The sequence below is a fragment of the Carya illinoinensis genome, chromosome 8, assembly GCF_018687715.1.
Source record: "Carya illinoinensis cultivar Pawnee chromosome 8, C.illinoinensisPawnee_v1, whole genome shotgun sequence".
In the NCBI taxonomy this organism is placed as follows: Eukaryota; Viridiplantae; Streptophyta; class Magnoliopsida; order Fagales; family Juglandaceae; genus Carya; species Carya illinoinensis.
In genome coordinates, this window is record NC_056759.1 from 27841095 (window position 1) to 27974610 (window position 133516).

General features: G+C 35.8%; 3 protein-coding genes, 3 long non-coding RNA genes and 1 pseudogene across 9 annotated transcripts; 3 read left to right on the forward strand and 4 right to left on the reverse strand.

Annotated features, from left to right (window-relative positions):
• Window positions 1–10991: 10991 nt before the first annotated feature.
• On the forward strand, window positions 10992–11731 carry LOC122274238. The gene is made up of 2 exons (XR_006228260.1): window positions 10992–11198; window positions 11402–11731. It is a non-coding gene; the product is annotated as an uncharacterized LOC122274238 (long non-coding RNA).
• Window positions 11732–35530: 23799 nt separating this feature from the next.
• On the forward strand, window positions 35531–73907 carry LOC122318551 (protein BONZAI 3-like). Of its 4 annotated transcripts, none has more exons than XM_043136013.1 (17): window positions 35531–36249; window positions 37827–37874; window positions 39053–39201; window positions 39345–39393; window positions 40026–40082; window positions 40351–40530; window positions 40628–40762; window positions 40866–40927; window positions 41039–41132; window positions 41226–41340; window positions 41477–41553; window positions 42063–42200; window positions 42883–43047; window positions 43135–43248; window positions 43324–43420; window positions 44769–44882; window positions 72681–73907. In XM_043136013.1, the coding sequence occupies exons 1-17, from the start codon at window positions 36091–36093 to the stop codon at window positions 72713–72715; spliced, it is 1788 nt and encodes a 595-aa protein (XP_042991947.1). In that variant the 5' UTR covers window positions 35531–36090; the 3' UTR covers window positions 72716–73907. The 4 variants fall into 4 exon arrangements, with proteins under 4 accessions (XP_042991947.1, XP_042991946.1, XP_042991943.1 ...); XM_043136012.1 differs by lacking the exon at window positions 72681–73907 and adding an exon at window positions 52540–52866; XM_043136009.1 differs by lacking the exon at window positions 72681–73907 and adding an exon at window positions 51469–51892.
• LOC122318552 lies at window positions 58587–62251 on the reverse strand. Its single transcript, XR_006244866.1, has 3 exons — window positions 62107–62251; window positions 58854–60871; window positions 58587–58757 (listed from the first exon to the last, which is right to left on the reverse strand). It is a non-coding gene; the product is annotated as an uncharacterized LOC122318552 (long non-coding RNA).
• A 26901-nt stretch (window positions 73908–100808) lies between the features above and the next one.
• Window positions 100809–103228, reverse strand: LOC122319335 (probable serine/threonine-protein kinase PIX13). The gene is made up of 4 exons (XM_043137359.1): window positions 103026–103228; window positions 102295–102440; window positions 101464–101587; window positions 100809–101355 (listed from the first exon to the last, which is right to left on the reverse strand). The coding sequence occupies exons 1-4, from the start codon at window positions 103048–103050 to the stop codon at window positions 101147–101149; spliced, it is 504 nt and encodes a 167-aa protein (XP_042993293.1). The 5' UTR covers window positions 103051–103228; the 3' UTR covers window positions 100809–101146.
• Window positions 103229–106773: 3545 nt separating this feature from the next.
• On the forward strand, window positions 106774–108827 carry LOC122319336. The gene is made up of 2 exons (XR_006245060.1): window positions 106774–107280; window positions 108435–108827. It is a non-coding gene; the product is annotated as an uncharacterized LOC122319336 (long non-coding RNA).
• Window positions 108828–117637: 8810 nt separating this feature from the next.
• On the reverse strand, window positions 117638–119353 carry LOC122319333 (annotated as a pseudogene).
• LOC122319334 (putative leucine-rich repeat receptor-like serine/threonine-protein kinase At2g24130) lies at window positions 118826–120143 on the reverse strand. The gene is made up of 2 exons (XM_043137358.1): window positions 120001–120143; window positions 118826–119709 (listed from the first exon to the last, which is right to left on the reverse strand). Exons 1-2 carry the CDS (start codon window positions 120092–120094, stop codon window positions 119126–119128), a joined length of 678 nt encoding a protein of 225 aa, XP_042993292.1. The 5' UTR covers window positions 120095–120143; the 3' UTR covers window positions 118826–119125.
• Window positions 120144–133516: the final 13373 nt, after the last annotated feature.

The following is a 133516-nucleotide window of genomic DNA, read 5'->3' on the forward strand; positions in this document are numbered from 1 at the left end:
TGACTCCCTTGAGTTCTTACAACCCAAAAAGCTCAAGATCTTTCGTTGCTTCACCAATATTGGAAAAATCATTCTAAATAAATATAACATCACATACGTCTATTTCTGTCATTCCACCATTAGGATGCTCACCATACGTTACGTAGTTCTTTGAGCTCTTTGAATATTTTATGAAGATATGCTTATTTGCTATAGGCTCAAGTTTTCCATATTTATGAAAAGTGTTGTGAACATAACCTGCAAAACCCCATGGCTGCAATTCTTCCAAATTTGGTTTTGCTCCATTCCATCGTTTATATGGGGTTGAAGGAACATACTTAAAAGGTACATGGTTCAAAATGTAGGCAACAACTAAAAAAGCATCCCCCAAAATCATATTGGTAGGTTAGCTTGTGTTATCATCGGTTGAACCATTTCCAATAAGGTATGATTTCTTCTTTCTGCAATACCATTTTGTTATGATGTGTCAGACTTGTTAATTGCTTGCGTATTCCCTTTTTTCCACATAGTCCTTTAAACTCTTTATACAAGTACTCATTGTAGAATTTTTAAATTTCTTTCTTTTTGGCTCTCAACCTCAGCTACAAACCTCTTAAAGCAGTCCAATAAAAGCAATAAGAGATTAGATAGGCATAACTAAAATGTTAGTATACCTCTGTAAAAGTGAGAAAATAAGAGACATCATGGCGTGCCTTCGTATTCATAGGTTCACAAATATTAGGATGGCCTAGCTTTAAATGATAAGATGCCCTATGAACTTTTTCAAAAGGCTTCCTACAAGCTTTCCTAGCTAAATAGCTCTCACACCTAGGTAGGTGTACATTGCATTTTACTTCACATGCTTAGCTCATTGCCTCACTTTTCAAGAGCAAACCGAGAGAAAGTTGAGAGAAAATTCTGGGCAGCTTTATGCTCTAGCCTTCCAAGCTTTTGTAAGTGATTTTCTATGGCTCAATACTCTTGTATTTTGTTTAATATTGAGCATAGAATACGTACTTAGAGTAGCCTTGGATAATTTTTCTTGGAGTTTTGTTGGATGAAAGTTGGACTGAAGATGAAGTGGTTCGTTTATGGTGTTTATTGATGAACATTGAAAGTTTTGTGAAACTGATGTTGAAGTGATCATGGATCTTGAATTGTTGACGTGCCTACATGATCTTTATACATGTTAAGGTTTGAGTCAAAGCTTATTAGGTTTTTATAAAAGAGTATTGCATAATCTTCAAAGTATTAAGAACCAATTGGCTCAAAGCAGCTTTTGTTTTGGCTTAGTATATGGTTTTGGATCTAGGAACTTGGTCCTATGAATGAGAGGTACGTAGTTGATCATTATAATTTAGAAAAATGAGTCTCCATCTACAATGAACTGGTTGGGCTTATTGGATATGAGTTGTGACTAACTAACAAGAATGAGGTCAAACCCATAGAGACATAAAAATGTAGGAAACCAATCAAATATAAAATAAATAAATTATAATCTAATTCTAAAGAATAAGTTTTAAAATAAAATAAGAACTTAAGAACTTAACAATCAATGAACCAGATTGTGAAATAATCACTAATAAACTAATCACATTAAAAGAACTAAAATAAATTTTAAAGATGCAAATTAATCTAAACAACAAATAAACTATTAATGAAAAATGATCTAAGATTTTTGAATCCACTACATTAATTCATAGTGTAATTGTAACACTCAAACAACTTCTTGGCCCAGACCTATGGAGGAGCCCAACTTGCTTGTAGGAACGGCGTTGTTTTGATAAGTTGATTTCTTCTCCTCTTCCCTCTTTTTCTTCCCCTCTCCCTGATGATTTCTTTATTTTTCTTTTCCCTTAATTTTTTTTCTTCTCCCCATTTCACTCCTTGTGCAGCCCCATTCATGCCACTCCACTAAAATTCTCACTCTCCACAACTGCTCCCTCTCCCTCTCCATCCTAAACAACGGTAAGTTTTTCTTTCTCCCACTCTCTTTCATTTTCTCTTTCCCCAATCGTTGACACAAATCCCTATTCCTTCTCAATTTTCTCTAGTTTCAGACATTCTCTCTCGATTTCTTCCCTTCCCCTGCCACCACCACTAGCCTCAAGCTAGGGCAGGCTAGGAATCACTCTAATGTAAGTCGTGCACTGCCCATTTGGAGTCAAGCATCCCACGAAAGCAGGGCCACCGGAAGCTCCCTTTCTCGATTACTCCCTCCCTTTTTGACGCCCCTGACTCCCACATACCGAAATGTAGGAATCATGATGTCGGAATGATGACAATACGGGTCACACATCCCAAATGACAAATGCTAAGTGTGTGTATAAGCAAAAAGTGAACAACAAAATGTCGTAGCAAATAATTAAACGAAAGTCATCTAAGCACCATAACTTTAAATACAGATTCACTTAAATCAAAACATTTCAAATGGTATTATAGTTATCTAGTAAAAATATAATATAACCAAAATATAAGATCAAAAGGAGGAAACAAATCCCAAGACACAAAAAGCGACCCCAGGTCACTCCTCTAGAGGAGTTGAAACCTCAGGCTCGATATCCTCATCTGTATCAAAATCTACAATTCCATAAAACAGAACTGTAGGGAAAGATACCACATGAGATTATGAGTCTCAGTAAGTAACCAACTAAACAACCCAAGAAATAAAAACACATTTACACACCAACATGTATGCATGCACATACTGAAACATGAATGAACCCAAAATATCATTTTTCCCAAAAATGACTATTTTTCCAACTTATGCCAAAAATTTCCATTTGGCCCAAAATCCATTCCATTAAAATAAACTACCATTTTTTCCAGAAAACAGCCCGAATATAAAACCACCATTTTCAAGAAAATAGTCCACATATCCATTTATCAAGAACTCATCATTTTTCCAGAAAATGACCCATTATCCAATAATCTCATTGGACCATGATCTCCTATAGGGACCATCCGCATATCATGGCTCCCTTCGTTACATCATGGGTAACGACCGGGTTTGTGATTTCAAAACAAGCAATACCCAGTTTTGCACCCAGCGCGTTCGTGACAAAGTATTCTCTAATCCCCACCAGCAGAGGGGTCACGGAGTCTGCATGAGAGCGTTACAATCTCGTCTGAACCCTTTGTCGCCCATCGACAACCCAGGAGATGTCACTCAATATATTATGCTCCCGAGTGACCAGAAGAGCTCCACCAAGATAATGTCTCATCTCAACTTGGGGTCATGATACACACACACCTAAAAATCATTTCTCACATGAAAACCCAGTTTTTATTTATAACACATGAAAATGCATGAACACAATGATGAATGTCATGACACCAAACACAACATAGAAACACTCAAAAAACAATCCAATTCCATAGACAATCACATCCTCCTGTATGACCCAACCTCCATACTCTATCTGGCACAACCAACAAACTGTAGAAAATATGTTAGTATTTAAATTTCAAGAAAGTCCTATGGAATATTACTTAAGTGATGAAATAAAAATTTGGAGGATCAAAGGTGGTGCTCACAGTGGCAGCACAACAACGGAACAGTATTTTCGAATCAAGGCTGTGGGTCTCAAAACTGGAAAATTTTGAATGGGAATAAAAGAGAGCTTGGGCTGGCCATGGAAGAGCTAAGGGATGTTAGAGAAGCTAATGGTGAGGGTTGGTGGTCGTGGGCGGCGGCATGGGCGGCGGTTGGAGGCCAAAAGGGAAAAATCGGAGTGAGAGCTAGGGAGGCTTCAAGAGGGACGGATTGGGGCTTAGGATGGTTGGGTTAGGTGGCTGGGGAGTCACCAGTGGTGTGGTGAAGAGATGGCGGCGAACGGAGGTGGCACGGTGGTGCTAGAGCTTAAGGAAGTCGCGGCATTGAGGGGAGCGTGGGGGAGAATGGCGGTGCCGTTGGTGGTGAGGAAGAACGGTGAAGCACAGAGGGGCTGGGAGAAAGAGACCAAAGCATAGGGAAGATAATGGGAGGGGGTAGCGAGCAGGAAGGGAACAGGGGAGCAAAAAGAAAAGAAAGAAAAAGAAAGAAGAAAAAGAGAAAACGGAAAAAAGAAAAAGGTGAAAAAGAAAAAAGAAGGAAAAGAAATGAGGTCCAGTTTTTTCAACTAGAGATCTCAAAATTGATCGAAAGAAAAAGATTTCAAAATGACAATTTAAATAAAATAATTTAAATGTAGTAACTAAGTAAAATAAAATAAAATAAATCTAAAAATATACTAATTTAAAATAAAGAGCATTTTGAATAATAAACAATAATTAATAACAATAAAACACATTGAATTAAATTTCATAGTTAGAAATCGTAAAATAATACCATGTAAATCATCTAAAATTTAAAACAAGGAAGCTCATAATTTTAATAAATAAAATAATTATTTAATTAAAATACACATAAATACTGGGTATCACACCCTCTCGATTACCTATGTGCCAAGTCGTCAGCCCTTGTCTCTCTGGCTAGTAACGTTCACTCCATTTCTTTGTCTCTCTCTGTTTCTGTCTCTCTTTCTCTTCCTAAATCGACCTCTCTTTTGATCTCTATTTAGCCTTCATGGCCAAATAACCCAACTCCACCTTAGACCACGGCAAACACCCATGCCATCACTCACAAAAGACCTAATCTGCTGCTAACCTCCATCACACACAACATCCCCTGTTTTCACAGTAACCTAGCATCATCTCCATCACATCTGATGGTTACTCTCATTGGACAAAATCACCTAGGCTTAAATGGCACTTGAATTCTAGAAATTCATGTGTTGTGCTAATTATGGATTTTTGTGTTGAGATTGTTGCTTGTGTGGACTGTTGTAATCGATGGTTGGGAAAATTCTTGTATTTAGGTAGTTGAATTTTTGGACGATTGTAACCAATCACTAGTTGGGAAAATTCTTGTTGTTAGACGCTGGCCAAGTGTATTGGAGAGCTTAACGAGGTGCTATACAATTGATTGTGGTGTTTGCTAGAAAAGTATTCTGCCTCCATTTGTCTGATAGAGTAGATAAGTTAAGTAAACTCATGGTGGGTTGGTGTGTGGAGGTCCTTTGATTGTGATGTGGTTGATCAATGAAGGAGTGGACTTGGTAATGTGCTGTTTGATTATTCGATATGTTGTCTTATGGACTGTTTGGTTGACATGTTGTTGTGAATAGTATAACCAAATTGAGGAGGTTGGGCTAAAGTATTAGTGTAGGGATTTTGGAGGTTATGCTTGTTCCATGGTTAGAAACTGCATCATTATTATGGATTAAGTGTGCTAAATTATAGTTAATAATTATGGGTTTCTAATAGTTAGATTGGTTCTGTGCATGTGTAGATTATTAACATGTTAGTGAATATTTTCTACTTTAGATTGTGATACTACTAGAGCTTGGGTTAAAGGCTTAGATAAGTCTTTGAAGAGTTAGGTAAACGGTGCTTATATACTAAACTTTGCATAAAAGTAATGAACTAAGCTTGATTTTATGAAAACATGCATTTTGTTTTGTTATGAAAAATCTTGAAAACAACAAAGGTCATTTTATGTGCATTACTCATGATATCCATATAAGATAATTTATTTATTTATTTATTTTTTGTCATGATTGGTTGGAATGAACAGTTTTTGGCATTATGTTCTCGATTGTATAAAAAGAGTGATTATGAAAATCTAAAATTTTGTACTTGATTATATGAAGATTATCTGTTTCTGTTATAATATAATGTTGCATCTGAAAACCTCTACCATCACTTTCTATTTCTATTTCTTTCCCGACCTTACTACGTGTGTAAAACTATGACCTCTGTTATAATGTTAGTACCAACATCTCTATTTCTAGTGCACCCATTTTAGAAAGAAAGTGGTTTTACGCAAGGTCTTTCTTATGTACACAATCGGGGTTCCAAGAATAATAAGGGGGAGAATTTACATTTTTTTTTTCTGCTTGGTTGGCCATATGGGTTAAACGTGGAATACATTCTGTTATGATGTTGTTCAGTTATGTTTATGCTAAAGGATTTTGTATATTTTATTGTTGTAAATAAATGTTTTTTGAAGTTCACTTTGATAATTTGATAATCTGTATTGTCATGCATACTGTACTGGCTCATATTTACATACTAGTAAATGTTCACTGTTTACTGAATTATCGATAACTCATCCAATTACATTCAATATTTTCAGATGATTTTGATGGTACAGACAGAAATCAAGAATATGAATCATAGGCAGGATTAGTTGAGGATAGTAGATTTAGTACCTAAGGGTACTATGATTATTGGAGGATTTTATGTAGTAGATTGGATCTTATTCTGTTGATTTGGTTTATTGGGATGTTGATATTTTATTGAGACTTTGTGGAATTGTTGATTAATTATGCTGAAGTCCTTGTTGAGTAACATCTATATTTAGTTTGAACAAATGAGTTTATGTTTATAAAGCCTTTGGAGTATATATATATATATATATTGTGTTGTTAAGAGATGAACTTGACCCTCCGCGTTACGATTATATTTATGATAGTTGATTCTTTCCAAACATTTACGTGATAATCTAGAAATTAATCTTATTATCATGAAAAATATCATCGTCAAAACTTTTTTTTAAAGAAAATATCAAAAGTTAGTTCTTCTTCACTTAAAGATATATAATCAAATCATCAATTGTATCTATTAAAACAAATCACAAAAGATAGATTTTACTTTTCACAAAATTATAAATCAAGCTTTCAACTTATTGAGATTATTCTATATCATAAGAAAAATATGATTGAACTCATATTAAGAATTTTCTCACTCTTAATTAATATAAATCAAGAACAATAGATCGTTGAACACATAAATAATTGGAAAAAAATCAATATCATAAATAATATTTCACTAATCTTCAGGTTTCATCATCAACCTTACTTGAGAATTTATCTAAACATGTTCATCAAAATAAATTCCAAAATCTAAACATAAACAAACATTAAAACAATATTTAAAAGAAACTCAAAAAATAAAAAATAAAAAAATACAATTACAGTATAATACTCTTATAACATAAACATAGCTACAAGACTGGAGATCGATAGAACTCCAATTTTTTCTCCTCAAGTCTTATATGAGCCTCTTGCGCAGCCTTGTTATTTATTCCTTCTTGTTATTTAGGGTCGGTTTGAATAGTAAATTGAGTTGAAATAAAAATTTAAAATATTATTTTTTAATATTATTATTATTTTGAGATTTGAAAAAGTTGAATTGTTTATTATATTTTGTGTTGGAAGTTGAAAAAATTGTAATGATTAAATGAGTGAGTTGAATTGAGTTAAGTTAAGTTAGATTGGCTAACCAAACACAGCCTTAATGTTTCTTTTATTTCCTTGCCATGTGCAACCTTGTTTCCTTGTCAACTGCAACCCCTTTTAATTCACGTCTTCTTGTATCTTTCATTCTCTCTCTCTTTATTTTCCTTTTCTTTTCATTGTATATCTACTCCTTGATTTTACAATCAAGACTTTCAAATTTTCAATATTCTTTGTTGCTTCTATATATTCCCAAATTTTCTGGCACAATTGAACGTAATATTAATTAGTCTTACAATTCTTCCACAACTTCAACAAGATAAAATTCAGAGTTAAATGAAAAAAATAAATATTTTAAAACTAATAAAAATATGAGCACTAGCACTACGTAGTTGTAACGATGCTTTTATTTAAAGTAGCAAAGTTATTCACAATTCGTGTTACACTTTAGTACAAAAGCCAGCCCAATTTACAAAGATAATAGGGCCCATGGGCCACTTCATAGCTTATTTCATGAATTTAGTTTTTTAGTCTATTGTTTACTAATTAGTGGGACTTGAAGTGTAGCCGGTATTGGGTTTGAGCCATTTGGAATACTTTTCCTTTCATTGCTGTTTTGCATTGAGCTAGTCAGGGCCATGTAAAGGTCCTCATGTTTAAGTAACGAGCAGTGGCTCTCTGTCTTTTATGCAGAAAGTAATAGACACATTTTCCTGATATCATTTTCTTCTTCCTTCTCAAATTCTTGGAGGTTTTCTCACCTTCAAAGTTGGATATTTCATTTTATTCATTGTCTACCTAGTGGGCGTGTTACAATTCGACCATTATCAATCGCACAAAATCACAACAAAAATGCAAATATATGAAAAAATTGTGAAAAGCCAACAACATTCACACAAAATAACCAAAAAACCTCATATTTGTACTCAGATCTATAGATCATACGAAGGAATCTTAGACCCACTAGAGCACGACAATGACCATGGTATTGAGTTGGAGAGACTCACAGCCAAGACGCGGTCGTACGACTCATACCATTGTAGAATGCGGCTTGGCCATAGGTGTGGGGATTCTAGAGAAGAAGAAGACTAAGAGGAGGAGAAAAAGAAGAAGATAAGAAGACAGAGGAGGAGAATAAGAGCACTAGTAGTGGGCTAGCTAAAGTTAGATTTTAGCCAAAGAATAATTAAAGTGTCAAATAAAGTGCAGTAGTTAGCTTAATAAATTAACAATATTTTTAACTTCAAATCATATGACTAGTCAAATTTGTTGAGGTAAAGGGGCTGGCCAAATATTATTTTTAGACTAAAAAATGATCTTCCCAAACGCCAACACTAGGATTCGGTTTGCTTCTTCTCTATTTGATTCTTCTATGCTTAGATGATGCAATTTTATTTTCTTTTATCACTTCTTTGTGATTGTTGGGTAAGATATCGATATGATTTTTTTTTCTTTCCGTGGGCTACGATTTTTTTTTTCTTGATTCAGTGCGATTTTGTTTGCAATTTGTTTATTGGTATTTTCCTTGTTAGACATCATTTGATTTTGCCCATTTCTAATTTAAAAGTTTAAAATCAATATTTTAATAGAATAGAAAAAGATTTGTTAAATCTATTATTTGATGTAGTAAAAAGTGGTTAGTTAAAATTTATAAAAAAATAAATTTTTTAGTGAAATTTTAGTCAATATTTATTGAGATCACTACTAATACTCTAAGATAAGAGAAGCGTCGGCGTGAGAGGAAGTAGATGAAAAAAAGAAAAAAAGAAAAAAAGAGAGGAGAGAGAGAGAGAAGAGGTGGGCGACTGGAAGGAGAGAAAAATTAGAATTTTAGATTTATATGGTTGTTTTTTCTTTTAAATTAAAAGAAAACATATATATATATATATATATTATATACGGCTGGGAGGTAGAAATCTAAGCAGGTGGCATACCTAACCGGATAATAATACACTAACAACCAATTCACAATTTATATACAACTTTAAATATAATTTAAACACATCAAATCAAAAGAAAAGTCAAAGTAAAATTTAAAATAATATTATTTTATTATACAGTAATATACAAGTTGTTAATTAGAAGTTAGTTTATCATTTTCCTACCTAACCACCCACCCCCCGCCCGCATGTGAATTTATTTGTTAGTAACCAGCTTGCACCCTCATCCAGGAAGGACAGGTTGGGTAGCGGAGTCCTACCCTGCCGCCTAACCCTACTTGCAACATGGACTTCATTGCCTCATCTTTGGACTCCATGCCATGGGTGAAGAGCCTTGAGCATCCGAGGCAGCCTGCTACCTAGCAAAGGTTTGCTAGACTGGAATTTTCTGAAAATGGTGATCTAGATATCTTTCTAACAAACTTTGCTTGCAAGACCTTATGCATGCAGCTTTGCCATCTAAGATAGAGGTTGCAAGTTTTCAAGGAGGTCTAGATGGTAAAAAGTGAATTAGACCTTACTACTACTACTTTGGGTTCAAACTTAGTGAAGGCGGCAAATTGTGTTTTTAGTAGGCTTGTGACGAATATTTTGGCTTCAACTAATTTAGGTGATATTCGACATATCTGGATTTAGTACTTTTTTATTGCATTAATAATCATTATATATTATTAAGGTGATATCCTTTTATAGGTGTTTTAAAATACAAATCATAAATAACTAGGAGTAACAAACTAGGACACAACTCGTAAACGCAACACAAACACAAAAATATAAGTAAATTTTGATTTTATAGAAACAAATTTTGGGTCAAAACAAGTTAACTCAATAAGACACAGTTAATAAACGGGTCCACCATTATAACATGAATAAATTCTATTTTTAAATTTTACAAATGTTTAGTCTTAGATGTCTTTTTTGTTGTTGGAAATATGTAATATTAATATTAGCATTTCACTACTTAATATCTCGAAATATTAATTTTTTTTTTGTTAATATGTAATATAGTTTTATGAAAATATTAATTTGTTTATATATTATTAATTTTGATATTGCTAATAAAATATCATAAATCCAACGTGGATGTTCCCACGAACATTGTGCACTTGTTAGGTACACAACAACCCTTAAGAGGGAGTAAGGGCTAAGTAAGGAGAAAAGCGGTTGGGAGAAATATTGGAGGATTGGGCTCTAGAGGTGTTTGGTGTTACTCATATGTTACAAGAAATGTTTACTTATATATTTGGTCATATTAGAGCTTGCCAAGAAATGCAATTGGTACTACGATCATTGGAAGAATAATATTTAAACTTGTGGATGCTCCAAATTGTTGTGATTGTCAATGATTTATATAATTATTTTTATATTAAATTAGGTCAAAGTAACATGCAAAGCACGTTTGTCTTAGAACTAATAATATGTTCTTTTATAAAACTTGTAAAAATAGTTGATGGCATATATAGCTTAAAAGACATTGCTTCAACAATTATACAAGTAATATAATGAATAGAATATTATAAAAAAACTTTAACAAATAAATTAACTACTACTATGCTAATTTCAAGCTATGGAATGTGGTTTTTAAAATTTTGAAGCTAATTTCAACAAACCCAACTCTGTGACCTTTTTAAGGAAAATTCAAACTCCAAAAATTTGAAAAACAAAGAAAAAAAAATAGCTTTTTCTCTTAGAACTCAAAATGCTGATCCTAAACTTGGGGGACAGCATGATTTAACAAGCAACGTGTTGCTTAACGAAACTAGCCGGCTTAATTGATTGATTGATCGAGAGAGAGAGAGAGAGAGAGAGATACCAGATGTTGAGCAGAACCAAAATGCAGAAACAGCTAGAAAATAAATGACTTGTAGTTTGGATATCTGACTTCCGTCTTCTTCCTCTTCTTTTTCTACTTCTTTAGCTTAAGCTATTTTAGAAACAGAAAAGCCTACTTCGATGGCACTGATCCGGAATCCGATGCCATCAGGCATAGAAAAGGAAGGTAGATCATTATTATATATCTCTCTCTCTCTCTAAAAACTACATTCCAAAGCTTTCTTCGATTTTTTTCTTGTTTTTTGTACAAATGTTCTCAGTTTTAGCCATCAAGAACACGGCTTTGCCTTTACAAATTTGAAGCTCCATTTTTCAGATCTGAGATTTTTTTTATTATTTTGTTCTCCTTGTTTGGAAATCTCGGTGAAGCACGATTCTTTGATGGAGTCCGAGGAGGCGAAGACGTGGTTGCACAATATTCTCTCACCAGTGAAGAGCATCCTCATGAATATTTTCACTGCGTCCAACCAGTTCTTGATTTTAGCTCATTGTTCGGAAATCTCGGTGAAGCACGATTCTTTGATGGAGTCTGAGGAGGCAAAGACATGGTCGCACAATATTCTCTCACCAGTGATGAACGTCCTCATGATATTCACTGCATCCAACCAGTTCTTGATTTTCAACTCGAGCACTTCTCAGTCCATCTTGTTGATCTGCGTTAACTTTAACGATAAACAACAAAAATCGTTAAAACAACAATTTCCATTTGATAACCATATCATAGCTATTTTATATATATAAAGATATAAAATTATATTAATTAGATTAGAAAATAAATATACGAAGCAGCTCAATCCAATTATAGGAAATGGATTAATCGGATTGAAGTGGAATGAATGGATCGTGTTAAAGATATTCCACTTACATGATGGGGATAGGGTTTGGAAGCTAGCCAAATCTGATTGTATGCAATTTCTCTATTTAATTTGGCGAATTAAGAAAAGGATTCTTTCTTTTCTTTTTTTTTTCTTTTTTTTTTCTTTTGATCTATATCTTTTGGTGGATTTACATTGAAGTACCGGTAAACTTTTAAAACCCTGTATCCCACAGATCGAGTGGGCCGATTCGTTATTACCAAGTTAACTTCTTTATCATTAACATTTACGGCTAGCCTTTCATTGGGATATTCATACTTGGGGTCTAGCTAATTATTGTCCTTGATATAAATATTGGCTCTGCAGATATACTTAATTTGTCACTCTTGTCTTTTAATTATTTAAATCTATATTTTGTTAAGTAATTAAGGAACGCCAGAAATCAGAAATGTTTCAAATGAGAGATGATCAGAACTTATAACTTAAAATACTATTGACTGCAAAAAATATTATTCCATTCACAGATCTTTTTCATTCTCGGAAAATATCTCATGTCCATGCATGATCTGCTCAATTTTATCTCAACATCATATAATAAATGGTTCGTGTCGTCTGGCGTTAGAAACAGCTCTGTCTCCTCATGCAGATAAATCAAACCCTGTAAGTCACAGAAGAAGTTATTGGAACTAATGTTATTCAATAATAAAGAAAAGATAAATATTGGTTGTTATTATCGGTTTTATTACGTCGAATCACACTAGTTAGTTGATGTGTCGCATTTCAAGAGACTATCTATTTAATAATTGTTATATACACCTACTAAAAAATTTGTCATTTGAGTCGTTATAATTAAGGATGAAAAAAGGCACGCTGAAAACTAGTGTGGCTTAAAAAACAAAAGAGAAAAATTAGCTATGCAAGACGAAGCTCACTCATTGTATTCGATTGTAATTTTCCCAGCAGCAGGGTCGGCGATCTGGGAGAAGGCTTCTTGAGCGATGTCGAGAGTTCCTTGGCATCCAGGGGGTGGGCAAAAATCAACAAATCTTCACTGTTACTTGACTACCTGTGCAAGGTTCTGGCACTCCTTGGTTTGTAAGGCCAGTGCAAGTAACGCTATACATTCTACCGCATGCAGCACCATTGTCCCATAGGGCATCGCTAGCTGCTGCAGTCATAACGCCTTGGTCTTCGTAGCCAAAGCATGCAGATGGTATATAACCACCCCCATTTAAACACATTGTTAGTTTGATATCAAAATGAAACTCATCTTACCATTACAAAGGAAAACTCAAAGAGACTCTTGGAAGTATATATACAGGTACAAAGGAAAACTCCCCTTCAATATCTATAAATAACCATTCTAATGTACCAAATTTGCATCCTCGAAGTACAAGTAATGAAGCATAAGATATATGTATGTGTGTGTGTATGTATGTATAGATCGAATAATGTGTACATATGTGTGTGTGTGAAATTGAGATCGATCTATCCCTAGCTAGTAAATCTAGTCAAAACTTCATGCATGACTACTAGTACTACTGCAAGAAAACTAGGAAATAAAGAGGAGAGAGCTAGAGTTTTATGAATATACTCACGGACATAAATTGTATTCACAGTGGCAGTTCCTGCAGTGGCGGAAACCACTGAGATGAAACTTCCGATCGTAAGTCCCAAGACTAACAAAGCAAACTTGAGTTGGATTGCCATGATCTCCTTTTCTCTTTTAGCTTGGAATACTGGGAAAATTAAGGTCGCTAGCTCTCTAAGTTACCAATTGACGCTCTCAAGTATAAGGTGAGGAGAAGCTTGAAAGACGAATGCTTGCAGTAATCCTCATATATAGCTAGGAGAAGCTCAGCAATCAATCCCGCCAAATTTCTCCAGTAGTAACCGGCCCTAATCAGTCTTAATAATAGTTTTTTTATTTCCAGCATGACAATTACGTACGATCGATCATCATCCGAACATGATTAAAAAAAGCGTTCTTTCTAAAACAAAGCACCATAGCGGCAAAAGTTGTGAACAAATTAATTAACGGAATAAATAAAGCAAAACTTAATTGTACGTATATATTAAAAAAAAAAAAAAAACTCAGATGTGGTTACGGCCGGATGGACAAGCCTGCTCATTTGTCTTGTAAGTATGGGCGTTCCAACTTTGTGTTTATGGATGCATGCTAAGATCTGTCTGATTATATATAAATATTCGATGTGGATATAATAAGAGAGTTAGCCGCCTAGCTAAGGGTGTTGTTGTGTACAACATCAACAATGCTTGAGGATAGACTTAAAAGTTTAGAATATTATGAAAGTTAGAGAAGGAAAAAGAGATAAGAAAAAGAAAATATAAAGAACAGTACATAATTGCATAAGCAACATCATTTGGTCCTTGTTTATTTATTTTTTTGGCCATTAAAAGCGCCTACCGCAAAGGGTTCTATGGTTTAACCGACGGAGACTTTGGGAGTCGCTGGGAGTTGGAGTCTATCTCATCATGGGCTTTGTGGTAATTATAGGCTTCCTTGTTCCTAGAGGCTTTCGTACTTCATACGCATTTAAGACTAGTTTAGACACTAGTATTCTCATGCTAAAATAAATTCAACTCATTTCAACTGATTTTAAATCAATTATTGATGAGATCTATTACTTTTTTTTAAATTTTCATAAAAAACTTAAACTCATATTAACTTATTTTATACATTTCAACTTAAAAAGTTAAACACATCTTATCCTAAAAAAATTAAACTCATTTCAATAGAACTCACAAAATATTATTATTCATAATTCACTTTAATTTATATCAACATCCAAACGTAGCATAAAAGGCGCGACACAGGGGCGGTTCGCGTTAGTGCCACCATGGGCGATTGATAGTTTTCGCCAATTGGCTCGCCTATTCTTAACACAGTTCATGGCAAGTAGAAAGATGAAGAGGCTGGCGGCGTACCTCCTAACTGTGAAGCAAAGGGAAGACAAAACTTTGAAGGCATACTTATCTCAGTTCAATAGAGAGTGGATGACGACAGACAATAAAGATGAAAAAATCACCTAGGCCACCCTCCTAGGAATCTGACCCCAAAATCCATTCATGGCAGAACTAGCGAGAAAGAACCCTATGACGTTGCACAAGTTTATGGACTGTGTCAATGGTTTTATTAATGCGGAAGATACCCTACGGGCACTAATGGTGCCCAAAAAGGCCAAGTGGGTCCTCCTACAGGAAAGCTCTTGAGAAACCAAAAAAACCACAGTATGACACGAGACAAGGTGAGAATAGGATGGCCAAACCACTAGGGTCGAGACAGACCCACACCAACCTGACCATACAGGAAGAGAACAAGGCAACCTCACAAGAGGCTGGCCAGCAAGATCGAAGAGATCGCCATTTTTACACATATCACCAATCGGACTAACATTGAACCGAGGATTGTTATACCTTGAAAAAGGAGGATGGAAGAGTTGGAATGACCAACATCCAGTACCGACGAATGGCTGAGCGTGCAAATGGGTGTGCAAGGGCACGTCGGAGTGAAATCCCCAAGAAGAGAAGAGGCAAGGACACAGCTGCACGAAGTCCACGCTGCCATACCCCAGCCAACCACAACGGCCCATTGGGAGAAATGCGAACCATAGCGGAGGGTTACGTTGGGGGTGGCCCCACATTTCTGCGTGGAAGGTCCATGCCTTACAAGTTGATATGAAGAAGTATTTACAACAAAAAAGTCCAGAAACAAGCAACGAAGGTGCTCGGACACAACCACCATCACATTTGGTAAAGCATATAGTGAAGGAGTGCACCACCTACATGACAACTCTCTCGATGTGATCATGCTCATTTTTAACTTCACAACATGATGAATTCTAATAGATAATGGTAGCTCGGCTGACATTCTATTTTGGGATATGTTCTCCAAGATGGGGATTGACCCAAATCTCCTGTGCCCCACCCCCATGCCACTGAAGGGCTCTATAGGGGACCTAATCCTGTCAGTCGGAGCCATCACCTAGCTAGTATTGGCCGGGAAGGACCCCCAGTCTATTGCAGTAATGACCGATTTCTTAGTGGTAAAGTCACTCGTGTCATACAACGCGATCTTAGGGTGGCCATAACATCTACCTACCACCTGAAAATGAAATTCCTCACCGGGGTAGGGGTTAGTGAGATCAAGGGAGAACAGGTGCTAGCACGAGAATCTTACGTATAAGAGCTGAAGGCCAGGGGCAGGGAAGTACAAGCTCTCGGCAAACCAAGCAATGGCGATAGACCACCACCGCCACCCAAGATGAGGAGGTTCGGGACGAGCAAACCCTTAAATAGGTAGAACCAAATGAACATCTTGAACTCATCCCAGTCGAACCCAACAAACTTGAGCGCACCATGCGGATTGGTTCCAAGTATTGATAACATGGTCATCAAACACCGTCTCTACGTGAACCCAGATGCAAAAAATGTCAAGAAGAAGCATAGGAGTTTTAGTGTGAAAAAGGTGGTCGCCATAGCTGAGGAGGTTGATCGCCTCCTAGAGGCTAGGTTCATTCAAGAAACACAGTACTAGAATGGTTGGCGAATGTGGTGTTAGTCAAAAAATCAAATGGCAAATGGAGCATGTGTGTTGTCTTTACCGACTTAAATAAAACATGTCTAAAGGATAGCTTCCCCCTGCCTCGAATTGACCAAATCGTCCATTCGACAGCAGGACACCGCCTGCTAAGCTTTAGGATGCATACTCAAGATACATCCAAATCCAAATGAATCCTGAGGACGAGAGAAGACAGCTTTTATTACAGACCAGAGGCTCTATTACTATCTGGCTATGCCCTTCAGGCTAAAAAAACGTAGGGGTGACATATCAATGCCTGATCAATCAAATGTTTAAGGGATAAATAGGCTGTAAAATGGAAGTCTGCATCGATAACCTAATCGTCAAAAGCAGGGAACCCAAACGCCACTTGGATGAATGGCAAGAAACTTTCACAGTCCTGTGGCGGTATCGAATGAGGGTTAACCTACTGAAGTGTACGTGTCTTCGGAGTAGAAGTAGGCAAGTTCATGGGCTTCATGGTCTCCGAACGAGGGATTGAAGCCAATCCAGAGAAAATCCATGCAATTCTAAACATGCATCCCCTACACAATATCAATGGCATCCAAAAATTGGTAGGATGAATCAACGCACTCAATCGATTCATTGCTCGATCAACCGACAAATGCTTGCCATTCTTTAAAGTCCTACGAAAACCCCATGAGTGGAATCCCTACTGCAACTATGCGTTCAAGCAGCTAAAGGAGTACCTAGCCCATCCCCCACTCCATGGCTAGACAAAGCTAGGAGATGACTTGGAGGTATACTTGTCCATGTCTTCTCATGTCGTGTCGGCAGTCTTGGTTAAGGATGCAAAAGGATGCTAAAAGCCCATCTATTATACTAGCTGGCTGGTTCGAGAGGAGTAGAAGCCAGATATCCACGGATGGACATGATGTCCTTCGCATTGGTAGTCGTGATGCAGAAATTAAGGCCATACTTCCAAGCTCACCCAATAAAAGTACTGACTAACACCCCTCTCAAGAAGGCGTTGCAATGGCCCGATGCCTCCGGGTGTCTAATGAATTGGGACATCGAGCTAAGTGAGTTTGACATAGAATTCCTCCCACATATAGAAATGAAAGAATAGGCATTGACCAACTCGGTGGCAGAATTTGCTAACTTTCCAAAGGATACCCTCGTGGCATTTGAAGGCAAGCCCTAGCAGGTCTTTGTGGATGGCTCCTCCTATCGAGCTGGCTGGAGGGGTAGGAGTATACATCATCATAGAGACAGGGGAGCAGCATGACTACTCATTCAAGCTTGATTTTAAAACTACCAACAAAGAGGCAGAGTATGAAACACTTAGCCGAACTAACCGTAGCCAAGACTTTGGTGGCATCAAAGTTCAAGGTAAAGGTTGACTCGCAGGTAGTTGTCAATCAAGTATGGGTGGACTTGGCATGAAAAAGCTAAAAAAAATATATCTAAAGTTGGTTTGGGAAAGCAAGACTCCTTTGGCTACTTCCACATCCAACAGATATCGAGGGAGGAAAACAAGAAGGCAGTCAGGTTAGCCCAAGCGGCGTCAAGACAAGAGGACTCATCCATGCTGGAGCATGTAGTTGCTCGAATAGTGGACCTTCTTCCCATCGGAGCTATGGTGGCAGCAATACAACCTGGCTACCTAGAGTGGGCAGTAGATGTGATAAGATACCTCAATACTTGAGAGGTACTAGTTGACAAGCAAGAAGATTGAAAGGTCAGGAATAAGGTGGCACGATTCACTTTGGTGGATGAAATCTTATACAAAATGGGCTTCTCGGAACCCCTCCTCCGATACGTCTCATCAGTTGAAGCCTAATACATACTAACCGAGGTCCTGAAGGGATTTATGAGAACCATTCCAGTGGGAGAGCTTTGGCTGGAAAGGTGATGAGAGATGGGTACTATTGGCCCTAAGCTCTTAGAGATGTGAAGGAGTTTCTTCGAAAGTGCTTGATATGGCAAGTGCACGCACCGATACATCAATGTCTGCCAGAAGAGTTGACATCGATTGTGTCTCCGTGGCCCTTTGTGCAGTGGGGAGTGGACTTGGTCGGTCTCCTAACTATGGCTAAGGGAGTGAAATTTGTGGTCGTCGTTGTGGATTACTTCACAAAGTGGGTACAGGGTGAAGCCTTAGCAACTATAACTACGAATGCTATCATGAGATTTTTGTTGAAATCTATGATTTACCAATTCGGCATCTCAGGAAGCCTTATCTCTAACAACGGGTGGCAGTTCGATTCCTGCCACTACTGCGATTAGTGCACCGAGTTGGGAATAAAAGTCATGTACTCATCCCCAAGCCACCTGCAGTCCAATGGGCAAGTCGAGAAAGACTCTACTGGGGATCTTAAAGAAAAACTGATAGATAGAAGAAGGGCTTGGGTAGAAAAGCTACCATGGGTCTTATGGGCATACCAAACCATAGTTAAAACGCCCACTAAAGGGATGCCTTACGCCCATACATATGGAAGCCAGGTAGCGATTTCCACTGAGATTGGGATCCCAACATATAGGATTCAACACTTCGACCTAGGATCCAACGAGGAAAAGTTAAGAGAATAGTTGGACTTGCTGGATGAAAAAAGGTAGGAGGTCGAGATATGGACATCGACGAGCAAGAGGAAGACCAAACAGTACTTTAACAAGCGTGTAAAGCCCAGATCCTTTAAAGTTGATGAATTAGTGCTGAAAGAGACTGGAAGTGACCGCACAAGAAGAGGGGAAGCTAGCAACTTGGTGGGTAGGGTGCCACCAACCAACCGGGGTCATATCACCTGACAGATGGCAAAGGACACAAGTTACCACACCCATGGAGCACAGAGCATCTGAAAAACTATTTTCTGTAGGACTAAGATTGAGAAATGTACAGTAAAAAAAATTCGATATATGAATATGAATGTGTTTCTCCATACTATTTCCTTTGGCAAATCCCATGACTCACTGTGTCACAAAAGTTGGGACCAAGTCCCTCGACTTGGGTTCCCCACCCTTGCGGAAAACCATACTTGTCCTTTGACTCCCTGTGACACAAAAGTCAAGACCAAGTCCTTTGACTCACTCAAAAATGAGTAGCACTAATGCTATCCCAAGTGCAGAAGGATGTCGTGTAATAATTAGGAATAAATTTCTAGATCGTCTCCTCAGGGAAAAGTTGCTTAAAATTAAACTTGTTGAAAAAATGTGAAAAACTTCATAAAGAGAAAATAATATGATGGTATATGCAATGGAGGAAATAGGGTACTAGTCATGGACTAGATTCATGTCTGTTGAATTTTTTTGTTTGTTGGATTGGAATGTAAAGGACTTATAAATTAAACTCAGAAATTAATAAAACTAAATTAAGCATTAAACTAAATTAGAAAGTAATCGACAAAACATGAACGGAAAATTTAAAATGCCCAAAACTAAGATTCTAGAATTCATCTTTGTAATTAAATTACGAATTAAAATAACATATAACAGTTGTAATTACTATTAAATGAAAACTTAAAGAAATAAGAAAAATAAATAACACGAAATAAGTAAACAGAAACTTAAAAGTATTCTATAAACTTTAAACTGAAGTTAAATAAAATAGGGAACGAAAAATCTAACGAAAACGTCCTTTTACGATTCGATTGAAATTCGAAACGAAAAGGAACAATTTCTTACGTATAAAAACTCTAGAACAATTCCACTGCTCTTCACGTATGATATTCAGAAAAATCAAAAACAAAAACAAAAGCTTAAAATCAAATCTTTCTTGCAATAAATTAAGGTAACACAATTAATTTAGAACTTCTAAAACAATTCTTTATGAAACAAAATAGCACACTTGATTAAAAACTTCTAAAACAATTTCTTTTATTGTATGAAACAACCTAGTAATGAAACAAACTAGTAACTTAATGGAAATTAAGGTATTACACTTAATGAAATACAATTCTAGAACAAATATTAATACACTAAAAAAAAAAATACTAAAACAACAAAGCTTTGAAACTAAAAAGGAGAAACAAAATTTTTTAAAACAAAAAGGAGCTAATTCTTTCAAGTAAATAGCAGAAAATTGTGTGTTGACAAGTGTTTTTCTAAGATTGAGTTGTCCTCAATTGTACTCAATTGTACTCTAAAATGTTCTTCTCTTAAGCTTCGGTGTGCACCTCCTTTTATAGCAAAAAATCTTGGCTACTTCATCTCTCATTCAATTGGTTTTGCATTCACACCCAACAACCAAATCTTCAATCTTGCTTTCACACTCATTTTCGGCCTTGCATTCCTCTTTCTTTATTTTGTGTCTTGCATTGCATTCCTCTTTCTTTTGCCATGTCTTCCATTGTTTTCCTCTTCAATTATTTTATTCAATTGGTTTAGTAATTCAAACCAAACAACAAAGTCCAACATGCCTAACTTCTTATTCAACTCTTGCCTAACTCTTGCCTAACTCCTTGTTCGGTTTCTTCATTGCCGACTTCCTCAATTTGTTTCTTCAATTTGTTATTCAATTTCAGCACATGTTCCTTCATTCACCTACTGCTTTGACCGGTCCAAATTCCCTCACAATTCATTCCAGCACATGTTCCTTCACTCACCCACACGGCTCCTTCCTTTGATTGCAAACTCAAGCACGGCTTCTTCCTTTGATTGCAAACTCAAGCAGCCGACTTCTTCCCTTTACAATCAACCAAAACAAATCCTATCCAATTAAATTATTCCAGCTTTCAACCCCAAAAAAATCAGCACATGTTTCTTTATTTTTTTCTTCTCATTTCGGTGAACAAAGCTGAATTTTTCTTCCTTCATTTCGGTTGGTTACAGCAGCTCTTTTTATTGCACCAATTCATCACATGTTCCTCATTTCGGTGGAGACCAATTGGTGGATAGCAGCTGCCTTCTTCTTCATATAGTTTCGATGGACACAAAAACTTCTTGTTGGATTTGATTAAACTTGGTCTCTTGAAGCTCTAAGCCTATATTCATCACCATATATGCTTGGATCCATGATATCTTCATTAAATCACCTTTTTTTGTTGTAGAACAAAGGTCTGGAATAGGCATTGCATGAACAAATGGAAATGAAAAGTAGAGAATTAATAGAAGAGAAAGACATAACCAAACATGCAAGATAAACAAAATAGACATATATTTGAAGTATGTGAACTCATAACTCATGCACAAAGAGCAAAAATATGTGTCCAATGAACTGTGATCACGAAAATGAAGACATGTGAAGCCATTCCAATATTGATCTAGGTCAGTTTATTTTGTTTCTCAATTCTAGAGGAAAAGATCAGAATGCACAGTAATCAATAGTTGGTAGAATTCAAGCATAAATTCATGCTTTTAATCAATTAAAATCACAACTTTGATTTATTCATTTTAACCATTTTTCTATTTAAACCAATAATAATGTCATGATGAATTTAAAATACATTGGTTTTAAATAGCTAAAATGTGCAATATTTCAGCTCAATCATCCTTCGACTTGGATTCCCCGGCACTTGCGAAAAATCATGAGTTCCTTGACTTGCCGTGATGCAAAAGTAGGGACTGAGTCCCTCAACTTGGTTTCCCTAACCCTTGCCAAAACCATATGAGTCCTTTAAGTCACCATGATGTAGAATTTGAGACCAAGTTGCTTGACTTGGGTTCCCCAACCCTCACAGAAAACAATACGAGTCTTTTAACTTGCGGCGACGAAAAAGTCAGGACCAAGTCTCTTGACTTGGGTTCCCTGACCCTTGTGGGAAACCCCTCGAGTCCCTTGACTCATCGTGATACAAAATTCAGGACCAAGTCTCTCGACCCTCACGAAAAACCATACCAATCCCTTGACTCATTGCGATCCCAAAGTTGGGATCAAGTCCCTCGATTCGGGTTTCCCAAACCTCATCAAAAACCCCTCTAGTCCCTTGACTTGCTGTGACACAAAATTCAAGCACAAGTACTTCGATTTGGTTCCTTGACCCTCATGGGAAACCCCTTAAGTCCTTTGACTCACTGCGACACAGAAGTCGGGAAAAAATCCCTTGATTTGGTTCCCTAGCCCTTGCGAGAAGCCAAACAAGTTCCTTGACTCTCTGCAGCATAGAAGTCAGGATCAAGTCCTTCAACTTTGGCTCCTGGGCGAGACTCACCGACTGCTCATGAGGAAGTTGACAAGAAAATGCTAATCCCAGGGCACAGTCACAAAAATGAAGAGCAAGATAAATATGATAGCATTCCATAAAAATTTAAAATACGAGAGGGAGCGAAGAGGAAGCTAAATATGATAGCATTCCATAAAAAGGTCAAATATACAAAAAGAAAACGATGATATAAACATTCAGGAGCATGGGGGAGAGTCCCCAAAAATAGTAGGCATTACATCTTTCCCCAAGGATTTGGAAAAATGGAAGGCTTTCCAGTCAGGTTGGAGGGAAGATAGGTCAAGAGCCCTTAGGTCAACCCTAAGATTCTACAACAAATGGTCCTTCAGTCGCTCAAGCCCCTCTTTGAAGCCATAACCCTCGACCTTGTTGCAAACTACCTAGGCGTGCAACATTTGGGCTTATATATCTTCTGAAGATGCACAGGTAGCCTCCAAGCTAGATTCACGATCTTGGATCTACAAGTCGCAAGAGTGGATTGAGTCATGAGCCAAAGTCAATTCAGACTCATTGTGCGCCACAGACCTAGTTAGCTTGAGATACTTGCTCTATATCCAGTTATATGGCCTCGCGTTCGAGCTATATTCGTTGACTGGGCTCCTATTCTCAACCCTAAGAATGTCGCTAGACGACCCCAATTCTTCTAGCTCGAACTCCCTTTTCTCTAGCAGGTTCGTGAACCAAGTCCGCTTGTCTTTGAGGAGCCTAGCCTCTAAGTTGTTCTGACCAACAGCTTCCCAAGCCTTGAGCAAGTCATCCTTGAGGAAGGTGACGCCTTGAAAAAGCTACTTTAGCTTGTGCCTTTGGCATTGATGAGAGGCTTGTAACTCCATGAAAGTCTCCACCATGGCCTCCCTCTCATGAATCTCCTCCTCGGCTTCTCGATTTGCCTTGTTGACCTCGAGGAAGGTGAGAATTGCAAGGGATCGAGGTGCTCGAGCCTCCTTCTCAAGATCCCACACTCCTCAACAATCATGGAGACGAGTTGGTCGGCCTCCTGAGTCATAAAAACTATATAGGGAATGAAAAGAAACAAGGGAGGCAAAAAAGGAAAGAGTGACTATAGTACCTAAGAGAAGAGCCCCCTTTAACTTGTTGGCTTCCAGTTTTATAGCTTCAGCTCCTGCTAGGGCTGAAAATTGACCATCATGGTTCGGTTTTTTGCCTAACTCGAAACCGACTAGTATTTATGGAATGATGAGTTAAACCGATCAAAACCAACCGTGCATATGGGGGAGAAAACCGGTCGGTTCCTTTACCGGCCAGTCACGGTCGGTTTCGATTTGCTTATTTGGTTTGGGCTGTGGGTTTTGGGCCCTGTTTTGGGCCTTTATCCAATACATGTTTGGGTTTTTTTTTTTCCTGAATTCATCATCCAATATCTTTTTAAGTTTTTGTTCTTAACTAATCATTCAATTCATCATCCAAGATCTTGTAAATTCATCATTCATCATATTAAAAATAATAAATAACTAAAGCATTCATCATATTAACTAACTAATTACTATATTACTTACTACATAATTAAAAATAAATAAAAATAACTTCACTAGATATTTAGTATTACATATTACAAATTTACAAAACAAGCCAAGTTGTCTTAAGCATAGCAAAAATGCAAGTAAAAAATAACATAAATAAATGAAAAAAAATTGTCTTAAAGACTTAAACATAGCAAAAATGCAAAAATTTAAGAATATCGATCTTCATGTTCACTCATTACTACTTCAAGCCCTCAATCTTCAATCGTCAATACTTGTCACGTTCGATTGTGTGGTCAACTCTATAAGAATAAATAAGAATAAAATATCAAATGTTAGTTAATTCATATTATGAAAACTATTCAAAATTAAATTACAAAGAAAACATTACCCGATTCTACTACAAATCTCCCCACATTATCCACAGCCTCTCGGATATCAATGGGTGTTGACGGATGCCTTAACCAATTGTAAGTGCAAATAAGTATCTCAACAGTTCTCGGAGCCAACGAACTTCAAAAAGGATCAAGCACACGACCTCTCGTACTAAATGCTGACTCGGACGCAACCGTGGAAATAAGCATAGCCTATAAGTCTTGTGCAATCCTCGCAAGTATAGAATAGTTAGCCTTATTTATTTTCCATCAAGTCAACAAGTCAAACGATGCGTTGAGTGCCTCACAACCATATGATAAATATCGATCCACCTTAGTTTTGGTAATACTAGATCCCATGGCGGAAGATGCCCATACCACTCCTAGAACCATTTGGTCTCACGTTTGCCATTACCTTCATTCATGGATCTAGATGTTAGAGGGGATTGAAAAACTGGGGTACTCGTGGTGGAACCGAATGTAGCATTATACTCTGCATACAAATCCGCTAATACCTGTCTCACATTCGAAACCAACTCCTCAGCACGAAACTAATCATGAATTTTCTTCAAATAGAAAGTAAGAAGTCCTAACTTGCTTCGTGGATCAAGCACAACAGCAATTAACATGAACAAGTTCATCCTATCTAATGATCTCAATACTTATCATATTTGGTTCTCATGTTTATGGCCATACTCCTTAAACAAGTATTAGTACTCTTGCTCAGCATAATCAATTCAGTTTAGAGATCACAAATCTCTAAAAAATTGGTGTTGGCTGTCACATATAAAGATTCAGAAAATCTAGTAGTGGCTTCATAAAACATCTCCAAAAACTTGACAAACACCCGCACTATCTCCCACTCCATAACTTTAGGAGGTCCCATGTGCCCATCATCAAAGTAAGAGAGGAAATTATAATCCTCACTCTCCATCCGCCTAAAAACCTTCTCAAACTTCTCAGCCGCCTCCAACATCAAATAGGTTGAGTTTTATCGTGTTTGTACATCAAGACACAACATTTTTTTACAATCAATTTTTTCTTTTTCTGCACATCTCTTAAACTTGTCTAATCTTGCGGGGGATGAATGCACATATCTAACTGCATTTCTAATAATTGTAATGGCATCATTGCACTCCTTCAAACCCTCACTCACAATAAGATTCAATATATGAGCACATCTCATGTATATATTCTTACCCCCTACACATTCATTATAAAAAATTATTTCAAATAGGAAATTACAGTATCATTCGAACTTGCATTATCAACAGTTACAGTAAATATTCTATCAATGCCCCAATCAAGCAAGCACGACTTAACATATCTTTCAATGGTATCCCATCGATGATTAGGGATTAAACAAAAATTAATTATTTTTTTCTGCAATTTCCAAGAGACCAAGCAAATTTTCTGAATCCTTGTCCTTCAACAACCCTAAATGGCATCTCATCAATAATTACCATTTCTGCAATGGCCAACCTCGCAATCTCTTCACTAAATTTGTGGGTTACAAGAGTCTTTAATGTACTACCATCACTCTCTCCAAACCCCTTCTTAGGTGATGCCTCACCTGTCAATGTTTTTTAGTACCTATCCAAAAGTCCACGTTTATGAGCATTTTTATAACATAAAGGCAAATGATTTTGCATCGTTGAAGTTCCGTTCCTCTTTGAGTGGCAAGCGTACATCTTGCCACAATAATTACATTTAACTTTCGAATCATCTACAAGACAACCATCCACCTTTGTAAAATGATCTCATACAATCGACTTGTTTGTCCCTTTCCGTTTCTTAGGTAATGGACAAGTACTACTAGTAGGGGCACTAGGGGATTTTGATGTTTGGGTCTCTCTCACTTCTTCTTTCAAATTAATTGTTGGTTGAGGTTCATTTGTATCAACATCAATCGGAGACGAAGAAGAATCCATCTAAATTATAAAACAAAATATAAATGTTATATGTTTATAATTTTTAAGATCCCATACAACATCACAAATTTGAAACATGACAAACATAAAACAAAATATTCCAGCGGCTAGTTTGCAACATGGCAAACATCACAAGTCTACGACTCTAATCTAGGTTGTTCACTCATCTTCTCTCAATTTATATAAATAATTAACAATAACTAAATAACATATTATATATTAATAGATTATATAAGTTATATATATATAACAGATTATATAGACAATCGATATATAAGTTAATATATATATAACAGATTATATATTAACTTATATAATCGATATATATAGTAATAATATACATTAACTTATATATATATAATCGATATATATACGTTATATATAACAGACTATATGGTATATTAAGTATTAACAATAACTAATATAGTATATATATATATACGTTAATATAGTATATATACTATATACTCGATGTCGGCATCTCCATAGACAGCACCCCCGATGACACCCCCAGGGTGACCTCCCACCTCTGGGGTAGATCCCCTGGACCCGACATCCCAAGCCACTGAGTGTAAGCGACATTTTGGTATCCATCAAAATTCTTTGGTGTTCAGAGGGGAAAAAAAATCAGAATTCATTTGTGCTGCCCTATAATTTTAAGAATATGATGGTAATTCTTTTAGTTAATTGAGAATTATTTTTGTTGCTCGATTGTCGGGGTTTGAGAATATGAGATACCTTCAATCTTGTCAAAGACTCAGAAGTGTTCTTTATTGATTTATTGTTATTTTCTTTCTTTCTTTTTCTATTTTAATTTTTTATGATAACATTAACTCTCTTTTTTTCGGTATTGAATTCTCAATTGCGATTACTATCAAACTTGTTCGATTGGTGTTGGAAGTGTTCGACTTACTCCTTAATTGGTCAAGGTTCTAGGGCTACCAAATGCACATTGTATGACATGATCTATTGTTGAATTGCAAGGTAGAAACCTTGAATATTATGTGCAAATTAGTTTGCGAGTGCTCTTAACTTCTTCATATACATTTGCTTGGAAGTAAAGCCCACTTGGGCAACCAAATGGATATTCTATGGAAGGAGGAAAGAAAAAAAGAATTCAGATTCTAGACGAGAAGTTTCAAACCTTCAAGTATCTATTCTATTCATTTGTCACATCGAATTAAAGATGAAAGGATCATTACATTAATGACTTGGAAGGTACATAGAGATTAGAGAGGATGAGTCTTGTTGATTGGTGTTACTTTTTTTTTTTTTTTTTAAAGTATATGTTTGTAGAGGGAAAGAAACACACGCATCCGTTGGTTGATTTTCTTTGACAATAATTATCCATTATTGTCGTCCAAATTTTAGCGATGTTGATTCAAAGCAAGAGTTACACGCAATTGTTCACACTACAAGAGATATGATTTTTTGAGACAAAAAATTTTGTCTCAAAAAATGGAAATTTCGTCCCTAAAAGTTTTGGGAGACGAAAAAATTTTGTCTCTATTTTGTCTCAAAAAGGCTGTCTCAGAAAGTTTTCGGAGACGAAAATTGATTTTCGTCTCCGAAAAGTATTTTTAGGGACGAAATTGGGCGGAACCGGTCGAAACCGTTCGAACGGGAAATTTTTTCTGAGACAAAAAAATGTCGTCTCAGAATCAAGTTCGAACGGGAATATTTTTGTTCGAACAACATGAAATGTTAATTCGAACCAATAACCATATCTGACCAAGTCCGTTCGAACAAAAAAGTTCGTAAGCGACTTTAGTTCGAAGAAAAATATTAACTGTTCGAACAAATAATCTATTTACAGAAATCTTCTGTTCGAACGGACTTTTAGAAATGAATTTATTCGAATGAGTATTTATTTGTTCGAACGAACGCAAGGATTGTATTTCCCGGTAAGTTCGAATGGGTATATTTTTGTTCGAATGGGAATTTATTGGTTCGAATGGATATGTTTTTGTTCGAATGTATGCAGAAATGGTAATTTACCATTCAAACGGCATTGATCAAACAAAATGAAATTGATACTAATACAAATTGTAATCTATATACATCAATTATTCAAATATTTACAAACATCGTAAATATTAAAGGCTATTAAAAAAAAACAAATGAATTATGATTGTGGTGGTGGTGGTGGTATAGGGTTTTGGGACATCATTAATTGAAATTGTTCAAACATTTTTTGGTTATTTAATTGTAGCCTCTCTTCTAATCTTGCTTCTAAATCTGCTGCTTGATCTAATCGGGTCAACAACTCTTTTTCCTTCGATCTCAATCGTTCTATCTCAAGTGCAGCTTCCTCTAATTTTTTAGTGTTGTCGTCATTCGATCTAGCTTTAGAAGATGATGAAGATGTTGAGGATGGCTTCACGCAACATTCTAAACCCCTCAAATATCCAGAACGTGATCCAAGAACTTGAGAAAAGATTTGAGCATCGTTGACAGATGATTCATCAGATGGATCCGCAACAGTGTCTTTAAGAGATATCATCTTGTCCTGGAAAAAGAAAAACATTAAAATTAGTATATGTAACAAAAATATGTTTAGACAATGAAATTAAATAAACTTAAACTTACATAATTTGCCTCTGCCTCAGGATTGCTCCAAACACCATCACGATTTTTATGTGCTTTAGCATACAATTGGGTCAGATCATAATCAGTAGGATTTTCTTCTTGCTGCAAAATGAAAATTAATATCATAATTTATACGAAAAAAGTGTATATATTAAGATTTATTGGAGACAATAAGAACTAACCATTTTTTTTGACAAGCGATGAAAAGATCGAGAACCCGCGTGATGGTGTATCGTTAAATTTGATCTATTTGTTTTGTTCACTGTACTCCGTTTCTAAAAAAAAGAATTATAATTTTTATTTAATACATCTATTATATATTATTAAAAAAAAATAGTAGCGAAATTACCTGATAAGCAGGATCTTCAAACAGATCACAAACTTTCTCCCATTCGTTTGGTGGCATTGCTTGGAATGGATTTTGACGCGCCTCTGTCGTAGTACTGAACTTCTAGTAGTGTGCATGGCATCGACCTTTGTACCTCCGAAATGCATTCGACATGAGTTCTTCAATCGTTAGTCGATCCTCCCGCCGACCAAAATTTAATTCAAACTCATCCTTCAAAGAATTATAAACAATTAGTATAATTTCAAACATTCGCATTTAAATAAAAATGTTATACAAAGTAACTTATTACCAGACAACGATTTTTGATGTGGTCTTTCACATCTTGGGGAACTTTAGCCCAGGATGATGTAGCCATCGGTGCATACGTGCGAGTAAGTGTACCAACATAAGAAGCAAGCCAAGCTGCCGAATCCCCAGAGTCACCGGTGTGATCATCAGATATATCAACTTTAATTTTACCCACTTTCCTTACCTTTTCTATGCAGACACCCCTCGTAATGCCTCTAACTCGGCGCTGGTTTACAACAGCTATATATACAAATGGCTTAGAATATATTTTAATTAAATTAATCGTATTTGAAAGATATACATTGAAAAAATACCTTGTTCTGGTTCTGGTGACGGTGGCCCACCATTGTTGGCAGGTGAAGCACACAGGGATTCACTAAGTGGTGGGGATGGCTCACGTGTTCTTTTGCGTTTAGGAGGCATATCTGTTTGAAATTATAATAAATTATTATTCGAACAAAATACATGAAATATTTTTATAAGAATTTTACCTACACGCATATCTGTTTGAAAATCATTCGGTATCAGTATTGCTGGACCAATCGCTCTCATCCTCAGTAGACACTTCAGTTGATTCATGTTCTTCCGACATGTCACCTTCAATTACTTCGGGTTGAACATCTTCTCTGCGCAATGGGACCATGTCATAATGGCTTAGATCAACAAATAGATTGATGCCTGATTCATTTTCTTGATATGCTTCTTCATCGTCTGGACTATCAACTTCTTCATGTGGTTTGTCTACCTCTGGAATATAATCATACACATTTCTTGGCGCAAATTTCTCGACTATTCTCCATGGATTTCCGAACTCCGGATCATCTAAATAAAAAACTTGATTTGCTTGGCATACGAGAACAAATGGGTCGTCCTCATACCATTTGCGAGATGTATTGACACTTACAAAATATTCATCCTTACGCACTCCCAATCTAGGATTCGAAACATCCCACCAATTACATTTAAATAACCAGACCATATATCCCCCCACATACTTTAATGCTATGATATTCTCCACAATTCCGTAAAAATCAATATTTTCATCCCCATGGCTTCCTTCGACAACAACCCCACAATTTTGAGTTTTCCTATATCGTTCTCTGTCTGCTGTGTGAAATCTATATCCACGCACCAAACATCCTGAATATTGGATAGCCCGCTTAGACGGACCACATGCCAAAGCATATACTTCTGGTGAGATTTCACTTGAATGTTCATTATATTTCGATGCAACCTACATAAATAAATTTTATTCTACTTATATCAATATCATATATAAATATGATGACACCTACAAATTAAATAAAGTTTAAAATACTTTCAAGCATAATTTTTTCCCGAATAATACCGTATGTTCAAACCATGAGGCAAATTCTTCTTCATGCGTCTTTTCTACGTCAGTCACACCATTCGTGCGAAGTAGTTGTATATGTTCGCTGCATATGTTAATGTGAGTTATTAATTTGTATAAATATATACTATATTATTAGAAATGCACTTAATACTACTACCAAATTAGATGATCATCACGAACCTCAAATACTGTTCAATTTCTTCACAATTATTTAAGACATACCATCGAGCTCTTTCAAACTCTCGCCCACATAGGTCATAGCCCCCTTGTGCACCTATAGGTCGTACTTTCTGGGAAAACACGGTAAATGCTAACGAAACTCCCATTTGTCCACCTTCATAATTTCGATCCGGTCTCGTAAATCTAGTATCAACCCCACGAAAATACATTGAACAAAATGTATGCCACTCATTATGAATATATGACTCTGCGATCGATCCTTCCGGACGAGCCTTATTCCCCACAGATCGCTTAAGTTTTCCCAAAAACCGTTCAATAGGATACATCCATCTATACTGAACGGGGCCAGCAACTAAAGCCTCACGAGGGAGATGCACAGCCAAATGAACCATTACATCAAAGAATGAAGGCGGGTACAAACTCTCCAATTTACACAATATCAATGCAATGTCAGCTTCCATTTTTAATAAGGCATCAACTTTCAACGTTCTACTGTAAATATTTCTGAAAAATCGCCCTAATTTTGTGATAGCTGTACGAACATCTGGAATAAGCTTTCCGCGCACACCAACTGGCAACAATCGCTGTAAAAATATATGGCAGTCGTGACTTTTTAGACCAGTTATCTTCCAATCATGAGGTCGGACACATCTTGACATGTTCGAAGCATAACCATCGGGTAATTTGATTGTCATAAACCAATCACAGAATTTCTTTCTCTCATCACTTAAAAGTGTATACCATCCAATGGGCATATAAGCTGATGACCTAGTATCTTGCAAATGCAACTCTGATCTGATTCCCAACTCTTTCAAATCTTTACGAGAGTTGACTGTATCTTTTGTTTTTCCTTGTATTGACATCAGGGTACCCAAAATATTCTCACATATATTTTGGGTACCCTGATGATGGTCTCACAGACGATCAGGTTCGTGACCTAGTGCGAGACCCTGAGGCTCCTCCATATGATGGCAGTAAAGTGATCCGACAGGCCGACTGTATAGCATTTTTCAGAATGCTTAATTTGATTGTTGTGTATAACATTGATCCGAAAAAACACAAGACTGATTTTGGGATCGAGCGGGCCAGATTTTTGTTACGGTTAGCACAGGGAGAGCCGATTGATCTGGCATTATATTTCTTCCTCCGCATTCGCACAGAGTCACGCTATTCGGGTGGAGGTAGTCTACCATTTGCGCTTTTGATATCTAACCTCTTACTCCATTCAGGGGTTACAGTGACTTTGACTGAGCGGAGGTCGCCACAGATGGGGCCCGTTAACAAGATCACATTCAGTAAGAGCAAGGGTCACTTGTCGAAAACTCGTCCAGTCCTACAGGATCAGCCTCTGCCTACTGATCCAGCTTCTACTGCTGCTGCCCCTATTGAGAGACACCCTGCTGGGGCTACTCCAGATGAGGTACGAGCTATATTGGCGGACCACCGCGACATTTTATTGAGGGACTTCATTCAGCCCATGATGGAGAAGCTTAAGGACCTAGAAGGACGCTTGCAAACTTTACAGGAGGATTTTGATTTATATAATAAATAAATATTGTTAGTAATTTTTTTACTTTTTTATGTTGTATAGAACGTCTAACTCATTTTGGAATGTAATTATTAATGCAGTATAGTTTTTATTTTTAGTATTTGCTAGCCTAGTCTTTATTGTTAATAACACATTTCTTCTCATTATACTTAGTGTTCACGATAATTGAAAAAATGACACTATCTTTAAATTAATATTTAGTTAACTAAAATATTTTTAAATTAATTACATAAAATTAATTATTTATGAATTTGTAAATATTTTAATTCATTGTAAATCATAATATATAATATATAGAACTTTTTATTTACTTTGGAAATGATAAAAAAATTAATAGAAAAAATATGTATTCTTACAATTTTAACAATATATCTTTTCAATTAAATAATACCGTTCGAACACGTTAATACTAATTCGAACAAATAATATTGCATTCGAATTAATTAATTTTCTGTTCGAATTAAATTTAATTAGTTCGAACGGTATAGATTTTTGGAGACGACCTAATTCGTCTCAGAATCTCAAGTTCGAACTAATTTGTTTTAGTTCGAACGGATTTATAAGGTTTTCCATGTTCTGAGACGAAATTAAAATTTCGTCTCAGAAAAGTACTTTTAGGGACGAAATTAATTTCGTCCCTAAGAAATTCCGTCCCTAAAAATTAAATTTCTTGTAGTGTCAACACATAATCTGATTCAATTACATCATACACTTTAGTAAAGTGAAAGTGTAAAATGTCAAGATTTCATATAATTTTTTGACACAATTCTTCATTCGATTTTGAGATATAGGAAATTGAAAGCGTACTACAAGTTTTATTTAAAGGGAAAAAAAAAAAAAAAAAAACTCAACAAGCTTCGAATGAAGGTGATTCAGCAATGTAATAAATATTAATTTGATTTTTTTTTTTAATTTTGACTTTTGATTAGGGACATATAAGTTTGGAAATAAAATTTGTTGATTGATGTGATTGTTATTTATGTGAGGGGATAAAATACCCAACCTTTTTACCTGGCTCAAGATCAGCCTAGCCAAAGCCTCCACTTGGAGACAAGAAGAGGAAAAGGAACGCAAGGCAAGGAAAGTTGTCGAAAGGCAAAAGCTAAGAGGATGGGTAAGAGTGAAGAAAGGGCGAGACGATTAGACATGCAAAGTAGTCCTTGCCTTACAAGGGGAGGTCCAGATAACTTCCAGGAAATTTCTTCTTCTTCAATTTCTCCTTCAATCTTTGAAAATAAAGCTCCATTGAAGATGTCTTCTACAGTAAATAAATGCAAAATTACTATTGTACAATAAGAAATGAGAAATTATAAATAAGAATATTATAATGGATTTCTTCTCCTCAAATGCTTATAGAAATAAGCATTATATTGGATCACATAAATCTATGTGTCCATCTCTCTTTAATTTTTCTGTATTTATTTTTCTTTCATTGTCACAGTTTATGTACCGATACTATATAACCATATCAGAATCCTGCCAGGGGCACCAGACCACACTAATCGAGACCCGAATCATTACTGTAGGCCAGAAATGACTTTTTTTCTCCTATCAATTTGTTGTGTGATTTTATGAACATCAACAATTTATAACTAAGAAAGAAAGAGAAATAATACACCTATAACTAGTTTATAATTTTTTTAATAAAATAAAATTTTTAAAATTCAAACACATTAAAATCTAAACAACAATGAATGAATTTTTATATAGTAGTTTGCATAAAAAGGTATAATAGTTGGAACTTCGCTTTTTAAGGAAGAAAACCTATGAATAGGCATTTAATAAGTTAATTTTATTCTTCCCCCAACAAAACGTTAGGTTACATGTATTAAGAGAAGCTACTCTAATTATGCGACGTTGAATTCAACCTGCCATCGTCGGTCAAGCTACTGGCCCTGATTAGAGATTAAAAGTATTTCATTTTATTATTATAATAATTTTTTATAATTTTTATAAAAATTATAATAAATAATTAAATATTTTAAAATTTTAAAATAATAATAATATTTAAAAAATGAGTAGTGCTGCATGGAGCCCGAGAACTCATCGTGAAAGGCAAAAAAAAAATTTATTTATTTTTTATATTCTAAAATATTTTTTAAAAAATAAAAAAATTTACAACATTACTAAAAACTATTTTTCTAATTACTAAATAAAAATAATAAATAAATCAAAAATACTTCGGGACTCAAATTTGGGTCTCGAATATTTTTTTTCTATTAATAATTAAGGAAATATTTTTTAATGATATTATGAATTTTTTTATTTAAAAAAAATTTAATAATATGAAAAAAAAAATTAACTAGTTTGGTGAATTTTTGAACTACATCCTTCAATGGATGTAGCACCGAGAGGCAATCAGGACGCAAATTCGAGACAACATTTTTAAGAGCATTCTTATTAAATTATGTATATGTAAATGATACTTTTGATAAATATAAGATAAATTTAAATTTTAACTATTCCATTTATATTAGTCTTTAAATTGAAAATAATTATTTTTTCATTATATAACAATAAAATAATATAAGATGAATTTGATTTTAACTATTCAAATTATATCTTCACATTGAATTATCTATTTATTTATTATATAGTAATTAAAAATTAATAATTTAAAAATATTTAATTTTTAATTTAATTTATTTTATCATATTTTAATTATTAATTTATTTTATTTTATTATTTAATTTAAAGAAACTATAAAAAATATATAGATGTAAATGAAGAGATGAGAGAGTGGTATAAAAAAATAAATATTTAATTTATATACAGTAATTATTAAATTTGATTTTGATTTTAGAATTACTGTAGGTAAAATTTTCTGTACCTACCTTTTACCTAATCCAGTATTTATCGATTCGAAAAGTCTGGACGTTTTTCGAGTTTTGAACAAAGTCAATCATGAAGATGGATATTGATTTTATGAGTAAACAATTAATTTCGTTGTATAAGAAAATCATCTTCCGGGTTCGTCGATGCCCCCTTCTGCTTTCCTCTGTGTTGGTTTTCACGCGAAATTGCTCAAAGGGAAGAGGAGATCATGCGTTCGTTGATTCCTAAGAACAGAAAACAACTGGTGTGTTCGTGAAGAAAGCACTGCTACATCGTAAAGATGCTACAATTTCGTAGGTTCTTGCACAGAAGGAAGGAAGAAAGGAAACATTTCATCGTCTACGTAGGAAAACAGCTTTTCTCCATTAATATATAGAGCAGAGCTAGACAATCCTCTGCAATCACAATCCTCAACACCCGTTTTCTCCGAAATAGGTTGCGACCAAACACGTAAAAATTCTTCCTTTTTGTATGTTTTGATACAAAGGGACAAGCTGAGTTTGAAGAGCTCTGAAAATTTTTTAGAGGATAAACAAATAATTTATCCAGGGTTTTAATTAGAGAAAAGAAAAGAAAGAAACAAAATTGGGGTTGAGAGAGAGAGAGAGAGAGATGGGGAACTGCTTTTCGGATGTGCAAGGAGGAAAGCAAGCTGTGGGTGGGGTCCAACAGAGTACCACGGCTACCAACAACAACAACGGCGGCCACAACGACGCCGTTGAGTTCTTCTACAGGTCTCGGGGACTCCAGCAACTCTTCACTCAAATCGAGGTAGTTACAGCCATTCTAACGCCTGTATATATAATTTGTACAAAGAAAAATGTTAAATTTTTACTAATATTATTTCAAGTTTTAATATATATTTGGAATTTTTCATTTATATGAGCTGTGCTGCTCTCTGTTATCTACCCCACGGTGGCTCAGAATCTGTTTATCCCCACGTTGGCTGAAATTCGTATCACAATGAGAACAAGAATAATATGAATACGATTTTTTATTTTTTTTTTCAAATTGTGGTTACTTTTTATCCAGAAAGAGTAGATAATAAAATAATAAATATTCTTTATTCGTGTCAGTGTTATTCAGTTATTGTTTTATTTTCAATATATATATGTTTAAAATTATCAAAGAAGTTGTTTTCATTGCATGGTAGAGGATCGGTTTGTGTGTATTTCAAAGGTGCTAAAATGTTACCTCCTTTACGCTCTTCAAGCTATGAGTTTCGCTTGATAAATAAAGCATTCGGGGCATGCAGCGCAATGTTAACTTTGATATTCTGTCATTTAAATGTTTGGCTTATTACTAGTTTCTCAGAATCGAGAATGGATAGCATGGTCGGGGTTCCATGTGTTTTCACACTTAGATAAATGATGATGTTTTGCTTATACTGTGAAAGGATGGATATCTACCCCATACATCGTACTTGATTCAAAACTATGGCCATACCATGGATGCATTAATGAAGTACGATGTATGGGGTAGATATCCATCCTAAGTTGCACTGCAAAATTCTCCTCTTAAGTGTAAACTTTGGTAAGATTTCCATTTTGTGGATGTCAATTCAACTTTGGAGTGTCAGACGATCGAGGCCATTGATTCCAAATTCTGTTTTTCCAATAGTAAATTGTAATTCGTTATGGCTCATATCAGGACCACTAGATGCTTTCGTTTTACTTTTCTTACTGATATAGACCACCTATTGTTCCGTTCCCTGTTTGGCTTCCCTCGTATTTTCAGAAATAACAGTTAAAAGTCATGAAATTTAAGGTTTTGAAACTCATACTCTTCTTAAACACTATAAATCAAGCATCAAACGGGCCAAAAGTTTGAATTGACTAAATTGATACCCCACATAGTAACCAACTTCTTAAATTTAAGAGGGCAGTCAAACATTTTAGTCAAGCTAAATATGTTAACGGAATATTAGTAAATTGGAGACTGATGAGGTTGTATGCAGCAACATGCTGCCTTTTAGTATTGTGCAGGAGTTGAATATTTATCATTTTTAAGTGCCAAAGGTTGAAGTGCCACCTATATTCTTGAAAAGGGTTACCTGCCATTTCTTTCATCTCCAACAGATGGAAATTGTGCATTTCTGTTGCCCCTCACTAGAAAGAAATGGGTGGAATAACGGCAAGCTCCAAAGCAGTATATTGCCTGAAAAAAAACTTTACATGGGATGGGATCAATTAACTGTATTATAGGAGATTTTTTATCTGGAATTGTTATTCTATCTACATGCGTGGCTCTTTTGTTTTTAGTTTGTCTTTTTATTTATTTCTGTACTGTTAACTCATTTGTTTTGCTTTTTCAAAATGTATTCATGTATATTTTAATCTGTGCTGCAGTTATCCCTATCAGCATTTAACTTGCGAGATCGTGACATCATTTCAAAGGTATCCCTCTCTAAAAATAATCATATGTTTGACAGTGATGTTTACTGAGGGTTTATACTAGCATCTTTCCTTTCCCAAATCTTTTGTTTAGGTGCTCTATTGTCCACCTTCATCACCTATATATTTTCTATGCTTAGCACCACCGACTTGAAATTATGATCCAAACCACACTTCGCATTTGTATTAATTCAAGACTGTGGTATAATATTTCTTGAGTTAACATTATTCTATGAATTAATCAGTTCTAAATTTTGAGAAAACTATCACAATTTTGATTCATTATGTTGAAGTACATTTTACTGTGTGAGTTTCACTTCAAGATACAACCAAATCGGAGGGGAGATTGCATGAGAAGGTGGTTTGTCAGGGTTTAAAAGGGCACGTGAGATGATTGTTACTTTATGTTAAGCTACTATTTTTATATGTTCTGTGTACTTGGGCTATGTCTATTTACCTATAAAAAAAAAGTTAAGTTAATATTTTGACAGTATTTTGTTTACATAAGATATTTGTAGTCATACTCTTGTGATGAGCTAGATTACTATGTATGTTGATTGATGACTGTCTTAGTTAGTTTGGGTAATTATTATACACTAATGAAAAACCTGGGTAAGAAAACTACAGTGCTTAGTGATATAATTTAGTTTGTTCTGTTTTTGGTGTTCTTGATGAGATATTATGACCTAGAGGAAAGAAAACTACAGTACTGGTATCTTGTGTTTACTGATTAGGAGGATATATGTCTTCCATTAGGACTTTCTCAAACAAGAAATGGATTCCAAATTTGGAGAGTTTCTTGCTTCTTCTGTATCTCTTCAGCTTAACCTTTGGATGACTAAATCCTGGACACCATCTTTGTTTGCTGAAAATTGCTGGAAACTGAGTTAACGTCCCAAGTTTATGGTGTTTTTCTTTCTTCTCAGGTTTAAGAGTAGTTTTCGTGGGATTCCCATCCTGGTAGTGTTCGGTTTACATGTACCATAAGTAGTATTTACATGTTTAGTGAGCTGAACTAATACTTCATGTTGACCCTTTCTGGAAAAAGGTGTTTATAGCTTTCAACATTTGAGTTTTTCAATACATAGTAGTTTGTTTATGTGCTCATATGAGATGCATTCATGTTTTGATCAGGATTGTCTTACTGTTGTTTGAGCTAAAATAGATATTGTTCTGTTCAGAGTGATCCCATGGCAGTGTTATATGCGAAGAAAATAGATGGAAAACTAGAGGAGTTAGGCCGCACTGAGGTTATACTGAATAGCTTGAATCCCACGTGGATGGAAAAAATTACAGTTGCATTCCAGTTCGAGATTGTACAGCCATTGGTGTAAGCTTTACAAATTCATTTTATGTGCTTATATTTTTGTAGATATAGTTCTTTTTTTATTTTTTTTATTTTTTACGGGAACTCCTGTTTTGATTTGACTGCTTTTGACTCACTCGCGTTTCCCTTCTTTATTTTTGCTCCAGATTTCATGTGTATGATGTTGATACCAAATTTCACAATATACCTGTAAAGGTACATTATAGTTTCTGCTCTCAAGTATCTAATGTTATAATCTTTGTAGGTCATGTTTTTCCGTTTATAATTTGTACCAACTATATACAAGAAAAAGTGTACATGCTAAGCATTTCTGTAGTATCTCTTCCAATACTTTTTAAGTGCCGAATACTGCAATTTGCAAGTTAGGACTCTTTTGCTTTGGGGACTAAGAACTAGATACTGGATTTTCTGAGAAAATATGTGTTGGTTAGATGACATTATACTTTCACTAGCCTGTTCGGCTGATTTTTGTTGATACATGGTTAAACACATTGAATTGGCAAAAAAATAAATAATTTGTGAACAATAATAAACGACTATTAGATGCCAACTATTATGTCAGCGTAAGTTATATGGACAATCGATACATTGTGTAACTGTATAACTTGCAAGACCGACGTGGGAAAGTATTCACTGAATGGTGTGCAGCAGTTTGCTTACTCAATTCGGTCAAATATTTTGTACATCAATGTGTGTGTGTTTGGGGGGGGGGGGGGGGGGGGGGGTTCAACTACTTCAATTGTGATTAATGAATAATGTTAAACTATTACTGTATGATCTATAATTTTTAGGAAATCTGTATGAACCATTTTTCTGTTGTGTTTCAGATGCTGAAATTGGAGGATCAAGATTTTCTTGGAGAGGCCACGTGTGTTCTATCAGAGGTATGCTGCCTTGGGATCGATTAGGCTCGTTGAGAATGCATATGCTTATTCACTAAGTTGGTGCAAATTCACTATAAAATTATATAAATTTTCAGAATTTTTGTATTAAAAACTTCAATAGCGGAAAGACTACTGTGAGAGCTACTTCCCTAATTAAGTGATATATTAAGATATTAGGTTACCATCGATGCAGTTGAAAAGCATGTTGCAATTGCTGCCATTTTTAATCTTACTGAACATCAAATCCTTCCCCCCTCTTCCATGGCAGGTACTTACCAAACGAAATCAGAGTTTAACCCTTAATCTTCATAGTAAAATTGGGCATGTGGGTTTGAGGAACTTAGGGGTACTCACCATCCATGCAGAGGAAACAGTTGCTTCAAGGAGGGTTGTTGAGATGATACTCCGTTGTTCTTACTTGGATAACAAGGACATATTTTCTAAAAGTGTATGTATTTGCAAAGCAGATACCTTCAAGCGTTATGTTACGTATGCATGTATATTCGTTGTTTCTTTCATCCTTAAAATTCATCGCTTTATTCTAGGATCCTTTTCTAAGAATATCTAGAATTGTTGAGAGTGGAGGCTCAATTCCAATATGCAAGACTGAAGTGGTGAACGACAATTTAAATCCAACATGGAAACCCCTATGCCTGAGTATGCAGCAGTTTGGAAGTAAGGTAAACTTGTCACCTTAAGATTTGATCACATATATTACAGGATATTCTGCTGTTTGGATGACTAAGAAGATGCATGTGGTGAATGAAATTTGACTTGTTGCAGGATAACCCCTTGATTATCGAGTGCTTTGATTTCAATAGCAGTGGCAAACATTCGCTTATTGGGTAAGTGGGAATTTAGTTAGTCTGTGGATTCATTTTTGCTTGTTTTCCCTTGTTATCCAAGTTTAGTCTCTGGCTCTAAAGAAGGTACTGTTCTTAAATTTACCTCATCAGTAAACTTCAGAAGTCAGTGGCCGACCTGGAAAAACTTCATGAAGGTAGAAGTGGTGCAAATCTTACTATAACATCTCATCATGGTCACAAGAAGGTACTTATTCATACTTGCAGTAGAATTTATTAAAATATTTCAGTTTATTCTTTTTATTTGAATATGCATTTGTTCAATGATTCATCAATATAGGTTTTGAAGGGAGAGCTGTTTGTGGATCAATTTTGTGAGAAGGAACAATACAGCTTTATTGATTACATTTCTTGTGGATTTGAGCTCAACTTTATGGTTGCAGTTGACTTTACAGGTAAGTAATTTCTAGAGGACTATTTAGTATACGTGTGATAGTTGATTTTTTTTTTCTCTCTTTTTTCTGGTTGTAAATGTTTCACCTGAATAAGACTCTTATTCATAATTTGAAAATTCAATTTTAATTCGTCCAGCCTCAAATGGAAATCCTCGGAACCCAGATTCTTTACACTACATTGATCCTTTCGGCCAGTTGAATTCTTATCAGAAGGTGAGTCTGTGCATCCTCTGATGCTTTCAACAGGGTATTATTTTGACTCCAAAACTAGTATAGGTGTATTCTTTGGAACAGAAGATACAAGATTGTTGCCAATGGCTTTTGGATAGATTGGCATGTTCTTCCTCTCCTCCATATCGAGTTACCTTATATGAATGAGTTCATGAGTTGTACTTTCATTATGATATTGACGCTCAAATTTACCTCCCGACATATAACACTGACCTGGGAAACTAGCTGTTATCTTGATTTGGTTCATATATATCTTTTGTTATAAAGTTTGGTCCATAGACATGTTTCTAAATTGCTTTCTTTTATTTCTGTTATAACTCAATTTGATCAAGTGGCTTGTTTTCAATATCCAATTTGCTTTCTTAAGCTTTTGAGAACAAACAGTTTATTTGTTCTGGTTTGTTAAGGGGGCCTTTTGTTAGCATGCATTTAAAGAAATTATTGTTGATGGCCGAAGTTGTTATCTGCTTGATAACTAAATTTTTTTTCAGGCTATAATGGAGGTTGGGGAGGTCATTCAATTTTATGATTCTGATAGGCGCTTTCCTGCATGGGGCTTCGGTGGAAAAACTTTTGATGGAACCATCTCACATTGCTTCAACCTGAATGGAAGCACAGGTAGCTTTGAGGTGAGAGGACCCCATTTTATACTTATTGCTTTGCTGCTTCGTCTCTGATGCAACATTTTGATTTTGGTTTGATGTACTGGCATTTCCAGAGAACTAAGGCCATCTTGTTTACCCTCCTGCAATAATGTAGTTAATCCCTTATTTTTATTTTTTATTTTGGTTTCAACCTGTGTATCTCATCATTGTTTGTTCTTAAAATTTAATATTTATTTATTTTTGCTTTATTTGACTTTTTTCTTCCTCTACCACTTTTAGTTATGTTGGTCTTGAATAGAGTGTCATAGTCAGCATCAACCAAGTAAGAAGTTGGAAAAAGCATTAGTTGAAAAAAAAAGTATAGATAACCATAACACATGCAAAACTGTTATATACAATAATTTTAGATATGCAATTAATAGGATCTAGAAAGTCTTTATATTCCTGAAAACTTTTTAAGTGAATGAAAATGATGAAAATCAAATGGATCGAGTTATCACCCAATACTCTTCGTAATATTATGTGTTACACTCTATGGTGCTTTTTTCTTCCTTGTGCAATTGTTAAGATAATGAAAATGATACCGTTACAAGACTCACATTGAAATCAAGTGATCTGTCATTGTTGGATAGCATGCGTATCATCTTTATGAAAACTACATGTTCATACTCCTAAAGTAACCCATTTAGTTTCTAATTTTCAATAGGTCGAAGGAGTTGGAGGCATCATGTCTGCTTATGCAAGTGCTCTACATAATGTTACTCTGGCTGGACCAACCTTGTTTGGCCAAGTGATTAAAAGAGCTGCTCAAATTGCAAGCCAATCCGTTTCATACAATAGCAAAAAGTACTTTGTTTTGCTCATTATTACGGTAAATAGAATAGTTAACTTCATTTTGATGTCTCTTTCCACCTTCAATCGTTCGCTTGGTAATCAAATAAATTGTCCTCTTTTCTAGGATGGAGTCCTTACAGACCTTCAAGAAACGAAAGACGCTTTGGTGAAGGCATCTGATCTTCCACTATCAATTCTTATAGTGGGAGTGGGAGGTGCAAATTTTGGACAAATGGAGGTATGGCATTGTTTTTCTAGAACTTGAACTTCCCCTCATGTATTAATCTGTCATCTAACTTAGTTTTTGTGGCAGGACCTTGATGCTGATAAAGGACAACGATTAGAGAGCTCTACCGGTCGTGTTGCTACACGTGACATTGTACAGTTTGTTCCAATGCGAGATGTTCATGGTAAGTACATAATGGCATGTGCACGTATGGAGCTACAAATTGGGTCCAGATGCATGTTTCTTTACCAAACTGAGGAGGGGGAGTTGTCATAAAAGGTCGTTCTTGGTGCAATTCAACTAAGAGATTGTGGTCCTGTGACTAAGAGCCATTGTGGTAATGATGCACATAATTAACTACTTTGGATTGTTGGGAGAGTCCCCATGCTCACATCTTCCCCATTCTCAGAATAATAAGCAAGAACGAATTTTTGCTTCCAACAAAAAAGAAGACTGTTTGTTTCCCAAAAAAGGAAGTAAACTATTGAGGAGGGTGACGCATGGGCCTCATGCACCAATTAGAGTATTGATCTTGTGGTGGTGGATGGTAGATCCGCAAGCGGCCAAACCAAAGATGAGGGACGTGGTGGTCATAAGTGGATTGACAAAAACGAATTGAGAGTAAATACTTCCAGCAAAAGGGTGCCAAGGTGTCAAAAATGGAGGTGAAAACAAAGTAAAAACGAAATGAAAGGACTGGAAAACACTTTAGGGACTTGAGGTGCAAGTAAATGAGAGTTAACTGCCAAAAAGAGAGCAGGTATGCCGCCGATGCGTGTCTTTGGTGGCGAGTGGCAATATGTGTGGTTGTTTGGTACTTGAGGGGTGAATGTGGGTGATCAAATGGTGGGGATCAATTATGTATATTGTGGGCTTGTGGTGGTTGAAACCGGTCGGACAACAGTAGAACTAACCTCAAGACTTAACAAACTAGATACTAAAGAAGGAAGAAGACGAGGGGGAAAATTTTTAAAACAATGGAGAAATAGAATGAGAAGATCTAGATTAGGGAGAAGAGAAAGGAAGGAGGGAAATGGGAGGGAGAAGTTGGGACGTACTTGGTTCCCAGCTTTTTAGAGAGTTTAGAGCTTTTTGTGGGGAGAGAGAAAGCAACAAAACCACATCATTGATTACAATGCCTAGTTAGGTAATTATTCATTGATGGAGTGAAGAAAGGATTAAAGGGTGGGTTTGAACACCAAAATTGTATTTGACGGAGATGTTGCATGAACTGTTGTTGCAACCATTGTCTTGGTCCATTATTTTGCATGGGGTTTTTTTTTTTTTTTTTCAATTCTTTATGGGTTAAACATTGATTGACCAAAAGTTGACCAATACCAAATAGCTTGGCTCCTTCATTTACAACCCAAAAGTCTGTTGACGTTTGTATAATCTGTTTGGGCCTATTGACTTTTGTATCAATTGGCATGAACGGTTTCCTTTTACTTTTATCTTGTTGCAGCTGTTTTGTTTTTGCTTGAACTCCATCATTTTACTTCAACTATAACATAGTCGTTGTGTGGTATGTGCAGGTGGGCAGATTTCTGTGGTCCAAGCTCTTTTGGAAGAGCTACCAGGACAGTTCTTAACATACATGCGGTGCAGAGATATCAAGCCACACCCTCTTGATGAAGCCCAAGCATCTGGTACTTAAGTATATGTACCAACTCCACAGAAGGTCCACATATATATATATATATATATACACACACACACGTTGGATAGGGTCGTTGATCAACAGGCGCAATTGCCAAGGCTTTCTGAAGTTTGTCCCACTGATAGATTGACCTGCCTGAAACTAGCTGTTTACTTTTTCCTTCATGGGTGTGGGTAGGGAGTTACAATTTTAATGCCAAAAAATAGGAAGGTATATCAGATTGTTCAACATCCCCCTCTCCCCCTCAAAAAAAACCCCCACTGAGAGCCTTTCCATGTCCTGTTGATGCTTGTCTCTGCTTTTGTTTCAAGTTCTTTTTTGATCCGCACGGGCCATTGAAGGCTAGATACATTGTATTTCATCCATTCAACAATCGCACTTGCACATCACCGATGGAAGCGTCAGTTCTTAATCATCGATGTCTTCCACCATCCAAAAGAAGTCTTCCGCCTGTCGTGGTTATCAAAAGCCATTTGCAGCACATGTAACAACCACATGCTGCCCATATGGTATTGATTTTGGCCCTTCTTTTAAAGCCACTCTTCTAGTTGGCTGCTAGTTGGCTTACTAGCATTTTTTTCCTTATTTTCTCCAATCGCAGCCATGCATGCACTACCAAGCCAACCGTCTCCTCATTAAGTTTATGACTCACCCTTCTACTGTACATTTTGACCAATGCATGAGCCATACATGCCATCGTCAGTGCATATGGTCTTGATCTTTTGTCGCCACACCACCACCCTTTGCCCCCGTACCTCTTCCATTTGCATCCAACCTAGTTTTCCAAAGAGAAATCTTTTGGTATGCTTTTCCTCTCGAAACTATTGGCGCGAGTTGTTAACAGAGGATCTTGTGGAGAGATTATCGGGATTCTTTTTTATTTGTTATTCGGTTTTCACTGATTATGGAATACCAATAATTCTAGCCTAGATTTGTGTATGGTGGTAACTACCTTCCTAGAATAGTTTTTCTCTGTACATACTTTATAAGCATACTCTTGTATTCTAAAAATATGAATGAATAGAGCATGATACATTTTTAGCATGGCATCACAACCAAGGTTCTACGACTCTGTGGAATATTTTTTTTTAGAGCAATGACAGAACATACTCCCTTAATAGAGTTCCCAAGGCGAGAATCCAATTCTTGCAGACTTGACCTCCAGAATATCACAAATGTTGAACCAGACATCAACTTCACTGAGTCACGAATCTGTTGGTGCACTGATTGGCACCAAGTTGGACAACAACAATTATGGACTTTGGTCCTAGGTTGTTGAGATGTACATCTCAGGCAAAGACAAGTTGGGATATATAAATGGGGATCTTCCACAACCCCAAAAGAGTGATCCTAATTTCAGAAAATGGTGACTTAAAAATGCAGTGGTGAAGGGATGGCCAATTAATTCAATGGATCCAAAACTGATCAGTAACTACATCAGATTCCCAACGGTGAAAGCCGTATGGGATGCTATCGCTACAACATATTTGAGGAAGGTAACGAGGCTTAAACAAGGCGGAGGATCTATTGAGACATACTACAACTATCTTCAAGGTCTACGGAGAGAGATCGATTTTCGCTCCCTGAATCCGATGAAATGTGAAATTGATATATAGAGGTATAATTCCATTTTATAGAGTGTATACATTCTTGGATGGACTAGATGATCGTCCTGACAAGATCAAGGATATGTGCTTCAAATTCAACCATTTCCTACAGTAGAGCAGGCCTATGCACATGTTCGTAGGGAAGATCTAAGGCAAGCAGTGATATTGACAAAAGAACATACCACGCCTAGTGCTGTTATGCTCTCAAAAGGCAAACAGAAATCCCAACAGCCACAGTCACTTCAGATTTTGTCCAATAGAAAGCTTAACACATCAACAAAGTCAAAGTCATAAGCAGAGGGAGGGGGCTGCACACACTCTGGAAATATGAAACATACCAGAGACACCTATTTTAAGCCACATGAATATCTAGAGTGGTGGTGTGAACTCAAGACAAAAAAGAAGCGCAATGCTGGTGCAGGCGAGACTCATGGCCGAGCCGCACTCATGAACACTGAATCTTAGCTATCCCTTATACTTCAAGGGGACTCCTATCTTGCTGCTGCAAACAAATCCGTGGCCCTTAATGATCTAGATAACCATGGTTGGATTGTCTATTCAGGGGCAACCGATCACATGACATTTGATCCACAAGACTGTCGAAACCACTAAAAAAAAAAAATGGATGTGCGTTGCCAATGCTAATGGAGTGACATACCCAGTTACAGGGGCTGGAAGAGTGGCACTTTTAACCTCTTTTTCACTATCAAATACTTTATTAGTTCCATCTCTTTCGACTAAATTATTATCTATAGGCCAAGCTACTGAGGAACTGAGTTGTTGTGCACTCATGTATCCGAGTTTCTGTATGTTCCAGGATATTCTCACCAAGGAGATTATTGGTCGTGGTACTAAAAGAGGAGGGTTGTACTACATGGATGATTTCGACTTTGGCCAGGCATATATTATGCATTGAACTGGTGACAAAGAACTACACATTTGGTTGTGGCATCGTCGACTGGGGCATCCATCATTTTCTTACTTAAAGCGTTTGTTTCCAAGTTTGTTTTCCAATTTACATGAGTTTGATTTTAGGTGTGAAACTTGCATTCTAGCCAAGAGTCATTGTGCATCCTATTCAATAAATTGAAAAAAATGTGAGACCCCATTTATGTTAATTCACTTTGATGTTTGGGGTCCGGCTCCCACCTTAACTTCTTCAAGGGTTAGATGGTTTGTGATCTTTGTAGATGATTGCACACGTATTACTTGGCTGTATGGGATGACAAATAAGAATGAAGTGTTTGGAATTTTTCGTTCTTTCCATAATATGATCAAGACAATTTTATGCTAAAATCCAAATTCTTCGATATGATAATGGTGGAGATTATGACAATAATGAGTTCTGAGAATAATTCCAAGTGCATGGTCTTTATCATGAAACCGCTTGCTCTCAAACACCACAACAAAATAGTGTTGCAGAGAGAAAAAAACAGGCATATCCTTGAAACAACCCAAGCCCTTTTAACAGTAGCACATGCATCCCAATGGTATTGGGAAGATGCAATTGGCACGGTTGTTTACTTGCTGAATCGAATGCCATCTCGAGTCTTGAACTTTGAAACTCCACAATTTTGATGCTTGTAACAGCCAGCTAGAAATTCAATGGTGGAATTTCTATAGATTTTAGGAATCTCGTGAAAATTCTATAAGTTTTCACAAATCAACTAATCGCAAAGGTTTTAGTCTATCAACATAGTCAATGTTATCACTCACTATGGTGCCAAAAATGTAATTTTAATTGTTTGAGGTAGTTAAAAGTGTCAGAATACATTATAGTCTGTGCCACTAGACTCAGTTGATTATTTAAGATTTTATGGTGCCATAATACATTTTCATAATTTCAAAAGAAAGTTCAAAACTATGAAATTATTTTTAAGGGGCACTTCGGGGTTGAGTTTTGGTAAACGATTTTCACTATAGGATAATATGAATATTTAGGATTTTTCAGTGTCAAGTTTATTATGCATTTTTTTGGGAGTAAATAGTAACCTCGATAAGCGTAGTAAGTGCAGAGTTTTCAAAATTACAGTGTGAAATGTCCAAATTAGGTTAGAGAAGTTTTATTTGGACACTTGGTAAGATCTTAACCACACATAATGAATAGTATTAGAAACTTGGTATAAAGATGAACCATTAGATGGATTTGTGAAGGAAATCAAGGTGTGAGATCATGCCGCCTAAGCAAAACTTTTTTTCATCGGATCAACCAAATTGAGCCAGATCAAAAAGGGTTTCAACCCTAGTGAAACTCTAAATAGTTGGAATCCAATCGAAACCCTAAACGGTTTCCCCAAACCCTGTAGTTGGCTTTCAAACCATTTTTTATCTAATTTCTAGCATTGTGTTTAATTACTTGATTAAATCACTTCCACATGCTATTAAATTCTCAAATTTTTTTTATGACATCATTATCCAACCTTTTAAACCTTGAAACTTTGATTGGGTCAAGAGAAATTGAATTTGGACTTGATAGCATCTCAAAACCTAACTAAACCCCCTTTAAACCCCAAATTGAAGTCCACCTAGTTGAGACCCACGAATTTGGCCACCTTGGTAAAACATTTTGAAGAAGTTTCCTCCCCCACATGGCAGATTATCCACTACCCTTCGCTGTACCCAATAGTGCTTTGATGTGATGGAGAAACCCACCTCATCAACCTCCATACCTCACAGCTTCTGCAGACAGTCCTTTTTCCCTCACTATTCTCCACTTTATGTCACATAGACACCTCCAATCAAGGGTCATTCAAGCCCATATCTTCCCCCACCAGAAGTCTAGAGTCGTGCAAGATACATTTTATTCCCTTTCATCACTTCTTCACCATGTTTTTAGAGAGAACCCCAAAAGAGCTATATCGGGCAGATTTTTGAGTCTTTTTTCGTGAAGATTTTCGACCATTTGCAAGTATTTTCACACAATAACTCTTCATAAAAGTTGTTTGTCTTTGAGTGTAGTTTTCGTAAATATATTACTCGTCTCATTTCTTGGTTATTTGATTGGTTAAAAATATTTTTAACCATGGCAAAGTCATTCTATGCGTAAAATTGGAGAGTATGTTATGTTTTAGAGTTTTTCACCAAGCTAACGAACATATCTTGGTCCGAAAATTTTATGGAGTGTTGTTAGCATATGTTTATGAGTTTCCATTGAGGTTTTGTTGCATGAATAAAGTTTTTGATGATAGATTTCCTTAGATCTAGAAACTTGAATACTGGAAGTGGAAAAACAGTTTTTGTTTGGAGAAAGTTTGAATATTTCGTGGTTTAATCGTACTCTAAAGGCTTCGATATTTTTGTATAATGATCATAAGTCTCTTGTTTTTATGTTAGGATTTTATTTTGAAAATATTTAGTATTATTTTTAAAGATATGATTTTTCTATGCAAGAGAATTTCTGTTATGCCTAAGTTTTGATGTTTTTGGGTTAGATCCATGTTTTATTGAGTTTTAGCCATGTGATTTTAATTTTGGTGGTTGGATCTTCTTTAGGACACAATTTTTAAATCATATGATGTTTTAGCTTGAAGATCTCATTTTTTTAAACCATGAATCAAAAGATTGATCAAAACTAGTTAAGAAAAAAGTTTTTGTTTTTGGACTAAGTGTAAAATCAAAAACTCCAAGTGTTATTTTATAATTTTGGTGATTTTAGTTTGATGATTTAAAGTATGGTTGACCTTAGGATGATGTTATGAATATGTTAGAAGTAAGATTTTATTTTTTAGAATTCTTGAATATATTTTGATTTAGGCTCAAAGCTTGTGATTCAAGGGTTTCGATCTTTTTACAAAAAAGTTTGGTGTTGATTATTAGCTTTTTCTAAATTGATGTTTTAAGTATGGTTTTAAACTTAGGATAGGAAGATCTTTCTTACAAAGTTTTGGTTTAAGCATGCGTTTTGAGATTGGAAGGAATTGCAACAAAAATTAAGAGAAATGACTTATGGATGTTTCGGCCATAGTTTGTTTTCCATAGTTGTGTTATTTTTTTAAATTTTTTTGAATTGATAGTTGATTTTAGGACAAAATTTACATGAAGAATATAAATTTTGAGAATTTTTGAAGTTAGAATGTGAAATCCTTAAGTTATGAGTAAAATGGTCATTTTCCCACATTTAGAGAGTAAAATGGTAATTTTACTCTATGTTAGCTTGTTTTCATGCTTTTAATCTTTAGTGATTAAATTTTTAACTTTTAGAATACCCTCTTATAGTTTCTCGTATTTCGCGCTTTATTATCGTAGATCGAGACGATCAAGGTAAGTTAACTTCTAACTTACTATATCAGTTTACTGTGTATGTATGATGGGTAAAAGAACTACAATTTATATATGTATATTATCATATATGTCATGACATGCCACATCATTACATGTTTATCTGTAATGCATGATTTATTCTGTCACGAATATTTATCTGTTATAGAATCTATTATGTCACGTATTGTTATATGTTATAAGTATGCCATGTTAAGTATGACGTTACATATATGTCATATCATCTAATATTCACTATTGCACGTATTTCATGTTACGAAATGTTTCCATATCAAATAAGTCATGTTTTTTGAGTTAAGTTCAAATTCAGTTATGCAGATACTCCTGGTGTAATCATTCTGATTGTTATGGTATCTTATTTAAAATACTCATGATGGAATCATTCTGATTGATTGAGTATCTCTAAAGGAATATGTTAGGTGGAATCATTCTAATTGTTCACTATTCCTGACGAAACGACTGGCGGAATCATTTTGATTGTCAGAATTTAAGTCCAAGTTCATATTAAGTAAAGAAGTCAGATCAAGTTTATGTTAAGTTAAGTTTCAAATCACATTCATGTTAAATTATTCATGTCAATCACGACCTTATATACTAGAATGTGGTAATATCCTAGTGGAACTCCTTTGTTCACACTGAAGTGTCTAAGTAAATGTGAAATTCTCTACGTTGACAAAATATAGTCAACAGGTTACGAATGTGGCCTAACTAGCTGGTCACCGGAGTGCGCCAGACACTAACGCCGATGGAGCTATATTTTATTTTACGTGTGTTCATAGCAAGTGTGGCACAAACAATTCATGGGGCCACAACAACTGTGGAGCATACATTGCGTGAAACATAACAATCGTGACACGTAGAATACGTGGGGCCATAACAATTGTGGAGTATATATTAACGCACTCACGGCTGGTGTAGATACCTGTATTGTGATGCGGTAATCGGCAGGAACACAAGACTCAAGGGGATCTGTGTAGCACCCATATGGTCACTATATTAATTAAGTCTATTAAACAAGATTTCAAGTTCATGTATTTCATATTCAAGTCATGTTTCACATTACGTTATGTTCAAGTTTATATTCATGTCAAATTTCAAGTTCAGGTCAATGTTATATTTCAAGTTCACGTACATGTTATGTTCATGTTTATGTTAAGTTTCAAGTTCATGTTCAAGCTCACGTTCATGTTATGTTATGTTCATGTTCACGTTAAGTTTTAAATTCATGTTCATATCATGTTATGTTCACGTTTATGTTATGTTCAAGCTCACGTTCATGTTATGTTATGTTCATGTTCATGTTCAAGTTATGTTTCAAGTTCACGTTCATGTCATGTTATATTCACGTACATATTATGTTCAAGTGCACGTTCATGTTATGTTATGTTCACGTTCATATTATGTCTCAAGTTCACGATTATGTCATGTTATGCTTAGGTTTATGTTAAGTTCAAGTTCATGTTTATGTTACGTATATTCATGTTCATGCTATGTTTCAAGTCCATGTTATATTTCAAGTTTATGTTCTTGTTATATTGCTAGTCCATGTTATGTTTTAAGTTCAAATTCATGTCATGTCAAGTCAATTTAAGTTCACGTTTCAGTTCAGGTTATGTCAGTTATGACATGCTATATGTCAAGTTATGTTATGCTTACTTACAACTTTAATTATGCATTCATGCTTGTACTGTCATGCGTGCATCATTAACCTGTGTGGGAGTTTCCTGTTAACTTACTGAAATTTGTAATTAAATCTCACAGTGGTAGTCCTAACTACCATTCCTCCTGAATGGTAGGCGATATGTCAAGATCAGAGCAGAGAGTGGACATTGGTAGACTAGACACCGCAGACATGACGCAAAGCTTTCAGCTTCCATAGTTAGTTTTTAGACAGCATTATGGCCTCTTTAGTCGAGTTATACGAGTTACTCAACAAACTTCTTCAATAGTGTATTTTAGTAATATAAATATGGAGTCTGGTCTCCTATGTTTTTAAGGTTATAGTATTCTGTGACTCGTATTAAAATCATGGATGTTTATTTTGTTAAGTATGCTTGGATTACGATTTAACTATTTGAGATATTATAAGTTTAGTGCATAGTATTTCTAAAAAAAAATTATCTACTGCGAATATTGCGTAATGCTAGATGCATGTTAGTAATATTGCATCTTATATGTCATGAATGAGGGCAGGTGACCTTGTGTTACATGTCCCAACGCTTCATATGTCCGTTTGATCCCAAGCAAAATCTGGGGGCATCACAATGTTTCTGGCATGCATATTTAGTTCTGTTGCTTATGCTCATCTTCATAAAAATTAGCAAACAAAGCTTGATCCATGTGTTGTTCGTTATGTTTTTTTGGGGTACACAGCACATAAAAAAGGCTATAGGTGCTATGATCCCACTACCAGGAGTCTTTATACCATGATGGATGTCGCTTTTCTCGAATTTGAAACTATCTTTCCAAAACAAGGTCCCATTCTTCTCTTCAGGGGGAGTTGTTATGTGAAGAATAGAATGTTGACAATTAGGAGAACTGGCCAGACTTTGATTACACAAATTTGGAGATAAATCAAATTAATGAAACTCAACTATCTCAACTACCGTATGTTCTAGTTGGGACTCAACCAAGGCATGATACTAATCTGGTTGGGACTCTACCAAGGCATGCTGATACTAATCTAGTTGGAACTCTCCCACTTTCAGAGCAAGAGCAAGAGCAAGGGCAGCCCACTGAGCAAGACCAGTCCTCTCCTCATGATTTAGTACCAAACGATCACTCTCCTGAGAATACTCCTGAAGTACAATCTCTAAACCCTTCTCTTAGTAATACTATACATGATTATGCTCGCTACAAATTACCTTTCAGGTAAAATCGTGGTAAGCCACCAAATCGATACTCACCAGACCATGGAGAAAAGAAGACAAAGTATCCTATTGCCAACTATGTTTGCACGCAAAAATTATCACAACCCCTCAAAGCTTTTGTGCACAAGCTATCTTCTGAGCATGTTTCGAGTACAGTACAAGATGCCTTGAACGAACCCAAATGGATCCAAGCAATAACTAAAGAGATGACAACCTTGTAGAAAAATGATACGTGGAAGCTTATGCCGCTACCCAAAGGAAAGAAAACTGTGGGATGTAGATGGATGTTCTCCATTAAACACAAGGAAGATGCGTCAATAGAGAGATACAAGGCGAGACTTGTAGTGAAAGGATATACTCAAACATATGATACAAACTATCAGGAGACGTTTTAACTAGTAGCAAAGTTGGATATTGTTAGAGTATTGCTGTCTCTCATTGCAAACTTAGATTGGCCATTATATCAGTTCAATTTAAAAAATGCATTTCTTCATGGGAATGTAGCAGAAGAAGTGTACATAGACATTCCACCAGGCTTTACTACCTAATCACAAACCGAAGTGGTATGCAAACTACGGAAGGCACTTTATGGACTAAAGTAATCACCTAGAGCGTGGTTTGGACGATTTGGCTTGGCTATGAGGAAGCATGGGTTTAAACAAAGAAACTCAAATCATTCTCTGTTCTTGAAGCATCGACAAGGGATGGTAACAGCTCTAATAATTTACGTTGACGATATGATAATTACAGGAAATGATAAGGAGGAAATCTCTAGTATGCAAAAGCATCTAGCAACCAAGTTTGAAATGAAGAATCTTAGGGGATTAAAATACTTTCTGGGTATCAAAGTAGCTCAGTCAAATCAAGGCATATTTCTATCACAAAGGAAATAAGTACTTGATTTGCTAGCCGAAATAGGAATGCTTGATTGTAAGCCTGCAGACATGCCAATGGTTCAAAATCATGGATTGGGCTAACACTCGAACCAAATACCCACGAATAGAGAAAGGTACCAGCAGCTTGTTGGAAAAATAATCTACTTCTCCCATACACGACCGGATATTGCTTATGCTGTGAGTTTGATGAGTCAATTCATGCATAATCCTAGTGAGGATCACATGAATGCTGTGCTACAGATTTTACGGTACTTGAAGTCTTCCCCAAGAAAAGAACTCATGTTCAGGAAATATAATCATTTAAACATTGATGGTTACACGGATGCTGACTGGGCTGGGAGTATTACTGACAGAAAGTCTACATCAGGATATTTCACTTTCGTGGGTGGTAATATAGTTACTTGGAAAAGCAAAAAACAAAAGGTGGTTGCATTGTCCAGTGCAGAAGCTGAGTTTAGAGGCATGGCTAAAGGACTTTGTGAGCTTCTTTGGCTAAGTAGGCTACTGGAAAAAATTGCCTATTCATCTGGTTCTGCAATGAATCTATTTTGTGATAATAAGGCAACTATAGAGATTGCACAAAACTCAGTTCAACATGACCAAACAAAACATGTTGAAGTGGACCGACATTTTATCAAGGAAACACTCGGTTCCTGTACACCCCTAGGTGGCAGAACAGCCAAAGCCCAGAAGGTGCCAGGAATCCAGGCATGAGGCCAGGAGGAGCAATAGTCCAGAATGGAGGTACCGAGCTGGTGGATGCCAGAACGACAAAGATAAGGCACCCCCAAGAGGCGACATGAACAGAGCGTTCATAAGAGAAATAAGGACCATAGCAGTAGGTTTTGCTGAGGGCAGCATTTCCGCATCTAGTCAGAAGGCGTATGCATGAAAGGTGAGATATGAAGAAGTATATGTAGCAGACAGAGCTCGCAAGCAACAAAAGCTTAGCAATGATCAGATAATAATATCTTTCGGAGAGGCAGATCGAGAACGAGTGCTATACCTGCACAATGATACTTTGGTAATCACCCTTGTGATAGCTAACTATATGACCAAGTGGGTACTAGTTGATAACAGAAGTTCAACTGATATACTATTTTTGGAGGCGTTCACCTAGATGGGCATCGATGCTGGCAAGTTAAGGCTCTCCCCAACATCGTTAAATGGTTTCTCGGGAGACACGATCTAGCCCGTAGGAGCTATCACCCTTCTGGTGACCGCCAATACTAGAACGAAGATCTCTAGAAAATGACGTCATTGAACACTGCTTGGGCATGGTCCCTACGCACAAGGTAGTTCGGTAGAAAAGAAGATCGTTTAGTATAAAGAAGTATGCTGCCATTAACGAGGAGGTAGAAAGGTTGCTTGTAGCTGGTTTCATCAGGGAAGCCCATTATCCAGAATGGTTGTCCAACGTAGTCTTGGTAAAAAAGGCGAATGGAAAGTGGGGAATGTCCATAGACTTAAAAAATCAAAATAAAGTTGGGCCAAAGGATAGTTTCCCGTTACCACGCATCGACGTTATCGTGGATGCAACGGCTGAACACCGTATGTTGAGCTTCATGGATGCATACTTAAGTTACAACCAAATATGGACGCATGCAGCAGATTAAAAAATCCCGTTCATAACAGACCGATGATTGTATTGCTACCAGGTCATGCCCTTCGGATTGAAGAATGCAGGGGCAATCTACCAGAGGTTGGTCAATCAGAGGTTTAGAGAACAAATTGGGAAGTCTGTGGAGATTTACATGGATGATTTGTTGATAAAAAGAAAGGAGCCCGCCCTACACCTTGACGACCTACGACCAACATTCGGGATCTTACGCCACTATAAAATGAGGTTAAACCATGCAAAGTGTGCCTTTGGAGTCTAGTCAGGGAAGTTCTTGGGTTTTATTGTGTCTGAAAGAGGAATTGAAGCATCCCCAAAAAAGATAGAAGCTATACTCAAGATGAAGCTGCCGAGAAGTCTGACCGAAACCCAGCGATTGGCGGGCAGAGTAGCTACCCTGGGAAGATTCATAGCCAAGTCAATGAGCAAATGTCTCCCTTTTTTCCAAGTACTATGAAAAGTGCATCCCTGGAATGAAGAGTGTGGTGAGGCGTTTGAGAAGTTGAAGCAGTACCTAGCCAGTCCACCCCTTCTGAAGCGGCCAAAGAAAGGTGATGTGCTCTACGCATATCTAGCAGTCTCCTGGCATGCCGTGTCCACCATCCAAGTAAAGGAGGAGGGGATCGCCTAACATCCAGTATACTACGTAAGTCGGGCTCTCAGAGGAGCAGAAGCAAGGTACCCTCAAATGGAAATGCTAGCCTTTGCCTTAGTAACGACAGCTAGAAAGCTTCACCCGTACTTCCAAGCCCACACAATAAGGGTGCTTACAGAAGCTCCATTAATAAAAATCCTGAGGAAGCCAGACAACACAGGAAGATTGATAGGATGGGTGATCAAGTTGAGCAAGTTTGATTTAGAATTTGAGCCAAGAAATGCAGTTAAGGGTCAGGCACTGGTAGATTTTGTGGCAGAATTCTCAGATTTTCCCTAAGAAGACACGATAGCCCCATTAGGAAAGCCATGGGAACTTTTTATAGATGGCTCATCCTACCGAGCGGGCAGTGGCCTGGGAATACATTTGTTCAGCCCTAACGGCCAAGAACGGCACTACATGGCCACACTGATGTTCAAAGTGACAAACAATGAGGCTGAGTATGAAGCACTCATAGCAGGACTTTCCATAGCCGCAAGGATAGGGGCAACCAAGATAGAGGCCAAGTCGGATTTGCAGGTAGTGGTGAATCAGATGTTGGGCCTATACGCTACCAGAGGAGAGAAACTGAGAAAATATTTAGCACGAGTCTAGGAGATGTGCGATCTTTTCTCGTACTTCACTATAACTCAGATACCAAGGGCAGGCAAAGAAGTTGCGAACAAATTGGCACAAACAACGCCAGGGATGAAGGAGGCGCTCCTCCCATAGCGAGTTAAAAGAAGAGTCATCGAGGTCCCCGCCATTTGCACAGAATTAGGCGCCCTGGGCTCCAACATCCCAGATTGGGCAAGCGGGGTGGTTGAGTATTTAGATGAAGGAAAGCTACCGGAAGCAAAGGAAGAGGCGAGGAGGATAAGAATGAAAGCGGCAAGATTCCTGCTCATAGACGGAGTCCTTTATAGAAGGGGTTTCTCCGCCCCATTGCTATACATTTCCATAAAAGAGGCACAATACATATTAGTAGAGATACATGAAGGAATATGTGGAAACCATTTCAGTGGAAGGGCCTTGGCCAGGAAAGCAGTTAGGGCAAGAGACTACTAGCCTAACGCTTTAAGGGATGCTCAGGAGTTCACTAGGAAGTGCCCCTCCCCCCCCCCCCCCCCCCCCAAGGAGTTAACATCCGTGACAGCGCTGTGGCCTTTTGCCCAATGGGGCGTAAACTTGATCGGACCTTTCCCACAAGGAAAAAAGAAGTGAAATTCATGATAGTTGCCATAGATTACTTTACGAAGTGGGCAGAAGTAGAACCAATGATAAGCAAGGTCGTAACAAGGTTCTCGTGGGAAAACATTGTTTGTAGATTCGAAATCCTACAAAGCATAATGACAGACAATGGACGCCATTTTCATTCCAACCTAGGGGTGTCAAATCGTGTTAACGAGTCGTGTTTGTGTCGTATCAAGGTATATACATTACGCTTAATGGTCAACACGAACACGACCCGTTAAAGATTTCGTGTCAAAATTTTAAACACGAACACGACACGGTAAGATAACGGATTGACACGACACAACCTGTTATGACCTGTTAATGAATAAGAAATAAATTGACACGAAACGACCCGATCCATTTCAACCCGTCTGAGTTGAACAGACATGATACGATACGACACGACTCGTTTGACCTGATTGAAATTTTATATAAATATTTGAATATAAATATTATTTATAAAAATTAACTACAAGTCTAAAATTACAATTCAAACAAATATGATTCATTCCACACACATTGTAATAATATATTAATATTACATCCCAAAATAATAAACAAAACACACAGAAAATATATTAATGTTACAATCCCAAATACAATAAAAACACAGATCTAAACAAATTTAGAGCTTCAAGAATGAGGTGGAGCGTCCTCCTTGCCCTTGTTTTTCTCCAACTCCATTACATCTTCGGTTAACTCGTCCAATTTAACTTCTTGTGTTTCTATTAAAAAAAGATATCAGTAAAGTTTTATATCAAATAATATTATTGTATTGAAAAATTACAATTATTTATTCAATGAGGTAAAAATAATATTACCTTGTTCCTCGCCATATAGCCAATCTCTAGTGCAGACTAATGCTTCAACAACATCTACTTTTAGTGCACTCCTAAACTAATCAATGATACGCCCACCAATACTAAAAGTAGATTCAGATGCAATTGTAGAAATTGAAATACTCAAAATATCACGAGCCATACAAGCAAGATCAGGATAATGAAATTCATTTCCTTTCCAAAAAGAAAGAATGTCAATCTTTGCATTTCTATCTGCCCTAGGTTCATTCAAGTAAAGATCCAATTGACTTTTTTGCATATGGGCAATAAGGTCATCATGTCTAAATGAATCAAATTCCTGTACAAAAAAAAATATAAAAATATTTCAAGCCAATATGTGATATGAAACAACAATATAACATAAATCATTAAACAAAAAATATTGTTTGATATTACCTGAAATACTTGTTTATTAATCGAAGATTGACTTTTCGCTCTACTATAAGTGCTATTAGAAGTCGTGGTAGAACATGTGGGAGCACTAGAAGAACTATATTCCATGAAAAGAGATGACATTTTGCTCTCAACATTCATATACTCAATGGAACAATCTCTATAAAGTTTTGCATAAGAAAAATCAACAAAACGAAACTTGCATCGAGGATCCAAAATAACTGCTATAGCCAACAATACATTGAATTCGGACCAATATTTCTCAAACTTAGCAAGCATTTTACAAGACGTGGTTTTCATGTAGTCATCTTCACCCTCAGAGTGCCGCTTTAATGTAAAATAAATCAAAAACACTGCTGGAAAGTACAGATTGACTGTAGGGTATTTGGTCCCAGAAAAATCACAAGTGGCTTCATAAAAAACTCCCAATAAACTGTTAATCTTCTCTATTTTTTCCCAATCAAATGTTGATGGACAATGCTTAAAATTAGAATCAGTCAACTCCAAATGACTGAAGGCACGACGATAGAAAAGAGCACTCTCAAGCATAAGAAAAGTAGAATTCCATCTAGTGGGAATATTCTGTTTCAACCCTTTCTTGCTATCCAAAGACATTTGATTTGTAGAATCTAAAAATTTTACTTTCCTTGATTGTGACCCTTTGACATACTTGATACTTTCACGAACTTTTTGGATAGCAGAATTAATCTCTTTTAACCCATCTTGTACTACCAAATTCACAATATGAGCGCAACAACGAAGATGGAAGAACTCACCATCACAAAGAAGAGCTTTCTTAAATGTTCAATTAAGTTCTTAACAACTCCACTGAAATAACATTAGAAGAAGCATTGTCTAAAGTCAATATAAAAATCTTGTGTTGAATTCCCCACTCACATAGCAAATTATAAATTTTTTTAGACAAAAATATGTCATTATGTGGTGGTGGCATAAAAGAAAAGTTCAAAACCCTTTTCTGCAGAACCCAGTTCTTATCCAAAAAATGTGTTGTAATGCACATTTAACCATCAGTGGTTATAGAAGTCCAAAAGTTAGATGCTAGACTAATTCTACCAGGAGAATCATTTAACATGCATTTAATCCTTTTTTTTTTCGATTATATATCCTAACCAAATCAGCCTTGGCAGTATTCCTAGAAATAATTGGAACATCCAAACGCAAATATTGTAACAAAGATCTCACCCCTGAGTATTCAACAAATCAAAAATGCAATTCATGCTTCACAATAGCAGCTATCAAAAGTTTTCTATATTGTTCAGTTTCAAATTTATGAGTGCTTACCGAAATAGATCCACTATTTTGTGATAACATCATCTGACCAATATCTCGTGAACTTCTCCTAGGGCATGCGTCACATTGACGCTTCATATTTCCGGTTCCATATTTACTCGCAGCCATGTAAGTAACTCCACACATCTTGCACTTGGCTTACCCTCATTGTTCTCAGACTCAGGAACTATTTCAAAAAAAGTCCACACGTTTGACCGTTTCCTTCATTTTGTTTTAGATTCCTCATTTTGAAAACTTTTTGACTTAAATGGGTCCAAATCAATCAAATCATCATTTTCACCTGCTGCTGAACTCATCTGAAAAGAAACGACAAGAACAAATGTAAACTCTGGTGCAAGAAATGTTACAAACTGCTAGTTTACTAACGCTCTGTCTCTATTCTTAGTTTCTGTATTTTCTTATATGAAATAAGAAGTAATACATGCAAAATTCTCTAAATAAATTTAAAAAAATAAATCTCAAAGTGTCAGATTGTAAACCATGCTGCAATATGCTTCATGCTCTGCAGAATATATCTTCTAAACTATTGAGCAACAAGAAATCTGGAACACCAATTTATTTATCTTATAAAATGATAATGATCATTATACATTATATCACTCTCTCCATATCAAGAAAAAAACAAGTATGCTATTTCCTTGATTTATATGGTAGATGAAAAACTTTCATGTTATGAGAAATGCTATTAATTTTTATGTTTTTGTTGTTTGCCGGAATATTTAAAATTCTTAAATATTAAAAAATACATGAAATATGTAAAGGATGCATCTTATATTAATTTAATTTTGAAAATACTCATGTTATCTTTAATCTATTATTCTAAAAAGAAATACAAACCATCCAGTTTGTAAATTTTTACCGACGACCGTGAGATATATGGGGAAAAAAATATACTGCCAACAATCTACAAGTAACCCATATATACATCATAATCGATCAATACCAAAAGGAAAATATATAGTACACATACGACATGGGAAGCAAAAAAGCCTTGATTTGATTCTTCCATGTATATATATAGTTTCACCAATTAAAGATAAATCACAAATTTCACACAATAATTCCAAAAGCTAATTTAGAGTCAGACACTAAGAGATAAACAAACAAATTTAACAACTTAGTGACTTATGTTCTTCCATTCAGCAACCCGCAAAAGAGATCTCTAGGAATTTCAACACTAATTCCACCAGAAAATAGAGAAACCCAAAGATCCTCGATGGCTCGATGAGAATGAGAGTCTGAGAGAGAAACCGAAAATAATTAGACTAAGAAGAGGGGCTGAATCAGCTGATATGATTCCGTAATTCACAATCACTACTTTGGCTGAAATGAGTAAAATTAAATAGAAGTGCAGGTCTGGTAGTGGTGACGCAGACGCTGGTCTGTGACTCCGTGTGTGAGGTTGTGAACTGTGAAGGCAGAACTAGGAAAATGAGAAGTCGAAGGCCTGAAAATAACAAAAATGGGGAACGGGGAAGAGTCGATTCGCTAAAGACAGTGAAGAGGGAAAAGGAAAAATAAAATTCATTACCGTATGAGTCTGACCATGTGGTCCATGTGACTGTGTGAGCCACTAAGCCCGTGAGCTGTGAGGTGAGCAGTGAGCACTGAGATTTGCCGTCTGTGACAGTGTGAAGTCGTGAAGCTCTGTGCGGGAGTGCGGCACAGGAGACGAGTGATTTAGATTTATGGTTTTTTTTTTTTTTTTTTTTTTATGTTTTTAGATAGATCATAGATGATAGAACTAGAAGGGACCAAGTCACCAAAGGGTAGAAGTGTAAATTCCTTTTTTTTTCAAAATGGGTTGACCCGTTAGTGACCCGTTAAGCATTCATGTTTTAACGCGTCAACCCGTGTCACAAATTGCCACCCCTACTCCAACCATTACAAAGAGTGGTGTGTTAAGTTGAAGATCAAGACAAAGTACTCCTCGCCGGGCCAACCCCAAGCGAACAGGCAAGCAAAAGCAACAAACAAAACATTACTCTCAATCCTTAAAAAGAAGGTTGCAGAGAAGAAGGGAGATTGGGCGGACAAGTTGCCGGGGGTACTTTGGACATATTGAACATCAATAAAAATCCCAACAAGAGAATCCTCATTCACATTGGTGTATAGGCGCGAGGTAGTCCCACCAGTCGAAGTAGGGCTTCCAAGTTACAAAACAAGCTACTTCTCGGCTACCCAAAATGATAAAAAGATGGAGGAATACCTCAATTTATTATAGGAAGAAAGAAAGATAGCAAAAGCTAGAATGTTGCGAGAAAAAGAAAGAACTAAGTAGTACTTCAACAAGAGGGTGAGGCCCAGGACTTTTAAAGTAAAGGATATGGTTTTAAAGAAGGTCAGAGTAACTACCCAAAGCAAGGAAAAAATGCGGCCCCAATGGGAAGGCCCTTATCTTGTGATAGCTAACAACAGGCCTGTAACATACCATTTCAAAGATAGCCAAGGAAAGGAGTTGTCATATCCATGGAACGCGGAGCACTCTTTGTAATGGTTGGGGGTGGCAATTTGTAGCATTGTCATTTCTGTCAAATTCATTTCCTCAGTATTTACAATATTACATTCATATTCATGTTGTGGAAATATTTGCATTCGCTTATCACTACTTAAAAACTGTCATACTCGGCATTATTAGTAACTTTCCGCTAAAAGGTAAAGAACATCCGAGAGCAGACATTGGTGCAAAGCCTGGCAAGTGAAAAAATAAAGAGCGCGGAGGTCATCAGACCATGCCACCCCTAAATACCAAAAGCAAGTTTTAGCAACTTGTGATGCCATGAAAAAGGGAGTGTAGGTCATCAGACCACACCACCCCTAAATACCAAAAACAAGCTTTAGCAGCTTGTGGTGCCATTAAAAAGGGCACAAAGGTCATCAGACCACGTCACCCCTAAACACCGAAAGCAAGATTTAGCAACTTGTGGTGCCATGAAAAATAGCGTGGAGGTCATCAGACCACGCCACCCCTAAACACCAAAAGCAAGTTTTAGCAGCATGTGGTACCATAAAAAAGGGCGTGGAGGTCATCAGACCACGCCACCCTTAAACACCAAAAGTAAGCCTTAGCAGTTTGTGGTGCCATGAAAAAGGGCGTGGAGGTCATCAAACCACGCCACCCCTGAACACCAAAAGCAAGCCTTAACAGCTTATGGTGCCATGAAAAAGGGCATTGAGGTCATGAGACCATGCCACCCGTAAACACCAAAAGCAAGCCTTAGCAGCTTGTGGTGTCGTGAAATAGGGCACAGAGGTCATCAGACCACATCACCCCTGAACACCAAAAGCAAGCCTTAGTAGCTTGTGATGCCATGAAAAAGAGCGCAAAGGTCAGCAGACCATGCCACTCCTAAACACCATAAGCAAGCCTTAGAAGCTTGTGGTGCCATGAAAAAGGGCGCAGAGGTCACCAGACCACGCCATCCCTAAACACCAAAAGTAAGCCTAAGCAGCTTTTGGTGCCATGAAAAAGGATGCGGAGGTCACCAGACCACGTCACCCCTAAAACACCAAAAATAAGTCTTAGCAACTTGTGGTGCCGTGAAAAATGGCGTGGAGGTAACCACAAGCTTACCAAGAACAAACAAAAAACCAAAAAGACAGAACAATCTAAGCATAAACAGAAGACCAAAGAATAAAGATGTGCAATGGCAGAAGTAATAGATACTCATCGTTATAACCAAAGTTTATTAACAAAGCAAGATTACAACTTGTGAAAAGTACAAGATTACAATGTGTGAAAAGTACAAAATTTTCATGAAAACAAAACAAAGGAGGCCAGTAAGCTAAGGAGCATTGTTGGGACACGACAACAGAGGAACGCCTATAAAAGCATCAAGCATATCATCGCGCCCAAACGTGTCGACTCATACGCAGACATTTTCCTCAGGAGAAAATAAACCCCAATCTAGAGTTTCAAGATTAGTGGTAGGGTCAGCCACAAGGCAGTTCCTGAGCCTCAAAATGCCAGAGCCATGGCCATAAGCAAAGGCATGATCCCTGGTAGCAGGGACGTGAGCTAATTGGGCACAAAGCCGTGCAATCTCCACCTGAGCAGCAGTGACTCGGTTTCGAATGTGCTTCCAAGTGTAAAAGTGTCAAGTTGTATCAAGAATAAGTCCAGGATCGTATTCCACAGGGACAATGGGTTATCAAAGCGTATAAAAGATTTGTGAGTAACAAGTGAATCGAGTATGAGAGATGAAAATAAAATTAAAATGCAATGCAAAAAGATAATCGAAATTGAAATTAGAGTTTCTAAAAAAAAACAAATTAACGAACACTTGGGTTGGGTTTGGGACTCTCTTTATTTTGGATTCTAGATAATTTTCTCGATTAACAACCCAATCAAGGCATTGATAATCGGAAGATAAAAAGGTTAAGCTCAAGTTTTGCAATATTTTCCTAAGGGATTTTCTATTTTACTAGCCGAACACACATTAACAAACAAACGAGAGAAGCCTTGATAATTTTCAAGCTTTTGATGTGCCTTACGTCAACAACAAAACAAGAGCAAGAGCTTCAATCTATTTTCAATTTAAATCCAACTAGTAACTTAGTGAAATCAACATTATCAACAAAATATTGCATCGATCTAAAATCCAAAACAAATCACGTCCCATTCCGCAACCCAAGATTAAGAAATTAGCTACGCATAATATTTCTAACAATAAAAAGTAATCTAAATAAACTCATATTAAAAATTAAAGAAATTACTAACATAGAATAAATTTTAAAATGCAAAATAGATGATCTATACTAAAAAAAAACAGCAATTCAAACGGTCAAAGCTCAAAGAAATAAAACAAATCAAAACTAACTAAATGAATAAAACTTAAGAAAATTAAATGAAACTTTAAACTAACAAGAACGAAAAGAAAACATAACCAAGCCGCCTAGTTCATGAGGTCTCAACGTAAAAGCAATACAATAAATGAAAACCAGCCTACCTTGAGGTCTAATGTCTGCAGCTCTAGCGTAAATGAAAAGAACAAAAAGAACAAGAAGAAAAACTAAAACTGCCCTCCGTCCGAAAACTAACAACTCCCAAAACGAAAAAAGAAAGAAAAAAAAAATAACTCCTCCAAAAGCTACTCTGCTGTGGCCCAATCTGCCTTTTAGCTACCCCAAAAACAAGAATGAAAAACTCAAAAGCCAAAAGCCAGCCGGCTGGTGTAAAACCGAAAAGTTAAGAAAAAAAATCAAAGCCCCCTACTCTGCTGCGTCCAAATGAAGACTCCCAGCCGTATAAAACAAATTGAAAAGTAAAGGCAGCCCATGTGATTTCTTGTTGTCTTCAACTGCTAAAGGCTACCACCGAACGAGAAAGAATCTGCTGTCTTTCTACTGAACTGCACGTCCGAGTGGTCCCCAGGTGTTTTCGGTTCCAGCATGTGTTTCTTTGAGTTTCTGCTTCTTTTTTTCTTTTTCTTTTTCTTTTTCTTCTGCTGACCTGCTGCATGGTATGATCCGAATGATCTTCTTTCTTTTGCTATAGTAGCTGCTGCACGAGTGATCTGCATGTTTACTTTTTGAATGAGTGTTGTCCGAACCACATGCTGGACTCCAGCATGTTTACTGCATGTGTCCGAATGCTTTTCCTTGCTGCTTGGTGTAGGTTCATTGCATGTGTGAGTTTCCAGCGTGTGTGAGCTGGTGTTCTTTCTGCTGCTGTACAGCGTGTGTGAGCTGGTGTGAGTGGTGTCCGAGTGATGCTCTGCTCTCCATGTTCCGCAAGACGTAAAAACCCAAAGATAAAATGAAATGCCAGCTGACTCCTCGCCCAGCTCGTAGCACTATATGCTCTTTTATTATTTTCACAAATGTCCTACAACAATTATAGAATTTTATGTATAAAATATTAGCATCAATTAGTTTAACATCAAGTACTAGAATTTGATACATAGTTAAGTGCTCAATTCTCATTTGATAAAATAAATCGTTCATTTAAGCAACTTAATTATGCAATTCTAATACTTTATCAAGCAGCTAGCTCATTCGTCTTCTTAGTTAGCCTCTGGTGCTTGGCAACAAGAGCCAAGTTTGCCTTCCTAAGATCTTCGTTGAGGTCGTTCAACTGTCCTTGTACTGTTCATGGCGATTCTAGAGTTCTACCAAGGACCCTTGTGCCTCTGAAAGGTCAAGGGCGGTAAGGCAAGCTTTCTTCACGGCTGTCACCAACTCTCGTGATAGCTCGCTACGGCTTTCTTACGAGCGAGCTAACTCTTCATGGGTTAAGTTTAACTCCCCGACGCGAGCGAGAAGCTCAGAGTTTAGGCGGGCCTTCTCAACTTCAAAACTCTTCTGAGCCTCAAAAAGTTGGAGCCTAGCCGAGTCCCTTTCGGATTGAAGAAGTGTCAGGGCAAAGTTGTCCTTGACCTTCGTCTCTTGGGCGAGGTGAGCAGCTTCACGAAGCTTGAGGACTTCTCCCTCGAGCATCTCCAAGTTGCCCTGCAATGAGTGGGAGTAGCCTTCTGACTCCTCCAACAGAATCTCCAACCCCTTTTTCTTCTCAGCCAAGGCTTCCAACTTAGCCCTGTCAACCCGCCACTTCTCATAAGCACGCTTGGCAACGTAGCATAACTTGCGCCACTCCTGTCCTCTTCCTCTAAGCAAGCACCATCTACCATAATCCATGTTGCCAGATCGTTAATGCCTGCAGAAAGAAGATGAAACAACACAAAGTAAGAAACGATATGTAAGCACAAAAGGAAGTAAAACAAGTTGCATTGTACCTCAAAAAACCAGTCCTTTAAACGATTGGCCATCTGAGCGATGACTTCGGCTTGGGCACCAACACCAACAGAAGTAGAGGAGGCACCACCACTAGCATCGCCCCCAAGGATCTCCCCAGTGCTAGAGACCACCCCGAGCAAGGAAGCCTTCGCAAGCCTTAAAGGTGAATCCACCACCTTTTCTGACAGACCCCCAAGGCGTATAGGTGGAAAGGGGTGGTGTAAGCCAGGTCGGCCTCGATCAGGGTGGCATCATCCTACAAAAAGTTGCCCCACTCCTCCTCGAATGAGTCAGTGTCTCTACCAAAGGATGAGGCGTGGAGGGGAGAAAGAGAAAGGCTTTCACCACTGCCATTCGGAGGAGGGGTGCTTCCCCCAAAGACAGTGGCTGGGTCTCTGGGGTAGTTAGCTTTGCCCCAGCCTCGTCACATGCATCCTCGTGACAAGAGGGCGTGCACTCTACTACATCAGCATGGTTGCCCTCTGGGAGTGTGGAAGCTCCATCCGCCCCATCAATGGAAAATGCACTTGCCACCTCTCCAAGAACAGCTTTAGTCGTGGGGGGTGGGCGAGCCCTCACACCTATGATAGAGTATAGGTTGAGGGCAGCCACCACTTCAGCGTCCAGCTCTCCTTCCCTCACCGGACCTCTAAAATAGGAAACCGAAATACAGGGTCGGATGCCAGAAAGCCCGGCTGCAGGGCAGGCAGTGGGAAGCAGCAAGATCAAAGAGGGCCATGCTGGCTAAACCCTCAATGTCTCTCAAAACGGAGGAACGCGGCTGGACGAGGGATTCGAGGGGTGATGGGAGCACGACAGTGGTTGGCAGGGTGGACGATTGGTCCTAATCACCCCTTGAGGGTGCGGCAGCTTCCTCTAGCTGCAACGTAGAGAACGTAGTGGTGGCTAGCTACACAGGTGAAAGAATCTGGGCACCCTCTAAGGGCGCCAAAGCTCTTGTAGGTAATGGTACTAAAGACAGTTGCAGCTGGCAACGTAGGCATTTGGGCACTGGCGTCCTCTGAGGGTGCCAAAATTTTCTTTTGCGATTGGAAGAGGGACCCGCGGGGTGATGGGAGCATGGCAGTAGCTGGCGGGTGGACGACTGGACCTGATCGCCCACTGAGGGTAAGGCAACTTGCTCTAACCGCGGCATAACAAACGCAGTGGTGGCTGACTACGCAGGTGGACGAATCTGGGTGCCCTTCAAGGGTGCCAAAGCTCTTGTGGTAATGGTACTGAAGGCACAGCTGCAGCTGTCAACGTAGGCGTTTGGGCATAGGCGTCCTCTTAGGACGTCGAAATTTTCTTTTGTTGAGGCAAAGGGAGAGGAGAGGCTTCAGAGGGGGTCCTTTTTCTCTAGCTTTCATCTTCATTCTTTTTCTTGCTCATTTTCTCCCTCTTCTCGGCGTTCCCCTCCTTCTCAGATCGCCTCTTTTCCTCTTTCTTTTTTGGTACGGCGTGGTCATGCCTCTTATTTTTCTTGGAGGATTTTGGTAGAGAAGGGGGAATATTGTTTGAAATAATGAATGAACATCCTTGAACATAGGATCGGTTGGGAGACATCAGGAACCGATCGATATAAATGGGTGTCAACAAAAAGTCGGTCTAGAGATCATAAGGATGAGTTTCAACCCAAGAACGGATGGTTTCAATTCAGGCCAGTTCCCAATGATAAAGGTTCCATGGTAGCCCACAAGCTCTTATCATCAGGTAGAGGGCACCAGATCGCTCTAACTGGAAAATCTCTGAAAATGTCTTCTTAGGCGGGAAACTCCCAACCTGACTGGTAATAAAGAAAAACTTGGTCGTCCAAGCTTTGGCGTTAGAGTACCGGTCTCAAACCGAGCCAAGGTCTGGCCATTATCTTTCTTGCAAAAGCTGACGACGTTGCCCTTGGTGGCAGCCCTCACATTGTAAAAGGCCAAAAACTCCCGAGCAGTTAAATCAGGATAAGGATTGCCAAGAGGCTCTAGAACCAAACAAAAAACAATGCAAGCACAAAGATATGCCATCAACGCAAAGGGGTGGAGTTGAGCCGGTGCCAAACAAATAAGGTCCAAGATATCGCAAAGAGGGCTGCAAAAGGGGAATCGCAACCCATGTGACAGAAGGGATACGGTCATGGCTACTTTACTGGTGAAACCTTCGTCATCACAACATCTAGACATGGGATCCTCCATCACAGTTGTTTCGGGGATGCAATATTCCTCCCAAATCCATGGTAAATGTTTCTCTCGAAGGCCTCAGTGCCACCTGTACCCATCGAAGGTCGTGCCTTCCGGGATTTGGAAAGGTTGTATGGAGTTGTCGCCTTATTTAGCCATAGAAACTGAAAGGGAGAAAGGAAGCAAAGAAGACAAAATGGGCAAGAAACAAACGCAAGAAAGGAAGCACGAGGAAGAAAAGCTGGCAAGGAAAAATTAAAGGAGATAGGGAAGGGGTATTTAAAGAGGAACGAATACAGAATGCCAATAGCCGTAGGCATCATAGCTTGACACTGAAGCATAAAAGTAATCGTCACACGAAAGCTCCCCTCCCCTTTTGCCATGATAGCGGGAAATTATGGGGACTCCTCGATTTTTGAAAAAGTGAAACAGCGCAGGAGGAGAATATAGGGTTCATAGATGGGCTGGGCTTGTACTAATAGTTATTCGCTTTCCGTGCGCCCAAACCCGTGGTAAACCATCAAAAGATATAGGGTTGGAAACAAGAAGGAGGCCCATAGCGAGGTTCAAGACATTTATAAGGCGGCAGGATTACTCAATTTGAATTCCCTATGCCTGGAGGCAAAGAGAATTAGCGGGGTAGCTGAAGGGCCTATTTAAGCCGAGGGCCCATTCTATCATAAAAGCCCAATATGGGAGAAGCCCATAGGAGAGGTCTTTGGCTGATTGAAGGGAGTTAGGGAGTCTAAAGTTCATCGAAATTATACATGCACCACGCCATCTTTCACGGAAAGATAGAGACTTCATACAGTTACGTGATCATTCTAAGTATCAGGTGATGATCTGCACTGATAAGCTCTGAATAAGATAAGTATCACGTATAAGCTTATATATACTAGGTAACTCTTGATAGTAAGGGATCGAACTCTCTTTTGAATTCTAAATCTTTTGTTTACATTTACTGACTTAAGCATTGGAGTTTTCCCAGGTGGACTACACCGGAGCCTCTTAACAGTACGTGGTTGAACGATTGCAAAAAGAAAGTGAGACACGTCCTTAACAGTTACTTTTCTATATTTCCTTTTTTTTTAATCAAGAATCAAGATAAAATAGTTGTAAAAGTCTCCTTCAACCAGTTTATATTAGCAAAATGTAGCACACAACAATACACTACGACTTTTAGTTGTAATTTAATAATTTGTTTATCAAACGGTATAATAACTGCTTCAAACAACTTTTCTCTAATAGAAAATAGGTGGAAGCTAAATTTTTTTATTCCAAATTTTTCTTTTTTATTTCTATTATATTTTATTTATTTATTTTAAAATAATTGTTAGATACTCGCTTTCATTAAATTTAACATCTTATAACCACTTAATTTATTTTAAATAAAATAAATTTTGTCAAATAATACACCCACAATGATGGACACCCACATACGGATTGTGACAGTAAAAAATTAAATCAAAACGCAGTTTTCAGTTTGGTGGGTCGTGTATTATCGTTTATCATCATGTGTCATAATGCACTAGACACCCACATACGGATTGTAATAGTGAAAAATCAAATCAAATGCAGTTTTATTACAAATTGTATAAAGTCTTATTGTAATATGTTATATTTTATTCTGTCCTTACATGTAATTACACTCATTTTACTTTACTCTTTGTAGTATAAATACCTTGTAATATTTTACAATACTCAATTCATTCGGAATATACACAGAAGTATTTTCTTCATGTATTTTACATTTAATATGGTATCAGTTTTCTAGAAAGTCTTCCTCCGCATGCCTCTTTCGTGTTTTTCACTTTCCTCTTCTCATGGCTTCGAATTCCTCTTCTTCCATGGACGAAACATCTAGTCCTTTCTTCCTACATCCAGGAGACAGTCCCGGTACTGTTCTTGTTACGCAATCTCTTACTGGTGATAACTATCACTCATGGTGTCAATCGATGCACATGGCACTCTCCGCGAAGAACAAGCTAGGGTTCGTCAATGGATCCATTCTCAAACCTTCAAATTCTGCCAATCCAATGCTTCCTTCTTGGTTGCGCTGTAATAACATGGTAATTTCATGGATTCTCAACTCTGTTTCATCTGAGATTTTTGCTAGCATTCTCTACATTAATATGACACATGAGATCTGGAATGATCTCAAGGAGTGATTCTCTCAGAAGAATGGCCCTGTATTTTTCAATTGCAAAAGTCGATTTCGACTCTTTCTCAAGGCCATTTGACTGTTAGTGCCTATTTTACTAAGCTAAAAGGTTTTTGGGATGAATTAATCAATTACAAATCGATTCCGGTTTGTTCTTGTGGAGCTGTTCACATACTCAATTCCTATGTTCAACAAGAACGCATACTTCAATTTCTTGTTGGTTTGAATGAGTCCTATAACTCTGTTAGGGCTCAGATCCTCTTAATGGATCCTCTGCCTCCTCTTAACAAGGTTTTCAGCCTTGTCTTACAAAAGGAACAACAACGTACGATTTCTATATCTCCTGCATCTTCACATGACAATCATGTCTTTACTGTTAAGTATGATACTAATTGATCTGTAAAGCCTGTGTTCAAGAAAGAGCGTCCTGTGTGCAAGCATTGTGGCCTTGTTGGTCATGTTATTGAGAAGTGCTTCAAATTACACGGTTATCCACTTGGATACAAATTCAAGCCACAGCAGCAATCCATGGTCAATCAAGTTGTCTCTGACGACACTTCTTTGGCTGCATCTCCATTTTCATTAACTGAGTCTCAATATCAGCAATTACTGGCTATGCTTCAGCCATTTGATCCTGTTACTTCATCTGCCAATCCACCACACACTGCTAATGCAACTTCCTTTGTTTCAATTGCTAGTATGGACACTTCTTATATTCCATCTATTTTTTCTTCCAGTTGTATTGTACCTACTAATATTGGTTTATCTTCTTGGATTCTTGATTCGAGAGCCACAAATCATATGGTTCCATCAACATCCTTTTTTTCTTCCTTCAAATCAGTCATTAACACTGCTGTCAAGCTTCCAAATGGCCAAAGTGTATATGTTACACACATTAGCACTGTTCACATTTCTAAGGATCTAATACTTGGAGATGTTCTTTGCATTCTAGCTTTTTCATTCAAATTGATATCTGTTAGCAAGTTAACCTTGACTCTGACTTGCTGTTTGTCCTTTTTATCTGATTTCATTTTTATACAGGACCTGAATCAATGGAAGCTGATTGGAGTGGGTAGACACAAGGGAGGCCTTTACTTTCTGCAACAATCAAGCTCTTCTACTAGTGATTTACTACAAACTCCTTCTTTACCTGTAATAGCATCACATTTAGCTAAACAGTTGTTTGTTTGTTCCAAATCCTCAAAACATGCCTTATTTGAACTATGGCATAATAGATTAGGTCATCCTTCTGTTTTTAGGATGAAATTTTTACATAAATTCGTGCCTGATATGTTAGATACTGACTCTCCATGCCTTGTTTGTCCTCTGGCAAAACAAAAGAAATTACCATTTCCTCATGCTTCTCATATGTCTCCTTTTCCTTTTGATTTGGTTCATTGTGATGTATGGGGACCTTTTTCTACCCCCACTGTTGAAGGTCATAAATATTTTTTAACAATTGTTGATGATTGTACACGGGCCAGATATCACCTTCTCTATTCATCGGCTTAGTCAGTATATGGAAAAGCCCCGTGATCCTCATTTACAAGCTACTTATCATATTCTGTAGTACATTAAGTCCACTCCAGGACATGGTTTATTTTTTCCAGCTGATTCTTCTTTTCAGATCAAAGCTTTTACATATTCGGATTGGGCTTCATGCCCTGATACTCGAAGATCTACTACGAGTTACTGTGTCTTTCTTGGAGATTCCTTGGTGTCCTGGAAATCTAAGAAACAACAAACAGTTTCTCATTCATCAGCAGAGGCAGAATATCGTTCTATGGCCACTACAACTTGTGAAATTGTTTGGCTTCTTTCCTTACTCTCAGATTTTAGAGTTTCTCATTCTAATAGTGCTCATCTGTTTTGCGATTACACAGCTACACTTCATATTGCTACTAATCCTGTCTTTCACGAGCGCACAAAACATATTGAGCTTGATTGCCATTTTGTACGTGACAAGCTTCAAGTTAGGATTCTTAAGACGTTTCATGTTGGTTCTCAACATCAACTTGCTGATGTTCTTACTAAAGCCTTGGATAGTCACCAATTTTCTACATTGATAACCAAGATGGGAGTTCTTTCCATTTACTCTCCATCTTGAGGGAAAGTATTACAAATTGTTTAAAGTCTTATTGTAATATGTTATTTTATAGTCCTTACATGTAATTATACTCATTTTACTTTACTCTTTGTAGTATAAATATCTTGTAATATTTTACAATACTCAATTTATTCAAAATATACACAAAAGTATTTTCTTCATGTATTTTACATTTAATAAGTTTTTCAGTCTGGCGGGTCCTTTACCATTTATCATTATCTCTCAGACTCATAAGGCTTCTATTTCAGCTTTTGTTTTTCTCTTTTTCACTGTCTTACTCTTTTTCAGCCAATCGTAATCCCAACTTCTGCCATGCTCTATCATTCATTCGACCGACAGGGACACCATGCTGATTAGATTGAGGGCTTAAGCAGTAATTTCCTTTACGTTTGGTTGAGGTTCCATGAGTTAAATTATTTATAAATAATAAATTAAGATAATAGAATAAATTTTATGAAATCTATCTAAAATAAATTTAGATATATTTAGATATTAAAATAAGTTTAAATATATTTATAAAAAATTAAAAAAAAAAGTTATAGATCCCACGTTTAAAGAAATATTGACTTAAAAAAAATTGTGAGTCTCACATATAAAAAGGTTTTGAGTTAAAATGAATTTAATTATTTGATAGTTAGATATTTAAATGTTAGACTCAATTTAAAATTAAACTAAATTGACTTGATTTCAGTCTAGTCTAAGTTCTAAACGGGCCTTATTCTTATTTATCATCTTTATATTACATATTATACATATTTTTTTTTATAAGGTGTAAGAATAATAAATAGAAAATTTTATTTAATTTAATGGAAATAAAACACAAATAATTTTAAAAACATAAAAACAAAATTAAAACAAAATGTAATATATGACTTAAGAAGATGTGTAACAAAAGGTCGGTATAATACTTTGCACTCACGGGGCGGAATTATATGTTTGAAAGTACTTTTTATTTATTTATTATAAATAAATATAATATATTTGAAAATATTTTAAATATATAATTACTAAATAGTAAATGACCTTTTAATAATAAAACTTATTACCATAAAATTTATTTCTCGCCGCAATTCTAAATATGCACTAAAAGCATTATTATTGACTTTCTCAATTGGTTTTCATTTTTTTTCAAATTTATTTTCTTTACTCGAATTTGGAATTTTAAATAAGAATATGATTAAATAATAAGAGTAATGCTACCCCCACCTAGGAAAGTCATCGAAAGTTTTTACTAAACATGTAATTGTTTTTTAAACCTCTTAAATATTTTTTTAAAAAAATTCACAAACTCATTAAAAAGTACTTTATTAATCATTAAGTAAAAAAAAAAAAAAATTCTAATTGATGAGTTTGTTCTGGGGCTTTTCTTGATGGAAATATCATTTCCCAAGTAATAAAGTATATATAGCAGTTTTTCTTTTCAAAAACAAAAAATACATATATAGAGAGTAATTGTATCACTGTCCTAACTTTTTATCCTATATTTCTTTTAAGAAATTTTCAAAACTGATTTTTCTTATGAATATCATTTCATTAAATTAAAAAGTAATTTTCTCATTGCGCTAAAGTGTATGTACTCATGTTTTTCAGTCATTATTGACCCGAATATAAAGAAGAATTTTAAAAATTTAGCTAAATTCAAAATTGCCAATGTGAATAAGAAGTTTAATTTGTTAACAGCAGCAATGATATAATTCACCGATCGACACCATCCAAGTGGCAAGTTCAACTTGGGGCCTGCAGAATTAGCTTAGTGCCACAGGTTGAAGATCTACTAATTTTATTTGGACGGAGTCAAATTCTATGAAACGAATTGTACCATTAAGTTCGTATGATTATTTATTATTTTATGGTATAAAGTTTAATTTTGCATTTTTTGAAGTAAATAGTAACACTCGATGTGGCACTCAATTCAGTTGATTGTCAAATTGCTTTGTAGATTGTCCAAAATCAGTCTTGGCAAAATCTTAGGCACATTTGGTAAAAAAATGTAGGATATTTGACATTAAGAAAAACTATTAGATGAAAATATGAAGGAATAGAGGAAAAAATCAAGTATTGTGAATTTGTGATCATGCCACCTAAGTTGAATCTAAATTTAAATCTGAATCTGAAGAGATATATGTTCAGAGCTGAGTCCTACAAGATTACACTTTGTCATGATCCATGTATAAATTAAAATTAACACACTACTTTTGGTGGGTCTCATTACGCACGTATTTTTATCATTTAGTTATTGATTTTTCCGTCCGTCTGTATTGATTAGTTGTAAGTACATGCTTTTTCATTCGAAATTCTCGATCCACCCCTTTTCAGATAGCATTATTGTCATCTTTGATTTACTATTCTTGTATCTATGATTGAATTTCATAATTTGTTCAATCCATTTTAATATAGAAATGACAAAAGTCTATTAAGCGCGTAATTAGTTTATAAATTTTTTAATAATCAAAGCTAAAATTGACAAGTACCTGCGTCTTAATCAAAAGACAAAAAAAAAAAAAAAAAGAGGATGTGTAATTCTTATATGATCACAAGACACGTGACAATTTGTCAAATTTCAATATTAGTTTAAGAAGATTTTCCCTGCGTATCTAGAGAAAAACCTTTTCTTATTTAAAACAAAAACTTCTAATAAGTCCAGATAAGCAATATCGAATGGAATGCAATTGACAATTAAAATTAGAAGAAGATTATTTTAGCTAATTTCGGCTAAAGTACATAAATTCCAAAGTGAATATATGTACAAGGTAGTAACATTTGTCAAATAACACACCCACAACTATGCTTTAAAAAAAAATAAAATAAAAAAATAACCCACAACGATGAACACCCTCGTATGGATTATGATAGTGAAAAGTCAAATCAAAATGCTTTGTTTTAGCTTTTTCTGTTCACTGTCTTTTTTTTAAAAAAAAGGTAAAAGCTAGGAATCCCGACTTTTCCTGTTCTAATTTTTTTTTTTAATTATTTAGCGATTAAAAAAATATTATTTAATAATATTATAAATTTTTTTCTTTAATAAATATTTTAAAAAGTTAAAAAAATGATGTAAAAAAAAAGACAAAAAATTTTTTTATCTAGTGGAGCTCCAATGGGAGCCCATTGGTGGGACTCATCCTTTTTTTTTCAGGAATATTTTGGTTTTTGAATTTGAGTCCCGAATATTTTTTTATTTTTATTTAAGAATTAAAAAAGTATCTGTATTGTAAATATTTTATTTTAAAAAAATCTTTAAAAATATAAAAAAAATAATGAAAAATTTTACCTTTTTCAGTGGGCCCTCGAGATGTAGCACTACTTGTTTTATTATTGATAGTAAGTATTTACTTTTTCCTCCATTATCATTATGATGAGTCAGTCGTATTTTTTACTTCACCTCTGTATTATTAATTGGACTGACGGAGACATTATAAAAAGTTAAAGGAAAATGATTGGCTTATTATTATTTTATTGTCTATTTATTACTTATTTTGTATTTGATTTTTTTAAAATTTTTTAAATTATTATTAATAAAATTATATATTTTTTTAAAAAATTAATAGCTAAAGATATTTAAAAAAATACTTAAAAAAAGGATAAAAAATAAAAAAATTTTAATATCTTATAAATAATAAATAAATAATAAAATAATAATAAACCTATCACTACCCGAAGTTAAGTTGAGTGAGACCTACCGCATTTTTCTCTTTCATTTAATTAAATTTTTGAGCCACACGAAGATACGGACACCTACCAGCTTTAATTTTTGGACCATGATTAAATTGTTGACTCCCTTTGTCTGCATATAAATATATATATATATATATATATATATATAGGGGTCCTAGTACGGACGGAGCTCCAACCATCTTTTCGAAAAGAAAAGAATCCGCTAGTTTCTAAGCTCAACAATTTTTTTTTTTAAATAACTTAATTTTATTTACTGAAATCGAAGTTACATATGTGACTAATCAATACAAAAAAATTCAGATTATTAGCCAAACTATACATCTGTTAGGGGCTTCCTCACCAACAAATTTCTTTGTGATGGACATTGTCTAAAATTTCTATACCTTCTCTCCTGACAACAGTTATGAGAGAAAGCGTTCTGTTAAAGCAAAACTAAACGACCTTTCTTCCAAAAGAAGAGAGGTACACCCACGCTCCATCCTCCCAATGAGGAGAAGTACAACCACACTCTCTCCTCTCAAGGAGTAAGAGTACAAATACCTACCTTCCTCTAAAAGAGGAGTAGGACTAACACCCACATTCCTCCAAAAGAGGAGTGAGACACTAATCTATTTTTTTATTAATAAAAACTAAACTAAACTAACAATTACAAATACAAAAAATAAAAATAAAAACTGGCTATGGGCTGTAAAATCAAATGGCCCAGCCTAAGACAAAAGCCCAGCTTGTGTGCTTGTGGGAGCCCAACCCGTTAGGGTTTCCAAAACTTTCTTCTGCCGCCGCCACCCATATTTCCTCTTTTCTTCCTTTGCATCTTCCCCCGCCGAGTCCCCTGCACCAGCTCACGAGAAAGGGCCTCATCGCAAAGATCACTGAAGTTTCACCCCGGCCCTCGCCCTCATGCCGCCATCTCTTGCCCAGTCTTACCCCAGTCCGGCGTACGTGCTTAGCATGCTCCGGAAATCATCCAAAATCAGCTCGGAGTAGCATGCTTCGGTTGGAGTTCTTCACGATTCACTCGCACGCAACTCCGAAAATCATGGTCCACTCGCAAGCGACTTTAGATGGACTAGTAGCATGCTTCAGAATGGCTGGTAGTAGGCTACGGTCATGCCGCCTATCTCAACCATCCCGAACGTGAACAACCCTCTGTTTTTCAAGATGAGAACAGAGCTCACGAGCGCATGCCGATACCCAACTTCGGAGGCCAAACAAACACTAACACAAAAATACCACCCCGGAGCAGAGGTGGTTACTAGAACCACTGCGTGAGAGATACACCAAAAAAGCCTTAAGCCACCGTTAACACAACCACCTCAAGCCTTATTATTAGAACTTAACCGACCTAAAACAAAGACAAGAGTAACCGGAGAGATAGGAGGGAGGGAGAGCCGAGGCTCCCACCTCCCTCTTGGGAGGATTATCGGCTTTGTTCTCTAGAGAGAGAGAGAGCAAGAGAGAGATCAAGCTAGAGTCAGTTTCAATTCTCTCCTGAAGTGAACCATATAGTTTCTAAGCTCAACATTGAAGAAACCAAATTCATCTCAAAAGAATTATTCATTCTCGTGATAAAAGAAAAACATGAGTCAGGTGTTATAATTTAACCAACACCAACAAAAAAGAAATTAAAAAAATTACAAGATTTTTTCTCTTGATTAAAGAGATCTGAAGAACTATTTTTCATCAAACATGTTTTGCAAGGGTCTACTATTTTCACACATGCATGCATGAAAAGAAAACACACATTTAAAAATCTAGAGAATTTTCCCTCCCCTAACAACGAATATTTTATGTGGCTTTAGAATTATGCATTTACCAAATTAGAACAAATAATATCAAGTACAGTTGAAAACATGAGGTTTTTTTGGGTGGGATTTAGTTTATCAAATTATCAATCATAGACTGAGTTTCTAATTTCAGAGAGTTACAATTAGTCTTCAATTGATGGAAGCCTATAGGAGGGCTTCAAAGGGACGATAGAGGCCGATAGGAGTGGCGGGACAGAAGGGAATGTTTTTTAACAAAGAGAGAGAGAGAGACAGGAGGAGGCCGACGGGAGGGAGGGAGCGAGAGAGAGAGAGAGAGAGAGAGAGAGAGAGAGAGAGAGAGAGAGAGAGAGAGAGAGAGAGAGAGAGAGAGAGAGAGAGAGAGAGCATAGGACTCAAAAAGTTAAATTGGGATATGGTGGATGTGAGTATATACTCAATGTTGCTCAAAGTCATACGCGGCAACTGCTTATTTGTTGGTGTAAAAGACCGTGTGACACCTGACCCGCTCTAAGTCTCTCTCATGACAAAAATCAGTCTGTCATAAGACCCACCAAAATAAGATATAGTTTGCACATGGATTATGACTAATATAAAATCTTATATGTAGGTTCTAGATCTGCACACAATATATCTCTTCAAAATTCATTGTAGAGTTTGTGTGGAGGACGAGAGTTTCCTGTCGTGGGTCGTGCAGAGTATTAATTTGAATGAATTGACCACCTACCTAATTTAGATAGCCAAGAGTTGTAGACAAATAATTTAATATTTTTGTTCAACTTGTCTAAATGAGTTGCATACTAATTACGAATTAATCAATTTTTTTATAGACTAGATCTTGCAAATCATAATAACTGCATTCCTTGCATAGAAATGTTAGAGATCATTGAAGTCATGGATTTTAAAAAAGAAAAAAAAAATTCTCGTAAAAAAGCTGCCAAAAAGTCTAACTCAAGCATTTTTGGAAGAGAACATAATTTAGAAATGACAAAAGTCTATTGAGAACATAATTACTGTGTATATATATATATATATTAATAATCAAAGCTAAAATTGACATGTGCCTACCGTTTAATTAAAAATAAAAAAAAAATATGTATTTCTTATATGCTCACAAGATACGTGACAAATTATTTTATATTAGTTTAAGAAGATTTTCTCAACCCGTAGATTTAGAGGCTAGGAAAACCTTTTCCTATTCAAAACAAAAACTTCTATCAAGCCCAGATAAACAATATTGAATGGAATGCAATTGACAATTAAAATAATAAAGAAGATTATTTTAGCTAATCTCGGCTAAAGTTCATAAATTCCGATGTGAATATTTGTACAAGGTAGTAACATTTGTCAAAGAGTTTTGCTATATACAAACACATTTACGTACTAATCTGTGTACTAATACTGATTCATTTATACTTAAAATTTAAATTAACACTGTTTTTAATAAAATTTACTTTTTGACCAATTACATCACATTAGTATACAGATTAGTACACAATTGTACTTGTAACTATATTTTTCCTTTGTCAAATAACACACCCACAACTATGCTCAGAAGAAGGGCAAAAAAAAAAAAAACCTCCACAACGATGGACACCATCGCACAGATTATGATAGGGAAAAGTCAAATCAAAATGCTTTTTTTTTCTTTAAAAATCAAAATGCTTTGTTTAAGCCCTTTTGTTTTGTTCTTTGTCTTATTTTATTTTACAAAAATGTTATTTGCACACGGCGTGGCGTACTCTTCACGTACACGCGTCTACGTGGCTTAGTTAATGAAACGGTGCATTGCGTTTCATTAAGCCCTTTCTGTATTTTTGAACCGCATCGATGATTCCCCCAGGCCTTATCGTTCTGCCTCCCCTCTTCCTTCACGTACAGAAGCCAGATGAAATTAGGACTAGACAACGGCTGCCTCCACACTTCTCTAGTCGTCGATTCCAGAAATTTCCAGGTAAACGATTGTTTAGCGAAACCCATTTTAAAACCAAGTCGTGGGAAACCCATTTCAAAACCAGAAATTTCAAAATTGAAACCAGGTCGTGCGAAACCCATTTCAAAACCAGAAATTTCCTGCACCTTCATGCTGCAGAAAACACCCATTTGAAACCAAGTCATGCGAAACCGATTGTTCAGCGAGGGAAGAAATTTCCTGCACCTTCGCACTTCTCTCGTCGTCGATTCCAGAAGCTTTGCATCCATTGTTGAGGTACGCGTTTAGAACTTCCTCTTCCTACTGTTTAGAACTTCATCTTCTTTTGCATTTCGAGAATCCTAGTAGATTGTTGAAGGTGCAGGGTTCCGAAAATGTTGAACTCGGGAAACGGTTTGAGTGTGGTCTGTATTGTCCACATTATTCTGGAAATCACCAGATCTTGTCCCAAGAAAAAGAATTTGGGCCTAGTTGAAGCATTATATTGCTTGGCTAAAGAGGTCACAAAAACAATTTGCTATATGGTTTGCCCGTGATTAGTAGGTTTGGCTTTATTGGAAGAAGAATAGTCTTGTTGAATGCCTTGTTAGAACTTATCAACTTCAGAATTTTGATGACACAAAGTCAAGTTGTCCTTGAATCCTAGCTTGATGGTTTGGATGATTTTAAGATTTGGGGTAGATTTGGGTACACATTATATTACAAGAGCACAAGAAATGTGTCAGGCTATATGTGAAATTTCAACTTGATTGAGCTTTTCAAAAACTTCTTACACTATCAACAGTGAGATTAGAATTTTACTTGCAATAAAGGTTATAAAGTTGGGGGATAGAGCCTTCATGGTTAACAATATAAATAGTTGCTATTTTTTTAGAAAAAATTTTATTCATCATCTCATGATTTGGCATTAGACGAGATTAAAAGTAAAATATAATAAATAGTCTCCAATCATCAAATGCCACATTATTGGATAATGAGAATTTGAATGATGAGTAACATTACTCATTTTTTTAAGCGACTCAACATTGACATTGAGTTCAACTTCTACCCACACATTCTAAATTCCTAAATTTTTATTATGTGATTCCTGAATCTGTGATTTGGCTTGGGCGATCGTTCCCTGTAACTTTGAACAATTCAAGCATTTCATTTATGGGTTAAAAGGGTCAAAACAAAAAACAAATATTTTCTTTGTATTAGATTGGAAGAAATTCATGTGTTCTTTAAACGTGTGAGAAGTATGCATTTCCATCATAAGTTTAACAAAATGATAGACTGACCGAGGGAAATTTTTAAAAAATATTATAGGGAAATGAGTTTATGATGAGCTAATTTTAAACCCATTTCAAAACCGCACCTTCACGCTGCAGAAAACACCCATTTGAAACCAGGTCGTGGGAAACTAATTTCTTTCTCCACCATTTTTTAAGCATTCATCAGTCCATACTTGGTTAGAGATTATGTAGAAAGAATATTTACTGTGATGCTCTTGAGCTTAGTTTCTCCCACCATGTCCGTCGACCTTCCGAAGGCCTTAGTTTATGAAGCTTTGCCTTTGTCTCCCATAACCTAATTTTGTATTCTTTTTTCCATGCCTCAAAACTGAGCCTAAGTTTCCGAAGTTCACAATCGGGATTTACAACAGAAGCTGATTGCCCTGGTTTGATCTCTACTAGAGCTCTGGCATCATTGTTAAAAATCCAAAGAATATGTCATCATCGACGACAACATCTTCTTCCTCTTTTGCCAAACAAAAGAGGGGTAATCCATTATGTTTCTGTGAGATTGAAGCCCAACTGAGATACTCAAATACTCAAAATAATCCAGGACGACCCTTCTTAGGTTGTCCAAAGTACAACAAAGAGGTAACTAAATTCATATTTAGTTAAATTATTTTTTTGATGTTCATCTAACATTTTTGCTTCAAATGTGTATAAAATCACAGGGATTACCATATTTTAAGTATTTCAAATGGGTAGATGGCCATGAATACCCATTGTCGGACCCAAGTGAAACTCACACTGAATTTTCCAGCAAGGAGAAGGAGCTGAAGAAAAAACTGGTCGATATTGAAAAGATCATTATTGATTTGCGTAAAAGAGTAGACGAATTCGAGTTCATACTATCCAATAGAAATGAGGAGTTACTGAAGGAGTTGGTGGCTGTTGTACATGAAGCAGAAATAAGACGTTCACGCACATTAGTCCGTGGGTTTTGGGCTTTAGCATTTGTTGTAGCATATTACTTGGTGGTGCATAAGTAATTTCAGATTAGTGTTAGAATTTAGTTGCTTCTGTATATATAATGTCCTCTATATATTAGTGAAACTTGTGAACCATGTTTCCGTTTGCAGCTGAAACGTCTACTCTTACCATGCGCATGCATTTTTTGTCATCCATTTCTTGTTGGAATGGAAATGATTCATGGGATGGATGTTTTAGTTATGTCAAAGTTGAAATTATTTTGTATTACTGAATGACAGAGTTGCTCGGAAATGATTCATGCGGCCAGTGGGAATTTAATATCAAAACATGTAATATTTTGCATTCAGTTTTGGTAAATTATATGGCTGAAAAACGCCAACTTGTATTTTATTACAAGTTCCATGCATCCTGCGTATAAGAAGCCTGTAAATAACTTCTATTATGTCTTGCCTTATTGTCTATTATCCTGTAAATAAGAAGCCTGCTAGCACAAGATAGAAATCCAAAGAATTTAAATCATCTAACTGTTAGAATAGGAGGAAACGGGTCAGCAAGAGTATTGGTTTAGCACCCAAATAATCAACCCACATTTTTTCATTCATTTAGTTAGTGAAAGACCTTCCGAAGGCTATTGCACAACTTGTGCATCCTGCATTACAAAATACAAACAATACTCAAAACCTTTGACTGACTCAAATTCATCCCAACCTCTGGTTGAACACTAAATACATCCAACATTTGCAATAGCCCGTACGCACTCAATTGAGGACCTTTAATTCACTGCACGTAGCTAGCTAATCACGTACAATCTAACCCGTGCCCCTTCAATATACTTTCTGTTAGGAAGACATTCGGATTATATGCTGTAGAATGCTCGGATCCAGGGGTCAGCATGCTAAAGTATTCATTAATGAGTACCTACACAACACAATCCGAATTTTGTGTTAGATAAATTACAAAAATAAATTGTTCAAATATTGCTCATATTTACTGGAAATTTCGCATTGGTGATATAATTCCTGCCTATAGTCTGTATAATTTAATTTCATTTAACATTAGTGCATTCATTCATAGCTCCTGTAGCTCTACAACTAATTAGGCCAAGCAACTTAAGTGACTATTACTAATAATTCAAATACTCTAATACCAAGATTACCAAAGTATCAACACCGTGGGTGGCTATATTTATTTTAGGTTGAAACCCATCACTTTGTTAGATTTTTATATGACTATTCATTCCATTACTGACAAGATTACCAAAGTATCAATCCATTCAAATACTCAAAATAACCACATTACCAATAATAAACTTAAAAGTCACTGACCATCTACGGGTTGTGATCCATCAACCGGTTGTGATCCATCCAACCCAAAGAACATCTGCAAGGAGTAATAGCAGTTTCTTAGTGTAATGTCAATATTACAGTTCTCGCTAAAAAAGAAATAGAATATTACTATTTCTTGACTCGCGATCATTGATTCTTGGTGCTTCCTTCGACATTTTTCAACAATTGAGTTGTCTTCAACAAGCTGGTCATAACATAACAAACGCAAAAATATAATACAACCCAAAGATTATTTTTCAAAAATATAATACTCCATCATCTAACTGAGCTGTCTCGGCAACGACATCCTCAGTTTCCATACAATCTGCTCTATCTTTTCCGCTTTCTTCAACTTCAGCGGAGGTACATGGGATATCAGTTTCGGGAGACAAGTCTTTTATATCACCTCTTTCATTTGCGGCGGATCCAGTAGTCATAACAGAAGTTGGGTAACCAGAATCGTACTAAAAGAAAAGGGAAATTTTTTTAATAACATATGACATTAATATTAAAAGTAAAACTAAAAATTTACAAAAGTTCAAGAATACAATTGTATCACCTCTTGAATATTGCATGGATATTGGTAGCCATCTAGCTGTTGCATTAGACTTGGTGACCACGTAAGAAGTTCTCCATAGTAACCGTGCATGTGCATGTAATTTCTGAATGTTAGAGAAGTTGACGGTATGCCCTAACATGTTATTACACAAGTTATTCATGTACAAAATCCATGGATATCAACCCAACATAGTCCAACAAATTAACTAAAAATATAACACACCGTGGTTGGGAGATTTGAGCTAGATGGTGTTAGGGGAGATGAGTGTTCTTCCCCTTTTTCCATGATGAGAAGAGATGAACTGTAAAATTCCACAAAAGTAGATAAAATATGCCTTACAAGTAGTACATCTTTAATGAAAAACTTGGAAATAAACACAACTGAACTTGGAGCCGAAATTTAGTAATACTTAACTTAATTGGTCTAAAAATTTATTAAATATATGTCATAAGTTTTCCAAATTAATACCAAATTGACCCTTTGATTTCAATTAACAATATCAAAATTGATTTAGCCATAACATTGTAAGTACTGAAATTTTTGTCTAGATTTCTACCTTCATCAAATTTGAATGAAACTTCAAATTTTTGTTTCTAACATAAATAAACGTCACTGCCATGTATATAAATAAGCTCTGATTTTAGCTTTCCATTAAAATGGAGATAGATATGAAGCCAACGACAACACTTGAAATTACCAGTAATTCGAAGTTTTAAAATAGCAAAAACTATTGAATTCAATTAAACTATTTATTTATTTTGGTACATTTTCCATAAACCAGCATAAAGTGAAAATGCAAAGATACTTATCCTTAAAAAAAAAAAAAAAAAGTCTGCACAATTTAACACTAGGAAATTTCTTACAGACCCGAATTTTCAAGCTGATGACTGATTATCAAGATCATCAACATGCCGCCAAAAGGTTAAGCAAAAGTTGATGAATCATTTAATTCCATCAAACCCAAGTAAAGTCGATGAGTTAGATTTTATTTTATTCTGTTGATTCAACTCATTGTTGTTTTATTATACAGATTCTATGGCATCTTTCTGATAAAGATATTATACATGAAGAAACTGTGCTAAAGTGGGATGATGAGAATCTTTCAAATATGCTGATGATTCAGATAAAGTTTTGGTTAAGTAGTCAGAAAAATTCATTCAAGTAAGTATTATTATTAACCTTTTTGCCTTTTTTTTTTTTAAAACAAAAGGGGAAACATATACTAACTTAACTTAAATTAGTTGTTCCAAATATGTTAACGACTTTGTAATTTCATTTCTTTCACAATGACTCTTCTTACTTAGTCAACAGATGAATATTTCCTATTCATTTTCTCCTCTTACCTCTTAGCCTACAGATGAATTTCCTATTCATTTTCATTCATCAAACTTAAAATACCATCTCTCCCAGATTGTTCAACAGAGATAAGGCTAGCACAACCCGAAAATCAATGGCCATCGTTGGAGCCATGCAAATACACAAGCAGTAAGTTTTTAAGTCCGAAATTACGTTAACTACACATTCTATACAGAGCATTCTATACAGAGGATTTTCAACATGAAATAAAATTTGACCCAAACGTGAGACCCACTAGATTTTGTACAAAGACCCAAACGCAAATCTGGTGATTTCTAGAATAATGTGGACAATACAGACCACACTCAAATCGTTTCCCGAGTTTAACATTTTCGGAACCCTGCACCTTCAACAATCTACTGGGATTCTCGAAATGCAAAAGAAGATGAAGTTCTAAACAATAGGAAGAGGAAGTTCTAAACGCGTACCTCACCAATGGATGCAAAGCTTCTGCAGCGTGAAGGTGCGGTTTTGAAATGGGTTTCGCACGACCTGGTTTCAATTTTTTTTTTTTTAAATATATTGGCTGACGTGGCATTAAGCCACATCAGCGGTTCCGCAACGGGTACCCAGCGGTAGGTACCTGTAGCAGTGTTGTTTATTTTAAGGAAAAAGCTAGCGATCCATGACTTTCCCATTTTAATTCTTTTTTAAAATTCTTTTTATTTAGTGATTAAAAAAATATTGTTTAATAATATTGAAAATATTTTTCTCTAAAACATATTTAGAAAAGTAAAATAAAAATGATGTGAAAATAAAAAAAAATAAAAATAAAAAATTTACCCAGGGAGCTCTAGTGGGAGCTCAACGGTGGGACCCACCATTTTCTTTTATTAGAAATGCTTTGGATCCCAAATTTGGGTCCCAAATTTGTGTCTTGAATGCTTTTTATTTTATTTTATTTAGTGATTAAGGAAGTATTTTATAGTGATTAAAAAATATTATTTAATAATATTGAAATTTAAAAAAAATATTTAGAAAAGTTAAAAAAAATGATGTGAAAAAAAAAGTTAAATTATTGCCTCTCTCTCTATACATATACATATATATAGGGGTCTCTAAGTACGGATGGAGCTCCAACCCTCTTTTATTTTCTCTCCACTAGTTTCTAAGCTCAACATTGAAGAAACAAAATTCATCTTAAAAGATTTATTCATTCTCGTGACAAAAGAAAAACATGAGCACCAAGTTATAGTTTAACCAACACCAGCAAAAAAGAAATTAAAAAAAAAAATTACAAGATGTTTTCTCTTGATTAAAAAGATCTGAAGAAATATTGTTCATCAAACATGTTTTGCAATGGTCTTACTATTTTTTTAGAGAGAGAGAGAGATTGGGCACAAGACTCGAAAAATTAAATTGGGATATGTTGCATGTGAGTTTATACTCAATGTTACTCAAAGTCATACGTGGCAGCTGCTTATTTGTTGGTGTAAAAGACTGTGTGACATCTGATCCACTCTAAATCTCTCCCATGAAAAAAATCAATTTGTCACGAGACCCACCAAAGTAAGATATGGTTTGTACATAGATCATGACTAATATAAAATCTTATAAGTAAGTTCTAGATCTGCACGTGATATATCTCTTCAGAACTAATTATAGAGTTTGTGTGGACGATGAGAGTTTTCTGTCTTGGGCCGTGTAGAGTATTAATTTAGATGAATTGACCACCTGCCTAATTTGAATAGCTAAGAGTTGTAGACAAATAATTAAATATCTTTGTTCAACTTGTCAAAATGGATTGAATACTAATTATGAATTAATTAATTTATTTATAGACTAAATCTGGTAATTCATAATAACTGCATTTCTCTTAGAGAAATGTTAGAGATCATCGAAGCCATGGATTATTAAAAATCTTTCCTTGTAAAAAATTAGAAAAAAAGTACTATATATATATTTATATATGAAAAATTATAGAAAATTAATTAGATATTACTTTTCTTAGCTGTTTTTTTTTTTTAATAAATACCAACACATAAGGGTGGTGTTTTGCAAATACGTATGTTTTTTTAATCATTTTTAATATTCCCAAATTTTGGCACATGCAAAAATTTTTGCCTTAACCCAATCTAACTCAAGTATTTTTGGACCCGTGACAAATTTGTCCATATTGGTTTAAGAAGATTTTCTCAACCCGTGGATTTTGAGGAAAGCCTTTTCCTATTCAAAACAAAAACTTATATCAAGTCCAGATGACCAATATTGAATGAGTTGCAAGAGACAATTAAAATAAGGCTCGTTTGGATATACAGTTTAAATAAGATGAGATAAAATATTTTGAACATTAATAAAATTTTTGAATTAAGATAAAATAAAATACTTTATAACAAAAATATATATTTAGATAATGAGATAAGATGAGATAGTTTTTAATTTTTAAGATTTGAAAAAAAGTACAAGTCCCACTATTCAAAAAAAAATTGTCTACTGTTCATGCATTATTTATACAATATTTATGTCAGATTATACTGTTTATATATTGTCTACCTACTATTTATATCAGACTTTTATTGTTTATGTACTGTTCATTACTGTTTATTTAAGAAGATATTTTTAAAATTTAAAGATAAAATATAATATATTTAAATAAAAAAATTTAGTTTACCGTATAGTTATGAAAACACCTCATCTGTGTTTGGATAGAAAAGAAGATTATTTTAGTTAATTTCTTCAGAAATTCATAAATTTCAATGTGAAAACTTTATACAAGTAGTAATATTTGTCAAATAATGCACCCACAACGATGGACATTTCGTACGGATTGTGACAGTAAAAAGTCCAATCAAAACGTAATTATTTTGATGAGTCCTTATAAATATTATTTCTGATCTGTTTTCAGCTTTGTTTTTTATTTTTCTGATCTCTGCCTTACTTTTCCTTTTTTTTTTTTCATCGGTTGTAAGTATTTGCTTTTTCATCCATTGTAACGAGTCAGTGATATTTTCAGCTTCGCCGCTCTACTATTAATTACACTGATGGTGACTCTGTGTTACTCGATGCTCTGTTTTTTTTTTAACAAAAAAAAAAACACTTTCTACTCATTTAAATCTACAAATTACGTAATAGAAAAAACTCATAAACAATGAACTTCTGAAAAAAAGAATAAGAGTATTGGTATTGGATTGACTATCTTAATCTTTAAAATTTGAAGAATATGTAACTTTTTATTTTTTAGCTAATCACTTAACTTTTAAAACCTACATTAGATTAGCTATCACATTCTCTATAATAATAAAATATTATTATCTTATAATTTTTATTTTTTTAATTACTTTTTTATTTTATTTTTCTAATGTGATATAACCTCCAATAATCATATTCCTTTTAATATTCATAATCAAATAATCTATAATATAATAATCTTATATGTATATAAATGACAAAATCTCATATGTACAAAAAAATTTCATATGTACACAATCCATAATAATCCCATTTCTATAATATAATAAACTCAAAATATAATAAAATAACATGAGAAAATAACCCCCCACCGGCATATAATAAAATAACAACCCAACATTTATATATGACAACTTAATGCTGCCCAAAATAACAACCCAACTTGTGTGCATCGGCAACATCAGATTTTTGACAATATTCTAACTCCAACAACACTTGTGTGCATCTACATGCATAATTATAGCCCAACAGCCCTACAAAATACAAGTATCTCTAACATAAAGTCTGTCCAACAGCCCTACATAACAGTCCAACAAAAAGCCATACAAGTATCCTATGTTTTGTTGTCGTTGGCAGTGGAGCTTCTGCATTGGTTTCACTCCTAGAGAGGGCTTGGTTATATATTCTGTTGCATACATTGATGGTAGTCGAGGTCAAAGGCCTGTGGCCCACAGGTTGAGTTTTGTGGAGATGGTTGGATGCAATAGAGATCCCAATGATCCACATTACAGAAAAAATGCCTTTGATGCAGGGGAAGATGGCCTTGGAAAAAATGCACACTCTCTTAAGAAGCTTTATAGTTGTTACTTATTGCATATTTATTTTCTGTGAAAGTTTACTATTTCCTCTAGTGTAACTTGATTGGTATGAAACAATACTATGATTCACAGGGATGTGATTGTTTGGGATATATCAAATACTTTGATGCCCACTTTACCAACTTCACCGGAGGTGTTGAAACGATTGAAAATTGTGTAAGTTTGCATGAAGAGGACCATGGAATTCTATGGAAGCATCAAGATTGGAGAACAGGCTTAGCAGAAGTTCGAAGGTCTAGACAGCTATCGGTGTCTTTTATACGGAATGGATATGCCTTAACTGATAAAACCAGAGTAAAATGCCACCAAAAAAATCCCAAAAACATTAAGAAAATCAAACCCAAACAACAAAATCAAGATGAAAGAATCAAGGTTAGGGTTTTGGATTTTACCGTGTTGTTGGGCGATCAGCGTTGGAGTGAAGCCGTGGCGGTGCCGTGCTCGAGAGAAGATGAAAGAGAAGAGCTGTGTGCGAGAAAGGGGGAAGAAGAAGAGAAAGAACAGAAAAAAAAAAAATAGAAGAAAAGCAAGAAGGGAGAGACACGGGAGACGGAAGAAGAAGAGAAAGAAGAAAAAAAATTGGAAGAAGAGAGGATGTGAATCGTGATACGCCGGAGGGAAGAGGACCACGGGAGAGGAGCCGAAATAATAAAGAAAGAATTTGGACGTGCTACAGGACTTTTCAAAGATGAAAAAAGAGATGAAAATACTGTAGCTTAAAATTGATATAAAAAGGCTTTAACCAATCCGATGAAGGTGTTTTATTCATAAAATCGGTCAAATATGAAGATGAAAAGTCATTTAAACAAACCGATGCCATTGCTTAAGAGCCAAGAGCCAAGAAGCTAATCGCTCGGTCATTCATTCTCATTATTATATCTACTGTAATAATATATTTGTTTAAGATTTATACACTAATATAGTATTTAGTAATTCTGTACCTTCTTATGATGTATCGTTTCTCTAATTTTAGTCGGAAGACAGTTGAAATTTATTAAGTCCCATTTGGATGTTTAGATAATTTAATTTAATTTCATCTCATCTTAATTTTCAATATTCAAATATCACTTAAATATACACTTTTTAATTTTAGATCATCAACTTTTTCGTCTAATCATTATTCAATCATTATAATTTTTCTAAAATTTCAAATAAAATATAAAAACAATTCAACTTTTTTTAGTCTCAAGACAAAATAATATTAAAAAATTATATTATAACAATATTTTAATTTTCTAATAGTTTAATTTAATTTTTTTTATCCGTTTTTAAAATTTCTTAAAATATCTTAATTCAAACTATTTTAATATTATATACAAAATATATTTTTACTATTTATAAATTTTTCATATAATCTTTCCAAACTCTATAATGTCTTCTCACGGGATATATGTACAAATGTATTACAAGATTCCATATTGGTTGTGATCCATGTGTAAGTTGTTACTGTCAGTCTCATGACACGTTTATTTTTGTCATTTAATCACTCATTTTTCTACCTTATTATATTTACTAGCTGTACATAAGTGTTTTTTCTTCTTGTGCAAACTGCTACAGTGCGTCTCATGACACGTTTATTTTTATCATTTAATCACTCATTTTTCCACTCAACTATTTTTACTAGCAGTACCTAAGTGATTTTTCCTTATGTGCAAACTGCTACGATAGGTCTCATAACACGCTTATTTTTGTCATTTAGTCACTCATTTTTCCACTTCACTATTTTTACTAGCTGTACCTAAGTGCTTTTTCCTCAAGTGCAAACCGCTACGGTGGGTCTCATCACACACTTATTTTTATCATTTAGTCACTCATTTTTTCACACCACTATTTTTACTAGTTCCACCTTAGTGCTTTTTCTTCATGTGTAAACTGATACAGTCGGTCTCATGACACGCTTATTTTTGTCATTTAGTCCCTCATTTTTCCACCCCACTATTTTTACTAGCTATACCTAAGTGCTTTTGCCTCATGTGGAAACTTAAGGTGTGTCTCATGACACGCTTATTTTTGTCATTTAATTACTTATTTTTCCATTCCATTACGTTTACTAGCTGTACCTAAGTACTTTTTTCTCAAGTGCAAACTGCTATGATGGGTCTCATGACATGCTTATTTTTGTCATTTAGTCACTCATTTTTCCACTCCATTATTTTTACTAGCTGTACCTAAATATTTTTTCTTCATGTGCAAACTGCTACGGTGGGTTTCATGACACGTTTATTTTTGTCATTTCGTCACTCATTTTACAACTCCACTATTTTTACTAGTTGTACCTAAGTGCTTTTTTCTCATGTGCAAACTACTACGATGGGTCTCATAAACCATTTACTTTTGTCATTTAGTCACTCATTTTTTCACCCCACTATTTTTAGTAGTTGCACCTATGTGCTTTTTTCACATGTGCAAACTGCTATGATGGGTCTTAGGACACATTTATTTTTATCATTTAGTCACTCATTTTTCCACTCCACTATTTTTACTAGCTATACCTAATTGCTTTTTCCTCATGTGCAAACTGCTGCGGTGGGTCTTATGACACGCTTACTTTTGTCATTTTGTATCACATTTTTCTATTCCACTATTTTTACTAGCTATAACTAAGTGCTTTTTCCTCGTATGCAAACTGCTACGGTGGGTCTCATGACACGCTTACTTTTGTCATTCAATCCCTCATTTTCCACTCGACTATTTTTACTAGTTGTACATAAGTGCTTTTTCCACTTGTGCAAACTGCTACGGTGGGTCTCATGACACACTTAGTTTTGTCATTTAGTCACTCATTTTTCCACTCCATTATTTTTACTAGCTGTACCTAAATATTTTTTCTTCATGTGCAAACTGCTACGGTGGGTTTCATGACACGTTTATTTTTGTCATTTCGTCACTCATTTTACAACTCCACTATTTTTACTAGCTGTACCTAAGTGCTTTTTTCTCATGTGCAAACTACTACGATGGGTCTCATAAACCGTTTACTTTTGTCATTTAGTCACTCATTTTTTCACCCCACTATTTTTAGTAGTTGCACCTATGTGCTTTTTTCACATGTGCAAACTGCTATGATGGGTCTCAGGACACGTTTATTTTTATCATTTAGTTACTCATTTTTCCACTCAACTATTTTTATTAGCTGTACCTAATTGCTTTTTCCTCATGTGCAAACTGCTGCGGTGGGTCTTATGACACTCTTACTTTTGTCATTTAGTATCACATTTTTCTATTCCACTATTTTTACTAGCTATAACTAAGTGTTTTTTCCTCGCATGCAAACTGCTACGGTGGGTCTCATGACACGCTTACTTTTGTCATTCAATCCCTCATTTTCCACTCGGCTATTTTTACTAGTTGTACCTAAGTGCTTTTTCCACTTGTGCAAACTGCTACGGTGGGTCTCATGACACACTTAGTTTTGTCATTTAGTCACTCATTTTTCCACCCCACTATTTTTACTAATTGTACCTAAGTGCTGTTTCCTTATGTGCAAACTACTACGATAGGTTTCATGACATGCTTATTTTTATCATTTAGTCACTTATTTTTCCACCCCACTATTTTTACTAGCTGTACCTAAGTGCTTTTTCCTCATGTGCAAACTGTTACGGTGGGTCTCATGACATACTTATTTTTATCATTTAGTCATTCATTTTTCCACCCTGTTATTTTTATTAGCTTTACCTAAGTGCTTTTTTCTCATGTGCAAAATGCTACAGTGGCTCTCATGACACACTTATTTTTTTCATTTAGTCACTTATTTTTCCACCCGACTTTTTTTACTACCTGTACCTAAGTGATTTTTCCTCATGTGCAAACTGTCACGATAGGTCTCTTGAAACGTTTATTTTTGACATTTAGTCACTCATTTTTTCACCCCACTATTTTTACTAGCTGTACCTAAGTGCTTTTTCTTCATGTGCAAACAGCAACGATGAGTCTCATGACATGCTTATTTTTATTATTTAGTCACTCATTTTTCCACCCCACTATTTTTACTAACTGTACCTAAGTGCTTTTTCCTCTTATGCAAACTACTACGGTGGGGCTCATGACAGGCTTATTTTTGTCATTTAATCACACATTTTTTCACCCCACTATTTTTACTAGTTGTACCAAATGCTTTTACCTCATGTGCAAACTGGTACGGTGGGTCTCATGAAACGCTTATTTTTGTTCATTTAGTCACTCATTTTTTTCACTCCACTATTTTTACTAGTTTTACCTGACTGCTTTTTCCTCTTGTGCATACTACTAAGGTGGGTCTCATGACACGCTTATTTTTGTCACTTAGTCACTAATTTTTCCACCCCACTATTTTTACTAGTTGTATCTAAGTTCTTTTTCCTCTTGTGCAAACTACTACGGTGGGTCTCATGACATGCTTAGTTTTGTCATTTAGTAACTTATTTTTCTACCCCACTATTTTTACTAGCTGTACATAAGTATTTTTTCCTCATGTGCAAACTGTTACAGTAGGTTTCATGACACGCTTATTTTTGTCATTTAGTCGCTCATTTTTCCACCCACTATTTTTAGTAGCTGTACATAAGTGTTTTTTTCCTCATGTGCAAACTGATACAGTAGGTTTCACGATACGCTTATTTTTGTCATTTAGTCACTCATTTTTCCCCCCACTATTTTTACTAGCAATACTTAAGTGTTTTTTCCTCATGTTCAAACTGTTACGGTGGGTCTCATAACACGCTTATTTTTGTCATTTTGTCATTGATTTTTTCACTCTACTATTTTTACTAGCTATACCTAGGTGCTTTTTCCTCATGTGCAAACTGCTTCGGTGGGTCTCATGACACGCTTATTTTCATCATTTAGTCACTCATTTTTCCACCCCATTATTTTTACTAGTTGTACCCAAGTGCTTTTTCCTCATGTGCAAACTGATACAGTGGGTCTCATGACACGCTTATTTTTGTCATTTCATCACTCATTTTTCCCCCCACTATTTTTACTAACTGTACCTAAGTACTTTTACCTCATGTGAAAATTGCTACGTTGGGTCTCATGACACGCTTCTTTTTGTCATTTAGTCACTCATTTTTCCATTGCACTATTTTTGCTTGCTGTACCTAATTACTTTTTCCGCTTGTGTGCAAATTGCTACGGTGGGTCTCCTGACATGCTTATTTTTGTCATTTAGTCACTCATTTTTTCACTCCATTATTTTTACTAGTTGTACCTAAGTGTTTTTTCCTCATGTGCAAACTTCTACGGTGGGTCTCATGACACACTTATTTTTGTCATTTAGTCACTCATTTTTCCACTCCACTATTTTTTCTAGCTGTACCTAAATGCTTTTTCCTCATGTGCAAACTGCTATGGTGGGTCTCACGAAACATTTAATTTTGTCATTTAGTCACTCATTTTTCCACCCCACTATTTTTACTAGTTGTACCTTAGTGTTTTTTTCATATGTGCAAACTGCTACGGTAGGTCTCAGGACACGTTTATTTTTATCATTTAGTCACTCATTTTCCACTCCACTATTTTTACTAGCTATACCTAAGTGTTTTTTCCTCATGTGCAAACTGCTACGGTGGGTCTCATGACACGCTTATTTTTGTCGTTTAGTCATTCATTTTTCTATTCTACTATTTTTACTAGCTGTACCTAAGTGCTTTTTCCTCATGTGCAAACTGGTTTGGTGGGTCGCGAGACACGCCTATTTTATTCATTTAGTCAGTCATTTTTCCCACCTCTAACAGATTTTCAAACGGATTTCTAGAGTACTAAAACAAAAGTAAAGCGAAAAATGCTTGAAATCATAAGACACACCTTCAAATTAAGTGCGTTGATTCTTCTCTAGAGCCAACAGTAAAGTTCCGTTAATTTATGATCGAGTTGAAGATGATAAAATATCAACCATGCCACCACTGGGAAATAAGAGAAAAGTAAGAAATGAAGGATAAGGATGGAACAACAAGAGAGAACGTGAGAGAAAAAACATGAAAGAATGAGAGGGAAAGGAAAAAAGCACTAAGAAAATGAGGATGAGATATGCAAAGCAGAGGTCCTCACCAGGAAAAATAAGTGTATCATGAGACCCACTAAAGAAGCGATAAGTTTTGCACATGGAATCTTGTAGGTAGGATCTATATCTATACACGATATATCTCTTCATAATTTATTGTAGAGTTTGAAAGAAAAAGAATTCTAAGTAATTACAAAAATTTAATAACACCATAAAAAAGGAGAGCCATACTATATAGTATATATTAAAAGTATACAATTATATATTAGCAAGAGTATTATTACTCCAGCTAGCTAGGAATGATGATTACGTTTATGAGTTTCTGTCTAACAGATTTTCAATCAGATTTCTAGTGTACTAAAACAAAAGTAAAGGGGAAAATGCTTGAAATCATAAGACACACCTACAAATTAAGTGCGTTGATTCGTCTCTAGAGCCAATAGTAAATCTCAGTTAATTTATGATTGAGTTGAATAGGATAAAATATCAACCATGCCACCACTAGGATATAAGAGAAAAGCAAGAAATGAAGGATAAGGAGGGTACAATAAGAGAGAATCTGAGAGGAAAAACATGAAAGAATGAGAGGGAAAGGAAAAAAGCAAAAAGAAAAGGAAGATGAGATACGCAAAGCAGAGGTCCTCACCAGGAAAAATAAGTGTATCATGAGACCCACTAAAGAAGCGATAAGTTTTGCATATGGAATCTTATAGGTATGACCTATATCTATACAATATATCTCTTCAAAATTTATCATAGAGTTTGAAAGAAGAAGAATTTTAAGTAATTACAAAAATTTAATAACACCATAAAAATGTAGAGCCATACTATATAGTATATATTAAAGTATACAATTATATATTAGCAAGAGTATTATTACTCCAGCTAGCTAGGAATCATGATTACGTTTATGAGTTTCTCTCTAACAGATTCTCAAACGGATTTCTAGAGTACTAAAACAAAAGTAAAGCGGAAAATGCTTGAAATCATAAGACACACCTACAAATTAAGTGCATTGATTCTTCTCTAAAGCCAACAGTAAAGTTCAGTTAATTTATGATTGAGTTAAAGAGGATAAAATATCAACCATGCCACCAATAGGAAATAAGAGAAAGCAAGAAATGAAGGATAATGAGGGAACAATAAGAGAGAACGTGAGAGGAAAAACATGAAAGAATGGGAGGGAAAGGAAAAAAGCAAAAAGAAAAGGAGGATGATATACGCAAAGCAGAGGTCCTCACCACGATTGAGGCGCACGCGAGAAGGGGGTCAAATAAAGAAGCAAGCGGCCAAATGACTTCTTCTTCATCCTCTCAAAGGGGAACTCCATCGAGAGGGTATTCTCTAGCAAATATATTTAAAATTTCTATTGCACAGTGATAAATGAGAGATTATAAGAGACTGTTAACAAGCATATTTATAGTAGATTCCTTCTCCATAAATGTTTGTGGATATAGGTATTATGCAAAATCACATAAATATTTATGTCTCAATCTCTTACTTTCCTTACATTTGTTTTCTATACACCGCCCTTGAAGTATGTACTAACACCGTACGACCGCACCAGACCACTATTAGGAGTTTCAGACCACACCGATTGAGACTCAAATTGTCATAACGGGCTGGGAATGACTTATTTTTCCCTTTCAACTTATTGTGCTATTTTTTATGCATCAACATTTGAAGTATTGATTTAAGATATTAGGAAGAAATTACTCTTCTTTTATTCTTTTTCTGCCCATCTTCTAGCAATCCTTTTTTTTCATAAAAAATGGGTAGAGGTCAAAGTCATGTATTCTTAAAATATAGTCATTGAAAAAAATCAGCCAAAAAATATGATATATTTGCTTCACAAAAGTAAAAGGTTAAAAAAAAAAAAATACAGAGAGGCAAACGAATGGCAATTTAGTGAATATGTAATATTGTATATCTTTATATATGAGAAATTATAGAAAAAATTAGACATTATTTTTTAAGCTTTTTTTATTTTTTTATTTTTATAAATAAGAATATAGGGGCGTTGTTTTTCAATTTTGTATTTTTTTTAGTCATTTCTAACGTTCCAAACTTTTGGCACTTCCAAGAATTTTTGCATTAACCCCAATGGACCAGGGTTCTCTCAATGACTTATATATTATACAAGAAATATAAATTACTTAAAAAATTATTTAAAAAGGAGTTTCTTCCGACTATGTAAAAGAATGTCTAAAATACAATTTGTTACAGTAATCCGCTGAGTACTATTCATCTTGTAAATATTTTTTATTATTTATATTTCATTTACTATCTCATTTTCTATTACTTTGATTTTCACCATGTAAGTAAATTCTTTTTTTTTGTTTATCATTTAAAACACATTTATTTCATTTTCTTCTAACAAATATATTAGAAATATTTTTTAATTTAGTGATTACGGAATTATTTTATAGTAATTAAAAAACATTGTTTAATAATATTGAAAATTTTTCTTTAAAAAATATTTAGAAAAGTTAAAAAAAAATGATGTGAAAAAAAAAAAAAGTTAAATTATTGCCTCTCTCTCTCTACATATACATATATATAGGGGTCTCTAAGTACGAATGGAGCTCCAACCCTCTTTTATTTTCTCTCCACTATTTTCTAAGCTCAACATTGAAAAAACAAAATTCATCTCAAAAGATTTATTCATTCTCGTGACAAAAGAAAAACATGAGCAGGAAGTTATAGTTTAACCAACACCAGCAAAAAAGAAATTAAAAAAAAAAATTACAAGATGTTTTCTCTTGATTAAAAAGATCTGAAGAACTATTTTTCATCAGACATATTTTGCAATGGTCTTACTATTTTTACACACGCATGCATGAAAAGAAAACACACATTTAAAAATCTGGAGAATTTTCCCTACCCTAACAACAAATTTTTTATGTGGCTTTGTAACTATGCATTCACCATATTAAAACAAATAATATCAAGTACAGTCGAAAACATGAGATGTTTTTGGGTGGGATTTAGTTTATTTAATTATCAATCACAGAATGAATTTTTAATTTCAGAGAGTTACAATTAATCTTCAATCGATGGAAGTCTATAAGAGGGCTTCAAAGGGACGATAGAGGCCGATAGGGGTGGTGGGACAGTGTTTTGAAGGGAATTTTTTTTCACAGAGAGAGAGAGAGAGAGAGAGAGAGAGATCGGGCACAAGAGTCAGAAAATTAAATTGGGATATGTTGCATGTGAGTTTATACTCAATGTTGCTCAAAGTCATACGTGGCAACTGCTTATTTGTTGGTGTAAAAGACCGTGTAATACCCAACCCACTCTAAGTCTCTCCCATGACAAAAATCAATATGTCACGAGAGCCACCAAAATAAGATATGGTTTGTATATGGATCATGACTAATATAAAATCTTATAAGTAGGTTCTAGATCTGCACACGATATATCTTTTCAGAATTTATTATAGAGTTTGTGTGGACAACGAGAGTTTCCTGTCTTGAGCTGTGTAGAGTATTAATTTGGACGAATTGACCACCTACCTAATTTGGATAGCCAAGAGTTATAGACAAATAATTTAATATTTTTGTTCAATTTGTCAAAATTGGTTGCATACTAATTACGAATTAATTAATTTATTTATAGACTAGATCTGATAATTCATAATAACTGCATTTCTCTTAAGAGAAATGTTAGAGATCATCGGAGCCATGGATTCTTAAAAATCTTTCCTTGTAAAAAATTAGAAAAAAAGTACTATATATATATATATATATATTTATATATGAAAAATTATAGAAAATTAATTAGATATTACTTTTCTTGGCTGTTTTTTTTTTTTAATAAATACCAACACATAGGGGTGCTGTTTTGCAAATTCGTATGTTTTTTTTAGTCATTTTTAATATTCCCAAATTTTGGCACATGCAAAAAATTTTGCCTTAACCCAAACTAACTCAAGTATTTTTGGACCCGTGACAAATTTGTCCATATTGGTTTGAGAGGATTTTCTCAACCCGTGGATTTAGAGGAAAGCCTTTTCCTATTCAAAACAAAAACTTCTATCAAGTCCAGATGAACAATATTGAATGAGTTACTAGAGACAATTAAAATAAGGCCCCGTTTAGATATACAGTAAAATATTTTGTAAAAAAAAAAAGGTGTTTAGATAATAAGATAAGATGAGATAATTTTTAATTTTTAAGATTTGAAAAAAGTGCAAGTATCACTATTTAATAAGAGTAGCCGAATTGTATACTGTTCATGCACTTTTTATATATTATTTATGTCAGATCATACTGTTTATATCCTGTTTACTCACTGTTCATACACTGTTTATATCAGATTTTCACTACCGTTCAGTCTCCCTCTTCAGACCTCTCACATTGCTTTATGTAAATATTTATGTGTTTGTATCAAGTTTCAGCACCGTGGTGCCAAGCATGAAAGGGAGAATGATGATGACTATGGTGTTGGCCTTGAGCTGCAGCATTAGAGTTGATTTTGTACTTCTTTGGCTTTCCCTTGATTGCTTCAATACATTCCAAAGCTGCCGCCACTTCTTTAATGGAAAGGCGGCCTTTTGGATCCGATGCTAGGCATTTTAGAGTGAGTTCTGCTGGCTATAACACTGCCTTTGATGAATATTGGCCCTCCATCCTTGTGTCCATAATGGTTTTCAACTTTCTTTTATTAGAAAGAGATGGCTTAAGCCATTCAACCAGATTTTGCTGCCCACCAGGCCTTTTCGTATCAAGTGCCCGTAAACCTGTTAGAATTTCAAGCAGCACCACACCGAAGCCATACACATCACTCTTCACGTACAAATGACCTGTTGAATTGTATTAGCTGGTTTCCATTTGTGTATTGAATTTACAAGACTTCATTATATAATTCTCTGTTTCCATAAATTTCTGAGATTTGTTAGAGATATCATTACCTGTTGCTATATATTCTGGAGCAGCATAACCATATGTGCCCATAATCCTAGTTGTCACATGGGAGCCACCACCAGAAGGTCCTAGTTTTGCCAAGCCAAAATCTAAGATTTTTGCATTGTAGTTCTGTAGGAGTAGAAATGTATATAAAAACACATATAGATAAATATGTATTATAACTGTCCTATATCCGATGATTTTAAAATATTCATTTAATATAGGCGATGTGTAAATTTCTTTATCAAACCACTGACTTGGTGGAAGCAACATATACCACTAGCCACCATTAGAATAGATAGGAACACACCAATATTTTGCAACAGGCGTGATTGGATCATATTGTGCGCATGGGTGATAATCAAGTGATAACCTTCAACTAGTTTTCAGGTTTAGTAATCGTAGTGCTCTATTTTATTCTTCAAAAGTCTCATGGATTAAAACGCATTGACAATTATGCTACAACAACAAATTATTGCAAAAAGGTATCAGGTTTAGTAAACCTATTGCTCCATTTGATCTTCAAAAGTTTCATGGAGTAAACAGCAATTTCAATTATACTACAACCACAAACTACCACTAAAATGACAGGTTCATGTATCTTCTTCAGCAACTCTTCATAATCATCAATCAAAAAGAAGGATGCTACATTTTGTAGCCAAATCAATCAAAAGGAAACAAAAATGAATTTTGAAATAACAAGATGCTATCATTCATTTCAGAATAGCAGCTACCTTCCTATCTGGTTTTGAATTCTGATATTATTTGCAACAATTAGAGTATTAGATACTAACACTACAGTTAGAAAAGAAGACATGAGTCAAAGAAATACAAACCCCATCAAGCAGTATATTTGAGGCCTTAAAATCTCTGCATATGACTTTCTTTTCTGAAGTGTGTAGGAAAGCCAGGCCGCGAGCTCCTCCAATAGCTATTTTGAGTAGTATGTCCCAAGAAAGCGGTTCAATGTTAGGATTCCCTGCTGAACCAAAAAACACATTCAATTAACACACTAATCTAGCAAAAGCAGTTTTTGTTTTTTAACTCATACTTCTAAAAAGATGATTCTCCTAAAATCCTAATATCTACAAGTTTCTTAAGACAAGCACAATTGACAAAATAGAGGAGCAAAACAGAGAAACATTGATGCCAAACATTGCAATACACAAACCCAAATTAGAGAAACAAAGAGCAAGAGAACTGTACCACACCCAAAATAACCGTCCAGAAGAAGCACCAACAGATGGACACAATTCAAAAATCCAAACACTGAATCCTAACGCAAACGGGACTAAAAATTTGCATGTGCAGGTGTGGAACTCACCACTAAGCAATTAGTTTCCTCTCGAAAGCATAGCAATAATATTGACTCACTGAACGGCAACTGTAGAGAGACAAGAATAAAGATAAAATCTTTAGTTTTAAAACCCTAGTATCTACAAATTTCTCTAGACCCAAACACAACCTGGAAAATAGAGGAACAAATGAAAGAGAAATCCAAGGCAAACTTTGCAATACACGGATCCAAAATAGAGAAGCAAAAGAGGAAGAGAACTGTACCACATACCCAAATAACCGATTGGAAAATCCATGAACTGATGAACACAACTGGGAGATCAAACTGAACGATGCAAAATCAAAATAAAAAATACAACAAACAACAAAGAATCAACACATGATTCGAATCCAAAACAACCACAACGAGAACTCTAAAAACTCCACAACAGTAACTGAAGAAGAGATGACTGTTGGGAATTTGGACCTCCCAAATTCACCCCCTAGGATCTACTCTTTGCAGGAATAACAAGAAAAATAGAGAAATAATAACAACAAAAGAAATTTACGTAGAAACTCCAAAACAGGAGAAAAATCACCAGACCCAGAGAAGAAAATTCACTATGTAAAAAATTGTTACAATCACACAATTTTTCTTCTCACTCCAAACACACCCACAAAGCTACCTCACTAGTAAAACTTTAACTTTACATCTCTTCCCCTTTTTACAAAAATGCTAACAGAGGAATTTAACTGAAGTCAAAAGTTAATAGATAAGTTTTCAACTGGTGCACTTAAACTAAGAGACTAAACCTCTTATTTATAACCTAAAGATTTTGCTCCTTCGTTATTTCCCACGGGTGTGGGACTAAACAAAGGAGCAAATTAGTCAACAATCTCCACCTTGCGATTTTGACTGGTCCCACAGCCAAGCTCCACCTCGATGAAAATTTTCATAGCTTCCGCTATCATGCTTCACCATAAAAGCATACCCACTCAGAATAAACCAATTCCAATCATTTCACTTCGGCCCATGTTAAAAAACAACCTTGCTGAAAATTATGGTGTAACTTCCATATTTGGCTATCCTAGAAGTTCATCAGCCATCGACATGAATTTCCACCACACACCATGCATTAATGTCAAACCAATGCCTGTGTGCAAACTTATGGACCTGCTAACATTAACACATCCTCTATCATGGCAACTTTGGGAATTAGCAGTATGCCATGAGGATGTACATGTCTCTTTTAAAGATCAAAATCTTCTATGGAGAGAGACACAACATTAGCATCATTTCCAGTATCTCCATTTACTAACTTGGAGCCACTTGCAGAACCTGCTCCAGCTCTTAGACAATTTTTCTTGACGTGCCCAGATTGTCCACACTCCTAGCAGACTACTTTCTTCTTCATGAAGTTCTTCATCTTCTCATTTTCAGCTACTACCATTACTAAGTTCTCAAGTGGAACATTACTTCCACTACTTAGTCTTCTCTCTTCAGAAAAGATTTTACTGGTAATCTCTGAAAAAATTATTTTCTCCTTCCCATGTATCAAAATAGGTTTCATGTGCTCATAAGAAGGTGGAAGAGACCAAATGAGTCTCAAGGCTTGATCCTCATCATCAATTTTAACTTCAATAGCTTCTAGTTCAGCGACAATGCCATTGAGAACACTTAAATGATTTGAAATAGTTATACCTTCACTCATCCGCAATGTATGAAACTACTCCTTCAGGTACACACGATTTGAGACACCCTTCGTCTGATACAACTCTTCAAGTTTTTCCCAAAGTTCCTTTGCCGTAGATATTTTATGCACATTTGCAAGAACATTTTTGGCCAGGCACAGGCGTATCGCACTTGCTGTTCTCAAATTCAAATTCTCCCAATCTTCATCGCTCATTTTAAATCTGCTCATTTCACCAGTCACACTAGTACCAATGTTGACTTCATGTGTTGGTCTACCCTTCAATGTCTTGTGTAATCCTGATTGAATCAAGACATCCTTGACTTGTACTTGCCACAAGCCAAAATTGATTCTCTCATCAAATTTCTCCACTTCAAATTTGACAAGATTTGAAAGCCTACTTCCTAACATTGCTTTAATGAATTTTACTGTAGAAATGAATAGTACCTCACTAAGTCAGTTCCCAGGAAAGATTAGAGGGTCACAATGGACACAGTTAAAATTTCTAATTTCCTAGACAGAACCTCCTTAGACTGTATGTATCCACACTACCACACCAAAGCTCCACCCCACAAAAAGAACCTAGTGGCTCTGATACCAATTGTTGAGAATTTGGACCTCTCAAATTCACCCCCTAGGATCTACCATTTGCAGGAATAACAACACAAGAAATTTACGTAGAAACTCCAAAACAGGAGAAAAACCACCAGACCCAGAGAAGAAAATTTACTATGTGAAAAATTGTTACAATCACACAATTTTTCTCCTAACTCCAAACACACCCACAAAGCTACCCCACTAGTAAAATTTTAACTTTACACATCTTCCCCTTTTTACAAAAAGGCTAACAGAGGAATTTAACTAAAATCAAAAGTTATTAGATAAGTTTCAACTGGTGCACTTAAACTAAGAGGCTAAGCCTCTTATTTATAAGCTAAAGATTTTGCTCCTTCATTATTTCCCACCGGTGTGGGACTAAACAAAGGAGCAAATTAGTCAACAACGACGACCACAACAGAAAAGCATGCTACAATTTCTTACCCTTGTAAGATGACAGACGATGGGTCTTGGCAGCTACAATACCATCGGAGGACTAAAGCCGTGCAGAAATGGTAAAGCTAGAGAAGTTGTACGGAAATGGTGAACCCAAAGGACAACTTTTCTTACACGGTACCGGAGTGATAGAGCCACACGGTTCCAGAGTGATGGACCACACGGTGCGAGTAAAGGGTCAGGCCGACAAAAGGACACGAGCGGGGGGAGTGGGGGAGAGAATGCGGGGGAACGAAAAAGTGAAGAAGAAAACAAAGGGGAATTGAAATCAATCTTCTTGTAGCAAAATGCACGTTTTCACTATTAAAAAAAAAAAAGCCACGTAGCGGGTGCGGAGGTTGGATGTACAGTAGGTAGTTGTATAGAATAACTCATCTACAAATTACGTAATAGAAAAACTCCATAAAAAATGAACTTTTGTAGATTACGTAACAGAAAAACTCATAAAAAATGAACTTTTGGAAAAAAGCATAAGAGCCAAGAGCCAAGAGGTAATCGGTCATTCATTCTTATTATTATTCTATTGTAATAATATATTTGTTAAAGATTTATACACTGATACGGTATTTAGTAATTCTGTACCTTCTTATGATGTATCATTTCTCTAATTTTAGTAGGAAGACAGTTGAAATTTCTTAAGTCTCGTTTGGATGTTAAGATAATTTTATTTTATTTTATCTCGTTTTAATGTTCAAATATTACTTAAACATACACTTTTTAATTTCTAATTATCAAATTTTTCTTCTAATTATTACTCAATCATTATAATTTTTTTAAAATTTCAAATAAAATACAAACACAATTCAACTTTTTTTACTTTCAAGACAAAATAATATTAAAAAATTATATTAAAACAATATTTTAATTTTCTAATAGTTTAATTTAATTTTTTTATCCTTTTTAAATTTTATAAAATATTTTAATTCAAATTATTTTAATATTATATACAAAATATTTTATTACTATTTATAAATTTCTCATATAATTTTTCCAAACTCTATAATGTCTTGTTAAGAGATATATGTACAGATGTATTACTATTATATTTATTTATTTATTTATTTTAAAATGATTGTTAGGTACTCTGCTTTCATTAAATTTAGCATCTTATAACCACTTAATTTATTTTAAATAAAATAAATGTTGTCAAATACAACACCCACAACGATGGACACCCACAAACGGATTGTGACTGTGAAAAACTAAAGGATAATGATACCCTTGCGGTTTGTAGACAACCGGTTTACTACTTAGACTACGTGGACAATTTTTTTTATTTTCTTTTCACAGCAGCTGCTGAATGCTACAATGATATTCTGAAACCACTACTCTTAACGCAAGTCTGAATGCTACATTATTCATCAGATGCTACAGTACTAATTTTGAAAATTAAAACCAAAAGAATTGAAAATTGCTTCTCGTTCCTCTATTCCTTCCCAAAACCCACCCAACCCTTCTTCAGAACCCAGAACCCACCCAGCACTCCTCTCCACCGCCGTCGAAGGTGAAATATCCATCTACCATAAGCACTCCAGAAATCAATCTCCCACACTAACTCTATTTCTCTCTCTCTCTCCGCCCCAATGTAGCTCCCAGGCTGAGGCTCCTCTTCTCTTAGGGTCACACCTCTCCGGTGTGGCCACCGTTCAACGGTGCCTTTGAAGGTGAAGTTGTGTGTGTGTGTGTATGTGTGTGTGTGTGTGTCTCTCTCTCTCTCTACGTCTCAGATTTGGGAGGTTTGGGCGAAATCACACGAGGTCTACCGCCACTCCCGCACAGTTGACCACCCTATTGAGCCGCTAGGTAAGCCCCATAGTTTTCCTCAGTCTACGAATTTTTTTTCTAGGATTCTTGCTGGGATTGCTGTATATTATATTGTGTTTTATAAAGTTTATGAAAAAATCACTTCGTAAGCTTAGTCCATTATTGTTCATAATAGAAGGAAAGAAATATTAGAAAACAAACAAGGATCAATGTGTCCCCATTTATATTCCACAAAACAAACAAGGATCATGCCAATGTGCAAGATGATTAAAAGCCAGTCCAATGTGCATGACTGTTTAAAACACATTCATTTCTTTAGTAATTTTATGGCACTGTGTATAGCGTTGTTTGAGTGGCAGGTTGGTGGAAACCATAAGCTTGTGTAGAACTTGCACATCTTTTAAGTTGATTTAATAATTTACAGCTTCATATCAGCTTATATAACCACTTTTAAACTCCTAGTATGTCATCCAAAATTGTCAGATCATGCTTGGACGTGTTGTTATCCTCCTAATTCAGCATAGACATTTATTGACTTGTGTTGGAAATTGGTTGGTTAGCTACATCTAGTCTCTCTTTCCATCTTTAGGCTGCTACCAAGCTTGGAAATGAAATTTCCTTAGGTGGGCGTCAGTTTTCTTACTTATTGTAGATCAATGAATAATGATGCATATCTCAGTAATTTCTTTCTTTTGTTTTAAACACAGTTTTTAAAGTGGTTATTATAAATGTTTCATTCCTTTCTAATATATGGTAGTTTAAGGGTAAGGTTGAATTGGTATTTCTTAATTAATTCTAATTCAATTACACATGCTTCTTTGTGATTTGAAATGATGGTGGTCTTTTTGAAATGTGGGTTCATATGAAAGGCAATGGTCTTCATGATGTCTGGTTTCAATAACTAGAGAGTTTAATCTAATGGCAATGATAAAAATGAAACATGGGGAGAGAGCTTAGGATTGGATTAAAGGCATGAAATAAAAATTGAACCAAAATGAAATCTTATTTTCTTCTTAATCATGCACATCATTAACAAATAGATTCTTAAGAGAAGCGTGCATTGAAAGCAATTTGTTATGGCAGGGTGAGGTATAGTGAGTGGGGTTTCTAAAATATTACATTTGCTCATGTTTCATTAGGGATCTCAGCCTCATTAGTTGTATCTGACCAGTGCATGTTGTGTTGTGTGACAGCTTTGATGTTGCAAAATGTCTACAAATTATGTGTTAAGCTCAACTACTCAGACTGATTTACTAGTTCAGCAAGCAGCATTTAAGCAAAGGTCAACAATGGACATCGAGGCTACCCGACATCTTAATGGATTTGAGAATGAAGCACGCAAAATCAATAATTCTCATGCATAAATAAAGGGCTGCACTTATAATGTCTTGAAATTTTTTTTTAGTTGTATTAATATGGTTGCTACTTTAATTTAACTACTTCGAACCATCTTGAAAATCTTGCTGGTTTTTTGGTTGAAAATATTGTATATGTTGCTACTTGAAAATATTATGTTTGGTATGCGGACTCTGATATGATGAAAATATTATGTTTGGCTTGTACTTGTTTTTTACAAGCAGTCTCAATCAATACTTTTTTAATAGCTTCCAAAATAGAATGACATAATACAAATAATTTGAAAAGTATAAGCTAACTTCTAAAGTGACAAGAAAATAGTTGCATCATGGTTATACAAAATAGTTATAGTTGATAGTTATAACATTTATCAACATTAAGAACGTGTACAAAATGGTTACAAATCCAAGTGACTATTTACAAATGTTGAACTATTCTAGAGTCCCAGACTCACAAAATCAACACTCCAACCTTGCATCATCAAAGTTCCAGTATAGTAATTGATCTACAATCCCAAACCTGCATTAATTATATGGTTAAACCAATAATTGTTCCATTGTGAGTAATATTTAAATTCAGCATTAACAAGTGTTACGATATAATACGTACGGATATCGACGTCTACATCTTACATTTAGTCATACATAGCTCTACTACGGGCATCCGCCCAAAACATATTTTGCAATATGGTTTCATCATCAACATCCATGATATAATAAAACCATCATTTTGTGCTTGCATACGAGTGAAGTGGTTTTGCAGTGCTTCGGCCCCTCCTAATCCAACTAAAGTAACCTGACCTCACGTATGTAAGTATGTGCATCTCTTTCTCCAAACGTCAGATTTTCATACCCTCCCGCCTCAACAACGCAAGAATTGCAGTTCTTGTTCAATTGAATGCCAGCCATATCATTGTATTCTAGTCTTCTTTTCATTGGCTCATCCAACCTCTTATGACATCAAATGTATCTTGCTTTCCCAAGACTGAGAGCATGAGTGTGTTCAAGAATAACATATATCAAGCATAATTCATCTTCTGAACTCAATATCGCATTAATCTTTGCCTTACACCCATTGTGTTTCATTGGTCTCGGTTTAAGAATATTTGACGATGTGCTCACAAATGTGCCTTGACAGACACAGGCAAGAGTGAAATATCTTATTTTTTCATCCTCTCCGACTTTGGAACTTTGTTTTGTTACTCCGAAACTAACTTGTTTTGCATACTTCGTATAGTATGCCCTTACTTCGTCAACTGAGGAAAATGACATTCCTTCTTTAGGCTCTTCAACAATATCTCACATCTAACATTTGGTTCCATCTGCATAGCCATTAAGACATCCATCGCATTTTATTATATATCATCATTAAATCTCATAGCAGTCAAATTTTCAGTTATAAGTTTATTTAAAAGTTTATCATTTGCAGTTTTTTTTTTTAATATTTATGGGTAGAAAATGAAACAATCTCTTATGTTATAAGTTTAATTCATTCTTAGATTGACAATATTAAATGAATAAAATGTTTGTCTAATAATTAGATTCACAATAAAAAAAAAAAAAAAAAAAAAAAAAAAGCCAAATTTAGACCACCTCAAACCAAACAAGCAAGCAATTAAAATGTGCAAATATTTATCAATTAAACCAAACTAGCAAGCAATTAATTAAAGGTGTGGCAGCATCTCAATATTTGCATAGTATCAAATAGTTAAAACTTTAAGATCATTATTTGGTAAAACATTGTCTTTATCTTGAAAACTATTTCAAATGTAATGTGTGTGTATACATATATATATATGTTTATCAAATTTTACTTTTCTAACTATAAAAATTAAAATAAGTTATGCTTTCTTTGAATTAAGCTTAATTTTACGAAATTAATTACTGAAAGTAAGTTATGCTTATAACAATTAAGCTTAATTTATCTAAATTAGTTACTAAAAATAAGTTAAGCTTGCCACAATAAGTTCTTGAAAATAAGTTATCATTCAAATTAAACAACTGCATTATGCTAAATTAAGTTTACTTACGAATGATATCAAATTAAATTAAGTAATTTTGCTCAAATAGAAGACGTATATACTAGATTTATTTCACGTGTATGCTTGGAAGAATATGTATACAAATTCTTTTCTATATCTCAAAAACTTCAAATAAATGATTCATTTTTCCAAACCTCAGGATGTGCACCACAGAGGCACAACGGACAACGGATAGAACTATCCTCACCAAAGCGAAGGTGGGCTCGACGTCTAGGTTCAGATGGGCTGCACGTTTGGACTTCGGTTTGGGCACAATCTCTTCGGGCTCATGGGCCGGGCTCGTGGGCTGGGCTATCAGGTCTGGGCTCGTGGGCCGTGGCCGGCGCTGTTCAACGGGGGGGCAACTAAACGGTAATTATCAATTACGGTTTGAGACGGATAGCAGAGGAGAAGCAGAGAGAAGAAAAGGAAGGTCGGATTCTTCATTTTTGGGTTCCAGTTCAAAATGCTGAAGTTTCTATATTCGATTAAGAGAAAAGCAACCATCAAATCGTCTGATGAGACTTATGCCAGAGCATGATAATAGTTTACGGGAAATGCTACACAACCTCCCAACACACTACACTCCACTTTTTTTTAATTTTTTAATATTTTTTTAATATTTTTTTTTGAATTTATTTTTTTTAAATTAATTTAATTCTTTTATTCATTATTTATATATTTAATATTTAATAAAAAATAAAATAATAAAAATTAAAAAAAATATAAAGTGTGGGATGTTGGGAGGTTGTGAAGATTTTTTCTTTAGGATATGACTCTGGCGTTCAGCAACAGCTGTGAAAAGAAAATAAAAAAACTATCCACATAGTACAACAAGTAAACCGGATGGTCTACGAACAGCAATACCATTCACATTAGTTTCATCAAAATTATCTTTAAAATTTGATAAAAATATAAATTTTTTATAAATTTAAAACCTTTCTATCCATAATTTCACATTGAATTAACTATTAAATTCATCAAAATAATAATATAATATTATTTTTTTAATAATAATATTTTTTTTTCATTTTTAACAATTAAACTAACTATAGTACATTAATAATTTAATTTTATATTTAAGGCTGACCATAAATTCAAAAATGAATTGAAACTAAGGTTGCAGGGAAAAAAATAAGAGAGGAAAAATAAAGTATAACAGTTGAAAATTAAAATATAATAAAATAATTAATTGATGAGTGTATAGTAACTCTTCAAATTTAAAGAAAACTATAAATTTATTATAATTCAAAACTTTCTATTTTTCATTTAATAAATTTAATGCAGTTTTAATTTATACATATTTATCATTTTATATATTTAGCTTGATTTTTGATCAAGCCAATGGGAATCATTATCCAAAACTAAATCAAAACGCAGTTTTCAGTTTGGTGAGTCGTGTATTACCGTTGGAAAATTCTTCTTATCATCCTCACATTTCACACACCATACTTATTTTAATTTTTTTTCATTTTTTCTATAATAAATATGTAGTGTGTGGATGATAAATAGAATAATTCAATTAGTTTAATAAGAATAAAATGAAATAAAAAATTAAAAAAATAAAAAATAATATTTTAATATATAAAGTGTGTGGTGTAGAATGATGTGTAGCATTCCTCATTACCGTTTATCATCATGTGTCATAATGCACTGGACACCCACGTACGGATTGTAACAATGAAAAATTAAATCAAAACACAGTTTTTCAGTCTGGCGGGTCCTTTATCATTTATTGCCATGATCCTTCTTTTTTAGCTTTTGTTGTACTCCTTCTCTTTTTCACTGTCTTACTTTTTTCCAGCCAGTCGTAATCCCACGCTCTATTATTCATTCCACCGACAGGGACACCATGCGGATTAGATTGAGGGCTTAAGCAGTATTTTCTTTTACGTTGGGTAAAGGTTAAATGAGTTAAATTATTTATAAATAATAAATTAAAATAATAGAATAAATTTTATGAAATTTATCTAACATAAATTTAAATATATTTATAAAAAATTAAAAAAAATTATAAATCCCACATCTAAAAAAATATTGACTTGAAAAAAATTATTAGTCTCACATATAAAAAAGTTTTTAATTAAAATGAGTTTAATTATTTGATTGTTAAGCATTTAGATATTATACTTAATTTAAAATTAAATTAAATTGGCTTCATTTCAGTCTCATCTTAGTTCTAAACAGGCCTAATTCTTATTTATCATCTTTATATTACATATTATACATGATTTTTTTTTCATGTAGTGTAAGAATAATAAATAGAAAAATTTATTTAATTTAATGGAAATAAAACACAAATAATTTTAAAAACATAAAAAATAAAAAATAAAACAAAATGTAATATATGACTTAAGAAGATGTGTAACAAAACCCTTAAACAAAAGGTCAGTATAATACTTTGCACTCAGGAGGCGGAATTACATGTTTGAAAGTATTTTTTTTTTAAATTTATTTTAAATAAATATAATATATTAGAAAGTATTTTAAATATATAATTACCAAATACTAGATGACCTTTTAATAATAAAACTTATTATCATAAAATTTATTTCTCACCGTAATTCTAAACATGTACTAAGAGCATTACTATTGGCTCTTTCGATTGGTTTTCATATTTTAAAAAAATTCTTTTCTTTACTCGAACTTGTAATTTTAAATAAGAATATGATTAAATAATAAAATAATAAGAATATGATTAAATAATAAAAAAATTTACAAACTCATTAAAAAGTACTTCCTTAATTATTAAGTAAAAAAATTCAAATTGATGAGTTTTTTCTATGGCTTTTTTTTATGGAAATATCATTTCCCAAGTAATAAACTATATATAGCAGTTTTTTTTCAAAAAATAAAAATAAACATATTTAGAGAGTAATTATATCACTGTCCTAACTTTTTATTCTATATTTCTTTTAAGAAATTTTCAAAACTGATTTTTCTTATGAATATCATTTCATTAAAATTAAAAAGTAACTTTCTCATTGCGCTAAAATGTATGTACTCATGTTTTTCAGTCATTATTGACCCCGAATATATAGAAGAAGTTTAAAAATTTAGCTAAATTCAAAATTGCCAATGTGAATAAAAAGTTTAATTTGTTAACAACAGCAACGATATATTCCACCGATCGACACCATCCAAGTGGCAAGTTTAACTTCGGGCTTGCAGAATTAGCTTAGTGCTTAAGCATGAAGATCTACTAATTTTGTTTGGAGCACTTAGAATCAAATTTTATGAAATGAATTGTACTATTAATTGTATGATTATTTATCATGTTATGGTGTAAAGTTTAATTTTGCATTTTTTGAAGTAAATGGTAACACTAGATGTGGTACCCAGTTCAATCGATTGTCAAATCGCTTTGTAGATTGTCCAAAATCAGTTTTGGCAAAATCACAGGCACATTTGGTAAAAAATGTAGGATACTTGACACTAAGAAGAACTATGAGATGAAAATATGAAAGAATAGAAGAAAAAATCAAGTATCGTGAATTTGTAATCATGCCACCTAAGTAGAATCTGAATTTGAATCTGAATCTGAACAGATTTATTTGTAGAGCTAGGTCCTATAAGATTACACTTTGTCGTGATCCATCTGCAAATTAAAATTAAGGCACTACTTTTGGTAGGTCTCATTAAGCACTTTTTTTTTTTTTTTTTTTTATGATTTGGTTACTGATTTTTCCGTCCATTTGTATTGATTAGCTGTAAGTATATATTTTTTCTTTTGAGATTCTCGATCCATCCCTTTTTGGACAACATTATTTTCATCTATGATTTAATATTTTTGTGTCTAAGATCGAATTTCATAATTTGTTCGACCCATTTTAATTTAGAAATGACAAAAGTCTATTAAGTGCATAATTAGTTTATATATTTTTTAATAATCAAAGATAAAATTGACATGTATGCAGTAGGGCTGTACATAAAACTGAGAAACCGGCCGAGAACCGATCAGACCGGCCGCCGGAGCAGGAAACCGGCCGAAACCGTTAGAGAACCAGTCGGCCGGCGGTAGGAATTAAGCCAAACCGACGTCGGCCGGTTCGGTTCGCAGTTCGACCCAGTGAAAAACCGCTGAACCGGCCGACCTCGGCTATCCTTATTTTTTTTCAAATACGTTTAAATGAAACGACGCCGTTTCACTTCATTTTGATGACGCAGATACAAAAAATAAAATAAAAGAAACCCAAACGACACCGTTTAGGTTAGGGTTAGCCACACTCATTCTCTTTTCTTCTTCGCGCCGTCACATGAACCTCTGCTCTCTCGCACCTCTGCTCTCTCTCTCTCTCTCTCTCTCTCTCTCTCTTCTCTGCTCTGTCGTCAAACCACAACCTCGCACGTGGTATGAGCCAGAGCCACCACCTCCTCCTCGCCGTTGAAGTCTCACTGCACTTGGAAAGTGGAAACCGACTGCGGCATCGCTGAAAACAGCCTCCATCGCCACTGAAGACGCCGACGAACCGACCGGAGTGACGCCGAGACCGATGTAGACGGTTTCTCCCCTTTAAACGGCCAGTTTCGGTCGAGATTCATCCACTTTTGATGATGTCGGTTCGGTTTTCACCCCTAGTACGCAGCCCTTTAAAAAATAAAAAAATGTAATTCTTATATGATCACATGACACGTGACAATTTGTTCATATTAGTTTAAGAAAATTTTTTCAGCGTATTTAGAGAAAAACCTTTCCCTATTTAAAACAAAAACTTCTAATAAGTCCAGATGAGCAATATTGGCTGGAATGCAATTGACAATTAAAATAAGAAAGAATATTATTTTAGCTAATTTCGGTTAAAGTTCATAAATTTCAATGTGAATATTTGTACAAGGTAGTAACATTTGTCAAATAACGTACCCACAACTATGATTAGAAAAAAAAAACACACACACACACCCACAACGATGGACTCCCTCGTACGGATTATGATAGTGAAAAGTCAAATCAAAATGCTTTGTTTAATTTAGCTTTTTCTGTTCTGTCTTTTTAACTTTTTTAAAGGTAAAAAGTTAGGGCTCCCTGGCTATTTACATACAGAGATAATCGAAGACGCTTGTCACATACTCACAATTTAATGCTAAAAGAAAACAAAATCTGGTTATTTAAAGCAAAATCTGGCTAGCTTGCTGCCTAGCCTTGAGCCAAAGATCCAAAGATAAACTCGACCGCCTTTGTGTGGGACATGAGCAATGGACATAGGGGGTGAGAATTTTTTATTTTATTTTATTTTTTATTTTATAGGAAATAGCAACTTCATTGAATAAATAGATGAACATACATTTTTCAAGCCAAAGAGTTGGAGAAAGAAAGTCTGTAATACAATCCTCCCACATCTCAACATTCTCAACATTACAATCATTACGGACAAGCCTATGTGCTGCCACATTACCCTCCCTATAAACATGAGTAAAAGAGCAAGATACAAAACATGCTTGCAAGCGCATAACTTTAGCAAAAAGAGCCACAGAATCAGAATCCAGCATATCATTCTTCTGTAATGAATCAACTAGTAAGAGACAATCCGATTCCACAATTCAATGTCGGATTCCCATTCCAATACAAAGTTGCATATCCCTGAAACACAACCAACAACTCAATGGTTTCAGGCTTATCTACTTCATTTGCAGCCATACTAGCAGCCATAACCACGTCCCCTTTATCATCTCTTAGAATGGCCCCAATCCAGCCTTTCTAATATCACAGAACATAGCCCCATTAATATTAAGCTTTAAGAACTCAACTAGAGGAAGAGACCACTGTAGAGATTTCTGCACTTTTAACCAAGGCTGACCCTTCACAGTTTTGAAACTTTTCAAAATGCCTAACGCGTGTTCAGCAACTTTAATTGAAGGCAACTCTAGCTGCTCAAATTCCTTTTTGTTCCTTCTATCCAAAAACTCCAAGTCAGGGAGCAAAATATTGCCAATTTGTCAAACTCCTTCCTCTGACATAGCTGTATAATTAAATCAAAAAGAGAACACAGAAGCATCAATGTTCAAACCAGGAACCAACTTCTTCCAAGCCTCTCGGAGTAGAGTACAACTAAGCACTGCATGATTTAAGTCCTCAACTGGATAGGCACAGAAACTGCATTTACTATCCAAGATTACCTTTTTTTGCAGGAGATTCTTCTTTGTAGGGAGAACATCTTTTCATGCTCGCCAAACAAAAATTTTAATTTTATTTGGCACAGGCAAATTCCATACAGCTTTCCAAACCACCTTCTGACCACCCATCTCAAAAGCCTCTGCTATAGCACCCTTCAGTTGCTCAGAAATAAATCTATAGTAGTTTCTAACTGAAAACGGGCCATTTCTTTCATATTCCCAAACCCATTTATCAATTGTACCCTCTAGTCCTATCATCACCTTACAGATATTCGAGACCACATTTGGATTGAAGAGAGATATAAATATCTCCAGATTCCACCCTCTAAGTGAACTATCAAATAATTGCTTGACCAGGTCCTTCCAAGTTACCTCAGTGATAGTATACCCTTCATTAACCAGAGACTTGTGTCGAGGAATCCACTTCTCAGTCCACAAAAGTGCCTAGGGGGTGAGAATTTATGTTCGCAAGTTGTATTGGTGTCGTACTTACTAAGTTTTGGATATTTAACTATATAGATTAATTCAGATACAATCTGTTAAGTTAAATGGATCAGACTTGCATATCCTAACACAATCTATTTAGATAATTAGTCGTGTCGTGTGACTCGTTTTTAATTTATTAGAAATTGGTCAATACAACACGACTAAGTTCAACTCATTTCACATAAATGGGTTGAACTAATCTATATAACTCATTTGACCTGATTAACATATTTCACATAAAATTTAAAATATTAGTAACCACAATATCCCTAAATAAAAAACAATAGGACTACCTACTAATAAAGAAATATCAATATATATTTTTTCTTTTAATCCAAAATAACACTAATATTATAAATCTAACAAGAACAAATATGAACGTAGGTCCAAATTTACAGTCCTAAAAATAAAAATATAAGCATATTGAGAAATACAAATATTACAATGCCCAACAATTATAAAATTATAGTTTTGAAATAAAATTTAAACGAGTTGACCCGTTTGTTAATCGTATCTTAATGGGTCAACCTATATTGATTCAAACCCATTTATATCAAACCCAAATTAATCCTCTAATTTCGTGTCATCATTGGATTTTGATTATATATTGTCATTCCTAAATAGACATGAGTTGTCCGAGTATATATCATCCCACTAGGATTTTCATCAACTCCTGTAACCTTGTCAAGGCTTCTCCCATGGTCAAACGATCCTTGGCTGAATGTGCTGCACATGACAAACCAAGCCTTATTGCGGCTGCCGCACATTCTTCGCTTCGGTGAAACCAACAATAATTGGAATTATTGTTGATATTGTTGTTGCTGCTCTCACTGCCAGTGAAATTACTGGTGTTGGTGCTAGTGTTGGAGTTTTGAGTGTAATTTTCGTTATCCTTGAAAAGCCTTGGATCCAGAATATCTGTGATTTTCTTCTCCTGCATTGTCGATGCATTCTTATTCAGGTTTAAACCCTCATTGAACATCTCATTAGTGGGCTTCTTTGCTATAAACATCTCAAGCAACAGTATCCCAAAACTGTAGACATCCCCACTAGTAGAAGCTTTGCCACCTTGTCCATACTCTGTAACAAATACATTAACGTTAGAACAAATTTTTAACTCCAAATTATAAAACTTCACAAATGGTATATAAAAAAAAAAAAAAAAAAAAAAAAAAAAAAAAAAAAAAAAAGATTTTACTTGGGTGGTTTCAATGTTATTAGATGAATTTTGAATACCTGGGACAATGTAGCCAATTGAGCCTTTTAGTCCAATTGTGCTAATCTCATTCTGTTGAGGATTTTGAAGGAGAAACCTTGCCAATCCAAAATCTCCAACATGAGCAACCATGTTCTCGTCTAGAAGCACATTTCCAGGCTTCAAATCACAATGGACTATAGGTCGCTCACAATGGTGGTGCAGGTAATCCAAGGCAAAAGCTACATCAATGGCAATATTCAATCTTTGGGTTAAGGTCAGGAATAACCCAGACTCGATATCTTCAAGGTAAAGCCACTTATCCAAGTTGGCATTAGACATGAATTCCATAATCAAAGCCTTGAAATAAGCTCCTATATGATCAATGCTTGAGCAAGAAGTGAAAACCTTAACAAGATTCCGATGCCTAATATTTCTCAACACTTCACATTCTGCATCAAAACTTTTAGAAGCTTTGCTTTGTCCCAAGTCAAGAACCTTGACTGCAGAGATGGTGTTCACACCAAACTTCCCAGTATTCTCGAACACTGCTTTATAAACGGTCCGAACCCTCCCTTGCCAATCAGATTTTCTACGGCAAAACCATTTGTCGCACGCTGGATTTCAAAGTAAGATAGCATAGGCAGAGATCCGATGATTTCAAATGAAGATCTTTTTTTATCTCCTTTGTTTTTGTTCTTTCAGGTGATCAATGCCTAGAAGAAGCAACATATTACACACACTAATGCAAGGAAACAAGAAACTGGAATCAATATTTTAGGTAGTAAATGAGAATTTGATGTACATATATTGACTCTCAGCTTTTCTGCAGCCTTTTGGTTGAATCCACAAAGCTTATAATTTCCCTGGAGGGAGTTCCAAGTGAGGGTGAGGTTGACAAACACACCATTTCTTGAAATTTGTCCTTCTAATTGATTGAAAGACAAATTTAGAGTCTTTAGAACTTCAAGATTCTCTAGCTCTTTTGGGACTGGGCTAGAAAGTTCATTAGAGGAAAGGTCCAAGCTCTCCAATGGCGTTAATTCTCCAAGTGAGCTTGGTATTGAGCCAATTAGGTTGTTTCTTGTCATGCTCAAATTGCGCAAACTCGAGCATTTTGTAATCTCTGTGGTAATATTTCCTGATAGAAGGTTTCCAGAAACGTCCAATACTTCAAGTTGCTTCAAGTTTCCTATTTCCATTGGTAGAGAACCAGTAAACAAGTTTCGTGCCAATAACAATTCCCTTAAACTTGAAAACCCAGAAATATTTTTTATAATGCTTCCTGTGAGCTTGTTCCCTGCTAGATACAAGAAACTCAAGTGTTGTCAATACACTAAACTAGATGGAAATCCACCAAAGAGCTGGTTGTCTGTCATATCAAGAAAATAAAGTCGTGTCAAATTGGGAAAGATATCGGGAATTTCTCCAGAAAGCTCATTTCTATCTACCATCAAACTTTGTAGTCGCTTCAGTTTTCCAATAGATCTTGGTATTTCACCTCGGAAATAATTATTTTGTATATATAAAGAAGAGAGGTTCTAGTACTTCTCGAAACCTTGGGGAAAGTCTCCAATGAAGAAGTTCTCACCAATAAAGAACTCTTGAAGGTTTGCCGAGAGATTTGATACAAAAGGAGGAAGTTCTCCTCCTAGTTGGTTCGACTCCACATTAAGTAGTTCCATCTTAGTACAATTTGTGAGGGACCCAAATGCCTAAAAGTTCAGTTTTGTCGTTGAAGATAACCTATTATATCCAAGATTAAGTAGTGTTAGATTCTTCAAGTTACCCAGCAACGGAAGAGACCCACTGAATCTATTTATAAAGAGATCAATGACTTCCAGTTGTGAAGCATTGGACAAAGAACTGGGAATTGGACATTTTAGCGTATTGTTAGCCAAGTAAAGCTCAATTAAACCGTGAGGAAGATCATGGCCTATATTGAAAGGTAGTTTCCCAATAAGCATGTTTCCTGTAAGAGATAAGTAGACCAAAGAAGACAGTTGCAGATCGAAAATGGAATTTCTCCAGTTAACTGATTCTAATAAAGCTGAAGCCCAAGTAGATTTTGGAGACGGCCCAACTCATCTGAAATTTTACCAGATAGCTAGTTTTCTGCTATTAAGAGCCAGGTAAGATTGGGTAGAAAACCAAACGTTGTGGGGATTGCACCACTAAGATTATTTCTGGACAAGTCAAGGTACGTCAATCTAAGCAGATTGCCGAGTTTAGGAGGAATTGTGCCATTGATGGAGTTTATTGCAAGATCTAGCTTCTGAAGTTGGCCAGCCGAGAAAACTCTGAAGGAATGTGACCGAAAAAAGAGTTTTCAAAAAGGTCAAGAATTTTGAGGGATGTGAGGTTGGAAAGCTATGGAGGAATGATTCCAATGAAGCCATGACCTCTAAGGAGTAGATATCGGACTCGAGCTCCATTATTGGTGCAATTGACACCAGGCCAATTGCAATGAGATGAATTGAGGTTCCATTGGGATAGAGTACTCCGAGGATTAGAGACAAGAGATTTGAAAGATAGAAGGGCTTGCTTGTCAGTAGTGGCATCCAACTGAGCTCTCACCATGCTCATGTTGTGGCATAAAATAATTTGACAGATCAGGAACAAGGTCAGGAACATCAGAGAAGAGGGGTATTTCTTCTTCATTTTTGAAAGTTTGGATTGCAAGCTCAAATATATATGTATTGGAAGTATGCTCTTAAGGTGGAGCTGCTGCTCCTTCCTCGCTCCACTCCTTTCCAATCCATAAACTTATATATTAATAAAGGAACATACAAAAATTAACAAATAAAAACCATAACAATTATCAGAAACACATGATGAGACTGGGAAACTGATGCATAGTCTAATGAAAGAAATCAAGGTAATGGCCTAGCCTGTTCTCTTTTCGAAATATTAATCTCATATAAATATTTGATAAGATTTTTGAGTATTGAAGATCCCACATAAATATTTAATATGGTATCAAATATCAATTGCTCTCCAAATTAATCAAACAATTTGAGAGAATCTCAAGTATTTTTGCCCCGCCACAAAATTAATTTCTATCTTCATCGATCATACGAGCTTGTGATCGATTGCACCTAATCGTCTTTCAAAAAACTAACTAAAAGATAATGGTAAGATTTTGCATTTCAATTAATTTGAGCCTCTCAAAACTACTCCATTTAGAGATCGGTGAACATTACCACTTAATCAAAGAGAAAAATAAATAAACAAAGAGAGAACATTAGGCACCCTATATCCGTACGTACATAAATAATACGCATTAATTTATAATTATCAAGCAAAAAAAGAAAACATTTATAATTGTACAAGTGGGCGATATTTATGTACCTTGTACTGGGAGAGATCTAGCTGGACAAAGATCTCCTGCAAATGGAACGTGCAGTTGATCTGAAGTAGTACTACTTGAGATTGGAGGAGCAAAAATTCAAAGAGTATATATATAGATTGGCTGATACCTGGAATTGGCAAAATATATGAGAAGCTATAAAAGTGCCCCGTCAATATATTAGAATTATATATTTTCTAAAATATTATTTCCAACCAAAAAAAAAAGAATCATAAAAATGTCAGATCTTTGATCTAACTTTGATCTGTCCCTACTTCAAGAAAACAACAATATTGTGAAAACTTTTTCGTATGCATGCATGGATACTCTTTACGAACATGACTAGTGTTTTTAACAGGCCGCCAGCAAGCTGCAGCTCGATCGGCTGGCAATAATATTGTACAAGGTGGAAGCTCACCTTGACTAAAGAGCAATAAACTCCTCTGTTCTTTCGACCACAGAGAGAGCTAGCTAGCATAAGTATGCATGCACGCAGTAGATTTCTGATGAGTTTCGCCATTTATGATGAAGCTGAGATATTGACAGCTGCAGGTCAAAGTCTTCGGATAGGCAACATGCATGCATCCGTACGAAAGACGACGAGTCTTAATTAGGCAGGTCATCACAGCAGTAGGCCGTTTCTGACCAAAACCTATCACTTGCGGAGAAGCTTCAATTGCATCCGCTGATTGATCGATCGTTAGAAGCCAAACGCGCTCACGTCTCATGAGTCGTGAGTTGTACGTCAACGGAAAGTTCAATAAACGATATCATTGACGTGAATCTCCTTATAATATTAAAAATAAATAAAAAATTCTGTCGCCGTCTCTTTTCCTTAGCATTAGTATGAATGCATGCAGTAGATTTCTGATGAGTTTCGCCATTTATGATTATTACAGTGGCGGAAGTAGTAAGTTAAGTGGAGGTTGCCGCGGAACCACTTGCATCTAAGAGGGCCTTGGCCCCAAAATTTTTTGAAAAATTAAAATATATTTTAGGTTTTATTTATAATTTTATAAATATAAAAAATAGTCCCTTAAAAAAATTTATAATCTCTATATGTTCTATAAAATTTTAATATATTTAGAAATATGATCTTTTCAATTTTTTCATATGTTTTCAAAATTTTGTATAATTCGTATATATTATTTATTTTCAAGTGTATGACTATGGTCTCAATAAAATTAAATCAAAACTAAGTTTAAGAAAAATAATAAATTTACTAATATAGATTCTAAAATTTTTTGTTATACAATATTAAACTTTTTAATTTGAAATCAAAAATAAAAATATAAAAAAAATTATTTAAAATTGACGACCTAGATGGAAAATAGTAGATCATCACGGCAGTAGGCCGTTTCTGACCTAAACGTAACTGGATAATATCACTTGCGAAGAAGCTTCAATTGCATGCGTTGATAGACCGATCATTAGAAGCCAAACGCTCACGTCTCATGACTCGGGATTCGTACGCCAAGGAAAGTTCAATAAATGAGATCATTGACGTGAATCTCCTTATAATATTAAAAAAAAAAAAAAAAAAAATTGTTTTGCCGTCTGTTTTCCTTAGCATTAGTATGCATGCATGCAGTAGATTTCTTATCATGAAGAAATAAACTTAAAAAAGTTCTTATATTGGCAACATACAGTTCTATGTCTATGCCCAATAAAGCTATTGGCTATTAATGCACAAACAAAATTAGCCCATTCGGATAGTAAAATTTTATCTCATTTTATTTTATTTTATTATTATTATTTTATAAATTTTTTATATAAAATATAATAAATTATTTAATTTTTTTAAAATTTTAAAATAATAATATTATTCAAAAAATAGTATCTAAGGATGTGTCCTACTATCGAATGTAATTATTAACCAGTAAGATGTTATGTATGTAGCATTATGTGCCTGTGACAATTTCGATAATTAAGTCAGTAACAAGTGATGAATAATAATTCAATAATGTTTAATCTGATGCTCAGAGAGTTACCTATTGCCCTTATACATAGGTGTAGGGATCCATTGGATAAATGCCATAAACAGATTAGGCTCGTGCAATGCTTAGCCATAATTAGGAGGCTTATCCCTGATGTATCAGAGTTATCTAATCGTCACGTCATGAATATTCATGAGCTGAAGATTCATCCCTTCTAATAAGTAGGGCATCTAAGTCGTATTAATCTGTACAACTTCCTTGGGTAATTATATTTACGTGGTAATGGGCCTTGGGTCCTTATTTGGGCTAGACCAATATTAACCCACCAGTTACCCTGTTAATTCCTTTCGCATGTAAGCGTATTTTGATTTATTTTCCTAAGGGTATTTAAAACTATGGGTTACCCTGCTGGGGTTTTGAACCTATGGGCTGCCCCGCTAGCCCATTTATTTTTTTGTTTTGCCGTTTCCACTTATCGAGATATGGGAATTTCAAACTTCGAGGGACGTGCATACGTTACCTAGTAACTGTTGCCACGTTCCCTTCCAATCGCATCACCTAGTCAAGTAATTATGAGATATGCAATTATCCCCTACCCTTTCATTTCCCTGATCCTTTTCATTTTCCTTTTCTCCCCGAACGCGTCCTTCTCTTCCTTCTATCTTTACTTTCTTGAACTCCACTATTGCGGCCTCCTGCTCTCTGCAACTCTCTCATTTTCCTCTGCTTTTTGTCCTCTATGTAACTCTCTCATTTCCCTCTACTTTTTGTCCTCTCTGTAACTCTCTCATTTCCCTCTGCCTTTTGCTTTCTCTGCAAGACTCTCATGCCCAACGAAACACACCACAAAGCTCTGCTTCTCCAAAGTCTTCCTCTGTGAGAGATGTCCCCGCCTTCAAAGGTTACGAGTTGCCCTCCACCCTTACGGCTAGGGATTTGACAAACTTGTGAAACACGTATGGGATCCCAGATTCAATACTTCTAGAACTGCCTCATCATGGTTGCGTCAACCAAGAAGGGTTTGCCGAAAAGATTTCCCTTCCCGTCTGTGCCCTAACCTATGGTTTACGATTTCCCTTTTGTCACCCCATATGCGACGTTCTTGATCTTCTCCAGTTAGCCCTTGCACAGCTTCACTCCCACACATGACGGGTTCTTCTTTGTTCTTGTGTAGTGTTTCGAATGGTTCTAGAGCCCGCTAAAGAAGAATACCCCGATTTAATTGCCAGAGAGTTCTTGGCATTTTACTCTTTGAGGATTTCTCCGAGAAATATTCTAAGCTTTTGTATGAAGAATTAGCAATTGGCCCATTTTAAGGGTCACCTTTCAAATGCCAAACAATGGACAATAAAGTTTTTCTTGATCTTTGGAATGGGCTGGGAATTCCCCAATTCAGAGGTTGGTATACGGGACTTCCCAATTAGGCCCTCTTAGAGTAAGGCTTCTGATGACAAAGGCTTAGCAGTAGCCTTGGAACCCCTGTTTGAATGGGAGCAATCTTGTATCAATATGGTTCATGCTTGGGCGACTGACCATGAGGATGCCCTTTGGACCAAGGCCATTTTAACCCACATCAACATTGATCATTTTTTGGAAGTGCCTGACCGTTCAAAGGTCAAAGGGCATCTCTTTTTAACCAAGGTTGTGGCACCACCTTCTGTACTGAAGCCTTCTTCTGAGTCTACTCTAAGGGCTTCTAGGAAATGCTCTCGCCTTACCAACACAAATACACCTTTTTCCTACGGTGAAGAGGGTGGCTTCGGGCACAGGTGTTGGTGACTCCCCCGTGGCTAACAAACCTCAAGGTACCCCGCCTTCTACCCCTAGACACTCGCCAGTGCGTGTACCCTCTCCAGACCTTGACGATGTCGAGGGCATGATGGGCCAAGTCCATTTTGAATTAGTGACCGCCCTTGATTTTGACCTTCCTTCTTAAAATCTCAATTCACCATCTAGCTCCACCTTTGAATTCCCCATATTTGAGAATTCAGTTGGGAAGGGGAGAGCGGCTAGGTCAATACTGAAGTTGAAGCGGTCTTTTCATTGAGTCTAACTGGTATGGCACCTTTGGGCTATCATGTGGGCCAAGGCAGAGAGGAGGAAGCTGCCCGCAGCAGAGATGAGGGTGCTGCCTGGGGCAAAGAGGAGGATGTTGCTCGGGCAGAGAGGTAGGTGCTACCCAGGGTGAAGAGGGAGATGCTGCCTAGGGTGGAGAGGTTGACCATGAGGCCCTTGTCATAGAAGAGTGTCAGGACCCCAATAAAAATTGCCCTAGGACAAGGTCCTAGACATGCATGGACAACCAAGATCGGGCTATTTATGGGGTCAAGCCTAACTATGAAGGACTTCTCTATGGGACTAGTGCAGACTCTAGGAAGATTGCGAGAATGGCATAAGTCAATTGGAAGATGGCGCACGTCTTTCCATTTGACTAGGCCATGGCTCAACCCTGACAGCCCATTAACACAGCTGTTGGCATGCCTTGACAGCCTATTGACATTGCTGTTGACATGCTATGACAACCCCACAGGTTATGCTTTGACATGCACTAACAGCCCCACGGGCCCTACCTTGACACTATCGCTGACATGCCCTGATAGCCCCATGGCATGGCCAGCACCATCAGCATGACCAGCACCATCAGCACGCCCAGTAGCTCATAAGCACACCATGGCATGCCCCTGACAACTCCGTAGGCATGCCATGGTCCCCGCCATGGCACACACTTGACAGCACCACCATCATGCCATGGCCCCTGCCATGGCACTTGCAAGATAGCCCCACAGATAGGCCATGGCCCCTGTCATGGCACTCACTTGATAGCACCCAGCAGGCATGCCATGGCTCCAACTATGACATGCCCTTGACAGCCCATGGCTTGGCCATCAGCACTCCAAGGCCATGGCTTGACATGCTCAGCATGCACTGCGACAGTAGTGAGGTTAGTGGTATGCCCCATCAGGCATGCCATCCAGCGCACAGTTCCAGCCCGTGCCTTGTAGCACCAACGGCCAGGCCACCTACCTGTGCCATGCGCAGGCCAACAGCTTGGCCAGCACGCAGGCCATGCATGCTGCCCACCAGCCATGAAGCCTAGCCAGCCAACACTCATGGCTCATGCCATGGGCCATTTCAGCACATGGCCAGCACCAAAGCCGGCCAGATTTATTTATTTTATTTATTATTTCAATTTATTTATTTATTTTAATTGTTTTACTATTTATGGGACCTATTTAAGGTTTTCACCTTATAAGCCTATAAATAGGACCCTTCGCTTTTATTGTTGGATCTTTTGGCAAATTCCCTAGAGGACGGATTATTTGTTATTGAGATCTCTTTTCGGTGCTTGGCACTTGGGCTACTTGGGTGCAATTCGTGAATCCCAATGAGAGGATCATCACCTTGGAATTCGTGAATAGGTGGTGATTCATTTATCTTTTTCATCACCGTGCAATTCGTGAATTGGTGTTGAATTATTTATCAATCTTATGAGTATTTTCCTTTTTCCATTCAATTACCTTTCTTTGTTCTTGTTTATTTCCTAATTTGTTCATCTATATTTTCTTAATCAAACATATTCTAAGCGTTATTCTTACTTTTCTTTGATTTCTCAAAATATTCATAAATACCAAAAAGATAGTCTTCATCTTTCCTTTGTTGAGTCATTTCTTCTTTGTCTATCTATTTTCCTACTTGTTCATTTATTTTCTCTTTGATTCCATAAAGTCTTGCATAATCTTCCATACCAATCACCATTCACACCTAACCCATTCCAATTCCATAATTCCTTAGTTTTTCATTCATATAACATCCTAGATCTACAATTCCCAAGAGATCTAGCCAAAATACACATTACCACATACTTTCCATACACTTTCCTACCTACCAAACACTTCATAAGCGTCTATAAATCCATATTTCATCATATATCTATTCCATAAAGCCACAAAACCCTAGATCTATCCTAGATCTATTGCCTTCAACAGGCATAGCTGTAAACCCTAATTCCCATAAGGATTTCCTATATTTTAAGAAACCCTAACCCTAGCCTCCAATTCCTAAATTTTAGGATCTTACTTAAACTCACTTAAACCCTAAAGATCCTATCTCTTCTTACCCATGCCGAATTCCCATAAACCCTAAAACACTTCCTACACTTTTGGATTTCATCCTATACATCACCAACCCTAAGATCCATTTCATCTTTGAACTAACCAAAACCCTAGACTACCCAAAACAACTCTTCCAAAATTCACAGTCGTATCCATTCACCATTCAAACCCTAGTCTCACTTCACCATACCAATCCTAAACATCACCCAAGTGTTGCCAACACCATGGGTTGTCATCAAGCCATCCTACGTCGCATCAAACATACAAATTCATCACTTACATCGCCCGAACTCATTGTCATCATCAAATCCATCACTAAACATCATACCTTCATTATCCTAGGAACCCTTCATTATCATAAATTGTTCAAGACCAAGCAAGATGACGAGGAGTGTTCGGTCATCATAAGGTGACGCGAGACTAAAATATCATAATGTTTAGGGACTAGACCGAGGTCCCTAATAAAGAGGTTGAAGTAGAGGGTGAAGGGAGAATTTCCACTCCCCATTCTCTACCGACTACTATTTCTAGGGGAGAGATCCCTCCACTTGACCTTGGTGTAGGCTAGGACTAGGTTTCTATTCCCTCTCCTTTTCCCTCCCACTTCGGAGACAACGTCGAGTCCTTTCTCCTAGAGGGGGGGTATTCCTCTAGGTGGCCTTGAGTGAGGACATCAGCTTGGGTGACGCAAAACTTGCCTATGATAATGCTGCTTGCCTTCCGAGAAGTCTTGGTAAAGCCCTTGGGGTTGGTGCAGGCTCAACGATGGCATCGCCAGAAACTTTCTTCCTTGGTCCTTGTTATGGTCCAAAAGCCAGGGAAATAGGGAGGTTTTGAGAGATGCCTCCTCCTTTGCCCCTGCCCAAAGTGAAGCTGTCAGCAACATGGCTAACGGGCTAAGGAATTTTCTCTTTGGGGTACTTTTGATTCTTCTTCTCTCTTCTATTTTATTATTTATTATTTTCTTTTATTCCCTTTGGTTTCGACTTTGCAGGGCGTTAATGACTTAACAGACTGGATTATGGTAGACCAGGCTGACTTGGAAGACGAAGTTTGCTCTAGGCATATCTTTTCTTTTTACACCGAGAGGGAATTTGAAAAATGGAGGGCTGAGAGGGTGGAGCTAGAGATCCTACTTGAACAAGCTGATGGCTATGCACACTCCCTGGTGAGCAACCTGGAAATTCTTCGCGATGAAGTTTTCTACCTTCAGGATGAACTTCATCGTGCTGGGGAGGTGAAAAATTGAGACAACATTGCCTTGAGATAATATAATCATGAATGAGATAGGACCAACTACCTTATCAAAAAAGCAGTTTGAATTTGAGCATGACATGCATGTGTATTATAGTATACTACGTGTTACTAATAGATAGATGCTTTTAGAAATGGACAAAAGTTGGATGCGTTTAGGCGATAGACTTGGAAAGGATTACATACCCTATGCAAGTGGAGTAAGAACTTTCATTGATTTTGCAAGGCCTCTGCTGATAGTCGTAGTTACATTAAGTGTCCATGTCGAGGTTGTAAAAATTTGTGTGCAATAGGGTTGGATGAAGCTGAAAGTCATATATTTGTGAACGGTATGGATCTGGGGTATACTCGATGGGTACCGCATGGTGAACAGTATATACAATCAGCGGATGGATTATTCGGTCATCCGAATTATTTGCAGCACGTGGATGATGATTATGAGCGAGATGAGATGGAAGAAATGTTGAGTGACATTGGAGCTGTGATGTTTATGGATGAAGTTGACGATAATGCCTAAAGTGGCCGAGGGACTGATTTTGAAAATTTTCTGGGAAGATGCAAAGGGCGAGCTTTATTCAGGCGGTACAAAACATTCTAAAATGTCGTTTATTGTGTGGTTGTTTCACATTAAGTCATTGTGTAGGATGTCAACGAAAGCAACAAACATGATATTAGACTTATTTAACGAGGTACTTCACGAAGGGTCTGCATTGTCGAAGAACTTTTATGAAACAAAACAGTTGAGAAAGGGATTAGAGTTTGAGTACAAGTCCATACATGCATGCAAGAATGATTGTATTTTATTTTGGAAGGAGACGAGAAGAAACAAGCATGTCTTGTATGTGGAGAGTCAAGGGTGGAAGGGTAAGAAAAGCATGCCGGTTAAGGTCTTGCAATATTTTCCATTGAGACCTAGGTTGCAAAAACTATATATGTGTAAGAAAACAGATCACGATATGAAGTGGCACAAGGAGAAAAGAGTTAATAATGACGCATTTATGAGGCACCCAGCTGACTCACTTGCGTGGCAATCTTTCGATAATCAATATCCAGAGTTTGGGATAGAAGCTTGGAATGTGCGCTTGAGACTCACAACCGATAGATTCAACCCTTTTGGGAATATGAGTACAAGTTATAGCACTTGGCCTGTAGTGTTGATTCTGTACAATCTTCTATCATGGAGGTGCATTAAGGTGCCCAACTTTTTGTTAACTTTACTTATCCCCGGGCCGAGATCACCTGGGAATGACATTGACGTATATATGCAACCGTTGATTGAAGTGCTGAAAGAGTTATGGGAAACAGGCGTCAGAACTTATGATGCATCCACGTCGACATCTTTTCAAATGCATGCTGTGGTAATGTGGACGATAAATGACTTTCCGGCATATGGGAATCTTTCCGGCTGGAGTACTAAAGGGAAGTTAGCGTGTTCAATGTGTAATAAAGAAGCTACTAGTGAGTGGTTAAATATTCTCAAAAGTTGTGTTTCATGGGTAATCAATATTATCTACCGACAAATCATGCATGGAGAATAGAATGCGCTAAGTTTGATGGGCATGTAGAGGATAGAATTGCGCCAAATGAGTTGTCTGGAGAAGAGATACTGGAACAACTGGTACATGTTAGAGCGAACAATTTTGGCAAAGGTTGGGAAAAGAACAAGAGAAAACGAGGCATAGCAAAATTGAATTAGACAAAGAGTAGTATTTTTTTTGACTTGCCGTATTGGTTATCCTGCATGTTGCGATATAATTTGGATGTAACGCACATAGAGAAGAATATTTGTGATAATATACTAGGTACATTGATGAGCATTAATAAAAAGATGAAAGATACGATTAAAACAATGAAAGATATTGAGAGAATGAGAATTAAACATAATTTGTATTTTGAGGTAGAAGGTGATAGGGTGATCATTCTGCATGCATGTTTTACGATGACAAGGGAGGAGAGGATGTACTTCTGCAAATGGTTGCAAGGTGTGAAGCTGCTAAATGGTTATGCTTCAAATATCAGTAGATGCATGAGCCCTAATGACTAGAAAATTGGTGGACAGAAAAGTCATGATTGTCACGTATTTTTGCAGAAGTTATTACCGGTGGGAATTCGTGGAAAGCTGACATCAAATGTACGTGTCGCCATAACCGAACTCTGTATGTTTTTTATGGATTTATTTGCTCGGGTAGTAAATCGAGATATGCTACGGAAACTGAAAGAAGACATTGCTACAATACTATGTAGATTCGAGCAGATCTTTCCACTATCATTTTTTGATGTCATGATCCATTTAGCAATACATTTACCCCGGGAGGTACTGTTAGGTGGACCGATGCAATTCCGTTAGATGTATCCAGTTGAAATATATTTGGGTTAACTGAAGCGCACTATTGGGAATAAAGCCAGAGTTGAGGGTTCAATAGCAGAGGCATATATACACAATGAATGGTTAACATTTTGCTCTTTATATTTTCATGATGTTGAGACACGATTTAATCATCAAGAGTGAAATGCTGATCTTGCTGCTCTGCCTCCTCGTGAGCTATCAATATTTTCTCAGAATGTATAATCATTGGGTGCATAAAAGGGTTACGATTTAATTGATATAGAGTTGGATAAAATTCAGTGGTACGTGCTCAATAATTGTCGGGAGATTGATCACTCTCTCAGGTATGTCGTTGTAAAAGGTTCAAATAATTCTAGTTTCAAAAGTTTAACTATAACTTTTATTCTAAAAAATAATATGATTTTGCACTTATATACAGTGAGCACCTGGACAAACTTAAGACGGAAGGCGTAGAAAATATAGAGGCAAGACACGAGGAAGAATTTTTTGAATGGTTTGAACAACATGTATGAACTAAACTCTATATAATATGTTAGATTTTGAAAGTTTTAACTCTAGGTAGTATTTAATAAATATACATTATTTCAATTGTTAGATTTTGAACAACGTGCTCGTGATCCCGGATCAGTTTCTCTTGAATTGTATGCATTAACCCGTGAATCCTTAAATAGAGCACTTTGATACATTGCATGCACGGTTCGATGTTATATATTCCATACTCTGGACCGTGAACATAATAGAAAGATTCAAAACTATGGTGTGTTGGTCGAGGGGAGTCATGGAACAAATGATATTGATTATTATAGTGTCGTTCGTGATATTATCGGATTGAAATATTTGGGTGGGTCTATAACATATGTCTTTAAATGTGATTGGTAGGATCTAAGCGGTAGTCGGGTTTCGATATATAGGGATAATCATTTTACGAGTATCAATACTGCATCTAAATGGTACGAAAATGATTCATTCGTGTTGGCTTGTCAAGGTACTCAAATCTATTACTTGATTGATCTAATGAAAAGTGCTGATGAAGACAGTGGAGAGAAAACTTGGCGAGTTGTACAAAATTTGTCCTCCGAAAGATATATGAAGCAAGAATGAGTGCAGATTACGATAATAGTGGAGATGAAAATGACACTCCGATTGTAGAGGCCTACTAGGAAGATGGAGAGGGTATTAACTTGTTTGTTGACCTCGGTACACTCGAGTTGCTCCCTTTGTGTAGAGATGACGTCACACCCGTTCATCTCAACCCGTCTATATTAAATGATCATTTAATTCAAGAAAGTGAGGAAAAAGAAGAAGACGAAGAAGAATGCTGGGGGGAAGTGGATAAGGAGGACAAAAAAGTGGTTGATGATGATGATGAAGATGTTATAGAGGGAGATTCTAAAACAAGCATGGAAAATACATCCGAAGATGAAGACTAAAAGTACTAAAAACTTTATTCATATAGGTGACCTTAGAATTTTATACTAAAATTAATTTCTTCTAATTAATTTTTTTATTTATTTATATAATCATTTTTAAGTACACCGCCAAAATGACAAAGAAGAAATGTATCTCATCCATCAAGTCCAAGTCCTGAACCCATTGAGGACTGCCTACATGAGGAATCCATTCCTGAAGATGAAATTAACACTACAAAGAACGACACACAGTCGACACCTACCAGTAACGAAATGTCATTGATAATTAATTATATAATTAATACTTTTATCTCAATAACTATATAACTATAAAAATTATACTATTATCTATAAGTTGATGCATCCGCTCGTCACGGTCGTGGTTATACACGCGGCATCTCACTTGAGAAAAATCGAAGGAATGGAAAACTGAAGGTCACCATTCCTGATAATTCCACTGGAGGAATGGATGATAGTGCAATAGCGCTTTGCTCCTATATTGGCATAGTAGTCCGAGTTTATTCTCCATTTTATGTGCGCTCCTGTTCGAGATATGCCGAATGAGATTAAGGAACACATTTGGAATCGTGTGCTAGTGAGTTTACTTTGAGAGTTCATTTTTTTCACCTAGATTAATATATCATATTTTTGACATAATTAATTTATAATTAGGATAAATTCGACCTCGACTTTGGTTGT

Bases quoted from the DNA above. Each gene is read 5' to 3' on its own strand.
- LOC122319335 (XM_043137359.1), bottom strand. From the start codon at position 103,050: ATGGATTTTCCAATCGGTTATTTGG. The intron at 102,441-103,025 runs GTATGTGGTACA...TTTTTGGTTCAG, and splicing joins TTTTCCAATCGGTTATTTGG to CAGGGAATCCTAACATTGAA. The intron at 101,588-102,294 runs GTTTGTATTTCT...CTACTCCTACAG, and splicing joins CAAATATACTGCTTGATGGG to AACTACAATGCAAAAATCTT.
- LOC122319334 (XM_043137358.1), bottom strand. From the start codon at position 120,094: ATGGAACTACTTAATGTGGAGTCGAACCAACTAGGAGGAGAACTTCCT. The intron at 119,710-120,000 runs GTGAGAACTTCT...TGTATCTAGCAG, and splicing joins CCTTCAAGAGTTCTTTATTG to GGAACAAGCTCACAGGAAGC.
- LOC122318551 (XM_043136009.1), top strand. From the start codon at position 36,091: ATGGGGAACTGCTTTTCGGATGTGCAAGGAGGAAAGCAAGCTGTGGGT. The intron at 36,250-37,826 runs GTAGTTACAGCC...TCTGTGCTGCAG, and splicing joins AACTCTTCACTCAAATCGAG to TTATCCCTATCAGCATTTAA. The intron at 39,202-39,344 runs GTAAGCTTTACA...TTTTTGCTCCAG, and splicing joins GAGATTGTACAGCCATTGGT to ATTTCATGTGTATGATGTTG.